Below are 144,179 nucleotides of genomic sequence, written 5' to 3' on the forward strand. Positions count from 1 at the left end.
GTGAGAGGAGAGGGAAATAACATACGCAGACTGAAAACAGGATTTAGCAAAGGAGGCCACTCTAGCAAATAGAAAGGATATGACAGAGTATTATGCGGTCAGTATTAAAACAATAGAAAATATCCACCACAGAAAATACAAAAATCTCCACATCTATCTAAAGACATGGCGGGTATATCTGCATCTCCAGATATACCAGCTTGGCTGAGCAAATCCTTATACAGACCAAGCTGGACAAGACAAAACATGGAAAAGCACTGAATGATCAGGCCCACAGCATGTGGACTGCAAAAAACAAAGCCAGAACTTATCTTTGATGAAATGAACAGCAAAGCAAGAGAGACCAGGCAGGGAAGTGAATCCTCCAGGAAACAATGGACAACTGGCACTGACTAAAGGGTAAAGCAAGACTAAATAGCCCAGTCAGAATTGCAATAAGTGGACACACCTGATGAATGCTGCGATCCAAAGACAGCAGCGCTACCACTTATAACTAGTGTTGAGCGATACCGTCCGATACTTGAAAGTATCGGTATCGGAAAGTATCGGCCGATACCGGCAAAATATCGGATCCAATCCGATACCGATACCCGATACCAATACAAGTCAATGGGACTCATGTATCGGACGGTATCCCTGATGGTTCCCAGGGTCTGAAGGAGAGGAAACTCTCCTTCAGGCCCTGGGATCCATATAAATGTGTAAAATAAAGTATTAAAATAAAAAAATAGGGATATACTCACCCTCTGACGCGCCCTGGACTTTACCGCCGTAACCGGGAGCCTTCTTTGCTTCAAATGCGCGCGTTTTCTTCATTCCGTGACGTCACGGCTTGTGATTGGTCGCGTGCCGCCCATGTGGCCGGGACGCAACCAATCACAGCAAGCCGTGATGTAATTTCAGGTCCTTCAGGATTTTAAAATTACGTTCCGGCGTTGTGATTGGTTGCGTCGCGGTCACATGGGCGAGGCGACCAATCACAAGCCGTGACGTCACGGGAGGCTGGACACGCGCGCATTTTAAAATGCACGCGTCTCCTGCCTCCCGTGACGTCACGGCTTGTGATTGGTCGCCTCGCCCATGTGACCGCGACGCAACCAATCACAACGCCGGAACGTAATTTTAAAATCCTGAAGGACCTAAAATTACGTCACGGCTTGCTGTGATTGGTTGCGTCCCGGCCACATGGGCGGCGCGCGACCAATCACAAGCCGGGACTTAGCGTAAGGAAGGAAAAGCGCGAATTTTAAGCAAACAACGCTGCCGGTTCCCTCGGTAAGGTGCAGGCTGCGTCGGAGAGGTGAGTATAGCAATATTTTTTATTTTAATTCTTTATTTTACACATTAATGTTGTTTCGATACCGATACCCGATACCACAAAAGTATCGGATCTCGGTATCGGAATTCCGATACAGCAAATATCGGCCGATACCCGATACTTGCGGTATCGGAATGCTCAACACTACTTATAACCACCGGAGGGAGCCCAAGAGCAGAATTCACAACAGGATGCCAAACTAGAACAGTAACACAGACTCCCAGGAGAAGTCCGTGTTCGGGGTCCATGCCCGAACAGTAGGTGTTTGGTACCAACCCCGAACCTTACTGTTCGGGTTCACCCATTACTAGTTGCAATAAATTTTGATTTCCTACAATGTCAGACAGGGTGATATTAGTAATAGAGTTTAGGGATGAGTGGACCCAAGTAAGTTCGTGTTCATCTGATTCAATCAAACTTTAGTCCAAAGTTCGCTTTGGGTACCAGAACTGTATCTGAAACTCATAAAAATCAATGGGGACACAAACGTTGGAGATTTCTCTTTCTCTTTCTTGGTGTCCGGTATGAACCTCGGACTTCACAGTTTGGGTTTGCTCATCTCTAATAGAGGTAAAGTGTGGGGAGAGGTAGCAGCATGAGCCTTTGTACTTTCAAATACCAGGGCTGAATTTTAGTCTCAGTCCTGTCCTGATTTCAATATTGCCTATCACTTACCTTTCTATCATTTCTGAGAAAAACAGAAAATGTGACAGTATATGAAATAGTAGGACTTTCTTCAGTATTGAGGGGATGCAGGGCTTATTTTAATTTTCAAAGAGGGAGCACAACATTTGTTGAGATTCTCTTCTCTGGGAGATATTAATGGTTAAGGCAATATGATACAGCAGATGAATTTCAGATAGAGCTTCATTTTCAGAACTGTCAGGATCCAGGAAAGACTTAAAAAGTTGTGCTTCATATTGTAGAGTCGCTTGTATCTAGAATATATTGTAAAAATCTATTTGCCTCATATTCTCAGGTAAAGTACAAAGATGGTGAATTCACTGGTGCATTCTATTAAGTAATTAGTCAACAAAACACAAATCAGACAACATTTTTGACATATTTTGCATTTTTTTGAGTGTATTATTTTTTTTATTACCCTCCTAATTGGATATCCATGTATGTGCCAAAGCCTAGATAGAGAAAGAGGATAGTGCAGCTTTCAAAAGGGCTATTTTACTAGAGAAGGACATAGCCTGCTTCTAAAAATGTTATTTACTGGAGGAGTGATATTTGAAAAGAAAAGGGAGACACAAAGAGCAAATAGGGTCTTATCTCACAAACAGAATAGAGGAATCGCCAAGAAAGTCGCTCACCTGGTGAAACTGAAAGCATGCATGTGAAGATTTCGGCTGCTGCAGATCCACAGGCCAGTCACCGACCATATGAAGCAGTATACTATAGGAAGTGTGGATTAAATCTGCGCTGCCTCAATAATGATGAGGTTCCAGTTGATAGTAGAATTAAAACAGTGGTTTATTCAACGCGTTTCAGGGCTCCTATGGCCCCTTCTTCAGGAATTACCACATAAGTTAACCATAACAAGCAGCTATATCCTCCTCCAGTAAATAATATACTATAGGAAGTGTGGATTAAATCCGTGCTGCCTCAATAATGATGAGGTTCCAGTTGATAGTAGAATTAAAACAGTGGTTTATTCAACGCGTTTCAGGGCTCCTATGGCCCCTTCTTCAGGAATTACCACATAAGTTAACCATAACAAGCAGCTATATCCTCCTCCAGTAAATAATATACTATAGGAAGTGTGGATTAAATCCGTGCTGCCTCAATAATGATGAGGTTCCAGTTGATAGTAGAATTAAAACAGTGGTTTATTCAACGCGTTTCAGGGCTCCTATGGCCCCTTCTTCAGGAATTACCACATATCGTCCCGTATCGACGTAGATGTCATAATGGTTGCCATGGCGATGATGATGTCATAAAGGTTGCCTCAACCAATCAGCGACGGGCACAGTCTCCCGCGAATTCTGGAATCCTCATTGTCCATATACTACGGGGACATGCATATTCTAGAATAACCGATGCTTTAGAATCGGGCCACAATCTAGTATTTAATACACATGAATGCATTTTACATTGCTTCATCTATCACTACATCCAGCATGAACACTGAAGCACAAATTACACCGTGATAATAAGTGACACACAATCTCATTCTACGCACTGGTCATCTCCAAGTTCAGAAGCAGGAAGTTCCACAAAGCTGTGAACATAGAAAGACATTGAAGAGCTTGGCTTCAACAATCTCAAGTCTCCTTCTCTAAATGGTCCAGAGCTTTTGTTGTCAGATAAATATATTTTAGTTTTTCTAATCATTTATGGTAGTTTTGAGAAACTTTTTAAATTTAGGTCTCCTTTTACTTCATAAAGTTTCCCAGGATGTGATAGGTTACCTTTAAGTGCAGTCACTCTGTTCTTGTTCACACTTTCTGAACATATTTGTAAGAAGAAAAACTTCAACCATCTGAAACAGACTTTAATTGTTTTATTGAGCACAATGAATCAAAAGACAACAATGTGCTCATACATTTGGCCAGTAGAAAAAAATGCTCCAGGATTTTCTATGGGGCTCAAAAGAAGAAATAGATTCATCTCAGTCTTCCGAGTCCTATTCACAATCTTCTGAATGGAATTTCCTTGAAGTTTACCATTTCTTTGGCCCAAATACAACATTTTTCATGGTTTTAGAACTGTCATTGTTTACAGTGAAGGGAGACCAAAAAAAGATCCTTTGTGGATCTGTATTCACTCTACAGCTGTATAGTGTAAGTCCAGCTAAAATGTATATTTTTAAAAAAATATTTGATCTTCTTTGTGCTTTGCGGAAACTGAATACCACAGGAGGCTGGAATGACAGAGGTGGAAAAAAATGCATTATGCAAAAAGCAAATAAAAAAATGAAAGTGATATTTCTTAATTTCAGGTAATTCCCTTATGTGTGTCATTATATCCTGCTAACATTAATAGAGGAAATTCAATAACTGTGTATCATGAATAATATCTCCCTCTTTTAAGACTAATATGTCAGAACAATCACTAAATCTGTTTTCTTTTAATTAGTCATGCTGATCATAAAAGTAGTCTGCGCATTTTCACAATGATTATTTTAACTCATCGCATACTGAGAAGGTGTATATGGTCATATTTAATGCTGAGTAGGAAATAAAGAACTAAATAGCAACATTTATTACTTGGCTTTATCATTTTAATTGCATATCACAAAATAAATCCCCCCAAAAAACTTCTTTTTTTTTTTTAAGTTAACTTAGATGCCTTTGGGCAATACTAAAAGTAACATGAAAGCATTATAGATACAAATAAAGTGTGCCGTGTCTGCTGAAAAAATGACATATGTGGATGCAGTGTGCGGTATGAGCGTTATGAATGACACGTAATGGTGATATGTGTGTAGTATAAGTGACATGCTTAGTGTGTGAGCGATAAGCTTATTATGTGACTGGTATGTGTGTAGCATAAATGACATATGAAGCATGAGTGATATGTGTAATGTAAGTGATAAGTGTAAGTGTTATGTTTTAGTATGACAAAACTTTCTAGCTCTCCTGAAATGTCTATTAAACTCTTGGAAAGGTCAAAAGGACAAGACACAAAGAAAACTAAGGTGGAACACATCTATGAGAGACATGATCTGTGCAGCGGGAGTAGCAGCAATATGTACACATGTGCACAACAATAGTACCATAGTACCATGTAGAATGGAAAAAATGATTGTGCCCATTTGTAGAGATAAGCAAATAAATTCAGGTGGAATTGAATTCTACTTCAATATTACAAAAATGGCTCAGAAAAATGCTGATGGATGCCATTTTTCTGAACCGTAAAGGGCAATTTGAAGGTTTGAAAATAAAAAAATATCTTTATACTCTCCTTACTGATGACCTTTCCAACCCGCCCACTACTCATCGACCCCTGTTCGGTCATCGCCGCATCTTCTGATATCCCACCGCTTATGCTGGAATCCCCTGGCGTTTTACTTTGAGATGAGACTTCTGGTTTTCATTAGGTCCAGGAATGTTTTGTGAATGCACAAGGAGCTAAGGGCATAATGTACACCAGAAGCGCGTAAGGTTTTAACGTCATGATAAATTCTCCAGTGAATCTCTTAAAAAAAAAAAAAAAAGATTTATTTTATGGATTGAAGGGCTGGATAATCTTTTTTTTTCCTTTGGTTCTACAATAGCTGTGCTTCACCAGCAGGAATTGGCACCCATACATCAACTTTAAGGTGAGCCCTGTACAATAGTGGAGTGGTAAGCTTCTATGTTTCTTTTTTCTGCACATGGAAGATAATCGAGCTCATCATGTCATGACACCTTAACTTTCCATGGTCTGGCATCTAAGCGTAAGAGGCCTTAGGATTCCAGCGCGAGCGGCAGAGGATCAGGAGATGTGGTGAGAACCAGATGGGTGACGGTAAATAGTGTGGGTGGTGATGAGTAGTGGAGGGGAAATTCCGGGGAAAAAACAGGTAAAGAGGCAAATTGTGATATGCAATTATTTCCTCTGTATAACAACATTAGTTAATTCATGGTGTTTTGGCTCTTTCGCTTTCTAGTTTCAACATACACTATAATTTAACATATTCGAAAGATTTTTCCAACATTCTTGTTTATTGGAGAATACACTGATCTACATGTGTGTAATGCTACCCAGATGCCATACAGTAGCATCTGGCAATGGAAAAAATGAGAATTGGCACAGATGATACAACTGTAAATATTGTGTGCTGTTCAGGTCAACCATAAAATGAAGCTCACCTATCACCAACAACTATAAGGCCCTGAGAGATTATAGTATATTGGCTTTTGATTTCCAACCAATGACAGCAGCTGGCTAGCTATAGATGATCTTTTTCATGGCTCTTCAGTACATTTTTCACTGCTGTTATCAATCAACCAATAATTGAGACAAGTGAAGGAATATTCATAGCTCTTCTGTATGATCTAATAGACAGTAAGGACTTCTTTGCTATACTTTGAAAATCACAGTACTAGCAGGGCTCATGTGCAGCTACAAGTTTGCCTATATGGTAGGTCTCCATTGAGGGACATAATTACATAGCTATTGTGGGTGTGGAGGTAGAATTTGTATTAAGGCCTTCATGTCTGAGGAAGCCCAAAAAGATCTATGCCAAAAAGGAAAATGCACAGTATCATAAGTATTAGGGCCATGTAACAGAGTTTGATTTTCATCATTGGAGCCTTAAGATTTGCTGACCCTTTCACTATTCTGAAATAGGTCAAGTTATCTCATCATCATCATTAATCAATTATCTGGAACAAGAGTACTGGTGGTAACCCCAGATACACAGCAGCAATACAGGGTTTAGAACTTTCTAGCTAAAGCTTTGCTCACATTTGCATTTTTCAGTTCTGTCCTTTTGCCATTTTGCTTCATCTTAGAAAATGATAAGAGATCTTCATAATGAATGTCAACTGCACCATAAAGACCCCAATAAATATAATCAGGTTCATTGAGCTCAGTCATGATTTCCATCCTTTTATTGGACCATAATCCAGTATCCTGCTCTTTTTTGTCCAGCACTATTGTCAGAATCGGGGAAGAGTCTCCAATGTAGCTGCGAAGAGAGACTAAAATTGTACACTGAAAACACTAAGCAGTAAAATCGAGCTCTGGCATGATATAACATTGTGTAGTAATTTCTTGAAGAGTGGATGCAGAGACTGAAAAATTCAATGATTTTCATACTTTACAGTTTTTTATTTTTTCGGGGGTGCAGAGCTTCTGTATCACTACAGACAATGCTATGGTCAAATATGGCGGGAAAAGATAATTGGTAAATAGAATACACATGGGCAGAAATATCATTGGAACAATCTATGCAGCCACACAGGGGCCCGAGTGGTAAGGGAGTCCAACTCCACATCTAATATAGGTGGAATTTTCATTATGATGAGCTATTTATCTGTAAAGATCCAATACATTGTTCCTGGACAGTGGCGCTTTCCTGTCTGGGTCCGCCAGTGAGAAAACACAATATTTTTTTTTTCATTTTTTTTTATTTTACAAGATTTATTTTATTTTTTTAACCCCTTCGTGACCTTGGGATTATCCTTTTTTCCGTGTTCGTTTTTTGCTCCCCTCCTTCCCAGAGCCATAACTTTTTTATTTTTAAGTCAATATGGCCATATGAGGGCTTATTTTTTGCAAAACAAGTTGTACTTTTGAACGACATCATTGGTTTTAGCATGTCGTGTACTAGAAAATGGGAAAAAAATTCAAAGTGCGGTGAAAGTGCAAAAAAAGTGCAATAACTGTTGTGAATTCCGTTCTTGGGCTCCCTCCTGTGGTTATAAATGGTACTTTTGTGAGTTCTGCCCTTGGGCTCCCTCTGGTGGTTTTGAGTGGAACTGCTGCTCCTTGAGGTTCTGCAGCAGCTGCTTTCACTAATCGGCTCCACTGGCCTTGCTATTTAACTTGACTCTGGTCTGTAGTCCATGCCAGCTGTCAATGTTCTCTGGGTTGGATTCAGATCTCTACTTGGATTTCTCTGATGGCTTGTCCATTTCAGCATAAGATAAGTTCTTGCTAGTTCTTTGTTTGTCCATTTGCTTTGGACCTTACTGCTCAGTTAAGTTATGTTTCTTTTGTCCAGCTTGTTATTATGAAATATTCAGGCTAACTGGAAGCTCTGGGGAAGCAGATTTGCCCCTCCACACCGTGAGTCGGTGTGGAGATCATTGTTGTAAACTCTGCGTGGATTTTTAGTTTTTAATACTGACCGCACAGTATCCTTTTCTATTTTCTGTCTATCTAGATTAGAATTGGCCTCCTTTGCTAAAATCTGATTTCATTTCTGTGTATGTCATTTCCCTCTCTACTCACGGTTAATATTTGTGGGGGGCTATCTTTCCTTTTGGGAATTTCTCTGAGGCGAGATAGTTTTCTGTTTCCATCTTTAGGGGTAGCTAGTTCTTAGGCTGTGACGAGGCATCTAGGGAGTGACAGGAACGTCCCACGGCTATTTCTAGTGTTGATGTTAGGATTAGGAACTGCGGTCAGTAAAGCTACCACCTCCCAGAGCTTGTCCCATGACTCATTTTACCCACCAGGTCATATCAGTGCTTCTCCGTAACCACCAGGTCATAACAGTACAGCTGGCCCACAATGTGTTGAATGCATCTCAAAAGAGGGAAAAGAAAGTTCTGAGCCATTTTTTTTTTCCTTTGTAGCTTGTTTTGTCTTTTTTTTCCCCTTGATCTTTGGGTGGTTCCGGATTTTGGTGCTTATATGGAGGTCCAGGGTCTGTTCTCGCGTGTTGATCAGCTCGCTGCAAGGGTACAGAGTATCCAAGATTATGTTGTTCAGACGCCGGTTCTGGAGCCTAGAATTCATATTCCTGATTTGTTTTCTGGGGATAGATCTAAATTTCTGAACTTTAAAAATAACTGCAGATTGTTTTTTGCTTTGAGACCCTGTTCCTCTGGTGACCCCATTCAGCAGGTGAAGATTGTCATTTCTCTGCTGCGTGGAGACCCGCAGGACTGGGCATTCTCCCTAGAGCCAGGGAATCCTGCATTGCTCAATGTAGATGCATTTTTTCAAGCACTCAGACTGCTGTATGATGAACCTAATTCTGTGGATCAGGCAGAAAAAATCTTGCTGGCTCTGTGTCAGGGTCAGGAAGCAGCAGAAGTATACTGCCAGAAATTTAGAAAGTGGTCTGTGCTCACAAAATGGAATGAGGATGTCCTAGCAGCTATTTTCAGAAAGGATCTTTCTGAAGCCCTTAAAGATGTTATGGTGGGGTTCCCCATACCTGCTGGTTTGAACGAATCAATGTCTCTGGCCATTTAGATTGATCGGCGCCTGCGCGAGCGTAAGGTTGTGCACCATATGGCGGTGTCCTCTGGGCTGAGTCCTGAGCCTATGCAATGTGATAGGATTTTGACTAGAGCAGAACGGCAGGAATTTAGACGTCAGAATGGGCTGTGTTTTTACTGTGGTGACTCTACTCATGCTATTTCTGATTGCCCGAAGCATACTAAGAGGGTCGCTAGGTCTGTTACCATTAGTACTGTACAGCCTAAATTTCTCTTGTCTGTTACCCTGATTTGCTCATTGTCGTCCTTTTCTGTAATGGCATTTGTGGATTCTGGCACTGCCCTGAACTTAATGGACTTAGAATTTGCCAAGCGCTGTGGTTTTTCCTTGGAGCCTTTGCAGAGTCCTATTCCCTTGAGGGGGATAGATGCTACGCCATTGGCCAAGAATAAACCTCAGTACTGGACACAGTTGACCATGTACATGGCTCCAGCACATCAGGAAAATATTCATTTTTTGGTGTTGCATAATTTGCATGATGTAGTTGTGCTGGGTTTTCCATGGTTACAGCTACATAATCCGGTGCTGGATTGGAAATCTATGTCTGTGACTAGTTGGGGTTGCCAAGGGATGCATTGTGATATTCCTTTGATGTCGATTTCCTCTTCCCCCTCTTCTGAAGTTCCTGAGTTTTTGTCGGATTTCCAGGATATATTTGATGAGCCCAAGTCCAGTTCCCTACCTCCTCATAGGAACTGTGATTGTGCTATTAACTTGATTCCTGGCTGTAAGTTCCCTAAGGGTCGACTCTTCAATCTGTCTGTGCCAGAGCATGCCGCTATGCGGAGTTATGTAAAGGAGTCCTTAGAGAAGGGGCATATTCGCCCGTCTTCGTCACCGTTGGGAGCGGGGTTTTTTTTTTGTTGCCAAGAAGGATGGCTCCTTGAGGCCCTGTATAGATTATCGCCTTCTCAATAAGATCACGGTCAAATTCCAGTACCCTTTACCTTTACTTTCTGATTTGTTTGCTCGGATTAAGGGGGCTAGCTGGTTTACCAAGATCGACCTTCGAGGGGCGTATAATCTTGTTCATATTAAACACGGTGATGAATGGAAAACAGCATTTAATACGCCCGAAGGCCATTTTGAATATCTTGTGATGCCTTTCGGGCTCTCTAATGCTCCATCTGTGTTTCAGTCCTTTATGCATGATATTTTCCGGGATTATCTGGATAAGTTCATGATTGTATATTTGGATGATATTTTGGTTTTTTCCGATGATTGGGAGTCTCATGTGAAGCAGGTCAGGATGATATTTCAGATCCTTCGTGCTAATGCATTGTTTGTGAAGGGGTCTAAGTGCCTTTTTGGAGTTCAGAAGGTTTCTTTTTTGGGTTTCATTTTTTCTCCCTCGGCTATTGAAATGGACCCTGTTAAGGTTCAGGCCATTCATGATTGGACTCAACCCACATCTGTAAAGAGCCTTAAGAAATTTTTGGGCTTTGCTAATTTTTATCGCCGCTTCATTGCTAATTTTTCTAGTGTGGTTAAACCTTTGACCGATTTAACGAAGAAAGGTGCTGATGTGGTGAATTGGTCCTCTGCGGCTGTGGAGGCCTTTCAGGAGCTTAAACGTCGCTTTACTTCTGCCCCTGTACTGCGTCAGCCAGATGTTTCTCTCCCTTTTTAGGTTGAGGTTGACGCTTCTGAGATTGGGGCAGGGGCCTTTTTGTCTCAGAGAAGTTCTGATGGCTCTTTGATGAAACCGTGTGCTTTCTTCTCCAGAAAGTTTTCGCCTACTGAGCGTAATTATGATGTTGGCAATTGGGAATTGTTGGCTATGAAGTGGGCATTTGAGGAGTGGCGACATTGGCTTGAGGGAGCTAAGCATCGCGTTGTGGTCTTGACCGACCATAAGAATCTGATTTACCTCGAGTCTGCCAAGCGGTTGAATCCTAGACAAGCTCGATGGTCTCTGTTTTTCTCCCGTTTTGATTTTGTGGTCTCGTATCTTCCGGGATCTAAGAATGTGAAGGCTGATGCCCTTTCTAGGAGTTTTTTGCCTGATTCTCCGGGAGTCCTTGAGCCGGCTGATATTCTCAAGGAGGGGGTTATTCTTTCTGCCATCTCCCCTGATTTGCGGCGGGTGCTTCAGGAGTTTCAGGCTGATAAACCTGACCGCTGCCCAGTGGGGAAACTGTTTGTTCCTGATAGATGGACTAATAAGGTAATTTCTAAGATTCATTGTTCTGTAATGGCTGGTCATCCTGGGATTTTTGGTACCAGAGATTTGGTTGCCAGGTCCTTTTGGTGGCCTTCCTTGTCGCGGGATGTGCGTTCTTTCGTGCAGTCCTGTGGGACCTGTGCCCGGGCCAAGCCCTGCTGTTCCCGTGCTAGTGGGTTGCTTTTGCCTTTGCCGGTCCCTGGGAGGCCCTGGACGCATATTTCCATGGATTTTAATTCTGATCTTCCTGTTTCTCAGAAGATGTCTGTCATCTGGGTGGTTTGTGACCGGTTTTCTAAGATGGTCCATTTGGTACCTTTGCCTAAGTTGCCTTCCTCCTCTGATTTGGTTCCATTGTTCTTTCAGCATGTGGTTCGGTTGCATGGCATTCCGGAGAATATTGTGTCTGACAGAGGTTCCCAGTTCGTTTCTAGGTTTTGGCGGTCCTTTTGTGCTAGAATGGGCATTGATGTGTCTTTTTCGTCAGCATTTCATCCTCAGACAAATGGCCAAACGGAGCGAACCAATCAGACCTTGGAAACCTATTTGAGATGCTTTGTGTCTGCTGATCAGGATGATTGGGTGACCTTCTTGCCGTTGGCCGAGTTTACCCTTAATAATCGGGCAAGTTTGGCTACCTTGGTTTCGCCTTTCTTTTGTAACTTCGGTTTTCATCCTCGTTTTTCTTTGGGGAAGGTTGAGCCTTCGGACTGTCCTGGTGTGGATTCTGTGGTGGACAGGTTGCAGCGGATTTGGACTCACATGGTGGACAATTTAACGTTGTCTCAGGAAAAGGCTCAACATTTTGCTAACCGTCGTCGGTGCGTTGGTCCCCGGCTTCGTGTTGGGGATTTGGTCTGGTTGTCTTCTCGTAATGTTCCTATGAATGTTTCTTCCCCTAAGTTCAAGCCTTGCTTTATTGGTCCTTATAAGATTTCTGAAATTATCAATCCGGTGTCTTTTCGTTTGGCCCTTCCAGCTTCTTTTTCCATTCATAATGTGTTCCATAGATCTTTGTTGCGGAGATATGTGGTGCCCATGGTCCCCTCCATTGACCCTCCTGCTCCGGTGTTGGTTGAGGGGGAGTTGGAATATGTGATGGAGAAGATTTTGGATTCTCGTCTTTCGAGGCGGAAGCTTCAGTATCTGGTCAAGTGGAAGGGTTATGGCCAGGAGGATAATTCTTGGGTTTTTGCCTCCGATGTCCATGCTGCCGATTTGGTTCGTGCTTTTCATTTGGCTCGTCCTGATCGGCCTGGGGGCTCTGGTGAGGGTTCGGTGACCCCTCCTCAAGGGGGGGGTACTGTTGTGAATTCCGTTCTTGGGCTTCCTCCTGTGGTTATGAATGGTACTTTTGTGAGTTCTGCCCTTGGGCTCCCTCTGGTGGTTTCGAGTGGAACTGCTGCTCCTTGAGGTTCTGCAGCAGCTGCTTTCACTAATCGGCTCCACTGGCCTTGCTATTTAACTTGGCTCTGGTCTGTAGTCCATGCCAGCTGTCAATGTTCTCTGGGTTGGATTCAGATCTCTACTTGGATTTCTCTGATGGCTTGTCCATTTCAGCATAAGATAAGTTCTTGCTAGTTCTTTGTTTGTCCATTTGCTTTGGACCTTACTGCTCAGTTAAGTTATGTTTCTTTTGTCCAGCTTGTTATTATGAAATATTCAGGCTAACTGGAAGCTCTGGGGAAGCAGATTTGCCCCTCCACACCATGAGTCGGTGTGGAGATCATTTTTGTAAACTCTGCGTGGATTTTTAGTTTTTAATACTGACCGCACAGTATCCTTTTCTATTTTCTGTCTATCTAGATTAGAATTGGCCTCCTTTGCTAACATCTGATTTCATTTCTGTGTATGTCATTTCCCTCTCTACTCACGGTTAATATTTGTGGGGGGCTATCTTTCCTTTTGGGAATTTCTCTGAGGCGAGATAGTTTTCTGTTTCCATCTTTAAGGGTAGCTAGTTCTTAGGCTGTGACGAGGCGTCTAGGGAGTGACAGGAACGTCCCACAGCTATTTCTAGTGTTGGTGTTAGGATTAGGAACTGCGGTCAGTAAAGGTACCACCTCCCAGAGCTTGTCCCATGACTCATTTTACCCACCAGGTCATATCAGTGCTTCTCCGTAACCACCAGGTCATAACAAATCCCACACTCGTTGTTTGATTGGCTTTTTTACTAAGTTCACTAAATGCTAAAACTAACCTGCCATTATGATTCTCCAGGTCATTACAAGTTCATAGACACCAAACATGTCTAGGTTCTCCTCTTTTATCTAAGTGGTGAAAAAAAATTCCAAACTTTGCAAAAAAAAATAAAACATTGTGCCATTTTCCGATACCCATAGCGTCTCCATTTTTCATGATCTGGGGTCAGGTGAGGGCTTATTTTTTGCATGCTGAGCTGGTGTTTTTAATGATAGAATTTCGGTTCTTTTGATCGCCCGTTATTGCATTTTAATGCAATGCGGCGGCGACCAAAAAAACGTAATTCTGGCGTTTCTAATTTTTTTCTCACTACGCCGTTTAGCGATCAGGTTAATCCTTTTTATATATATATATATATATATATATATATATATATATATATATAGATTGGGTGATTATGAACGCATCGATACCAAATATGTGTAGGTTTGATTTTTTTTTATTGATTTATTTTGAATGGGGCGAAGGGGGTGATTTAAACTTTTATATTTTTTTACTTTTTACTTTTTTTTTACTTTTGCTATGCTTCAATAGCCTCCATGGGAGGCTAGAAGCTGGCACAACTCGATCGCCTCTGCTACATAGCAGCGATCATCAGATCGCTGCTATGCAGCAGAAATGCAGGTGTGCTATGAGCGCTGACCACAGGGGGGCGCTCACAGCAGGCCGGCATCAGTAACCATAGAGGTCTCAAGGACCTCTATGGTTACCTTTCTGACACATCGCTGACCCCCGATCATGTGACGGGGGTGGGCGATGTGCTCATTTCCGGCTGCCCGGCCAGAAGCGCTAGTTAAATGCCGCTGTCAGTGTTTGACAGCGGTATTTAACTAGTTAATAGCAGCTGGTGAATCGCGATTTCACCCGCCGCTATTGTGGGCACATGTCAGCTGTTCAAAACAGCTGACATGTCCCGCCTTTGATGTGGGCTCACCGTTGGAGCCCACATCAAAGCGCGGTATCTGACCTTGGACGTACTATCCCGTCCAAGGTCAGAAAGGTCAGAAAGGGGTTAAAGAGAAACAATAGTTATTTCATTAAAATCTATAAAGAAAAAGTGCAAAAGTTTTCTCTATATTTAATAAACCATCTCTTAGAGATAGGATTGGAATGTAACAGTTATGTCATGGAACTATTAGTTATTTTAAGATTTAGTTTTTCATCTTTTTAGCCAGTTTTTGTCAGCAGATGTATTTCTATTCAGTATATATATATATTGATGCTTTCTCATTCCTTCTAGATACCAAATGTTGTCTCCTAAATGTCTGAAATTATATCTTTATCACAACTTCCCGTACCATTAATTAAATTATGAATTTCTTAATATTGTCACTATTTTTTCCACTTCCTACAGATGGCTGTTCACACAAGAAGATCGGCCTGCATAATTGTATTACTAATAAGCAGAAAAGGCAATTAGTTGTATAAGAGTGCTGTAATCATCGAACAGACAAAAAATGCAAAGGAGTTGGGAAGAAAAAGGGACAAAAATGTCTTTTTTCCCCCAATTCATCAACTGACAGCCATAATTAGATATATGTAATTGAAAATTCCTCAGTAGGAGGGTGGCATATACAAATGAATTTCTGAAGTGCACGTTCTCTTCGTTTTAAATAAAAAAAGCTGGAATAATTTCATAGAACAACGAGCAGTATTGAAAACAAGGACATTTTTATGCTGTTTTAATTTTATGTTACACTTGATTTTAGTTATTTATTTTATATCAAAATGTCTCAGGCACTAATTATATTGTTTATCTAAATTTTTTTTAATTATTTTAAAAAATAATCGTACCAATGGGGCCATTTCAGATTGCTGTTGTACCGTCATATGCCTGATTATTTTTCCTTACTGAATTTGAAAACTGCAGATTTTTTCAAGTCTGTAGCATGTCAATTCTATTAGAATTTTTGCAGCCTTTTTCTCCACTCATAGAAAAGAAAGAAAAAGTGGAAAAAAAAATTCTGCTACATTTTTCCTGTGTTTTTTAATTGTTTTTGGCCAATAAATGTAACTTTATTAAATGTGATCTGTAGACTGAGCAGACACGTAATCCACACTTGAAAAACCACTGCAAAAAAACACTGAAAAATGGCAATGAGAATGCTAAAAAACATAATAATAATAATAATAATAATTTTTATTTATATAGCGCCAACATATTCCGCAGCGCTTTACAAATTATAGAGGGGACTTGTACAGACAATAGACATTACAGCATAACAGAAATCACAGTTCAAAACAGATACCAATAGGAATGAGGGCCCTGCTCGCAAGCTTACAAACTATGAGGAAAAGGGGAGACACGAGAGGTGCATGGTAACAATTGCTTTAGTTATTTGGACCAGCCATAGTGTGAGGCTCGGGTGTTCATGTAAAGCTGCATGAACCAGTTAACTGCCTAAGTATGAGGCAGTACAGACACAGAGTGCTATTAACTGCATAAAGTGTATGAGAACATGATGCGAGGAATCTGATTATGTTTTTTTTTTAATGGCCCACACAGGGATGGTTAGGTTAATGCATTGAGGCGGTAGGCCAGTCTGAACAAATGAGTTTTTAGGGCACGCTTAAAACTGTAGGGATTGGGGATTAATCGTATTAACCTAGGTAATGCATTCCAAAGAATCAGCGCAGCACGTGTAAAGTCTTGGAGACGGGAGTGGGAGGTTCTGATTATTGAGGATGCTAACCTGAGGTCATTAGCGGAGCGGAGGGCACGGGTAGGGTGGTAGACTGAGACCAGAGAGGAGATGTAGGGTGGTGCTGAGCCATGGAGTGCTTTGTGGATGAGGGTAGTAGTTTTGTACTGGATTCTGGAGTGGATGGGTAGCCAGTGTAATGACTGGCACAAGGTAGAGGCATCGGTGTAACGGTTGATGAGGAATATGATCCTGGCTGCAGCATTCAGGACAGATTGGAGCGGGGAGAGTTTGGTAAGAGGGAGGCCGATTAGTAGAGAGTTACAATAGTCCAGACGAGAATGAATAAGTGAGACAGTAAGAGTTTTTGCAGAGTCGAAAGTAAGAAAAGGGCGAATTCTAGAAATGTTTTTGAGATGCAGATAAGAAGAGCGAGCCAGTGATCGGATGAGGGGGGTGAAAGAAAGCTCAGAATCAAGGATGACCCCAAGGCAGCGGGCATGTTGCTTTGGAGTAATGGTGGAACCACACACGGAGATGGCAATGTCAGGCAAAGGTAGGTTAGTAGAGGGAGAGAACACGAGGAGTTCAGTTTTTGACAGGTTCAGTTTCAGATAGAGGGAGGACATGATGTTAGAGACAGCGGTAAGACAATCACTGTTGTTTTCTAAAACGGTCGGCGTGATAACAATAGCAGAAGTGTATAATTGGGTGTCGTCAGCATAGAGATGGTACTGGAAACCAAACCTACTGATTGTTTATATAATAGGGGCAGTATACAAAGAGAAGAGGAGGGGGCCTAGGACTGATCCTTGAGGAACCCCAACAGTAAGGGGAAGGTGAGAGGAGGAGGAACTAGCAAAACATACAGTGAAGGATCGGTCAGAGAGATAGGAGAAGAACCAAGAGAGAACGGTATCCTTGAGGCCGATGGAGCGGAGCATAGTGAGGAGGAGCTGATGATCCACAGTGTCGAATGCTGCGGAGAGATCCAAGAGAATTAGCATGGAATAGTGACCATTAGATTTAGCTGTTAGTAGGTCATTAGAGACTTTAGTGAGGGCAGTTTCTGTAGAGTGTAAAGAGCGGAAGCCAGATTGAAGAGGGTCGAGAAGAGAGTTATCTGAGAGATAGCGGGTAAGACAGGAGTGGACCTGGCGTTCGAGGAGTTTAGAGATGAAGGGAAGATTAGAGACAGGTCTATAATTAGTGGCACAATTTTGGTCGAGGGAAGGTTTTTTAAGTAATGGATGTATGATGGCATGCTTAAATGAGGAGGGAAAAATACCGGAAGTGAGGGAAAGGTTGAATATTTTTGTTAGGTGAGAGGTGACAGCCGGGGAAAGGGACTGGAGGAGATGTGACGAAATGGGGTCACTGGTGCAAGTGGTCGGGCGAGAAGATGCAAGGAGCCTGCTTACTTCTTCTTCTGTAACTGGTTCAAAGTCAGAGAGTGAACTAGATGCAGTGGGGGAGGGAGGACAGCGCATGGTATGAAGAGATTGGGAGATGATTTCCTGTCGAATGTGGTCAATTTTTTCTTTGAAGTAATTGGCCAGATCGTCAGTGCGGAGATCTGTTGTTGGGGCCTGCTCTCTTGGGTTGAGTAGGGACTGGAAAGTGTCAAAGAGACGTTTAGGGTTATTTGACAGTGAGGTGATGAGGGTGTTGAAATAGGTTTGTTTGGAGAGGTGAAGGGCAGAGTTGTATGTTTTTAGCATGAACTGATAATGGATGAAATCTTCGGGTAGATTAGATTTTCTCCACAGACGTTCGGCGCACCTGGAGCACCGCTGCAGGAAACGTGTTTGCAGCATGTGCCACGGTTGTCGCCATCTGTGCCGAGTTGTTCTATGTATAGGAGGTGCCGCTTCATCCAGGGCACTTTGCAGGGTTTCATTGTAATGCTTCAGAGCAGAATCAGGACATGAGATGGAGAAGATTGGGGCCAATGAGGACTGCAAGTTCTTCATAAGTTTCTGGGTGTTAATGGCCTGTATGTTTCTATAAGTGTGGAAAGTGGGGGGTGACCTGAGCGGGGTGGCAGTTCTTGATAGAGAATGAAAGAAGGTTGTGGTCAGAGAGCGGGAGAGGGGAGTTTGTGAAATCATCCACTGAGCAAAGCCGGGAGAAGACCAAGTCAAGGGAGTTTCCATCTTCATGCATTGGAGAGTTAGTGTGCTGCGAGAGGCCGAAAGAGGAGGTTAGAGATAAAAGGAGAAGCAGATGGGGAGAGGGGAGAAGCAATGGGGATGTTGAAATCACCCATGATAAGGGTGGGGGTGTCACAGGAGAGAAAGTGTGGAAGCCAGGTGGCAAAGCGATCCAGGAACTGATGAGACGGGCCGGGAGGACGATACACCACCGCCACTTGCATGGAGAAGGGGATGTAGAGTCTGACAGCATGGACCTCGAAGGAAGGGAATACAAGTGAGGGTACTTGGAGGATAATTTGGAAGCTACATTTGGGTGAAAGGAGCAGACCAACGCCTCCACCTGCTCTGTTGTCTGATCTTGGGGTATGAGAAAAGTGTAGTCCACCATATGAAAGAGCAGCAGCAGCAGTGGTGTCTGACTGCTGGATCCAGGTTTCAGTAAGAGCCAGGAGATTAAGAGAGTTAGAAAGGAAAAAGTCATGAATGAAGGAGAGTTTATTACACACAGAGGGAGAATTCCAAAGGGCACAAATGAAAGAGACAGAAGGCATGCATGGAATATTAATAAGGTTAGAGGGGTTTCTGGGTGTAGCAGTTGGGAGGTTTGACTGGCTATAACATGGGGGGCCGGGGTTTGGAGAGATGTCTCCAGCAACTAGGAGAAGGAGGATAGAAAGAGTGAGCAGATGGTTAAGTGATTTGTGAGAGCGTCTCTTGTGTTGGATGGTGGGACTAAATGGATCTGCGCTGTTAAGCAATGTGAACAGAGCATGAGTGTTATACATAGGAGAGGAGAGGAAAGAGGGGCCGATATGGATGGAGTGTAAAGAGTTTATGCAAGGGCGGTGAATGTGAGTTAATGCAGCAGCCAGGATATAGATTATACAGATACATATGGTGAGTATTTGTTCTGCTTCAAGTGAATAGGGAATAGGTTTAGATTGTCTTACCTGTCTCCTGCCCTGTCTAAACTGCCATGTTATAACTGCCGAATACTTAGAAAAAACTACTTTGAATAAAAGTACACGAATAATAGTGCACAAATGCACCCCATTTCCTCTGTTTTACACATTTTGCTTACAAAAGATGCCTCTTTAGTTTAACAGTGGAATTATGCTAGTGTAGCTCCACTGCTTCTCGTCCATCATACGCCATGTATTGTCTCTGTTGACCTCTTGTCAGCATAGCTCTGCTAACTGCTCTATTAATACATCCTTGTGGTAATGTACTATGTAACTCGGTACCTGGAGGCGGTACCACTGAGAAACTCCTCCACTAGGAGTATTGCGTGAGAGCTAGTCCATATTTTCTCCTGGTCGGACCTGATGGATCAATTGACTCCTTTTATGTCCAAAGTGATGAGGGAGTTGTGTAAGGCACTCCAGATTACCCAACTCAGGAAGTTTGTGTACCATCCGCAGACAGACAGCCTGGTGGAGAGATTCAACAAGACCTTGTAATCTATGCTGATGAAGGTCATGGAGAAAAATGGCTGAGACTGGGATTGCCTGCTATTGTTCCTAGTGTTCTCCATTGGAGAAGTCCCATAGGCCTCTAGTGAGGTCTCAACATTCCAGCTGCTATACCAACAGCACCCGCAAGGAATTCTGGACATTGCAAAGGAAATCTGGGAAGCAGAGGTAACACCCCACCATAGCATCATCGAACGAACACGTGGCCCAGATTCAGGACAGGATCAAAGGGGGATGCCGATTGTGAGGGAGCACCACCTTCAAGCACAAGAGGCCCAGGCAATGGTCTACAATAAGTCAGCAAGACTGAGACAGTTTAGCCCTGAAGACTGGGTGTTGGTATTGATCCCCACGGTAGTAAGTAAGTTCCTGGCCAAATGGCAAGGGTCATATGAGGTAGTCAAAAAGCTGAGTGACATCAACTACAAGGTCCTCCAATCAGGGAAAAGAAAGCCATATAAAGAGTACCACATCAACCTGGTCAAACCGTGGTGAGACACGGACCAGATGGAAGCTACATGCCTGAGGGGCCAGTCCTGAAGAAAGGGTCGAGGATGTCACAGTGACAGTGACACTGTCACTGGCCAAGAAACAACAGTGCCATGAGTTGCTTCAAAGAAACCGGACCCTGTTTATGGAGTTACCAGGTTGTATACAGGTTGTGGATCACAAAATCCTGACTGAACGGCATGTGAGGGTGAACCAATAGCTGCATCGGTTTCTAAAAGCCCACCGCAAGGTGATCTTCAAAGAGGTGAGGAGAATGTTGAGCCTGGACATCATTGAGGAGTAGTGTTGAGCGATACCGTCCGATACTTGAAAGTATCGGTATCGGATAGTATCGGCCGATACCCGAAAAGTATCGGATATCGCCGATACCGATACCCGATACCAATACAAGTCAAAGGGACACCAAGTTTCGGAAGGTATCCTGTATGGTTCCCAGGGTCTGAAGGAGAGGAAACTCTCCTTCAGGCCCTGGGATCCATATTAATGTGTAAAATAAAGAATAAAAATAAAAAATATTGATATACTCACCTCGCCAACGCAGCCTGGACCTTACCGATGTAACCGGCAGCTTCCGTTCCTAAGAATGAGCGCTTGAAAGACCTTAGATGACGTCGCGGCTTTGTGATTGGTCGCGTGAGCGGTCACGTGACCGTCACACAACCAAACACAAGCCGCGACATCATCTAAGGTCTTTCAAGCGCTCATTCTTAGGAACGGAAGCTGCCGGTTACATCGGTAAGGTCCAGGCTGCGTCGGAGAGGTGAGTATATCAATATTTTTTAATTTTATTATTTATTTTACACATTAATATCGATCCCGATACCGATTCCCGATATCACAATAGTATCGGATCTCGGTATCGGAATTCCGATACCGCAAATATCGGCCGATACTTGCGGTATCGGAATGCTCAGCACTATTGAGGAGTCAAAGAGAGGCTGGTCCAGCCATATTGTCCTTGTGCTAAAGTGGGATGAAGAGTGGCGCTTCTGTAATGACTACAGAAATCTAAATGAGGTGTCCATGTTCAACGCATATCTGATGCCTGGGGTCGATGAGCTCATTGAGAGGTTAGGGTTAGCCAGATATATCACCACCCTGGACCTAACAAAAGGGTATTGCCAAATTCTCCGGTCCCGAAGTGACAAGGAGAAGATGACCTTCTCTACACCTGATGGATGCATTCAAAGTACCAGAATGCTGCTCAGACTACATGGAGCCCCAGCTACCTTCCAGAGGGTCATGGACCAGATACTTGTCTCTCACAAAAAGTACGCTGCCACTTAGCTCGGCAACATTGGGATCTTCAGCTCCGATTGGGAAAGTCATCTGCAGAGGGTCCAGGTGGTACTGGATCCACTGAGGAAGGTAGGGTTTACCATAAACCCAAAGAAGTGTGCCCTGGGGAAAGAAGAGGCTAAATACTTGGGGTACATGGTCAGGAAGGGTGAAATGAAGCTGCAAATAGATAAGGTGGGGGAAATTCAAAAGTGGCCGCAACCGATCTCTAAAAAGCAGGTTAGGGCGTTTCTGGGAATTGTGGGATACTATCGGCAATTTGATTATGATAGGCACCCCCTTGAATGATCTTCTCAGGGGCACAACAACGTTGATGGTCAAATGTCCTCTGAAGCAGAGATGGCATTTCAGGAGTTGAAGCTCGCCCTATATAATCAGCTGGTTTCAGTTGTACCTGACTCACAAAGGATTTTGTGCTCCAGAAGTACACCTCTGAGGATGATTTGGCAGCTGTGTTGTCTCAGGAAACAGATGAGAATGAACATCCAGTCCTTTACCTGAGTAGGAAACTCCTGTGAAAAGAACTATGCCACACTATGCCATTGTAGAGAAACAGTGCTTGGCCATCAAGTTGACAATCGATACCCTGAGACACTACCTGTTAGGCAGGAAGTTCAGGATAGTGTCAGATCATGTGCCCCTGAGATGGATGAGGCTAAAATAATGGGAAGAATGCAGGGTGATTAGGTGCTTTCTAAGACTTCCAGGACTTTAATTTTCATGTGGAGCACAGGCCCGGAAGTTACATGGCAACTCAGATGCCCTGTCCAAACTACCCTGGTTAGCAAGTGAAAGAGCCAATAAGATCGGCTTTTGGGCAGAGGGGGGAATATGTGACAAAATCACTGGCAAGATGCTGGACGGGAGATATGTTTAGCTGAGGCTAATGGCTTCAGTGATTTTAACCCCTTCCCGACATGTGACGGTATAGTACGTCACATGTCGGGACCCCCGCTTTGATGTGCGCTCCGGCGGTGAGTGCACATCAAAGTCGCGACATGTCAGCTGTTTTTTACAGCTGACATGTGCGCACAATAGCGGCGGGTGAAATCGTGATCACCCGCCGCTATTAACTAGTTAAATGCCGCTGTCAAACGCAGACAGCGGCATTTAACTACCGCATCCGGCCGTGCGGCCGGATATGAGCGCATCGCCGACCCCCGTCACATGATCGGGGGTCGGCGATGCTCCTCCATTGTAACCATAGAGGTCCTTGAGACCTCTATGGTTACTGATTGCCGGTGGCTGTGAGCGCCCCCCTGTGGTCGGCGCTCACAGCACACCTGCATTTTAGCTACATAACAGCGATCTGATGATCGCTGTTATGTAGCAGAGCCGATCGGGCTGTGCCTGCTTCTAGCCTCCCATGGAGGCTATAGAAGCATGGCAAAAGTAAAAAAAAAAAGGTTTTAAAAATGTGAAAAAAATAAAAAATATATAAAAGTTTAAATCACCCCCCTTTCGCCCCAATCAAAATAAATCAATTAAAAAAAACCCAACCTACACATATTTGGTATCGCCGCGTTCAGAATCGCCCGATCTATCAATAAAAAAAAGCATTAACCTGATCGCTAAATGGCGTAATGAGAAAAAAATTCGAAACGCCAGATTTACATTTTTTTGGTCGCCACGACATTGCATTAAAATGCAATAACGGGCGATCAAAAGAACGTGTCTGCACCAAAATGCTATCATTAAAAACGCCAGCTCGGCACGCAAAAAATAAGCCCTCACCTGACCCCAGATCACGAAAAATGGAGACGCTACGAGTATCGGAAAATGGCGCAATTTTGTTTTGTTTTGTTTTTTGCAAAGTTTGGAATTTTTTTTCACCACTTAGGTGAAAAATAACCTAGTCATGTTAGGTGTCTATGAACTCGTAGTGACCTGGAGAATCATAATGGCAGGTCAGTTTTAGCATTTAGTGAACCTAGCAAAATAGGCAAGCAAAAAACAAGTGTGGGATTGCACTTTTTTTGCAATTTCACCGCACTTGGAATTTTTTTCCCGTTTTCTAGTACACGACATGCTAAAACCAATGATGTCGTTCAAAAGTACAACTCGTCCCGCAAAAAATAAGCCCTCACATGGCCAAATTGACGGAAAAATAAAAAAGTTATGGCTCTGGGAAGGAGGGGAGCGAAAAACGAAAACGGAAAAACGGAAAAAGCTCCGGGGGTGAAGGTGTTAAAACACAGAAGTTTTCTTCCAGCACATTGAAATAATTATATGGGTACTACGGAATCTGATAGCATGGGATAAAGCCAGTCTGAGAGCGAGTTTGCAGCAAAAGATGTATTTACTCAAAAACAGAAATGTAAACAGAACTGACACAGATATTTCTGCAATTGTAACGAGGTCCTCAGCCCTATATAGAAAATAGCCAACAGGATAGCGAACAAAACATAGTACAGATATTCCTGCAATAGTAACGAGGTCCTCACCTCTATATAGAAAACCACAGCAAACTGAGTAGCGGGGCGCGACCGCTAATGTGAACCAGTCCAGCAAGGAAATTATGTGGAAGCAAACAAGACACTTAAACGAGGAAGTCCAATAAGGTTATAGTGCAAATGCACACAGTACTTTACCTCTTTCTGACCTCGGACGGGATAGTAAGTCCGAGGTCACATACCGCGCTTTGATGCAGGGCTCCGGCGGTGAGCCCGCATCAAAGCTGGGACATGTCAGCTGTTTTGAACAGCTGACATGTGCCCGCAATAGCAACAGGTGTAATCGCGATCCACCCGCCGCTATTAACTAGTTAAATGCCGCTGTCAATCGCTAACAGCGGCATTTAACTGGCGCTTCCGGCCCGGTGGCCGGAAATGAGCGCTTCGCCGACCCCCGTCACATTATCAGGGGTCAGCGATGCTTCTGCATTGTAACCATAGAGGTCCTTGAGACCTCTATGGGTACTGATGCCTGCCTGCTGTGAGCGCCCCCCTGTGGTCGGCGCTCATAGCAAGCCTGCATTTCTGCTGCATAGCAGCGATCTGATGATCGCTGCTATGTAGCAGAGGTGATTGAGTTGTGCCAGCTTCTAGCCTTCCATGGAGGCTATTGAAACATGGCAAAAGTAAAAAAAAAGTTTTAAAAAATTTGAAAAAAATATAAAAATAAAGTTTAAATCACCCCCCTTTCGCCGCATTAAAAATAAATAAATAAAAAAAATCAAACCTACACATATTTGGTATCGCCGCGTTCAGAATTGCCCGATCTATCAAGAAAAAAAGGATTAACCTGATCGCTAAGCGGCGTAGCGAGAAAAAAATTAAAAAATCCAGAATTACCGTTTTTTTGCTCGCCAGGATATTGCATTAAAATGCAATAACGGGGCGATCAAAATAACGTATCTGCACCAAAATGCTATCATTAAAATGACAGCTCAGCATGCAAAAAGTAAGCCCTCACCCGACCCCAGATCATGAAAAATGGAGACGCTACGGGTATCGGAAAATGGCATAATTTTTTTTTTTAGCAAAGTTTGGAATTTTTTTTCACCACTTAGATAAAAGAGAACCTAGACATGTTAGGTGTCTATGAACTCATAACGACCTGGAGAAGCATGACAGGTCAGTTTTAGCACTTAGTGAACCTAGTAAAAAAGCCAATCAAACAACAAGTGTGGGATTGCACTTTTTTTGCAATTTCACCGCACTTGGAATTTTTTTCCCGTTTTCTAGTACACGACATACTAACCCCAATGATGTTTTTCAAAAGTACAACTCATCCCGCAAAAAATAAGCCCTCACATGGCCATATTGACTTAAAAATAAAAAAGTTATGGCTCTGGGAAGAAGGGGAGCAAAAAACGAACACGGAAAAACGGAAAATCCCAAGGTCATGAAGGGGTTAAATGATGAAGTCCAGCAAAGCTTGCTCACACGTGTAGACAGTACTTGTTAGTAGGAGTCCAATAGTTCACAGATGGTGCGTTATGTGAATGACGTCCTGGAAAAGAGAGGACGATGGGAGAAAGAGGGAGAGCGCTATCTAAGCGTAGTAGATCTTTCATGGAGAGAAAAGCACAGCTTGAATCTTGCTCACCTGGTGTGTTTGTGCAAAGAGGCACAACACTGGGAAAAGTTTTGTAAACAAAGGAGATCCTTCCACTGGTGTGCTGCCCATCGCAGCTATTCCAGAGGCGAGAGGTAGCTGAATGGGGTGAGGCAGACCTCCGAGTAGTGAGCAGCAGAAGCAGGGAGTTAACCATCAAACAGGCAGATGCTCAGGAGCCAGCAGCACAAAATATTCAGGCACAGGTAAACACAAGACCCGGACTTAAATAATCAGGACAGACAGGAAGTTCCATGACAGGGCGAGATCCAAGACTCCATCTTGGATCAGGGCGAACAGACACAAGGAAAGTCCAGAATCCTTACACACATTAAGTTTTGTGAAGGGGTAGCCATTTTGTTGAAGAGCTGGGTTTTTGTGGACAACCAAAGAGCAGGTGGGAGGTTGTCCACCTTATCTCCTCCTCAGTATGCAGACTGGGGCTTAAATTAGTCAGCCTCCAGAGGCATTCAGGGTTTAGTGTCTGGAGAGACTTACTTCAGGGAAGTGTGCGTGTTCGTGATAAAACCTGAACCATGTGTTTTGCTAAATGTGAGCGGGTGGATCCTCACTGCCACAAAAACTGTGCTTTGTGCTGCCATTTTGTTTTGTTTTCCTGCTTTGCCCAGAGGACCATGTTTAGTTGTGCTTCACTTTGGCTTGTTCTGCAAATTATAAACCAAATGAAGATCTTAAAGAGACAGTGTTCCCGTGTCTACCTCTGTACACAGCTGAGTGAAACAATCTACTACAGTATGAAGTTGCTAAAGGGAATCTGTTGTCAGATCAATGCTGATGAAAACATGGACAGCAAAAATCAGGCACTGGATGTGTGATTGGAGCCAGATATGTATTACTTTCAAATTTTGCTTTGAAAAGCCAGTTAAGAGTTATACCACCGCAACAAGGTGTACCCAATCGGGACGGTACCAACTCTTGTAGTTCAGCTCACTATGTGTCAGCAGATGTCCAAATAGATAAGGGCAAAGTAGGACCTGGTCACAACTGTTCAGACAACCACACAAATTAATGTTTAGTTTGTGTGTACAAATCAAAGAAAACTATAAACATTAAATCGTTAAAGCATAGATGCACATTTCATAGAAAATTGTAATTATTTTTCCACTAAACCTAATTTTGTAAGGAAATCTGCACCTTTTATTTCAAATAAAAAAAAACTGTGGCCTTTTTTAATGGAACGCTTTTTATGTAAACTGTACGCTAAGAATCACATTCTCGTCTTTATCAACAAGCTACTGACATTTAATTGGACAAACTTTAGATGTGTGTGCCTTTTTTAAGAGGGCAAGCAAGGGCTGCAGCTTGTTAATTAAGTACTTATATATGCCCCCCGCTGTGCAATAAATTTTTTTCAAAGCAATGCCTGTCCATATTTATTTTTGAACTTTTGTTCCCACTTTTTTCAATTAAAAGGATTTTTTTTTCTCAGCAAAAATGGTTTGTGAAATTCCCACATATTATTTTGGAGCTTTCAATAGTGAGGTAGAGACTAATTAAAATGTTTTCAGAATTCTTATGAATGCACTGCCAGAAGAATTGTCAGCGACATTATTTTCCTGAGATGCGCTTTGAGGTTAATTCAAAATATTCGGTGTCTTTAGAATAGATTGGGCACTCTAAACTATAAAGCAATGGTTCCCTGTGGAAAATATGAACTTATATCCATAGCAGGCTTTAGGGTTTGTTTTCTTTCTTATTAAAGTTTGCAGTAAAATGAGGATGAATAGAGTGCGGTTAAATATAGTGATTCCTATATATATTTCTTTATGAAACACAACAGATATGATTCACTGGTTGAAATTTTAATTTAACTTTAATGAATACAATTTCATCAGTTTTAAGTATGAATTAAATTAAATTTCTCAACATTTTCATAGGAAAAACTTAGTAATTAGTCACTTTTTAAAAGACGTTTTTGAACCATAAACATTTATGGCATGGAAAGAATAAAGCAGGCCATGGTGTTCCTCCATTACAGTCTCTCGAAGTTGCTAATATACAGATGTTATTTTTGTTACTTTTTTATTTGCGTAACTTATTCTTAAATGAGTGGATCAAGATGAAAGAAAAAACAAATATATGTATTGGAATAATCCTTCAAGAGACGTGAAAGCTATATATTTGTATGAGTTGTGGTAGATCGGTTCACTCGGCTGCACATGAAGGTAGTCACCGGAACACTGCACCTTTAAGGATGCACTTGATTTATTAGTTACAGCATAAACCAAGGATAAAGCACAAAAATAAACACAGCCCTCTGGGCAAAACAGCAAAACAAAACGATAGCACTTCGTGCAAGCCTTGCACTAGTGGAGGTCAGCCCACTCAGGGTTAGCAATGTCCTTGATCAAGCACCATGTGCACAAGCACTCTCCTGGAGTCTTCCTTTCCAGGCCCTGAACAGCCCAGACTATGTGACTTCTCAATCATGTGACTCATCAGATGACTGTGACATCACCAACGTCTTGTCAGCACACGGTGGTGCAGGCTCTGTAGATGGAGATAAGGTGGACACTCTCCCACTCGCTTTATGAATGTCCGCTTAAAAACTAGCCCTTAACATAACTTAACTTAACCCTCCCAACACTTACTGTGCTGGAGGAAATTTATCTCTGGATTTCATATCACTGACGCCATTAGGCGTAGTGAAACATATATCCCCTCCAGCACTTTACCAGTGACTTTGCTGCAGAGCATAAAAATGCAAGTAGGATAGCATATGAGTGTGACACAAGAATTAATAAGAAATATATATAGTGAGTAATATGTGAGTATATAAATTGACTCCACACTGTAAACAATATAGGACAGTAATGGCAACAAACCGGACAGTCGGTAGAATAATGGAGAAGGAAAAGGACAACCAGCATACCTGTTCTAAAATCTCAGCATAGTCAAAAGTGCATTAGAATATAAATATACTTTATTGAAAATCATGAAAGCGACAAAAGACTATACAAGGGAACTGGGGCACACACACAGAATAAAAAAAAAAACAGTATGTCACAAAGGGAGTCATTTTTACATAATATGGTATACTGCCAATAATTGTATAGGACTATGCATGATAAATGTATACGACAGTATGTCATGTCCCCAATTAACAAGGTGCCCTATACTGTATAAAGTGCCAGTGCAAACAATCACATGGGAAGTAATAGGTGCTGTGCTTACTGCAATAGAAAGAAGTAATCTGAAGACTACTGGCTGAGTGGCATCCACTCCAACAGGCGTTTTGACAATGGCCTTCGTCAGAGATGTTAAACTAAATCATCGATCCCCTATGATGATTTTTACTCAATCATCGATCCCCTATTTTTCCCACATTTCCTTTTGCCCTTATCCATTAGGAACAGCATGTGACCTTTATAACCAATTAGTGGTCCCAGTAGTGACTACAAAGTAGTAATAGGCAAACCTTTAACCAAATTTAAGAAAAGGTAAGGGTGTGCATTTATTCTTCTTAATAATTAAAAAAAATCCCAAGGAAGTGGTTTACAGAATTGCTAGTTACTAGAGATGGACTAACTCAAACAGCAAGGTTCGGGGTCCGCACCAAACACCTACTTTTCGACCATAGGTTTCATAGGAAGTCTGCATTACTGTTCAAGTTCGGCAACCCAAACAATGGGTGTTCCTCACGCAGTCATCTGCATGACAGCGTTAGAAACACCGGCGGCACTGATCTGTAAGATCATTACCACTGGTCAGAAGCATGGAGCGTGAGCCAGCAGCTGTGACCGGAGGTAAAAGTCACAGGTGTCAGCTGATGGGACCACATGTGGTGGGTCCCTGGTTTCATACAAAGCAGGTAACGTTACCTTTACTATAAGTCCTATATGTTTAGTCTATATGCTAATTTTAATATAGATGGTTAGCACTCGACCACGTAGAAAAAAAGGTGCTAGTGAAAAGGAACCAAAGATTCCGTAAAGTCCAAAAATAGATATAGAATCACTGCACTCAATAGAAAAGTATGCTTTCAAGTGAATAAATTTTATTTACGGTGGTGGATGAAGCGACAGTTTTTTGACGTTTCGGCCGAACTCCGGCCTTTATCACATAGTCGCCTTTAAGGTCACCGAAAGATTATTGGCACAGTTTATTGGGATATCTCAAATTGATGATGTACATCCAGTTTAGTGGATGATCCAGGAGGGGTTTGCGGCAAGCCAAAGGAGCGCTGTCCTTCCTGTGATGATTGAGAAGAATAGGAGGCGCAGTAGTCTTGCGGGAGCAACAGCGTGCTCGTGCAGTAAATGTGTACTGCACTGGAGGAGGAACAGGAGCAGCAAGCCAGGGGAGCGCTGTCCTGACCATGAACACAGAGTAGGATTGGTGGTGCAGTAGTCCTGCGAGCACAACGGCGTGCTGGTGCAGCGTGGTGTGCCACCAATCCTACTCTGTGTTTAAACGTTTTCGGTCATAAGACCTTCATCAGAAACATTTCTCAAGAAACTGGAGGCAAGGACAGCGCAATATACAGGCCTCAAAGACTCAAAGACCCGCGGCTTCTGGCTACACCGGCCCCTCAGCACCTCGGCACCCCGGACCTGGATCTATAGGCGCCATTTCCTGCAGCGGTTTTTTGCTCTCCCAGTGCGCTCTCCTTCTCACATATCCTCCAGGACCCCCGAGGTGGTCTTTGCCAGGTCTTTCATACATGTATATGTGTTATGGTTCTCAATGGCAAGAGAACATAGCCCAGCAAACATAAGAACTAGCTCTTGGAAGGATGGAAACTAAACTGACCATGAACTAAACCTGCCGCACAACTAACAGTAGCCGGGTAGCGTAGCCTGCGTTTTATCCCTAGACGCCCAGCGCCGGCCGGAGGACTAACTAATCCTGGCAGAGGAAAATATAGTCCTGGCTCACCTCTAGAGAAATTTCCCCGAAAGGCAGACAGAGGCCCCCACAAATATTGGCGGTGATTTTAGATGAAATGACAAACGTAGTATGAAAATAGGTTTAGCAAAATTGAGGTCCGCTTACTAGATAGCAGGAAGACAGAAAGGGCACTTTCATGGTCAGCTGAAAACCCTATCAAAATACCATCCTGAAATTACTTTAAGACTCTAGTATTAACTCATAACATCAGAGTGGCAATTTCAGATCACAAGAGCTTTCCAGACACAGAAACGAAACTACAGCTGTGAACTGGAACAAAATGCAAAAACAAACAAGGACTAAAGTCCAACTTAGCTGAGAGTTGTCTAGCAGCAGGAACATGCACAGAAAGGCTTCTGATTACAATGTTGACCGGCATGGAAGTGACAGAGGAGCAAGGCTAAATAGCGACTCCCACATCCTGATGGAAACAGGTGAACAGAGAGGATGATGCACACCAGTTCAATTCCACCAGTGGCCACCGGGGGAGCCCAAAATCCAATTTCACAACAGTACCCCCCCCTCAAGGAGGGGGCACCGAACCCTCACCAGAACCACCAGGGCGATCAGGATGAGCCCTATGAAAGGCACGGACCAAATCGGAGGCATGAACATCAGAGGCAGTCACCCAAGAATTATCCTCCTGACCGTATCCCTTCCATTTGACCAGATACTGGAGTTTCCGTCTGGAAACACGGGAGTCCAAGATTTTTTCCACAACGTACTCCAACTCGCCCTCAACCAACACCGGAGCAGGAGGCTCAACGGAAGGCACAACCGGTACCTCATACCTGCGCAATAATGACCGATGAAAAACATTATGAATAGAAAAAGATGCAGGGAGGTCCAAACGGAAGGACACAGGGTTAAGAATCTCCAATATCTTGTACGAGCCGATGAACCGAGGCTTAAACTTGGGAGAAGAAACCCTCATAGGGACAAAACGAGAAGACAACCACACCAAGTCCCCAACACAAAGCCGAGGACCAACCCGACGCCGGCGGTTGGCAAAAAGCTGAGTCTTCTCCTGGGACAACTTCAAATTGTCCACTACCTGCCCCCAAATCTGATGCAACCTCTCCACCACAGCATCCACTCCAGGACAATCCGAAGATTCCACCTGACCAGAAGAAAATCGAGGATGAAACCCCGAATTACAGAAAAAGGGAGACACCAAGGTGGCAGAGCTGGCCCGATTATTGAGGGCAAACTCCGCTAAAGGCAAAAAAGCAACCCAATCATCCTGATCTGCAGACACAAAACACCTCAAATATGTCTCCAAGGTCTGATTCGTCCGCTCGGTCTGGCCATTAGTCTGAGGATGGAAAGCAGACGAGAAAGACAAATCTATGCCCATCCTAGCACAGAATGCTCGCCAAAATCTAGACACGAATTGGGTACCTCTGTCAGAAACGATATTCTCCGGAATACCATGCAAACGGACCACATTTTGAAAAAACAGAGGAACCAACTCGGAAGAAGAAGGCAACTTAGGCAGGGGAACCAAATGGACCATCTTAGAGAAACGATCACACACCAACCAGATGACAGACATCTTCTGAGAAACAGGAAGATCCGAAATAAAATCCATCGAGATGTGCGTCCAGGGCCTCTTCGGGATAGGCAAGGGCAACAACAATCCACTAGCCCGAGAACAACAAGGCTTGGCCCGAGCACAAATGTCACAAGACTGCACGAAGCCTCGCACATCTCGAGACAGGGAAGGCCACCAGAAGGACCTTGCCACCAAATCCCTGGTACCAAAGATTCCAGGATGACCTGCCAACGCAGAAGAATGAACCTCAGAAATGACTTTACTGGTCCAATCATCAGGAACAAACAGTCTACCAGGTGGGCAACGATCAGGTCTATCCGCCTGAAACTCCTGCAAGGCCCGCCGCAGGTCTGGAGAAACGGCAGACAATATCACTCCGTCCTTAAGGATACCTGTAGGTTCAGAATTACCAGGGGAGTCAGGCTCAAAACTCCTAGAAAGGGCATCCGCCTTAACATTCTTAGAACCCGGCAGGTAGGACACCACAAAATTAAACCGAGAGAAAAACAACGACCAGCGCGCCTGTCTAGGATTCAGGCGTCTGGCGGACTCAGGATAAATTAGATTTTTGTGGTCAGTCAATACCACCACCTGATGTCTAGCCCCCTCAAGCCAATGACGCCACTCCTCAAAAGCCCACTTCATGGCCAAAAGCTCCCGATTCCCAACATCATAATTCCGCTCGGCGGGCGAAAATTTACGCGAGAAAAAAGCACAAGGTCTCATCACGGAGCAATCGGAACTTCTCTGCGACAAAACCGCCCCAGCTCCGATTTCAGAAGCGTCGACCTCAACCTGAAAAGGAAGAGCAACATCAGGCTGACGCAACACAGGGGCGGAAGAAAAGCGGCGCTTAAGCTCCCGAAAGGCCTCCACAGCAGCAGGGGACCAATCAGCAACATCAGCACCCTTCTTAGTCAAATCAGTCAATGGTTTAACAACATCAGAAAAACCAGCAATAAATCGACGATAAAAGTTAGCAAAGCCCAAAAATTTCTGAAGACTCTTAAGAGAAGAGGGTTGCGTCCAATCACAAATAGCCTGAACCTTGACAGGATCCATCTCGATAGAAGAGGGGGAAAAAATATATCCCAAAAAGGAAATCTTTTGAACCCCAAAAACGCACTTAGAACCCTTCACACACAAGGAATTAGACCGCAAAACCTGAAAAACCCTCCTGACCTGCTGGACATGAGAGTCCCAGTCATCCGAAAAAATCAAAATATCATCCAGATACACAATCATAAATTTATCCAAATAATCACGGAAAATGTCATGCATAAAGGACTGAAAGACTGAAGGGGCATTTGAAAGACCAAAAGGCATCACCAAATACTCAAAGTGGCCCTCGGGCGTATTAAATGCGGTTTTCCACTCATCCCCCTGCTTAATTCGCACCAAATTATACGCCCCACGGAGATCTATCTTAGAGAACCACTTGGCCCCCTTTATGCGAGCAAACAAATCAGTCAGCAGTGGCAACGGATATTGATATTTAACCGTGATTTTATTCAAAAGCCGATAATCAATGCACGGCCTCAAAGAGCCATCTTTCTTAGCCACAAAGAAAAAACCGGCTCCTAAGGGAGATGACGAAGGACGAATATGTCCCTTTTCCAAGGACTCCTTTATATATTCTCGCATAGCAGCATGTTCAGGCACAGACAGATTAAATAAATGACCCTTAGGGTATTTACTACCCGGAATCAAATCTATGGCACAATCGCACTCCCGGTGCGGAGGTAATGAACCAAGCTTAGGTTCTTCAAAAACGTCACGATATTCAGTCAAGAATTCAGGAATCTCAGAGGGAATAGATGATGAAATGGAAACCACAGGTACGTCCCCATGCGTCCCCTTACATCCCCAGCTTAACACAGACATAGCTTTCCAGTCAAGGACTGGGTTATGAGATTGCAGCCATGGCAATCCAAGCACCAACACATCATGTAGGTTATACAGCACAAGAAAGCGAATAATCTCCTGGTGATCCGGATTAATCCGCATAGTTACTTGTGTCCAGTATTGTGGTTTATTGCTAGCCAATGGGGTGGAGTCAATCCCCTTCAGGGGTATAGGAGTTTCAAGAGGCTCCAAATCATACCCACAGCGTTTGGCAAAGGACCAATCCATAAGACTCAAAGCGGCGCCAGAGTCGACATAGGCATCCGCGGTAATAGATGATAAAGAACAAATCAGGGTCACAGATAGAATAAACTTAGACTGTAAAGTGCCAATTGAAACAGACTTATCAAGCTTCTTAGTACGCTTAGAGCATGCTGATATAACATGAGTTGAATCACCGCAATAGAAGCACAACCCATTTTTTCATCTAAAATTCTGCCGTTCACTTCTGGACAGAATTCTATCACATTGCATATTCTCTGGCGTCTTCTCAGTAGACACCGCCAAATGGTGCACAGGTTTGCGCTCCCGCAGACGCCTATCGATCTGGATAGCCATTGTCATGGACTCATTCAGACCCGCAGGCACAGGGAACCCCACCATAACATCCTTAATGGCATCAGAGAGACCCTCTCTGAAATTCGCCGCCAGGGCGCACTCATTCCACTGAGTAAGCACAGCCCATTTACGGAATTTCTGGCAGTATATTTCAGCTTCGTCTTGCCCCTGAGATAGGGACATCAAGGCCTTTTCCGCCTGAAGTTCTAACTGAGGTTCCTCATAAAGCAACCCCAAGGCCAGAAAAAACGCATCCACATTGAGCAACGCAGGATCCCCTGGAGCCAATGCAAAAGCCCAATCCTGAGGGTCGCCCCGGAGCAAGGAAATCACAATCCTGACCTGCTGAGCAGGATCTCCAGCAGAGCGAGATTTCAGGGACAAAAACAACTTGCAATTATTTTTGAAATTTTGAAAGCAAGATCTATTCCCCGAGAAAAATTCAGGCAAAGGAATTCTAGGTTCAGATATAGGAACATGAACAACAAAATCTTGTAAATTTTGAACTTTCGTGGTGAGATTATTCAAACCTGCAGCTAAACTCTGAATATCCATTTTAAACAGGTGAACACAGAGCCATTCCAGGATTAGAAGGAGAGAGAGAGAGAAAGGCTGCAATATAGGCAGACTTGCAAGAGATTCAATTACAAGCACACTCAGAACTGAAGGAAAAAAAAAAAAAAAAATCTTCAGCAGACTTCTCTTTTCTCTCCTTTCTCTGTCAATTAATTTAACCCTTTATGGCCGGTCAAACTGTTATGGTTCTCAATGGCAAGAGAACATAGCCCAGCAAACATAAGAACTAGCTCTTGGAAGGATGGAAACTAAACTGACCATGAACTAAACCTGCCGCACAACTAACAGTAGCCGGGTAGCGTAGCCTGCGTTTTATCCCTAGACGCCCAGCGCCGGCCGGAGGACTAACTAATCCTGGCAGAGGAAAATATAGTCCTGGCTCACCTCTAGAGAAATTTCCCCGAAAGGCAGACAGAGGCCCCCACAAATATTGGCGGTGATTTTAGATGAAATGACAAACGTAGTATGAAAATAGGTTTAGCAAAATTGAGGTCCGCTTACTAGATAGCAGGAAGACAGAAAGGGCACTTTCATGGTCAGCTGAAAACCCTATCAAAATACCATCCTGAAATTACTTTAAGACTCTAGTATTAACTCATAACATCAGAGTGGCAATTTCAGATCACAAGAGCTTTCCAGACACAGAAACGAAACTACAGCTGTGAACTGGAACAAAATGCAAAAACAAACAAGGACTAAAGTCCAACTTAGCTGAGAGTTGTCTAGCAGCAGGAACATGCACAGAAAGGCTTCTGATTACAATGTTGACCGGCATGGAAGTGACAGAGGAGCAAGGCTAAATAGCGACTCCCACATCCTGATGGAAACAGGTGAACAGAGAGGATGATGCACACCAGTTCAATTCCACCAGTGGCCACCGGGGGAGCCCAAAATCCAATTTCACAACATATATGGGTCTTTGAGGCCTGCATATTGCGCTGTCCTTGCCTCCAGTTTCTTGAGAAATGTTTCTGATGAAGGTCTTATGACCGAAAACGTTTAAACACTTCTGAACTGGTCGCACAAATAAACAAAAACTTTCACGTTTTTTTGCAAATGAATCTCTGAGTGCCAAGTGCTTTATTATTCATCATCAATTTGAGATATCCCAATAAACGGTGCCAATAATCTTTTGGTGACCTTAAAGGCGACTATGTGATAAAGGCCGGAGTTCGGCCGAAACGTCAAAAAACTCTCGCTTCATCCACCACCGTAAATAAAATTTATTCACTTGAAAGCATACTTTTCTATTGAGTGCAGTGATTCTATATCTATTTTTAGTCTATATGCTGTTTGTGCTATGCAGAATTGTCAATGTGACTTTTTTACGCTTCACTTAGCACTCCTTTTTCCTTTCCATATAAACACTATGTCTTTTATAACATAATACTTTTCTGTAGTTTACTAATTTCATATGGACTATACAGTGTACTACACGCTATACTACCTAGGTGTACCCATTTCTTTGTTTCCTGTATTTGTTTTTCACATTCATGTTTATCTATTGTGATACTGATTTCATATATACTGTATTTACTCGAGTATAAGCCAAGTTTTTCAGCACTTTTTTGTGCTGAAAATGCCCCCCCCCCCAGCCTCTAATCAAGAAAGCGTCCCAGAAGATGGAGAGGGAGCAGCAGCGGCGGAGCAGCGGGTCACACACTGCTAAAGAAAAATGAAGGTTGAATGCAGGACGCAGGACAGGGCGCTCCCATGGGTGTGGAGGGCAGTGAATATTCATTCCCTTAATTAGCATGCACATGTGATCACCCGGCCGCTGCAGGAAACCGACGGCTGCGGCTGACACTGTGCGCACGTTTAAATAGCAATGAATACTCACTGCTCTCCATGCACATAGTCCCGGCGGGGAGAGCAGAAAGTATTCTGACAGCTGTTCTCTGCTTGCAAGCAATGCATGACGTCACTGTCATGTGCTGCTTACAAGCGTAAATCAGCTGCTGGCACTGGAACATAACTCTGCGAGGGAGCGCAGGGAAGGTAAGTAGGATTTTTTTATGTTTTTCTGATGTGGGCCATGTATACAAGAATAGGGATGAAGAGCAATGCATACAAGGATAGGGATGAAAATCCAAGCAGACCAGGATAGGGATGAAGAGCAATGCATACCAGGATAGGAATGATGAGCCATGCAGACCAGAATGGGGATGAATAGCCAAACAAAAGTGGCTCACCTGAGGGTCCAGTCGCCAAAGAAGTACTGCATCTCGTCAGAGGTGTGGTACCCCAACTCTCTGGTAAGGAGGGGACAATGTACAGAACCCTAACACTTGCACCCATCACTAGAACTCTCCAGGCTAGGGAGGGATTAGATAGAGGGTGTGGGGGGAGAAAGTGAACAAGGGGAGAAGAGAGTGACGAAGTTAGTGTGAGTCTGTGGAAAGAAAGTGGAGCAGAGCAGACGTATGGGTCTGAAGCTCCTGACAGTCTGAAGAGAGAGAGAAAGGAAAGAAGCTCCCAGAGGAAACGAAGGGGTCCTAGGGACATGGGACGTGTGGAAACTACCTGTGGGGCCCGCATCCATGCTGACCATCACCAGGTGGAGGGACCAGGTCACAGTAGAAGAACCAGCCCCTGATCTAGTGAGGAACTACAAGTCCCAGCTAGGAACCCAGAGGCTGTCATGTCTGCAAGTGTGACAGCCACAAGCACATCTATTTCACTGAAAAGGTAGACAAAGAGGGTCAAGGGGACAGTGAAGACATTGCATGACAGGACCCACGACTACCGGCTCGGGACATTGGGTGTGGAGTGCAGGGCAGGAGAGGTGAGAGCCAGCGCAATGAGTTGGCCAGGAAGGGCACATACGAAGGAGGTTCTGGACAAGTGCCCCAAGCTACTGGAGAGTTTGCTGGACCACTGACCTGGAGGACACAGCACCCCGGTGGGGGAATAATACCCGGACTGTGAGTAAAAGTGTGGAAACTGTACCCTGCTGTGTCCTCTCTCTTTATTGTGCTATTCACCCTGCGCTACATCCATCACCACCATCTTTAATACTCTAACTGCCCTGAGGACTAAGCTCTACCTGTGGAGAGCTATACCAACTCTGCTGCTTCACCATCAGCCCCAGCCATCCCTGGCCAAGTGTCACAGGTGGCATCACAAACAATTCCCCTTCCCTTATCCCCTACAAACTTTATTTCCTTCATCAATCCCTATTTCATTGTGCGCCCAGGGCCACGGACCAGGTCATTGCTGCCATGACAACCCCTTTAAGAATCATCTGACCCGATGCCGTGTACCCCACAGCCCTAGCAGGTGTTGCATTTCTGGCATCACGAACAGTATGGACAGTCCCAGCAAACTGGGTCCTGTGCTCCAGGGACTGTTTTGAACTGTTTAATCATTGCCATTGTTGCACCATTTGGTGTGCGAAAAGTGGAGATGAGTTGTCCTGGGCAGAGCCCAGGACAGCGCGCAAAAACTGTACCCGCCCACAATAAAGACTTCAATGCAGAAAGAACTCATCAGTCAGTGAGACAGATCTGCCTCCTGATATGGCTGGCGGGAAAGAAGAGCTGGAGAAACCGCCCACAAAGGAGAGAGCGAGGACAGCACATGTTTGCAGCCAAGGACCCGGCATGCAAGATGGCGAGCGGTGGTCACCAGGAGCGTGGGGTGGAAACAGAGGACTCCCCCAGCTGACAGGATGAGAACCCAGACCAGCTACTAGCCATGGAACCAGAGTTCCTTGGAGCTGAAGTGGAAGAGCTGACCCGTCAGCTCCTAAAGATGCAGTTGACAGCGGAGGCCCAGCTGAGGAAGCTGCCCAAACAGTGGACGGCCTCGCCACCAGTTATGGAGGAGGAGAAAGAACCTGGCACCGGAGAGGTGACAGAGAAAGGTATGGTCATTGCCCCCCGTGACTCCATAAACCCTTGTAGGGCTCCTACCATCTCCGCCAATCCCTGCTCCTGGACAGGTGTTCAGAAACATATCCTGGGACCAAAGCAGTGGGAGGGAGGATCGGCAGCCGACACTGCTGAAAACTAAGCCCATGTCCCGAGAGGTGCACAGTGAACGAGTAGTTTTCCTCTGGGAACCCTCGAGGACGGAGCTCACGGGGCTCCATGGGGAAGGCCAAATGGAGGGAGATCAGGTGATGTTCACCCGGCACCAAGGTTAAAGGGGATGTTATGCTGTCGGTGTGAAAAGATGCACAGGAGAGCATGCTGATTCGGATGTAGCCGCCAAAACCACGGTGCAAAAACAGGCAATGCAGTCCCCAGTTGCTGGACTAGCCCCATTAGAGTCACCCGTTGTGATATTTGAAAGAAAACATCCCAGGAGGTTGTAGACCTGAGGATCTGTCCTGGAAGAGGAAATAAAGAAAGTGAATAAGATGACAGAAAGACAATGTTAAAAAATTAATATTTAGTTACCTAGTTAGGAATGTTTATTAATGTTTATTAAAGTTTAAAGGACAACAGGGTCATGAACGGTGAATAACCTAAAACTTTCATTGTAAACAGTTAGCACTTCTTAAAGTGCTCCTTATTTTTTACCTCACATTGTCAGTGTGAGTAGAACCTCCTTTGTTAACTTTGGACCAAGAACAAAAACCATCTTGTGTGGCTGAAGAACGGTCTAACAACTTTACCAGTTGTGACTTGTAGCCACGCCCAGAACCTACATTGAGGGTTTGAGACTGATCCCCCATGTTGCTTCAAGAACAAATAGTGAGAAGGACACCCCGGTTCAGGATCTCACAACCTGTTGCACTTAAAGGGAAATGTTATTTAAAGTAAATGTTATGTTTTGCCCTTTTAAATATTTTGAATGTAACGAGATAGAAAGGAAAGAAATGCCTAGAGGGAACAAAGGGGTCCTAGGGGCACGGGAAGTGTGGAAACCACCTGTGGGGCCCGCATCCATGCTGACCATCACCAGATGGAGGGATAAGGTCACAGTAGGGGAACCAGCCCCTGATCTAGTGAGGAACTGCAAGTCCCAGCTAGGAACCTTGAGGTTGTTGTGTGTGCAAGTGCGACAGCCACAATCACATCTATTTTGCTGAAAAGGTAGACAAAGAGGGTCAAGGAGACAGTGAAGATGTCGCCCAGCAGGACCCGTGACTACTGGCTCGGGACATTGGGTGTGGAGCACAGGGCAGGAGAAGTGAGAGCCAGCGCAGTGAGTTGGCCAGGAAGGACACATACGAAGGGTGTTCTGGACAAGTTACCCAAGCTGCTGGAGAGTTTGCTTGACCACTGATCTGGAGGACACAGTATCCTGGCTGGAGAATAACACCCAAACTGTGAGTAAATGTGTGGAAACTGCACCTTGATGTGTCCGCTCTCTTTATTGTGCCATTCACCCTGCACTACATCCATCACCACCATCTTTAATACTCTAACAGCCCTGAGGACTAAGCTCTACCTGTGGAGCGCTATAACAACTCAGCTACGTCATCATCAGCCCCAGCAGTCTCCTTAAGCAGCATCAGCCATCTACAGCAGAGTACCACTGGTGGTGTCACGAACAATTCCCCTATTCCCTACAAACATTCCATCATCTTCCTTTTCATTGCACGCCCAGGGCCATGGACCAGGTGACCACTTCCGTCAACCACTTTAAGAACCGTCCGACCCGGTTCTGACTACCCCACGGCCCTAGTAGGTGTCACTCATACAAGGATAAGGATGAAGAGTCATGCAGACCAAGATAGGTATGAGGAGCCATGCATGTCAGGATGGGGATAAGGAGCCATGCATATAAGAATAAGGATGAGGGGGCCATGTGTTATGATCTGGTGACCTTGGAGCCGCATTAAACTTTCTCTGGAGTCGGTGGAACCTGTACTGACCGCAATCCTGAACTAACACCGCAACTAGAAGTAGCCGTGGGGTGTGCCTAACACTCCCTAGACACCTCGACACAGCCGGAGGACTAAATACCCTTATAGATGGAAATGGGAATGCTATCTTGCCTCAGAGCAGACCCCCAAAGGATAGGCAGCCCCCCACGAATAATGACTGTGAGTAGGAGAAGAATTGACACACGCAGGTAGAAAACAGGATTTAGCAAAAGAGGCCACTCTAGCTAAATAGGAAAGGATAGGACAGATAACTAGGCGGTCAGTATTAAAACCCTTCCAAAAATATCCACAGCAGATAATACAAAAAGTTCCACAATCTAACTAAAGACATGGAATGTATATCTGCCACTCCAGAGAATCCAGCAAGACTGAGAAAATACTGACACAATCTAAGCTGGACAAGAAAACACAAAGAATAGCACTGAATTGTGAAGCACACAACAAGTGTGCCACAGGGAAAAAGAACCAGACACTTATCTTTGCTGATTTGGCAGAAAGGCAGGAGGAACAAGGCAGAGGTCCTACACCTCCCAACAACAATTGACAACTGGCAAGGACTAATGAATCCTGCACGCCTAAATACCCCAGTCAGATCTGCAATCAGCAGATACACCTGACCAGGACTGCAACTCAGGGCAACTGCATTACCACCTACAACCACCGGAGGGAGCCCAAAAGCAGAATTCACAACAACCATGCATACCAGGATAAGGATGAAAAGGCCATGCATACCAGAATAGGGATGAGGAGCCATGCATACAAGTATAGGGACGAGTAGGCTATGCAGACCAGAATAGGGATAAGGAGTCATGCATGCCAGGGTAGGGACACGGAGGCCATGCAGACCAGGATAGGAATAATGAGCCATGCATACCAAGATAGGAATGAGGAGCCATGCATGCATGGATAGGGATGAGGATCCATGCAGACCAGGATAGAGATGAGGAGCCATGCATACCAGGATAGGGATGAGGAGCCATGCAAACGATAGAGGGCAAGAGGAGGTCATGCATACCAAGATAGGTGTCATGATCCGTTCCAGGGTTTATTAGTGTCTGCCCTTTTTTGAATGGATCATGTCAAGGGTTAACTTTGCTCTGCCTCATTCTGGGTTCAGGTTTGCTATTTAGCTCCCATGAATCTTGCTGGCAGTGTCAGCTATAGTTCTGCCATTGGTGTGTGAACCTGACCCTGCTGGTAGCTCTTGATTTGCCCTGCTGTGAATCCTGACTTGTCCTGTGTCTGTTAACTCCCTCTATCTAACCTTTTCCCAGCATTTCTCTGTGTGTTTATCTGCTCGATTCTCCGGTTTTGACCTCCTGGCTTGGCTATTGACTTCGTTATTGTTTGTCCCTATTGTACCGTATATTGTCTGTTCTGGTTTACTGATCTCTTGCTATCTCCTGACTATCCGTCTGTCTAATCCTATTATATTGTTGTGCTATCTCGTGCTTTTGACTCGGCTTGTTTGACCACTTTCTCGCCACTTGTTGGTGTCTGTTCTGCTGTTCTGCTGTCCTGTGTGTGCAGTCTCACTTTCCTCTCAAGCTTCCCCTGGTGGAGGTTGCGCTGTACTGCACTGCAGCAGCCTGACATTAGAGATGAGGAGCCATGCATACCAGGATAGGGATGAGGAGCCATGCAAACGATAGAGGGCAAGAGGAGGTCATGCATACCAAGATAGGTGTCATGATCCGTTCCAGGGTTTACTAGTGTCTGCCCTTTTTTGGATGGATCATGTCAAGGGTTAACTTTGCTCTGCCTCATTCTGGGTTCAGGTTTGCTATTTAGCTCCCATGAATCTTGCTGGCAGTGTCAGCTATAGTTCTGCCATTGGTGTGTGAACCTGACCCTGCTGGTAGCTCTTGATTTGCCCTGCTGTGAACCCTGACTTGTCCTGTGTCTGTTAACTCCCTCTATCTAACCTTTTCCCAGCATTTCTCTGCTCGATTCTCCGGTTTTGACCTCCTGGCTTGGCTATTGACTTCGTTATTGTTTGTCCCTATTGTACCGTATATTGTCCGTTCTGGTTTACTGATCTCTTGCTATCTCCTGACTATCCGTCTGTCTAATCCTATTATATTGTTGTGCTGTCTCGTGCTTTTGACTCGGCTTGTTTGACCACTTTCTCGCCACTTGGTGGTGTCTGTTCTGCTGTTCTGCTGTCCTGTGTGTGCAGTCTCACTTTCCTCTCAAGATTCCCCTGGTGGAGGTTGCGCTGTACTGCACTGCAGCAGCCTGACATTAGAGATGAGGAGCCATGCATACAAGGATAGGGATGAGGAGCCATGCAGACCAGGATAGGGATGAGGGGGCCTTGCATGCTAGAATTGGGATGAGGGTGCTATGCATACCAGGATAGGGATGGGGGTGTATTGCCAAGTTTTTAACACTAAGGTTCGAAAACGGCTTTAAAGAAGGCTACTACTTGCAATATAACACAATTTTATTTTAAAGTACAAAATTAAAGGAATATTATGATTGAATAGTATGATTGCGTACACTTTTGAATATTTTACATCATCACCAAAAGGCTTTTAAACATCATCCATCTGGAATGTCAGAGAAGCATGCTCCAAGACAGAAAACTCCTGGGCAATTCTCAACACTGCATGGGCATCTCCACTTATGCAGGTATCACAACACTGTACACGTATACAGGTACCCAAGTTTTGCTTCTATCTTAGTCATGTTTCTCTGGCCTTATATAGTGATTTACACTGTGCAAATGTGGTTTCACCATGCCTTTCCAGTGGCCAGCTTTCAAGATAAGATGAAACAGAGATACTAGGCGAACATCAAACGATTGGCCATAAACCCTGAATATAAAAGCCACAAGGATTAGATACAGAGGTTAAATAGACCTTCATGTTTTACCACCCATACCACAGTGAAACATAGACCTGTTTGTGATTTAAAAGCTTTCAGACAATAAGTAAACAGTTCTCAAAAGTGTGTAACTGTGAGCATTCTCTGTCTGTAAAAACTTAGTAATACAGGGGGCTATGCATACCAGGATAGGGATGAGGAGCCACGCAGACCAGGATGGGGAAGAGGAGGCCATGCATACCAGGATAGAGATGAGGGGGCAATGCATACCTAGCTTATACAGGCAATAAGTTTTCCCAGTTTTTTGTGGTAAAATTGGGTGCCTCTACTTATACTTGGGTCAGTTGATTCGAGTATATACAGTATGTCTTTTTAATAATTTACAATAAATATTTTTTTAAGCCCTCCATAAAGAATTTTCATTTATTTAAGTGTTATTGTTTGCATGTGTATCTTCTGAAATGTACAGTGCTGCATAACAGTTTGGCATTATATAAAGATTATTATTTATTTATCTATTAGTCAAAGTTGCCAAGAGTTCAGGTACAAGTCATTAACAACTGATATAAAAAGAAGTTAAAAACCACACAAGGGTGAAATGAAGGGTAATGCAGTTTAATTCTCCCCATAAAAATACATTATTACAAACATGCAAACATACATATACCATTTTCTTTTATCTCAAGAAGTACCATCATTATAGGTGTCTTAAATGAGGCTATCATAGGCGAAATCTTTGCTAACTAAAGCAGATAATTGTTTATATGCTTCTCCATGTAGCTTTATTGAAACATAATTACATGGCATCTTGACATTACATATTGCAAAAAAAACACAGACTCTTAAGAAAAAGTCTAAAGATCCTTTTAGACACAACTGTTTATGAAAACAGTTTTATGGCCTTTGATGAATTCCTTTAACTGATGTTCAAATGCCACTATAAAATGAGCAAGCACTAGAGGAGAAAGAGTTTTTCCTGACCGTTTGTGTTGTTGTACGTGAAATAAATTCTAACGAACAACGAGGGTCAGATCTTTTCTTTTGAGTTTCTATTGTTTGTAAATTGAATATTTAGGCTGCCTTTGCATTTTTACAATATATTACTGTATATGTACAGTCATGGCCAAAGGTTTTGAGACTGACAGAAAAGTTGGTTTTCACAAAGTTTGCCGCGTCTGTGTTTTTAGATCTTGTAGGTGTTGTTTCTATGGTTACTAAAGTACAGTTCTAAGAATTTCATGTGTTTTAAACTTTTATTGACTAATACATCAAGCTTATGCAAAGACTCAACATTTATGGTGTTGTCCCTTATTTTTCAAGAATTCTGCCCTTCAACCCTGGCAGCTGGATATCAGCTTCTGGGCTAAATCCTGACTGATGATGGCCCATTCGTGCCTAATCAGGGCTTGGAGTTTATCACAATTTTGGAGTATTTGTTTGTCCACCTGCTTTTTGAGGATTGACCACAAGTTCTCTATGAGAATAAGATCTGCATTATTTCCTGGCCATGAACCAAAAATGTCAACATTTTGTTCACCAAGCCACTTACTTATCACTTTTGCCTTGTGACATCGAATCGAATTGCCCCTGGATCATCGAGAGAAGTTTCTCCTGGAGGATGTTTAGATACCATTCCTTATTCATGACAAAATTGTGAATGAGCTCACTCCCTTAAATGAAAGGCATGCCCATACATGAGTGTTCTCAGGATGCTTTACCACTGGCATGTCTCAGGACCCATGGTAGTCCTCACCTTTTTCCAAACAATCATTATTCCAGATATCACAGTCTAAAGGAGCTTCATTGGAGAAATATAAGAAAGTACAGGGATTGGACAGCAGAGGACTAGGGTAAAGTTATTTTCTCTGATGAAACCGCGTTCAGACTGTTTGGGTCATCTGGAAGAATGATTGTTTGGATAAGAATAAGTGAGCACTACCATGAGTCCAGTGTCATGCCAAAAACAAAACATCATGAGACCATTCATGTGTGGTGATGGAGAATCATGTCACAAGACCTCACAACGTGATAGCTAAGCGTCTCAGTGGAAACATATTAAAACTTTGGGTTCATGTCCATGGAACTCCCCATATCTTAATCCTAATCTTCAAAAATTGGGTGAGCAAACAAAATTACAGAAATTGTGATAAATTGCAAGCCCTGATTAGACGAGAATGGGTGGTCATCATTTAGGATTTGGCCCAGAAGTGGATATCTATCTGCCAGGGCAAATGGCAGAAGTTTTAAGATATAATGGACAACATTGGAAATATTGAGTCTTTGTATATTGAAGTATTTCTGAATAAAGATTTAAAACTTCAAAAAGCTGACACTGCCTACACCACAGCTCTATATGTACATTGTCTATTGACAGTGAGTTACTAATCACAAGAGGGGGTGTGGTCAGACTAGAGCTCACATGAACTGTAGTCCAGGCAGTGATAATCTCCTGCAAATAAAACATTTATTGTAATTAAACAACAACACATAGTCTAATAAGTGTCACATCCCTGAAATCTGTGTGTCAAGCCCCTCCCTCATGCTGTTCTCAAATTATGTAACAATAATCTGCTGATTCACTTTAACTCAAGATTGAACCCCATCATGAAGTCTGTTCCTGAGGGGAGTCAACACAACCATTGCCCCTTACTTAGCCAATATCCACCCATGTATTGGTTGTTCTGCAACTATTTTGCTTACAGTAAGTTTAGTTTTGTAAAATTGCTGCAATGTTTTACAAGTAGCTCCAAACTAGAAATTCACATTTGCTTGATTTTTTTCAACAGTTTTATAATGCATAAATAGTAATGCACATATAGTTTGATGCGTTCAAAGTACAAATATCACATGACCTTTAAAATTGATTAATTGCCAAATGTGAGGTTTATGGTAGGAAAGGCAAGGAATAAAAATTGCTGGAGTTTTATTAAAAACAAATTCCCACAGTAAGTAGGTTTACATTACAGTCACATGATAAAGAAGAGCCTCTTATAAATTACTGGACATAAAAAAAACTACATTGTTGCCTGGACATCGTGGATAAAATGCCCACAGTTTGTAATAAATTAACTCTGGACTTTGCTTCACCAGCCCAAACAAAGCTTCCATTTGTCTGAATAAGCCACACTGAGCCGTGAGTTATATTTCCACAACTGCAGCTACATTCATTTGCAAATCATTCTGCTCTACTTTTAAATACCTTAAGAACTAATAAATAACAAGGAAGCAAAAAAAAAAAAATTGGCTGAAAGCCTAAAAGCTGATTACATTTTTTTCCCTTTCCGCCGGTGTGACTTTCCCTGAGACATTTTCACCTGAAGTGTAATGTCGCTAATGTGAAATAAATATATTATCTTTGATATGTTTCGGATTTTATATTGAGGCATGTAGAGGCTTTTTCTTTTGGATTCCACTTAGGTCCATCATAGAGCAAATCTGGTATTTTCCATTGCACGCCCTAAGTAAAGATGAAATCTTCATATTTAATGGGGTCTTAGTATTAGAAAAGCACTCCTATCAAAGTATTATCCTCTTAATATACTGCAATTATCATATGTGAGACTGAGTACTGTATTTTTCGGACTGTAAGAGGCACCAGACCTTAAGACGTATTTAGGTTTTAGAGTAGGAAATTAGAAAAAATATTGAAGCAAAAATATGGTCAATTCTGTACTAATATCCCCTATCCTGGTATACAGTATATGGCCCCTTCATCCCTATCCTGGTATACACATGGCCTCCTCATCAACATCCTGGTACGCATGGCCCCCCTCATCCCTATCCTGGTATACACATGGCCCCTCATCCCTATCCTGGAATGCATGGCCCCCTCATCCCTATCCTGGTATGCATGGCCTCCTCATCCCTATCCTGGTATACATGGCCCCCTCATCCCCATCCTGCTGTGCACAGTTCTGGTCTCCGGTGTATAGGAAAGACATAGCTGAATTAAAGTGGGTGCAGAGAAATGCGACCAAGGTTATTAGAGGACTGGGGGGTCTGCAATACCAGGACAGGTTATTACATTTGGGGTTATTTAGTTATTTAGTTTGGAAAAACAAAGGGGCATCCTCTACGTCTGGAGAAAAGAAGGTTCAATCATAATCACAGATGCGGATTCTTTACTGTCAGAGCAGTGAGACTATGGAACTCTCTGCCGTATGATGTTGTAATTACTGATACACTACCAAAATTTAAGGGACTGGATGCTTTTCTTGAAAAGTATAATGTTACAGACTATATATTCCTTGATAGGGCGTTGATCCAGGGAACTAGACTGATAGCCGTACATGGAGTTGCAAAGGAATTTTTTCCCCCAATGTGGAGCTTAGGCTACTTTCACACTAGGGTTTTTGGCTGTACGTCGCAATGCGTCGTTTAGGAGAAAAAACGCATCCTGCAAAGTTGTCTGCAGGATGCGTTTTTTCCCCATAAACTAACATTAGCGACGCATTGCGACGTATGGCCACACGTCACAACCATCGTGCCACGGTTGTGTCGTGTTTTGGCGGACCGTCGGCACAAAAAGTTACATGTAACTTTTTGTGCGTCGTGTCCGCCATTTTCAACCGCGAATGCGCGGCCGAAACTCCGCCCCCTCCTCCCCGGACCTTGCAAAGGGGCAGCGTAAGCGTCGTAAGACTGCCTCCGCTGCCCACATCGGGCATTATTTTCACAACGTGCGTCAGCACGTCGGGCCGACGCATAGCGACGGCCCCGTGCCGATGCTAGTGTGAAAGCAGCCTTAGTGTTTACTGCATGGTTTTTTTTTTGCTTTCCTCTGGATCAACATGGTAGGCTGTTGGTTGATCTAGATGGACTTAAAGTCTTCCTTCAAACTCAATATAATACTATGTTACCTTTTCTGATTTAGCAAGATTTATTTTGCAAATTATGCTGGAAAATAAGTATTTGGTCATTAACAAAAGTTCATCTCAATATTTTGTTATATATCCTTTGTTGGCAATGTCAGAGGTCAAACGTTTCCTGTAAGTCTTCACAAGGTTGGCACATACTGTTGGTGATATGCTGACCCATTCCTCCATGCAGATCTCTTCTAGAGCAGTCATGTTTTGGGCCTGTTGCTGGGCAACACATACTTTCAACTCCCTCCAAAGGTTTTCTATGGAATTGAGATCTGGAGACTGGCTAGGCCACTCCAGGACCTTCACATGCTTCTTATGAAGCCACTCCTTCATTGCCCTGGTGGTGTGCTTGGGATCACTATCATGCTGAAAAACCCATTCTCGTTTCATCTTCAATGCCGTTTGCTGATTTAAGGAGGTTTGCACTCAAAATCTCACAATACATGGCCCCATTCATTCTTTCATGTACACGGATCAGTCGTCCTGGTCCTTTTGCAGAGAAACAGCCCCAAAGCATGATATTGCCCCCCATGCTTCACAGTAGGTATGGTGTTCTTTGCAACTCAGCATTCCATCAGCATGGCGTCTCAGTGGTTAGCACTGCAGCCTTGCATCCCTGGAGTCCTGGGTTCAAATCCCACCAAGGATGACATCTGCAAGGAATTTGTATATTCTCCCCATGTTTGCAGCGATGGTAATGTGTGCAAAACTATAAAACGCTGCGGAAAATGCTAGCACTATATAAAAATAAAGATTATTATTATTCTGTCTCCGCCAAACACAAGTTTTGTTTCTACCAAACAGTTCTACTTTGGTTCTATCAGACCATAGGACATTCTCCCAATACTATTCTGGGTAATCCAAATGCTCTCTAGCAAACTTCAGACAGGCCTGGACATGTACTGGCTTAGACTGGTGGGCACGTCTGGCACTGCAGGATCTGAGTCCCTGGTGGCATAGTGTGTTACTGATGGTAGCCTTTATTATGGTGGTCCCAGCTCTATGCAGGTCATTCACTAGGTCCCCCACGTGGTTATGTTATTTTTGCTCACCGTTCTTGTGATCATTTTGAGATCTTGCGTGGAGCCCCAGATCGAGGGAGATTATCAGTGGTCTTGTATGGCTTCCATTTTCTGATTATTTCTCCCACGGTTGATTTCATCACACCAAGCTGCTTGCCTATTGCAGATTCACTCTCCCAGCCACATGCAGAATTTTGTTTCTGGTGTCCTTCGACAGCTCTTTGGTGTTCACCATAGTGGAGTTTGGAGTGTGACCATTTGAGGTTGTGGATGGGTGTCTTTTACACTGACAAGTAAAATAAGTTCAAACAGGTGCCATTACTGCAGGTAATGAATGGAGGACAGAGGACCCTATTAAAGAAGAAGTTACACGTCTGAGAGAGTCAGAAATCTTGCATCTTTTAGGTGATTAAATACTTATTTTACACCATAATTTGCAAAATAAATCTTACCAAATCAGACAAGGTGGTTTTCTGGATTTGTTTTCTCATTTTGACTCAATTAGTTGTGGTCTATGTGTCATGTCGGACGCTATTCACACTAGGGCGTCCGACAGACAGCGGTAATTCCACATTCGTCCACTATACGCTCAGTGGCGCCGGCTAGATTTTATCCAGGTTGTCTGGGGTTAATCTAGCTGGTAATCTGGTTGGAGGCTGGGTCACGCCCGTGGCCTTTAAATAGTCATTCTGGACTTTGGGCGTCGCCGATTATAGCTTGTGTCTTGTGCCTGGTGATCTCGGTCTGGAGTGGTGGTCTAGGAGAAGAAATATCGTATCGGGTGGTGTATGATCCTTTGTCATATTTCTCCTTCCTATATTTGTGTTTGTTTTGCCCTGTGCACATTATAGTGTTTTCCTGTGTGTCTGCGGCGTGGGGTGTTTTTTAGTTTTCCCTGTCTGTGCTTTCTGTGGAGGTTGGTGTGTGGTCTAATCACTGGGTGGCGGGTGGAGGTTTCAGCATAGGGCTGAAACAGGAGTCAGGGTCAGGCCTGGCAACCCAGACAAGCACACCACCAGTTTATATTCTGGGAGAGGGACAGACAGGGTTTTCCCTAGTCTGAGGGATATCGCAGGGTCCCGGGTAATCAGCTGTAGTCTACCCATTACCCCAGTGACATTATAATCGGCCTAAATAAATTTTGGATGCCATGGATCCCATGACTTCCATAACCCGCCAGTTGGAGGCGCTGTCCTTACAGGTCACTGAGTTGAAGGGGGCAGTTCAGCAACAGGGTCTTGTAGTATCTAATGTGCAAGCTGAAACTGCAGGTAGAGTTGTGGAGCCAAAGATTCCTTTACCTGAGAGGTTTGCTGGGGAACGCAGTAAATTTGTTGTTTTTCGTGAAGCTTGCAAATTATATTTTCGTATGCGCCCGGTTTCCTCAGGTAATGAGGCTCAACGTGTGGGCCTGGTATTGTCATTACTGAAAGGAGACCACCAAGCATGGGCATTTTCATTACCATCTGATTCAGCTGCATTTAACTCAGTGGAGTTTTTTTTTCTGCTCTTGGACTCATATATGATGATCCTGAAAGATTGGCTCTAGCAGAATCTAAAATACGCGCTCTCCGCCAGGGGGAGTGAATGGCAAAGGATTACTGTTCTGAATTTCGCCACTGGGCGGTGGTCACACAATGGAATGACCCTGCGCTGCGGAGTCAGTTTGTACATGGGGTTTCGAGAAGAGTTAAACAAGCCCTCCTGATGTATAAGACTCCTGCTTCTCTAGAGTCTGCCATGAGTCTTGTTGTCCGCATAGATCGCCGTTTGCGTCAGGGGGTGCAAGAGACGCCGCTTATGGGGGAGAGCATAGGTGCACGTGAGGTTGCTGCAGGTGAGCCCACGGAGCCTATGCAAATCGCAGGGGTGTCACATCATCGAGCCCCCTCACTCAGGAAGCAGGGAGCCTGTTATTGCTGTGGTAAAATAGGGCATTATGTAAATGCTTGTCCTCTGTTTTCTAAGAAAAGCGCAACGGCGGAATACTACTAAGCTCAGAGGGTGTGGAGGAGGCCAATCTGAGCTTATTCATATCCTCCATGGTGGTCTCTCAATGTATGCTCCCTGCCAGAGTTATGGTCGCTGGCAGAGAGCTGACAATCACTGTTTTTGTGGATAGTGGGTCGGCCACTAATCTCATTGATGAGGAGTTTGCGCGCACGGCCGGGTTCACGGTCGAAAAACTGCCTCATCCTATCCGGGTGGTCACCATCAATGCTACTCCACTCCCACAGGGGGAGATTACTGAGTTTGTGGCTAAGGTTAAACTCCACATTGGGGTCCTACATTCTGAGCAAGTTACATGTAGGGTGCTCAGTAATCTTCCTGCACAAATGGTTCTGGGTTTTCCATGGTTGTCTATGCACAACCCGGTGATTGACTGGAAAACTCAGGACATAATTCAGTGGAGCGGATTCTGCCAGGAGAATTGCCTGGCCACATGTGTGTCCGCTGTGATTCCTAGCATTCCTGAGTCACTGCTGGATTTCACAGATGTGTTCTCTGAGAAGGGTTGCTCAGAATTGCCACCACATCGACACTATGACTGTACTATTCGGTTTAAACCAGGGGCCAAATTGCCGAAAGCTAGGATGTTTAACATCTCTGGTCCTGAGAGGCAAGCTTAAAAGACTACATTGCTGAGAGTTTAAGCAAAGGGCACATCAGGCCTTCGTCCTCTTGTGGCAACGGGGTTCTTCTTTGTTAAGAAGAAAGATGGCGGAGTATGCCTGTGTCTGGATTTTAGGGAGTTAAACCAGATTACGGTTCGTGATCCATACCCTATGCCACTGATACCTGATTTGTTCAACCAGGTGGCTGGTGCTAAGTGGTTTTCCAAGCTTGACCTCAGGGGGGCGTACAACCTCATAAGAGTCCGTCAAGGTGATGAGTGGAAGATGGCTTTTAATACTCCTGAGGGTCATTTTGAAAATTTGGTGATGCCATTTGGGTTGACAAACACGCCTGCTGTATTTCAACATTTAATAAATGATGTGTTCTCGCATGTACTGGGGAAATTCGTTATTTTGTACCTAGATGACATGCTCATTTGTTCATGCGACCATGATACTCATTTAGATCATGTGAGGCAGGTGTTACAGCTACTCAGAGAAAATAAGCTCTATGCAAAACTTGAGAAATGTGTATTTTCGGTTCAGGAGTTGCCTTTCTTGGGTTATATTGTGTCTGCTTCAGGGTTTAAAATGGACGCCGCTAAGGTGCAAGCGGTGCTGCATTGGGAATGGCCTGATAACCTAAAAGCTCTCCAGCGGTTCCTTGGATTTTCTAATTATTATAGAAAATTTATCAAAGATTTTTCTACCATTGCTAAACAGCTTACTGACATGACGAAAAAGGGTACCAATTTCTCCGCGTGGCCTGAGGCTGCTGTGCGCGCATTCGAATTTCTGAAGAACAGTATTGCTTCGGCCCCCATTCTGGTGCAACCGGACATATCAAAACCATTTACCATGGAAGTAGATGCATCTGAGGTTGGAGTGGAGGCGGTGCTGTCACAAGGCTCATCCTTGGGCGACTTGCATCCATGCGCCTACTTTTCCAAGAAGCTGTCGCCCGCCGAACGTAACTACGATATCGGCAACAGGGAGTTGTTGGCTATCAAGTTGGCTTTTGAGGAATGGCAAAACTTCTTGGAGGGGTCGGTTCACCAGGTTGCAGCTATCACCAACCATAAAAATCTGCTTTATTTAGAGTCAGCCAAGCGTCTGTCCCCCAGGCAGGCTCGCTGGGCATTGTTTTTCACACGATTCAACTTTTTTGTCACGTATCATACAGGGTCTAAGAACACTAAGGCAGATGCTTTATCCAGGTGTTTTCCGGGGGGAGAACCTCGGGAAGATCCGGTACCCATCCTCCAAAAGGGTGTAGTGGTCTCGGCTCTCACGACAGAGGTTGAGGCTGAGATTGCCGAGGCTCAGGAGGAAGTACCACCAGAGCTTCCCATTAACAAATCATTTGTACCGCTCCATCTTCACCTAAAGGTGTTGGGTGAGCGTCATGATACTGTTCTGGCTGGCCATCCAGGGGTTAGAGGTACCTTGGAGTTGGTGTTGCGTCGGATTTGGTGGCTCAAAATCCGACAGGACGTGGTCTCGTACGTATCAGCATGTACCACGTGTGCTAGGGCTAAGACGCCTTGCTCCCGTCCTGCTGGTTCATTACATCCTCTAGGGGTACCCAGTAGGCCATGGACGGAGATCTCCATGGATTTTATTACAGACCTACCCTCCTCAGCTGGGAACAGGGTCATCTTGGTGGTTGTTGATCGGTTCTCAAAGATGTCGCACTTTGTGTCCTTGCCTTCATTGCCTAACGTGAAGACTCTGGCTCAGGTTTTTGTGCAGGAGGTGGTCAGACTTCACGGGGTCCCATCTGACATAGTGTCTGATAGGGGTACTCAGTTTGTGGCAAAGTTTTGGAAAGCATTTTGCTCACGGCTGGGGATCAAGTTTCATCCTCAGTCAAATGGTCAGACCGAGCGTATGAACCAGAATTTGGAACAGTACTTATGCTGCTTTGTTTCTGACAACTAGGAGGAGTGGTCAACGTTCCTTTGTTTGGCTGAGTTTGCCATTAATAATCACTGCCAGGAATCCCCGTTCTTTTGTGTTTACGGGCACCATCCTCAATTTTGTACTTTGCATCAGGGTGGCTCTGCTGGCATTCCGGAGGAGGACCAGCTAGGAGCACAACTGTCATCCGGTTGGAGGAGAGTGAAACAGCGCTTGCTGAGCGTGGGTGCAAGGTACAAACGAGTGGCTGACAGTAGACGTGTGCCAGGTCCGGACCTGAGTGTGGGTGATTGGGTGTGGTTGTCCACAAAAAACACAAAACTCAAAGTACCATCCCGATAATTGGGTCCAAGGTTTATTGGTCCATTTAGGGTCGCCGCCATCATTAACCCAGTAGCCTACCGATTGGAGCTTCCTACAGTATATAAAATACACAACGTGTTTCACAGATCTCTATTAAAGAAGGTGGTGAGTGCCGTGGACGCGGCGCCGATGCCACCTCCAGTCTTGGTGGATGGCAATTTGGAGTTTGAAGTCTCCAAGGTGGTTGACTCTCGTATAGTGCGCCACACATTACAGTACCTGGTACACTGGCATGGTTATGGGCCCGAGGAGAGGTCTTGGGTACCAGCTTCGGACATACATGCGGACCGGCTGGTCAGTATGTTTCACCGCCGCCATCCGGACAAGCCGGGTCCTATAAGGTGTGAGGGCCCTGGGGTCCCTCGTAGAAGGCGGGGTACTGTCATGTCGGACGCTATTCACACTAGGGCGTCTGACAGACAGCGGTAATTCCACATTCGTCCACTATATGCTCAGTGGCGCCGGCTAGATTTTATCCAGGTTGTCCGGGGTTAATCTAGCTGGTAATCTGGTTGGAGGCTGGGTCACGCCCGTGGCCTTTAAATAGTCATTCTGGACTTTGGGCGTCGCCGATTATAGCTTGTGTCTTGTGCCTGGTGATCTCGGTCTGGAGTGGTGGTCTAGGAGAAGAAATATCATATCTGGTGGTGTATTATCTTTTGTCATATTTCTCCTTCCTATATTTGTGTTTGTTTTGCCCTGTGCACATTATAGTGTTTTCCTGTGTGTCTGAGGCGTGGTGCGTTTTTTAGTTTTCCCTGTCTGTGCTTTCTGTGGAGGTTGGTGTGTGGTCTAATCACTGGGTGGCGGGTGGAGGTTTCAGCATAGGGCTGAAACAGGAGTCAGGGTCAGGCCTGGCGGCCCAGACAAGCACACCATCAGTGTAAATTCTGGGAGAGGGACAGACAGGGTTTTCCCTAGTCTGAGGGATATTGCAGGGGCCCGGGTAATCAGCTGTAGTCTACCCATTACCCCGTGACACTATGATGTCAATTACAGGCCTCTCTCATCTTTTTAAGTGAGAGAACTTGTACAATTGGTGGCTGACTAAATACTATTTTTCCTACTGTATGTAGGGCCCCCATTTCAATTCTTTTATGCATGGCCAGACCCTTATCCTGGCATGTTTGGACCCCATACCCATCCAGGTATGTATGGCCTCCATCCGAAAAACGTAAAAAAACCCAAAAAGCATTATAACTACCTTCCTGCGCTACCTAGCAGCATCTTGCTCCCAAGCCAGCAGCAGCTTTATGCTTGTAAGCTGTGTATGGAAGTGACTTTGTGGCACCCCAGGGGTTCAAGTACCACAGTGGTATTGCCTTCCTCTTGGGGAGGGTAATGCCATGCCTGGAGACAGGAGGGATCCCTTTGACAGGAAATCTTACATGCAACATTTTCTGACTCCAGGCCAGAAGGGAGAGCTCTAAACCCGGTTTAAGGGGAACTTCCCTATTTACATCCTGGTCTGTAGGAGGAGTCAGTTAGTCTGGTGCAGATGAGTTGACAGTTGGTAGCAGACAGTGGAGGAGCACAGGAGGACTTAGGAGCTAGAAGAGGCTTGCGACTGGGCCTCTCTAAGCTGAGCACAGAAACTGGGCACTGGAACTACAGGTCCCATGGCAGAACTGGAGGGTAGGAAACTAAAAGGGACTTGCCCACATAATACCTGAGGTACAGCAGCAATCAGAGTCGGGAGTCACCGTGGACAGAGACTCAAAAGAGATGGCTCAAGTTGCCTACTGTTCAGGTACCTTCCCTGGACAGGGAAGAAAGAGGGCCTTGTTAGAGAGCTACAGACAGCAGGGGACCACAGACCAGCACAACTGACCTGTCAAGAGGATTTCCACCTGTCTTCAGACAGCCTGGACTCCATCTTTACCTGTTGCTAGTACCCTGGACTGAGGCTGCTTAACACCAGTAAACCAGGTAAAAACTGCAACCCTGTATCGTCCATTTATTTGCCGGCATTAACCATCCCTGCCAAGCACACCGGGAGCCCTTGGGACACCGCTTCACCTGTGGGAAGCGACACCATCTTTGCTGCAGCAAAATCGTCTCCAGAGGACCCCTCTAAGCAGCGTTGGTCACCTCTGACTGAGAACCACAGGTGGCGTCATGAACTTTCATTATTTCCACAACCCCTTTAAAGACCATCCCCTTTACTTGGGCGCCCAGGGCCACGGACCGGGTCGCTGCCACCGTGTCCACCCCTTTAATTGTGACCAGACCCGGTACGGAGTACCCCACTGCCCTACGGGGTGATTCAACGCCATACGCTGCTTACAAGCCAAGGACAGCTGCCAGAATACTCACTGCTCTCCACACTAGGATTATGTGCGTGGAGAGCAGTGAATATTCATTTTAATAGAAGAGGAGTGGATCAGACGACCCAGAAAAATGACCCAAAAAGTTCAAAAGATAACAGAATATAAATAATCTTTATTGATAAAACAGTAATACACAGGTAGGGGCATGGCGCAGCATGGCATACAAAGACACTGCTCAGTCATGTAAAATACCAAGGGCGCATGGAGCCAGGGAGTCAATACACCCAAATAATATCAGGAATCACCATAAAGAACCATGTATTCCCCATATAAGGGGAGAAGATTATACAGTATATACATATATATAAACAACATGGATGCACTTCAAGCATACATATAAATAAACACAGATGCACCAATATATTAAAAGTAAACAATTATAGGAGATGTAACAGATACCAAATAAATGGTCCCCATATTATATTGCAAGATGAAGAGAGTGCTAATTACCTTTTGGATGTGAGGCTCCCAGGATCCGTGCGCCCACCCCGACGTGCGTTTCGGTAACACACCTTCCTCAGGGGGCTTGGGATACCGCTTCACCTGTGGGAAGCGACACCATCTTTGCTGCAGCACAATCGTCCCCAGAGGACCCCTTTAAGCAGCGTTGGTCACCTCTGACTGAGAATCACAGGTGGCATCACGAACTTTCATTATTTCCAAAACCCCTTTAAAGACCATCCCCTTGGGCGCCCAGGGCCATGGACCGGATCGCTGCCACCATGTCCACCCCTTTAATTGTGACCAGACCCGGAACCGAGTACCCAACTGCCCTACGGGGCGATTCAACGCCATGCGCTGCTTACAAGCCAAGGACAGCTGCCAGAATACTCACTGCTCTCCACACTGGGATTGTGTGCGTGGAGAGCAGTGAATATTCATTGCTCTTTAATAGCAGACACGCTGTTAGTCCCAGCTGCTGGCTACCTGCAGCTGCCAGGCTTTCACGTGTTCCCGCTACTAAAGGGAATAAATATTCACAGCATTCCACATCTATGTGAGTGCACAGCAGTGAATATTCATTCCACTAAGCAGCGGGGACACGTGAATGTACAGCAGCTGCAGGAAGCAGGCAGCAGTGGCTAACAGCGTGTCCACTATTAAAGAGAAATGAATATTCACTGCTTTTCTTTCCCATGGGCATGGAATGCAGTGAATATTAATTTCTGTTTAGCAGCAGGCACAGGAGTTAGTTACAGCCACCAACTCCTGCCTCATGTGACCCGCTGTTCTGCCACTGCTGCTCTCCAATCTCCAAAACCACATCAAGAGCAGGTACATCCAGACTTTATGACTAGGGTTTAGCGAAACGGATCGGACAAATTGAAAAATCACCGACTTTCGGCAAAGTCGGGTTTCATGAAACCTGACCCGATCCCAGTGTGGGATCGGCCATGCTGTCGGCGATCTTCGCGCCAAAGTCGTGTTTCGTATGATGCTTTCAGTGCCATTTCTCAGCCAATGAAGGAGGACGCAGAGTGTGGGCAGCGTGATGACATAGGTCTCGGTCCCCACCATCTTAGAGAAGGGTGCACGCCGACCGCCATCTTACTTCTGCCGATCTGAGCCTATGCTCAGGGAGAGGTTGCTGCAGCTTCGTCAGAAGCAGGGATATACTTAGGGAGGGAAGATTAACCCCCAAACCACTTGTGCTGTAGCGATTTCCGCTGTCCAACACCACCTTTTCTTTGCAGGGACAGTGGAGGCTAGATTTTTGTGCATCAGCTCTGTAGCTTATAAGGCTCCCTGATAGCTGCATTGCTGTTTGTATGCCGCTGTGCAAACCAACTGCTTTTTTAAAAGCAAAAATCCTGCTGCTCCTTTCTGCACAGTTCTATTGTTTATTTGTCCACACTTTTGTGTTTTGCTGGCTGCCATACTTGTCCTGAGATCATTGCAGGGAGATTGTTATTGTAGTACAGTCCCTTTTTTATATATATATATCTTCCAGGCATGTTCTGTCACTTACATTGTGTAATGTAATACAGTGGGCCTGGTTTTTGCAGCAGTCTCCCACATAATAAAAGGAGATTTAAATTGCCCCTAAGTGGATCTGCGTCAGTTCTTTTTGTCGTATATCTGCCAGCCACGTTCTGCCACTTACATTGTGTAGTGTAATACAGTGGGCCTGGTTTTTGCAGCAGTCTCCCACATAATAAAGGGAGATTTAAATTGCAACTAAATGGATCTGCTTCAGTTCTGTTTGTCGTATATCTGCCAGCCACGTTCTGCCACTTACATTGTGTAGTGTAATACAGTGGGCCTGGTTTTTGCAGCAGTCTCCCACATAATAAAGGGAGATTTAAATTGCCCCTAAGTGTATCTGCGTCAGTTCTGTTTGTCGTATATCTGCCAGCCACGTTGTGCCACTTACATTGTGTAGTGTAATACAGTGGGCCTGGTTTTTGCAGCAGTCTCCCACACAAAAAAGGGAGATTTAAATTGCCACTAAGTGGATCTGCATCACTTCTGTTTGTCGTATATCTGCCAGCCACGTTCTGCCACTTACATTGTGTAGTGTAATACAGTGGGCCTGGTTTTTGCAGCAGTCTCCCACACAAAAAAGGGAGATTTAAATTCCCAACAAGTTTATATCTATCTTCTACCTTGTTTTACAGTTCCATATAACGGTTGTTAGTTTGGTTACATTTTCCCAAAAATGAGGAAGTCTGGTGGAAGAGGCCATGGGCGGTCATTGCCAGCTGGTAATGATGGTGGTGGTGGTGGTGGTGGAGCATGTGGTGGTAGTGGGAAAATCAAAATAGCACCTAAGGTTCGAGTTGTTCAGACAGCGTCATCGTCTGGCTACACAAGGCCTCGAAGGCTCCCTTATCTGGGAGTAGGAAAACCACTTTTAAAGCCGGAGCAGCAGGAACAAGTTTTGGCTTTCATTGCTGACTCAGCCTCTAGCTCTTTCGCCTCCTCTTCAGAAAGTTCGAAATATAAAAGCAGCGAGTCGTCAGTGGATGCTCCCGGTCAGGAACAAGTTGTTTCCTTGTGTCCTTCACCCAAAGCAAAAGTGAAGGAGGCGGCAGGCGACACTACAGTTTACTCCATGGAGCTCTTTACACATACCGTGACAGGGTTAGAAAGGACGAAGCAACTTCTTGCGAAACGCGCGTCGGGTGTGGTGGACGCCTGGTCATTGCTCTATTGTTGGGTAAATATGTATTGATGTTTAAACTGAATCATATGTGTATATAAGCTCTTTTTGAAACACTTGTATTTATGTGGTCCTATATGGCATATTAGCCTCATGTACCTGACCACATACCTTACTAAAAACACTATAACTTACTGGTAATTTACTATTTCTGTGATTGGCTTATTATATCAATTATTTATTATATACCCTGGAGTGTATGTGCAAACTCCATACAATGTGAGCTTACATCGCACACATGTGTTTATATATGGTTATGATGTTTCACCAGGTGTCTTCCCCTTTGTTCCTGTATCAAGTGTATTTTATCTGCTGCCTATTATAGGCTTTTTATGACTATTTTTCAGTCCTCTAAATTATCTAAATAAAAATTGTTTTAAGATTGAATATTTGTGTGGTGCCTTTCTTTGTAGGTATATATTCTATATATGGTGAACCACTATTGGGTATATCATTGGTGTTGTGCTTCATTAAAATGAACCAATCATGGATTTCTAATTATTTTGCCCCACCTTCCCCTGCTGACACGTAGCTTGTCTGAAAAATGTCTTGCTTTTGGCCTCCTCTTACTGACTGCTCCAATTCCTCCATTTGCAGCTGCTGAATGTCCACCATAGGCCATTTTTTTACCTCCCTAAATCGACTGACTCCCCCCACAGGGCCGTGGTCACCACCTAGCACAAGCACCCGTGCGAGTGCCATTTGCCTGGCAGGTGGGTGTTCCCACTCTTGGGCGACGGCACTGGCACAGGGTCCCTCATAGTACAATGAAGTGTCTCTGACGGTGGTGGTGCACAACCAACGTTGGACACACAGTCGTATTATTAGGGGCCCTGTGCCAGTACCGCCGCCCACCAGAGAGTGTCACCCCCCCCTGGTCGAACAGTGCTCTACCACTTGCAATACTTACCTCTCCCTGCTCTACCACAGTGTAGTCCATGCTAATAAATCCTTCAATGGCACTGCCAATACAAATTTGTTGAAATTATAGATGATAGTTAAAATATACAGGGGCCCTGGCCTCCATTTAGACCATTTAATACTTTGCTCCAACTACCACTGTCTGCTACACAGCAGAGGAGCCCACCCCTGTACGTAGCTATGCCACCTGTTTATTTTTGAAAAAAAGTTTGGCACACATTTACCTCACTTTATTATTTCGGCCTGCTAACTGTGTCAGCCACTCCTTACAGTTGTCCTCCGCTGAACAACGCTATGCCGCCTGTGTACCCTTGTAACCAATTTTAAACTGCATTGAGCCTACTTTTTTAATTTAGGCCTACTAAGTCTGTCTGTGCCACTCATTACAATCGTCCTCCGCTGAACAACGCTATGCCGCCTGTGTACCCCTGTAACCAATTTTAAACTGCATTGAGCCTACTTTTTTATTTTAGGCCTACTAAGTCTGTCTGCACCACTCCTTACAATTGTCCCCTGCTGAACAGCGCGATGCCACCAGTTCACTCCTGTAACCCGTTTGAAACTGCATTGAGCCTACTTTTTTATTTTAGGCCTACTACATGTGTCTGTCAGCGCCACTCCTTTCAATTGCCCTCCACTGAACAATGCTATGCCGCCTGTGTACCCCTGTAACCAATTTTAAACTGCATTTGGCCTACTTGTTTGGTTGGGCCTACTAACGGTGTCTGCCGCTGCTTGTTGTTCCCCTCCACTGAACAAAGCTGAGTTTCAATTTTCAGCCTATATCAAATATTAAACTGCATTTGGCCTACTTGTTTGGTTGGGCCTACTAGCGGTGTCTGCCGCTGCTTGTTGTTCTCCTCCACTGAACAAAGCTGAGCTTCAACTTTCAGCCTATATAAAATATTAAACTGCATTTGGCCTACTTGTTTGGTTGGGCCTACTAACGGTGTCTGCTGCTCCTTGCTTTTCTCCTCCACTGAACAAAGCTGAGCTTTAATTTTCAGCCTATATCACATATTAAACTGCATTTGGCCCACTTGTTTGGTTGGGCCTACTAACGGTGTCTTCCACTCCTTGCTTTTCTCCTCCACTGAACAAAGCTGAGCTTCAATTTTCAGCCTATATCAAATATTAAACTGCATTTGGCCTACTTGTTTGGCTGGGCCTACTAACGGTGTCTGCCGCTGCTTGTTGTTCTCCTCCACTGAACAAAGCTGAGCTTCAATTTTCAGCCTATATCAAATATTAACTGCATTTGGCCTACTTGTTTGGTTGGGCCTACTAACGGTGTCTGCCGATCCTTGCTTTTCTCCTCCACTGAACAAAGCTGAGCTTCAATTTTCAGCCTATATCACATATTAAACTGCATTTGGCCTGCTTGTTTAGTTGGGCCTACTAATGGTGTCTGCCACTCCTTGCTTTTCTCCTCCACTGAACAAAGCTGAGCTACAATTTTCAGCCTATATCAAATATTAACTGCATTTGGCCTACTTGTTTGGTTGGGCCTCCTAACGGTGTCTGCCGCTCCTTGCTTTTCTCCTCCACTGAACAAAGCTGAGCTTCAATTTTAAGCCTATATCCCATATTAAACTGCATTTGGCCTACTTGTTTGTTTGGGCCTACTAACGGTGTCTGCCGCTCTTTGCTTTTCTCCACCACTGAACAAAGCTGAGCTTTAATTTTCAGCCTATATCAAATATTAAAACAAACAGGAAGGTGCAGATGAAAGTGCAGGTTCCTTCCTCAGGTGGGGGGGCATACTCGTTGGAAATGTCACTGGCACATGGCCCCTCATAGTACGCAAACGTGTCTCTGCTGGTGAGAGGCACCCATCAAACACACCGCCATACTTTGTGGGGTCCTGTGCCAGTGCCAGTGCCAATGCGAATGAGTGGGCCCCCCTGCTTGCTCAGGATCACAGCACTTGCAAAGTTGAAATACTTACCTGTTATGGTTCTCAATGGCAAGAGAACATAGCCCAGCAAACATAGGTACTAGCTCTTGGAAGGATGGAAACTAAACTGACCATGAACTAAATCTGCCGCACAACTAACAGTAGCCGGGTAGCGTTGCCTACGTTTTTATCCCTAGACGCCCAGCGCCGGCCGGAGGACTAACTAATCCTGGCAGAGGAAAACATAGTCCTGGCTCACCTCTAGAGAAATTTCCCCGATAGGCAGACAGAGGCCCCCACATATATTGGCGGTGATTTTAGATGAAATGACAAACGTAGTATGAAAATAGGTTTAGCAAAATTGAGGTCCGCTTACTAGATAGCAGGAAGACAGAAAGGGCACTTTCATGGTCAGCTGAAAACCCTATCAAAATACCATCCTGAAATTACTTTAAGACTCTAGTATTAACTCATAACATCAGAGTGGCAATTTCAGATCACAAGAGCTTTCCAGACACAGAAACGAAACTACAGCTGTGAACTGGAACAAAATGCAAAAACAAACGAGGACTAAAGTCCAACTTAACTGGGAGTTGTCTAGCAGCAGGAACATGCACAGAAAGGCTTCTGATTACAATGTTGACCGGCATGGAAGTGACAGAGGAGCAAGGTTAAATAGCGACTCCCACATCCTGATGGAAACAGGTGAACAGAGGGGATGATGCACACCAGTTCAATTCCACCAGTGGCCACCGGGGGAGCCCAAAATCCAATTTCACAACAGTACCCCCCCCTCAAGGAGGGGGCACCGAACCCTCACCAGAACCACCAGGGCGATCAGGATGAGCCCTATGAAAGGCACGGACCAGATCGGAGGCATGAACATCAGAGGCAGTCACCCAAGAATTATCCTCCTGACCGTATCCCTTCCATTTGACCAGATACTGGAGTTTCCGTCTGGAAACACGGGAGTCCAAGATCTTTTCCACAACGTACTCCAACTCGCCCTCAACCAACACTGGAGCAGGAGGCTCAACGGAAGGCACAACCGGTACCTCATACCTGCGCAACAATGACCGATGAAAAACATTATGAATAGAAAAAGATGCAGGGAGGTCCAAACGGAAGGACACAGGGTTAAGAATCTCCAATATCTTGTACGGGCCGATGAACCGAGGCTTAAACTTAGGAGAAGAAACTCTCATAGGGACAAAACGAGAAGACAACCACACCAAGTCCCCAACACAAAGCCGAGGACCAACCCGACGCCGGCGGTTGGCAAAAAGCTGAGTCTTCTCCTGGGACAACTTCAAATTGTCCACTACCTGCCCCCAAATCTGATGCAACCTCTCCACCACAGCATCCACTCCAGGACAATCCGAAGATTCCACCTGACCAGAAGAAAATCGAGGATGAAACCCCGAATTACAGAAAAAAGGAGACACCAAGGTGGCAGAGCTGGCCCGATTATTGAGGGCAAACTCCGCTAAAGGCAAAAAAGCAACCCAATCATCCTGATCTGCAGACACAAAACACCTCAAATATGTCTCCAAGGTCTGATTCGTCCGCTCGGTCTGGCCATTTGTCTGAGGATGGAAAGCAGACGAGAAAGACAAATCTATGCCCATCCTAGCACAGAATGCTCGCCAAAATCTAGACACGAATTGGGTTCCTCTGTCAGAAACGATATTCTCCGGAATACCATGCAAACGGACCACATTTTGAAAAAACAGAGGAACCAACTCGGAAGAAGAAGGCAACTTAGGCAGGGGAACCAAATGGACCATCTTAGAGAAACGGTCACACACCACCCAGATGACAGACATCTTCTGAGAAACAGGAAGATCCGAAATAAAATCCATCGAGATGTGCGTCCAGGGCCTCTTCGGGATAGGCAAGGGCAACAACAATCCACTAGCCCGAGAACAACAAGGCTTGGCCCGAGCACAAACGTCACAAGACTGCACAAAGCCTCGCACATCTCGAGACAGGGAAGGCCACCAGAAGGACCTTGCCACCAAATCCCTGGTACCAAAGATTCCAGGATGACCTGTCAACGCAGAAGAATGAACCTCAGAAATGACTTTACTGGTCCAATCATCAGGAACAAACAGTCTACCAGGTGGGCAACGATCAGGTCTATCCGCCTGAAACTCCTGCAAGGCCCGCCGCAGGTCTGGAGAAACGGCAGACAATATCACTCCATCCTTAAGGATACCTGTAGGTTCAGAGTTACCAGGGGAGTCAGGCTCAAAACTCCTAGAAAGGGCATCCGCCTTAACATTCTTAGAACCCGGCAGGTAGGACACCACAAAATTAAACCGAGAGAAAAACAACGACCAGCGCGCCTGTCTAGGATTCAGGCGTCTGGCGGACTCAAGATAAATTAGATTTTTGTGGTCAGTCAATACCACCACCTGATGTCTAGCCCCCTCAAGCCAATGACGCCACTCCTCAAAAGCCCACTTCATTGCCAAAAGCTCCCGATTCCCAACATCATAATTCCGCTCGGCGGGCGAAAATTTACGCGAGAAAAAGGCACAAGGTCTCATCACGGAACAATCGGAACTTCTCTGCGACAAAACTGCCCCAGCTCCGATTTCAGAAGCGTCGACCTTAACCTGAAAAGGAAGAGCAACATCAGGCTGACGCAACACAGGGGCGGAAGAAAAGCGGCGCTTAAGCTCCCGAAAGGCCTCCACAGCAGCAGGGGACCAATCAGCAACATCAGCACCCTTCTTAGTCAAATCAGTCAATGGTTTAACAACATCAGAAAAACCAGCAATAAATCGACGATAAAAGTTAGCAAAGCCCAAAAATTTCTGAAGACTCTTAAGAGAAGAGGGTTGCGTCCAATCACAAATAGCCTGAACCTTGACAGGATCCATCTCGATGGAAGAGGGGGAAAAAATATATCCCAAAAAGGAAATCTTTTGAACCCCAAAAACGCACTTAGAACCCTTCACACACAAGGAATTAGACCGCAAAACCTGAAAAACCCTCCTGACCTGCTGGACATGAGAGTCCCAGTCATCCGAAAAAATCAAAATATCATCCAGATACACAATCATAAATTTATCCAAATAATCACGGAAAATGTCATGCATAAAGGACTGAAAGACTGAAGGGGCATTTGAAAGACCAAAAGGCATCACCAAATACTCAAAGTGGCCCTCGGGCGTATTAAATGCGGTCTTCCACTCATCCCCCTGCTTAATTCGCACCAAATTATACGCCCCACGGAGATCTATCTTAGAGAACCACTTGGCCCCCTTTATGCGAGCAAACAAATCAGTCAGCAGTGGCAACGGACATTGATATCTAACCGTGATTTTATTCAAAAGCCGATAATCAATACACGGTCTCAAAGAGCCATCTTTCTTAGCCACAAAGAAAAAACCGGCTCCTAAGGGAGATGACGAAGGACGAATATGTCCCTTTTCCAAGGACTCCTTTATATATTCTCGCATAGCAGCATGTTCAGGCACAGACAGATTAAATAAACGACCCTTAGGGTATTTACTACCCGGAATCAAATCTATGGCACAATCGCACTCCCGGTGCGGAGGTAATGAACCAAGCTTAGGCTCTTCAAAAACGTCACGATATTCAGTCAAGAATTCAGGAATCTCAGAGGGAATAGATGATGAAATGGAAACCACAGGTACGTCCCCATGCGTCCCCTTACATCCCCAGCTTAACACAGACATAGCTTTCCAGTCAAGGACTGGGTTATGAGATTGCAGCCATGGCAATCCAAGCACCAACACATCATGTAGGTTATACAGCACAAGAAAGCGAATAATCTCCTGATGATCCGGATTAATCCGCATAGTTACTTGTGTCCAGTATTGTGGTTTATTACTAGCCAATGGGGTGGAGTCAATCCCCTTCAGGGGTATAGGAGTTTCAAGAGGCTCCAAATCATACCCACAGCGTTTGGCAAAGGACCAATCCATAAGACTCAAAGCGGCGCCAGAGTCGACATAGGCATCCGCGGTAATAGATGATAAAGAACAAATCAGGGTCACAGATAGAATAAACTTAGACTGTAAAGTGCCAATTGAAACAGACTTATCAAGCTTCTTAGTACGCTTAGAGCATGCTGATATAACATGAGTTGAATCACCGCAATAGAAGCACAACCCATTTTTTCGTCTTAAATTCTGCCGTTCACTTCTGGACAGAATTCTATCACATTGCATATTCTCTGGCGTCTTCTCAGTAGACACCGCCAAATGGTGCACAGGTTTGCGCTCCCGCAGACGCCTATCGATCTGGATAGCCATTGTCATGGACTCATTCAGACCCGCAGGCACAGGGAACCCCACCATAACATCCTTAATGGCATCAGAGAGACCCTCTCTGAAATTCGCCGCCAGGGCGCACTCATTCCACTGAGTAAGCACAGCCCATTTATGGAATTTCTGGCAGTATATTTCAGCTTCGTCTTGCCCCTGAGATAGGGACATCAAGGCCTTTTCCGCCTGAAGCTCTAACTGAGGTTCCTCATAAAGCAACCCCAAGGCCAGAAAAAACGCATCCACATTGAGCAACGCAGGATCCCCTGGAGCCAATGCAAAAGCCCAATCCTGAGGGTCGCCCCGGAGCAAGGAAATCACAATCCTGACCTGCTGAGCAGGATCTCCAGCAGAGCGAGATTTCAGGGACAAAAACAACTTGCAATTATTTTTGAAATTTTGAAAGCAAGATCTATTCCCCGAGAAAAATTCAGGCAAAGGAATTCTAGGTTCAGATATAGGAACATGAACAACAAAATCTTGTAAATTTTGAACTTTCGTGGTGAGATTATTCAAACCTGCAGCTAAACTCTGAATATCCATTTTAAACAGGTGAACACAGAGCCATTCCAGGATTAGAAGGAGAGAGAGAGAGAGAGAAAGGCTGCAATATAGGCAGACTTGCAAGAGATTCAATTACAAGCACACTCAGAACTGAAGGGAAGGAAAAAAAAAAAAAAATCTTCAGCAGACTTCTCTTTTCTCTCCTTTCTCTGTCAATTAATTTAACCCTTTTTTGGCCGGTCAAACTGTTATGGTTCTCAATGGCAAGAGAACATAGCCCAGCAAACATAGGTACTAGCTCTTGGAAGGATGGAAACTAAACTGACCATGAACTAAACCTGCCGCACAACTAACAGTAGCCGGGTAGCGTTGCCTACGTTTTTATCCCTAGACGCCCAGCGCTGGCCGGAGGACTAACTAATCCTGGCAGAGGAAAACATAGTCCTGGCTCACCTCTAGAGAAATTTCCCCGATAGGCAGACAGAGGCCCCCACATATATTGGCGGTGATTTTAGATGAAATGACAAACGTAGTATGAAAATAGGTTTAGCAAAATTGAGGTCCGCTTACTAGATAGCAGGAAGACAGAAAGGGCACTTTCATGGTCAGCTGAAAACCCTATCAAAATACCATCCTGAAATTACTTTAAGACTCTAGTATTAACTCATAACATCAGAGTGGCAATTTCAGATCACAAGAGCTTTCCAGACACAGAAACGAAACTACAGCTGTGAACTGGAACAAAATGCAAAAACAAACGAGGACTAAAGTCCAACTTAACTGGGAGTTGTCTAGCAGCAGGAACATGCACAGAAAGGCTTCTGATTACAATGTTGACCGGCATGGAAGTGACAGAGGAGCAAGGTTAAATAGCGACTCCCACATCCTGATGGAAACAGGTGAACAGAGGGGATGATGCACACCAGTTCAATTCCACCAGTGGCCACCGGGGGAGCCCAAAATCCAATTTCACAACACTTACCTCTCCCTGCTCCACCGACGTAGTCCGCGTTTCCTGGGCCCACGAAAAACTTGAACCAGCCCTACCCCCCCACAACTTTAGCCAAATGACCCCCAGTTTTCAATGACTAACTATTATTATAAAGTAAATTAAGATTGACAAGCTTCAGTAATAAGAATTGATGTTTTTGGCATTAAAATGGGCACTGTAGGTGTTTTCCTGTCCTCCACTTTCTGCTGACTTGATTCCCCATTGACTTGCATTGGGTTTTGTGTTTCAGTCGGCCCCCGACTTTTCCCAATAATCGGCCGATTTCACCTGACCCAACTTTTGACAAAGTCGGGTTTCGCGAAACCCGACTCGATCCTAAAAAAGTAAAAGTCGCTCAACTCTATTTATGACACATCCCCCATTTTCCTCCACATTTTTGGAGAAAAAAGTGCATCTTATAGTCTGATAAATATGGTGCTTACAATTGTTTATTTTGGATTTTGCTACCCAGTTAATTATCTTTTTTATTAGGTCTATAGCTGTCATGCTGTGATCCTCTTAAGTAAGGGAGAGGAGCCTCAAACTGTCCCTGAAACCGGGACCCTATTTATTCCTGTCCTAGCGGTACTCTTTAAAGTAGAGAGGTTCGGGTCTCCTACCTTATTTTGCTCCCGTTAAACCCTTATTTTTCCCCTCCTCCATCCCATGAGACATGTGACAGAAATGTAAAGTAAATCAGACAAAAAGACAAAACAGGGATAACAGAAGACACTATCTAATAAAAGCACTCACCAAAAATAGTGAGGAGTTTAGGGACAGGGTGGAATAACCTAAATAGGGATAGGGAAAAGGAGATAAGCACACATGCACTACAGCACACTACAACTACAACAACCACGCCAACTACTCAGCTTAGCACGTAGCACTGGAAGAAGAATCTTCACAGGCAAAGAAGAAACATCCAGAGCTAGTTTATATAAGAAGATGAGTTGATGTTAGAAGCTGCAGCTAAGAACTACCACCTGTATTTTCCCAGCCAGCATAGAAATAGTCCTTAACTCTTTCAGCACTGGTGTAAAGTTAATCCATTTAAATCACCCATCACTAAAGACCTGCAATTCATTATCTATTGTGACCTTCTAAAGGTACCTTCACACGAAGCGACGCTGCAGCGATAGCGACAACAATGCCGATCGCTGCAGCGTCGCTGTTTGATCGCTGGAGAGCTGTCACACAGACCGCTCTCCAGCGACCAACGATGCCGAGGTCCCCGGGTAACCAGGGTAAACATCGGGTTGCTAAGCGCAGGGCCGCGCTTAGTAACCCGATGTTTACCCTGGTTACCAGCGTAAAAGTAAAAATAACAAACAGTACATGCTCACCTGCGCGTCCCCCGGCGTCCGCTTCCTGTACTGTGTGAGCGCCGGCCCTAACAGCAGAGCGGTGACGTCACCGCTGTGCTTTTACTTTCCCTTTAGGGCCGGCGCTCAGTCAGAGCAGGAAGCGGACGGCGGGGGACGCGCAGGTGAGTATGTACTGTTTGTTTTTTTTACTTTTACGCTGGTAACCAGGGTAAACATCGGGTTACTAAGCACGGCCCTGCGCTTAGTAACCCGATATTTACCCTGGTTACCAGCGTAAAACATCGCTGGTATCGTTGCTTTTGGTGTCAAACCTGACGATACATGCCGGTCTGATGACCAAATAAAGTTCTGAACTTTATTCAACGACCAGCGATATCACAGCAGGATCCTGATCGCTGCTGCGTGTCAAACACAACGATATCGCTATCCAGGACGCTGCAACGTCACGGATCGCTGTCGTTCTCGTTGTAAAGTCGTTTCGTGTGAAGGTACCTTAACTCCAGGTCTCCATGGGGATGTGACACCCTTGTGACAATGGCATCACATGTTTAAAAACTAACTAGACATAGAAGCAACTAGCCTTAAAATTACAAATTTTTATTTAGGACAAATATAAAATCATTTTTATCAAATATGTAAAAAAGTGGGGATAGAAATGTACAAAAAAACCACCGAAAAAGGTAATACATTACAAAATCATTAAATACCTGAACAATTCATAAATGTATGCAAAAAGTTAATATATGCTTAGCACATAGCCCTATGGTATTATAACAGTGTAACAAAGGCAACATGCACGTGCTAATGAATCCAGATGTATTTCTGACAAAGCGTATCCCAAAGTAAACAATTCAAAATAGCGCAGAGAATTAAATATAAATATTGGGCTATACAGGAAATTAGAAAGAATAAGGGAATGTACCCCTTTGTATGCAGCAAGTGAGACAGTAGTCCCATACAAAACAACACATCAGACCAAGTGGTTCAATAACTATGTAATATCCTGAATACTATAACAGCCTAAATTCACATGCGGGAAACATTGCAGGTGATAAACAAAGAAGAAACATGCTGGATTATTACCTCAAGGTGGTGGCACCGACCTGACGCGCGTTTCGCGTATGGCTTCGTCAAGGGAAATGTGACGCACATTTTTTTTTTTTTAATAGGCCACACAGGGATAGTTAGGTTAATGCGTTGAGGCGGTAGGCCAGTCTGAACAAATGAGTTTTTAGGGCACGCTTAAAACTGTGGGGATTGGGGATTAATCGTATTAACCTGGGTAGTGCATTCCAAAGAATCGGCGCAGCACGTGTAAAGTCTTGGAGATGGGAATGGGAGGTTCTGATTATTAGGGATGCTAACCTGAGGTCATTAGCGGAGCGGAGGGCACGGGTAGGGTGGTAGACTGAGACCAGAGAGGAGATGTAAGGTGGTGCTGAGCCATAGAGTGCTTTGTGGATGAGGGTAGTAGTTTTGTACTGGATTCTGGAGTGGATGGGTAGCCAGTGTAATGACTGGCAAAAGGTAGAGGCATCGGTGTAACGGTTGGTGAGGAATATGATCCTGGCAGCAGCATTCAGGACAGATTGGAACGGGGAGAGTTTGGTAAGAGGGAGGCCGATTAGTAGAGAGTTACAATAGTCCAGACGAGAATGAATAAGTGAGACAGTAAGAGTTTTTGCAGAGTCGAAAGTAAGAAAAGGGCGAATTCTAGAAATGTTTTTGAGATGCAGATAAGAAGAGCGAGCCAATGATCGGATGTGGGGGGTGAAGGAAAGCTCAGAATCAAGGATGACCCCAAGAGAGCGGGCATGTTGCTTTGGAGTAATGGTGGAACCGCACACGGAGATGGCAATGTCAGGCAAAGGTAGGTTAGTAGAGGGAGAGAACACGAGGAGTTCAGTTTTTGACAGGTTCAGTTTCAGATAGAGGGAGGACATGATGTTAGAGACAGTCGTAAGACAATCACTGGTGTTTTCTAAAAAAGGTTGGCATGATAACAGGAGAAGAAGTGTATAATTGGGTGTCGTCAGCATAGAGATGGTACTGGAAACCTAATCTACTGATTGTTTTACCAATAGGGGCGGTATACAAAGAGAAGAGGAGGGGGCCTAGGACTGATCCTTGAAGAACCCCAACAGTAAGGGGAAGGTGAGAGGAGGAAGAACCAGCAAAACATACAGTGAAGGGTCGGTCAGAGAGATAGGAGGAGAATCAAGAGAGAACGGTGTCCTTGAGGCCGATGGAGCAGAGCATAGTGAGGAGGAGCTGATGATCCACAGTATCGAATGCTGCAGAGAGATCCAAGAGAATTAGCATGGAGTAGTGACCATTAGATTTAGCTGTTAATAGGTCATTAGAGACTTTAGTGAGGGCAGATTCAGTAGAGTGTAAAGAGCGGAAACCAGATTGAAGAGGGTCGAGAAGAGAGTCATCTGAGAGATAGCGGGTAAGACGGGAGTGGACCAGGCGTTCGAGGAGTTTAGAGATGAAGGGAAGATTAGAGACAGGTCTATAATTAGCAGCAGAATTTTGGTCGAGGGAGGGTTTTTTAAATAATGGATATATGATGGCATGCTTAAATGAGGAGGGAAAAATACCGTAAGTGAGGGAAAGCTTGAATATTTTTGTTAGGTGAGAGGTGACAGCCGGGGAAAGGAACTGGAGGAGATGTGATGGAATGGGGTCACTGGTGCAAGTGGTCGGGCGAGAAGATGCAAGGAGCCTGCTTACTTCTTCTTCTGTAACTAGTTCAAAGTCAGAGAGTGAACTAGATATATAGTCCGTGTACCAAACACGAATCAGGACTATAAGGTCATGGGTTCCTTTTCTTGTACATCCTCCAATGTGGTGTACATGATACAATGTATGAGGTGCCCTGGAAGTATCTATATTGGGGAAACTATGCAAAGACTACAAACTAGGATGAATTTACACAGGCACACAATCAGGAAAGAAATGGACACACCTGTGGGAAAATATTTCTCTGGACCTGGACACAGTATGACAGACTGAAAAGTCTTAATACTAAAAGGTAATTTTAAGGACCACAGGAAAAGAAAAATTTGGGAATACAAACTAATGAATATGTTTAATTCGTTGACACTAGGACTCAATTTAACACCTGGATTTATGAGTCACTACATGGATACAGTTCACACCTCCACCAGACAGACTCCAGATAACTAAGAACATTTTTCCCACAGCCTCTCCATTTGTAAGAAAATGTCTTCTGTCATCATTGGGCAGAAAAGTATTCACATTAAGTTCTATGTAGAAACAGGAAGTCTTTTTTCCTTTGTCTCCACCTAGTCCGCATGCAAAGATTCATGTTTAATTGTCAACAGTGACTGTTTAAGTAGACACAGGAGCGGGATTCTTGCGCTTATGATGGCATCACTGCTGCTCACCATCTCTATGGAGTCCTCAAAATCTTGAATAACCACACAAATGTCAAACATCCATGCCATCTCTCAGTTGATTTGCTTGGAAGCTCACCAGAATAATGACTGGCTTGTTGGAACTGGTATTCCAAAACTGGCCTCTGCTGCTCACAAAGCCTTGCTAGCATGTGTAGTGTAGAGTTCCAATGCGTAGTCATGTCACACAGCAATCGGTGAGCTGGCACTTGCATGCGCTGCTACATAACTGACATGCGTAAATGGGTGCCGACAAGGCCTACCTAGACCAGAACCTCTTAAAAATCAGGGTAGCTTTTCAGAAACTTCTGAACTACCAAGTTGAGCATGTGAACCAAACATAGTATGTTTTTAAGCTTGCCAAGCTTCATAGTTGTCCCTAGGTTGCACTCAATATCACACATGACATGCCTGTTTGGAGGTTCAGGGTGTGATAGTGAGCATTATCGGGTTTGTCTCTTAGACAAATTAGCTTCAGCAGAGCTTGTTGCCACTTCATTGTGGCATTGCTATGGAGCTTATGGCTGATGTGGATGACATGCTCTGAGATAGTACATCAGAGATGAAGGATGACGAGGAGCAGGAGGGGGTGCATGGACTGGTGTAGGAGGGGAAAGAAACACTCATAGAAGTAGGGCCAGGAATTCTCAGCATAGAAAGCACATGCAGCGTGCCAGGGTGGGACTTGGCCCTGGTCTCCACAATGTTCACCCAGTGTGCTGTCAGGCATATTTTGTACACCTGTAGCATAACAATTGTTTTATTGCAAAACCAACAAAATTTCACTCAAAGCAGGTTCTACAGTATATATGACAATAGTCAATTTTGAACACGAATATTTTGTGAACTGTACCAGGCCAAGCGTTTCTTTTAAAACCCACCGTAATTTTATACAAAACATAATAAACTGTATAGATCACTGATTGAATCCAGAAAAATTTTTTGAATGTAAATATTTTAAAAGTGTATTTCATGTATTCCTACATTCATAAACGCTTTGCAAAAAGTTCAAAATCATGAAACAGCAATGCAGTAATCCACTTCAGATGTCCGCTTCTCCTTCTCCTTCTTTGGGAGTCTGGGGGGACTGACTCCACCTGCTTCCTGAAGCACAATTACCAGGTGCCTGGGCTGCAAATGACCCAGGTTCTGGTAGTGCTGGAGCCCCCGACATATAGAAATGTGCAACAGCCCCCGACATATAGAAATGTGCAACAGCCCCTGTGTCAACTGCACCATTGCCTGCTCCCACATAGGAGATGAGGAACACCAACGACTGTATGATCTCATGGGAGTGGTATCCCCATCTCAAGCCACCTCAAGGAGCCCCTACTAGGCCCATTCATTTCTCAGTATGAGTTCCCTCCTGCCCCCTTCCTTTTAGGATCACACCCACGGCATACCAGCGATGTTGACATTTTGAGGAATGTGACCTTGATTCCTGCTGTCAGCTCTTGCAGCCTTCAAGGCAAGTGTTCCATGTCCACTCCCCGCTAGTTGAGTGAGATACGATGACGGGTCCCAAACTCTGCTATGCACCGTTGCCGGTCATACCTAATCACTTCCCTCCAAGTTGCCAAATGTCAGTACCTTGTGACTAGTGGACCTGCAAGCATTTATCCATCCTAGGCCCTGCAGTCTGTTCACTAGTTTCTGGATCCTGTCTCTCTTGTCTGCAGTCCGCAGGAACACTAGAGGTTAACACTGCTGCCTTGGTGTTTCTGGGAAAGAGGCCTGTTTTGGACCACAGGCTACTGCCACCTCTGCTGTTGTACCAGCTTGATATGGCTCTGATATTCCTCCAGTCATTCTCTCGGGAGTCTTGCAGAATTCTTCCATCTTTGTCATCTTGTCACCCACTAAGCATGCAACACTGTATGGATTACTAGTTCAACGCAGAACATTTTTTAAAGCTTTTTTGGAGTGTTATATACTACTGAAATGTAACAGAAAGCATGTCATACTCTATGGATGATTAATTGAATCCATAAATATTTGTAAACTTTTTACATACCTCCGTAATGTAATAATAACTTTTAAACTGTATGGATGACTAATTGAATCCAGAATTTTTTTTTAATGTAAATAATTTGTTGATGTACTTTTGCACTCATGAATGCTTTGCAGAAAGTGCAAAGTCAGGAAAAAATTATAAGGCGGCTCATTCAGTCATCCATAGATCCCTGAAAGGCAATAACTAGTAAGCCTCATTCAAATATTTTTAAAGTGTAGCTGCTGTACTCATCCACTCATGAAGGCTTTGCGTGAAAAAAAAATTCAGAGGGGTATTCATAGGCACCTGATAGGCAACAACTGGCGGGCCTCATTCAAATATTTTTAGAGCGTACTCCTACTCTCATAAATTGTGATGGGCAAACCAGAACAGTAAAGGGTCCACACACAGACCACGAACACAGACTTCTCCAGCATGACAGTGTCAGAGACAGCTGTGGCTCTGATTGGCGGTAAGATTGTTACCTGTGTTTAACTCAATGTTAAAATTAACCTACCCTTAAATTTATTGACTGTTCGCGTCTTTAGGTACCTTCACACGAAGCGACGCTGCAGCGATAGCGACAACGATGCCGATCGCTGCAGCGTCGCTGTTTGGTCGCTGGAGAGCTGTCACACAGACCACTCTCCAGCGACCAACGATGCCGAGGTCCCCGGGTAACCAGGGTAAACATCGGGTTGCTAAGCGCAGGGCCGCGCTTAGTAACCCGATGTTTACCCTGGTTACCAGAGTAAAAGTAAAAAAAAAAAACAGTACATGCTCACCTGCGCGTCCCCCGGCATCCGCTTCCTGTACTGTGTGAGCGCCGGCCCTAACAGCAGAGCGGTGACGTCACCGCTGTGCTTTTACTTTCACTTTAGGGCCGGCGCTCAGTCAGAGCAGGAAGCGGACGGCAGTGGACGCGCAGGTGAGAATGTACTGTTTGTTTTTTTTACTTTTACGCTGGTAACCAGGGTAAACATCGGGTTACTAAGCGCGGCCCTGCGCTTAGTAACCCGATATTTACCCTGGTTACCAGCGTAAAACATCGCTGGTATCGTTGCTTTTGGTGTCAATCCTGACGATACACGCCGGCCTGACGACCAAATAAAGTTCTGAACTTTATTCAACGACCAGCCATATCACAGCAGGATCCTGATCGCTGCTGCGTGTCAAACACAACGATATCGCTATCCAGGACGCTGCAACGTCACGGATCGTTGTCGTTCTCGTTGTAAAGTCGTTTTGTGTGAAGGTACCTTTTGTCAGTGGGCAAACTTACAAAATAAGTAAGGGATCAAATACTTATTTCCCCCACTGTATGTAAAATAATTTAAACAAACTCATTGAATGATACCGAGAGGGAGATGACCCTGTACTCATGAGCTTTTACTTAGTGATGAGCGAGTGTACTCGTTGCTAGGGTTTTCCCGAGCACATTCGGGTGGTCTCCGAGTATTTATGACTGCTCGGAGATTTAGTTTTATCGCCTCAGCTGAATGATTTACAGCTACTAGCCAGGCTGAGTACATGTGGGGATTGCGTGGTTGCTAGGGAATCCCCACATGTAATAAAGCTGGATAGTAGCTGTAAATCATTCAGCTGCGGTGATGAAAACTAAATCTCCGAGCAGTCATAAATACTCGGAGACTACCTGAGCGTGCTCGGGAAAACCCGAGCAATGAGTACATTCTCTCATCACTACTTATAATCTATGAGACAGTCGGCCGAGGGGGGGGGTGCATTTCATATCATTAGCTCATGCACGATACCAAAATCTCAGTATGACATCAGTTCACAGCTGTGGGAATTTTTGATCTATGACATTGCCAATCACCACTGTTGCTTCTTGTGCACTAAAGTGCTACACTCTGGGGTAAAGGTAGCATCACATTGCAATGCAGCCCGGGCTATAGATTGACATCTTCATAGTATGGTAAAATTATAGCTTTAAAGAATTTAAAACCCTTTAATCCACCTCTATTTGACATGCTTTCCAATCAGTCATCTCTAGATAAATTTCCAAAAAGAATGGTGCCATTCTCGCTAATTTGATGGCACTTTTGTAAACAGATGCATTATTTTATTTAAATGTCTCCTCCTTCACATTACCCCTGCTATTATATTGGAAATTCTGTTTATTGCACGAATGATGAAGAAAACCATCATATCTGCATTTTTCTTTATCTCCAGCAATTACTTTTTTTATAATTCTAAAATGATTTGTGATAAGCCGAGATAGTAATGCTGAGACAGATTAAAAGATAATGATAAGGAATGTTTTAGTTGAAACAAAATCACTGTTCTATTTCAAAGAGTAATTTCAGCAATACATCTTGTGCAATGTTTTTTAATCACTTAGCGATTACTTGTGTGGTGCTGTTTGATTCATTGGCATGTGAGCTCTTGATTAAAATGATTTTGACTTGGTCATTACTGTCATGGATGAGGCCACCCATATGGTGGTAATTTTAATGGTAAATCTGTCATCTTAACGCTTACGCTAGGACCTAGGATTTGGAGAAAATTGACAAACCATTAATTATTTCACTTACCGTATATAGTCGTGGTTAAGCTGAGTTTTTCAGCACATTTTTTTGTGCTGAAAACCCCTCCCTTGGCTTATACACATAGTCATGGTACAGAAAGCAGGCAGAGGAGTGGGGGCAGCGGAGCAGCGGGTGCCAGGAGCCACCGCACACATCCTACTCACCTACCTGCATGTCTTCGGTGCTGGCACTGCATCCCGTTCCTGCTGCCAGCCCCTGGCTGCAGCTCTTCGTGTGCTCAGCTGTCACGTGGTACCATTCATTAAGATGATGAATATGGACGCGTCTCCACTCCCATAGGGGTGGAGCGCATATTCATCATCTTAATGAGTGGTACCACGTGACCATTAAGCACAGGAAGAGCTGCAGACAGGCACCGGTGGCCAGAACAAGATGCAGTGCCAGCACCGAGTGCGCACAGTTGGGTGAGTATGATGTTTTTGTTTTTTTTGTTTTTTCAAAAGGAAACATGCACACAGAGATAGTGAATAAGGAGGCATGCATACAGGGATGGAACTGGGAGGCATGCATGCAGGGACAGAACAGGGGAGGCATTCATATCAGGACAGGACTCATGGTTATTGGTTGGGGAAGCCATTTGTTGTCAGACTACTGTATTTTCTCTTTTAAAATCATAATGACAACCCAAAACATTCAAATGACCATAATCAAAAGTTTACATACCCCATTCCTTAATACCGTGTATTGCCCCCTCTAACATCAATGACAGCTTGAAGTCTTTTGTGGTAGTTGTGGATGAGGTTCATTATGTTCTCAGATGTAAAGGTGCCAACTCTACTTGGCAAAAAGCCTCCAGTTCCTGTAAATTCCTAGGCTGTCTAGCATGAAATACGCACTTGAGATCTCCCCAGAGTGGCTCAGTGATATTGAGGCCAGGAGACTGAGATGGCCACTCCAGAACCTTCACTTTGTTCTGCTGTAGCCAATGACAGGTCAACTTGGCCTTGTGTTTTGGATTGTTGTCATGTTGGAACGTCCAAGTACGTCCCATGCACAGCTTCAGGGTTGTTGAATGCACATTTGCCTCCAGTATTTGCTGATTACGTGCTGCATTCATCTTTCCTTCAGCTTTAACCAAGTTTCCTGTGCTTTTGCAGCTCACACATCCCCAAAACATCAGTGATCCACCTTCGTGCTTTACAGTAGGAATGGTGTTCCTTTCATAATAGGCCTTGTGACCTCTCTCCAAATGTAATGTTTATGGTTATGGCTAAAATTTTGGTCTCATCACTCCAAATTACCTTGTTCCAAATGTTTTGAGGCTTGTTTCTGTGCTGTCTTGTGTATTCTAGGCCAGATACTTTGTGACATTTTTGCAATAATGTCTTTCTTCTGGCAACTCAACCATGCAGCCCATTTTTCTTCAAGTGCCTTCTTAAAGTACATCTTGAAACATTCACACTGCTAGGTTGCAGAGAGTCCTGTATTTCAGCTGATGTTCAGCTGGGTTTTTCTTTGCAGGCCAAACAATTTTACTCTCAGTTGTGGACGACATTTTTGTTGGTCTACCTGACAGTAGTTTGACAATAAATGGCTTCACGCAACCACTAACCATGAGTGGAGAAAAAGTTTTGGTGTTATATCATTCATATTCTTGGAAAAAAGGCCAAGAAAACAAAAATTCTGCCGGGGTATGCAAACTTTTGAGCACAACTGTATATTCGCACTTCACACATGTCCATCAGGCGATTTTAAGGTAGCAGTCTGCACAGTAGCTATTTGGGGAAATTCTGTTGCAAATTTACTAGAGATGAGCAATTGTCTTGGTTTGATGTCCAGTCCAGTCTTCCTAGAAAGCTGGTCTTGACTTATGCACCCATTATTGTTGGCCCTGTATTCTAGGCACTGGTGATGAGTGAGCATGCTCGGATATCATGTAATCCAAACATGCTTAGGTGTTATCTGAGTATATTGGGTGTGCTTGAATTATAAGTTCAATTCTCCGCAGCTGCATGTGCGCCGCCCATCAGGGCCATGGAGTACTCTGAACCAGGTCAGACAGTTCTTTCGGGAAGTCACAAGGCTGTGACCTGACTCCGTGGCCCTGGGTGTGCACTAAAAATGCAAGGGGAAAGTTATGTGGGATTGATTCGTGACGCCACCCGTGGTGTTCGGCAAGGGATGGCCAACGCTGTGGTTCGGGTCCACTGGGGCTGATGGTGATGCAGCAAAGATGATACAGCTCCCCATGGGTAGAGCAGGGCCCCAGGGCAGATATAACAGTCGCTTCAGGTGGTGGTGAATGTTGGGGTGCAGAGAATAAGCAAGGGATGCAGAAAAGCAGAAAAGTGCAGTTTTCTTTACATTTACTTCTTGGTAGATGAACATGCAATTCGGGTACCAGTTACAGATGACAGAAGGAGTCCGGCTAGCCTGGAAGCATTCAGGGGGTCCACCTTTTCAGGTGGGGTTGGAGGCCTTCCTGCTGTGCTCTATTTTCAGGTACCTGTTGCCTGTAGCTAGTTGCGGCCCTCTCCTGCGTGTTGTCTTTGACCTGTATGGCAGACAGCGTGAGAATATCACGGGCACTGCCTGATCACTGGCAGCCCCAGGCTCTTGGCTTGCTGTGGTGCCTCCGGGTGTTTGGTGTGGCCAGGGAGCTTGCAATCCCCTGCCCTCCAGATTTGGCTGTCGGGGCATGCAGCACCCACACAGCCAAGGACTCTGGGCTCTTTCTTGTTAGCGCTCCGCTCCTGGGTCAGCTCTGATGCAGCTGCAATTCCCCAGAGCCCTTGTTCCACTCCTCTCTCTCCCCTCTCCTCAGACTAACTCTCTAACAGACTACACTGACTCCTCCTCCTGACCAGAGAGAGCATTTCCCCTGAAGTCCTGAAGTCGGGTCTAGAGCTCCCTCTTCTGTCTTGGAGCAGGAATTGTGATGCATGCTGTGTATTACCTGGCATGGGGACCTCTTCCTGCTTACAGGCATGACATCACCCTCCAGATGGAGGCAATGTCACCGTGGCAACTGGACTCTGGGGTGCCACACATGATTTGCGGCTTTTAGACAACTTCAACACATGCACAGGTTTCCTGTTTCTTAGGCAATCCCCGAATGTGTTACAGCTGTCTAACAACCGCAAAACATGCAGCTGCAGGGTCTTGAACATATTACTCGGGCACATCCGAGATACCATGCCATGACATAGCAGTGGGCTCATATACTTAGAGCAAAATTCAAACTGCGAAGTTTGTGTTGTTTTATTTAAATTATGCTTCACGGCAATAGATAAGTGCAACAAATATTTGTTTGTCTAGTCCTTTTGCTATTTTAAATTATTTTCATCTTCAGCAGTAAAAACCTTTTAAGATTTCAATATATGAAAAGCATAATAAATTCTAGACTAGTAATATGAAACATACAAGGTGTTGAAATGCAATACCACATTTTTGTATTCACAGTTTTTTTTTTTTTTTTTTTTGCTTTAAAATATAATCTTTAGGATTATAGATATTTATAATCCTGTGATAAAACAAAACATTATAAATGTCCCAGATATCAAATTCTCTTTATTCTAAATCATAAATGGAGAAGAGGTATCGCTAAATGTCTTCTGACAATCATTACGTCTCTCGTGTCTTAAGTTTCATTGGATGTTGACTTTTTTTTAAAGTTGGTAAATTTCATTGCCAGGTGCAAGAAATTCAGTCTCACAAACAGAAAGGTGTAGTGTACTGGGTTACCCTAGGGTTAGCTGGTCAGTCTGTTTACACTCACCTGAAAATCTCTTTATCTCTGTGTTTTTTTGTTTGTGCTTACTGTTTGGATAGAGTGGGAGTTTCTTGGGTCAAGCTGTCAGCAAGCAATGCAAGTACAAACGATCAGGTTAAGCCAGGAAGGAAGTCTTTAAAACCTACAAAGCACACAGGTACAACATGAACTTATACTCATCGGTCACTAGCCTAAGGTGCTGATCTTGTCTGTAACTTTTCTATAGCTACATAAATAAAGCTTAGCTTCGCCTATTAATATTCGGAAACATATTTGACTTTAATTCACAATTATCAGTAAGATATAAGTTTTCTATTATTTAAAAATAAAAAGAATAGAAAAAAATAACATTCTTGGTATTTTTTTTTCAAAAACCGAAACACATCTGTCCATATAATGCGGCAGTAGTTTCAATCCGGCTTGATTCAGTAATGCCAATTAACAGTCACAGTCCACAAATAAGCGTGCCACTATTTTTCGAATAGAAAAATAAGACCTTTTTGTTTGTAGGTAACCAATAATTATAAATCGCACTGCCTTTCAAACAATGTACTCAAGAAGAAACATGTAAGTAAAGGGTGAGCTACCAATTATAATAAAAACAATGAATTTTATTGAAAAAAGAATAAAGGGGGCGCATGCACGGATCTTGACGGAGTCAGACATGCTCTGCTGAGCTCCGCAGCCCGAACCTGCCGCCATTACCCCACAGACCACCGGAATTATCGTGGACTCACCCTGAGCGGACCGCATCTGCTACTGGGACCAGTACGGACTGAAATGCCAAAGAAAGGCAGCGCCAGTCAGCCGGTAAGCCGCACAATAGCTGACATCCTCGTGAGCGGCGAAGCTGGCAAAATGTCCGCCGTCACTTGCAGTCTCTCCTGCATCTCTCAATAGTGAGGCTGGTCCCGATGAACTGGCAGCGACTGAGGGAGCTGTAATCCCTACAGCAGCGCTTATTAAAGCGCTTCAGGAGACTTTCAAAGCTGAGCTCGCCTCAGCCATGCAAAGCATCTCTGCCCAGATGCAAGACATAGCTCAACGCACCTCCAACCTGGAGAAAAAATGGATGCCACAGCTGAGGCTCTCGAGGAAGACCAAGAAACTATTAAGCAGCACACAGAACATATTGTAGATCTTGAATTAAAGTGAAAGGACTAAAGGACTTAAAGGACTATGAGCATAGGTCTCGCAGAAGTAATATACGAATACGCGGTCTCCCTAAAACTATACTGGCGCTTAAAGACACGGCCTCTGCACTGTTTAAAATGCTGCTGCCGGATCTGGACCCATCCTTGCTGCACATCACAAGGATACATAGAGCCTTGGGCAGACCGCGCTCAGCAGATTTCCCTAGGGATGTGGTTCTCAAAATGCATCATGAGGAGTCTAGAGACCTTATCCTGACTGCCACTAGAGAACTAGCCTCCCTGCCAGGCCTGCCAGAGTCAGTGCGCCTATATGCTGATATCTCCCTGTCTACGCTGGCTAGGAGAAGGGCCCTTAAGCCAATCACTGCTGCACTTCAAGCAATGCAAGTAAAGTACAGATGGGGTTTTCCCTTTGCATTCCCATTCACATATAACAATGAGCTGTTTGTTTGTCGTTCACTGAAAGATGGCAAGAAAGCCCTTGATCGTGCTGGGATTCCGGCTCTGGAGGCAGTACCACCTCAGCCACAGTGGAGACCACGTCCAATTAAAGATTGGAAGTTCGTGCCTAGAACCAGGAGCCAGAACATGCTGGTCACTTGAACATGTCTTAAATATTTTGCTATTTGAATCTATGTGGTTCTGAAGATGTTAATATTAATATGTTTTTTTTCTGAATAGTCCGCACGAAAATGAAGGTTCATAACCTTATTACCTACACCATCAGACCTTAAAAGTGGTAGAATGTCTATAATACTTATATCGGACATTAATTCCGAGTAAAGTACCATTTGCCCTAACTTACTCTTCTCCTCCCCTTCCGTACCTATCCGCTAAATTTATCCCCTTACCTTCCTACCCCCCTTACCTCGCCTTTACTCCTCCTTCCTCCTTCCTCCCTCATCCCATTCCCCCTTCTTGCTATCCCCTTTATCCCCTCTCCCTTCACCTCTTTTCACTCTAACCGCCCCACCCTCTCCACCTTTCCTTCTCCCTCCCTTCCTCCCTTTTTTTTTCCCCCTCTCTCCCGCATAAGGGCACTATCTTATAGGGGTAAGGCACTCGGGCACATAGCATGCTGTCCAACCTTGGTGATATTTGGTGTTCCCAATAATATGGAGCCCCAGATCACCATACAACTTGGGTTTTCAACCCAATTGATTTTTGGTTGTTTGTTCTTTGTCATTGTCTCCCCCTGTCTTGTCGCTTCCCTATTGTCTCCCTACAAAAATGTTTACATCTATAACTATGGTTTGTGCCTGTTCCGGTACTTCGAGGCAAGATTAGAGTCCAGACCCCAGGTGTCTCCGTCATCCAGCAGTAAACAGCTATATTACCATGTGTAGAATGCTTTCCCATAATGTGCGAGGATTTAACTCCCCTTTGAAATACAGAAAGGCTTTTATAGATTTTCATAAACGAAAACCTGATATTATATGCTTACAGGAAACCCACTTCTCTAAGTCCTCAAGCCCTAAATATTTTGACTCACATTTTTCCGCGTTTCTTTTTAGCATCCTGGGAACGTAAAACTAGAGGTGTGGCCATATTTATTAGAAATAGTCTACCACTCCAAATAAGCAACACATACTCAGACCCCGAGGACAGGTTTATAATCATGCAAGGCTCCTTACAAGGCCAAAATATCTGCATAGTGAATTGCTACTTACCCGCTAACACTCAAGCTTTGGTTTTTAAATTAATTTTGTCTAAAATATCTTCAATCCCATACCAACATCTGATATGGTGTGGAGACTTCAACTTCACCCTAAACCCAAGCTTAGACAGCAGTGCTCTGAAATGGTCAGATATCACCAAAATAGATAGAAAAAAATCCTTTGCTTGATGGGCGAGAGCAGACTGGTGGACGTGTAGAGGGAGACTAATGATTCAACGAGAGGCTACGCATACTTTTCCTCCGTACACAAATCGTACTCGAGAATTGATCTGCATATAACCACAACAAATTCACTTCCAGCTGTATTGTTTTCGTGCCACATCCCATCTTCGTGGTCCGATCATGATGCAGTTCTTTCTGTGTTTAACTTCAACATAGCGACATCTCGCCTGTTTCGGTGGAGATTAAATGAGTCCCTAATTGTACCATGGTAGCTACTCAAATCAAGGAGGAGTTAAGATTCTATTTCCAATGTAATGTCACAGAAGATTCGAGCCCTGGAAATGTGTGGCTAGCCCATAAAAAATACATTACTGGTACGTTTATTAAAATAGCGGCGAACAAAAAAAGAGATCAGAGCTCCAAACTAAGCTAGAAAATAAACTAATGAAGCTCGAACAAGCAAATCAATTATCTACCTCCCGTTACTTGATTAAACAAATACATGATACCAAATTGCAATTAAATGCCACCCTTACCAACAGAACAGAGAGGGCCTTGGCTTGGACCAGAGCCACTTTTTATAGAGAGGCAAATAAACCAAGTAGAATGTTGGCGCGACAATTAAGGACAAAAGAACTATTAAATACTATTTCATCAATTAAAGATAAAAAAGGTCACGTCTCGGCACACCCCGAAATTATCTATAAGGAATTTCACGACTACTATCAAAAACTTTATTCTTCTCCACAATCCCCCCCTCCACACCATCTACAATCTTTTTTACAAAACCTACCGCTTCCCAAGATCAACGAACACACATCCCAACAACTTCAAGCAGAAATAAATGAGGAAGAAGTACAATCAATAATTAAAAATTTGAAAACTGGACCAGATGGCATTACGGCTCTATATTATAAAAAATTTAGCGATTCACTCACGCCCCACATAAAAAACTTCTGCAATTCCCTTTAAAATGGATCCCAAATGCCCCCCGAATTCTATACCGCGCACGTGACTGTGATCCCCAAGCTGAAAAGAGATCATCTATTAACCAAAAATTATAGGACCATTTCACTACTAAATGTTGACCTTAAAATATTTACTTCAATTATCACTGACAGAATTAACAAGATACTCCCCTCATTAATACATAGAGATCAAGTGGGATTCATTCCCATGAGGCAAGGGCCAGACAACATAAGAAGGAATTTAAACATTATCCACTCAGCACATAATTCGCAAAGATCGACTATGCTATTAGCATTAGACATAGAAAAAGCCTTCGATACAGTATCCTGGTCATACCTCTTTAAAGTCCTATCCAAATTTGGCCTCCCCTGTAAGCTACTTTCATGTCTTTATTTGCTATATGATAGCCCAACCACATATCTCAAATTGCCCTCATCACAACGGCTCCCAATAACCATACAGAGAGGAACTAGACAGGGATGTCCTCTATCACCAGCATTATTTGCCCTAGCTATGGAACCTCTGGCAGAAGCGATAAGGAATAATCCTGATATATTAGGCCCAGAGGACCTCGGAGGTCAGTATAAAGTTAGCCTCTTCGCAGATGATCTTCTTTTGACTATCACCAGTCTGCACACTACTCTCCCCAGTCTGTTCTCGTTACTCTGCGATTTTGAATCAATTTCAGGCTTGAAAATAAATGTTGAAAATTCAGAAGTCTTATTCATAAATATCCCTGAAGAGATACAGCTGAGCCTGATCTCTCAATTTGGGTTCACAAAAAGAGAGCACTTTTTGACCTACTTAGGGATAAATCTCACGACCACTAAAGCATCTTTATATAAGTGGAACTACATCCCATTGATTCGAAATCTCCAGAAACATGTGACCAGATGGTCCTCAATGACACTGTCTTGGTTGGGGAGATTAAATACCATAAAGATGGTAACCCTCCCACGATTCTTATACTTATTCCATTCCCTTCCTATTATGATACCCCCAAAGCATTTCGGGATATACATACCATAATCTCAAGGTTTATATGGCAGGGGAAGAAACCGAGAATTAAACAAAGAACAATGTTTACACATAGAAAAATGGGAGGTTTGTCCCTGCCTAATTTTATTGCCTATTTTAAATCGGCACAAATTGCTCAATTAACCAAAGTTTGTTCTACTAATAACAAACCTAGATGGGTCTACTTAGAATCGCACTTATTAAAACCCTACTCATTACCAGGCCTACTATGGTCCACAGAGAAGCTCCCACGAGACATTTCTGTTGGGGCGCCTTTTGCCGCACACTCATTGATTCTCTTGAGGAAGGAAATATTTAAACATGGACTTCAGTCTAAATGTACCCCATTACAAAGTATATTTAACAATCCAATGTTTTTACCAGGCCTTGACCCCCGCCCTTACTCTTGGTGGATACTAAATGGCATAATAACGTTAAAACACCTATGCACCCCATTCAACACATTATTAACCATGCAAAAATTCACCCGAAAACACAACCCACCATAAGGGGAAGCTTTTCGTATGAACCAAATTTTTAATTTTGCAAAACAGAATCTGCCAAATAGAAACCCCTTCTCTATATCAGGCTTTGAACAAATATGTGTGAATGATCCTTTGGGTAGGGGAACAATTTATTTATTATACTCTAGAATTAATGCTATACAAGATGAGGACAAATTAAAGTTTATGAAACAATGGGAGGAAGACCTGGGAATCGATATGCCGCTAGAGGAGTGGCGTAGATGTTGTGATAACTTGTCTAGGGGTAGCCATCAGGTTTCCTTGGTGGAATCATCCATTAAGGTCCTACATAGAACCTATCTGGTCCCAGCGAAGCTCCATGTCATTTATCCCCATGTATCTAATATGTGTTTTAGAGGATGTAACACTCCTGGTGACAAGGTGCATACATGGTGGAGCTGCACTGTAGTCTTTGCTCTATGGCAAGAAGTAAAACTTACAGCTGAACAAATGTTTAATACAGTAATCCAAATTGACCCATCTGTTTTTCTATTAGGATCTAAGCACCCTGGATTTTCTAAGAACTCGCATAGGCTGATGAGTTTACTTTGTATGGCAACTAAAATACATATTGCATCTAAGTGGAGGACCACGTCACTCTCTATGTACTTGGTCAGGGATAGAATGAATACGATTATGCTATATGAGCGTATTCAAGCAACTAGAACTGATAATTGGAATACATTCTTTCAAACATGGACTCCCTGGCTGGACCTGGACCATAGCGCATGCCTAACGCAAGCTCTCACGCTATCGCCATAAAACCATTACCAATATATGAAAAGACATGGAAATCTACCATCATCGTCCTCTATAATTTCAGTATTCATTCTTTACCCTCGCAGGAGAATTATGGAGACTTCCCATTATCTGTTTTTATTTTTACTCAAATAATGTTAAGGTATTAAGTATAGGAGCAGATGAGCGATTGCAGATCTTTAATAGATATATATACCACCACCTAATGTTTTTTCCTTTCCCCTTTTGTTACTCTCTTGTCCTTATATGTATAGAGCTGGATAATTTTCTTATTTCTTTGTTGAAAGTGTTAAATATGTTACCTCCCCTGTGTGGGATGGGTTTTTCTTAAATTGATATATGTTAAAAATCAAATAAAGTTTATTGAAACAAACAAACAAAAAAGAATAAAGGAATAAGTTCAAAATTACACGTATACGGAGAAGAGAAACAGAGTGTCACAAAACCAGGAACACACAGGGTCTGCAAGCATAATATATTTAAGGCATATTGACCAAGTGTCTAAACAAGGATAAGTGATGGCACAGCAGGAAACATGAGGGATAGCTCAGTATTTTAATAACAGTCATGTAGTGCATAAGTCAGGTGACCAAACAGCTAGAGAATGCGTTCTTACATGGTGGAAAATGTCAGAAAAAAGAGATAGCTATTTTCTAATTACCATATTTTTAGTACTCACTTTTTTTCCCCAAAGCCCACCGTAGAGAACTATACCAGAAAGAGGACTCCACCCACATCTTATGGAAGCACAGGGCTCACAGCATCGCCCCACTCTTGCCACCACCACCGGCCTCTTGAGGCAGCAACTTTGCCTTCTGTGACTTCGCTCCACAGCCACCGGCTTCCTGAAGCAGCAACTCTGCCTCCTTTGAATCGACACCCATGTAAGCTACAACTAAAGTGGGCTATAAGATGCACCACCATTTTTTATTTAAAAACATTTTTTTCCTAACCCCCAAATTTGTGGTATTTTTTATGGTCCGGTGCATCTTATAGTCCGCAAAATATGATATATTCCTTTATGTAAGTGAAATAAATGCTTATAACTGTAGTTGTCTATTGCATTTCAGCAGTGCCATTTTCACATTGGTTTCCTCTGCACAATATGCACTTTACACAGTTGCTGCAACTCGTCTCGATAAATCATATTAATATTCTAATTGTTTTACAGATATAATAATTATCTTTTGTTTCTTTTCTTCTGGTAGAGGTTCTTTCAGGATTTCATAATTATTTCCCATGTTATATATCTCACTTATTGCATTAGTATCATCCAGTCCTCTAATTATTGTCTAAATTGTTTTGATTAGACTTTTCATATTGTTTGCAGATTTATATAGATCTAAAGCACTGTTGGCAGGTGCTTTGCTAACGGCGGGGAAATTGATAGCAGAAAATGACTGCATATAATATAGATATGACTTCTTGCGTATACACATATTTATACAACATATATACAAATTAACTCATTGTGTGAATATCACCTCCTTCTGGTCTTGTGAGATTTTTATTGTACACTAGCTGCAAAGATGATACCGATAGTAAAATCTAGAACAATTTACTAAGTGAATAATATCAATAATAAAAAAGCTAACCTTAATAATAAAGATTGGTCCTGTTGTATAAGGATGCAGAAGAAAGTTACACAGTGCCCATAAAAGCATCAACATTGTCCATATCTTAATTAGTTTTTCCTCTATCAAAACAGATACAAAACGATGAAATTCTTAAACGCAATGAAAAACTTTTTCTTATTTTTTAATTGAGATGAAGATTGAAAGAAACCGTCAAAAGTAAAACTTCAGATTGCGCTAGCTGACAAGTACTGGATATGTTGCTGAAGTTGTATTTTTCATATCCCTGTCCTTCTTTTCAATTAAATTATATTGTTTAGTTGGTGAGCTTTTAAAAAAAAAAAAAATTGGCGTATCCCTTTATATTCAACTGTCACAGAAAACGGCAATCATCTTAACAACTGTCACAATGGCAATCAAATCTGATGAAGTTGTTAAAAATTTTCTTCCATTTCTCTCCTCATTTTGACAAATTTTCTGACATGGGACAGCTTATTATTTATGTGAACTTCATGTTTCAATTTTTTCTTAAAACAATTTGGGCTTTTCAGTCTCAATTGATGCAGGTAGCACTCGAATTAGCATGTTTAAAAGATGGAATAATGTAAAATTCATGAGAACGGATCAGTATTTGAATTACTGTACAATTTGGCTGAAGTGCAACAGAATTTATCATTCAATTTCAAAAATTTTATTTATTTAGATTTTTTGATTTGGTAGCTTTATTTATAAATAATAAAATGATAAAGGTTACATTTCTCTCAGGTATTGTTTGTAAAGCTTGCTTTTTTATTTCACTTGAAAAATGAAAACATTATGCTATAGTTGGCAACAAAGCTAAAATATGTATTAATAAAAAATTCGAATTTTGTGTATCAATATTATGATTATACTTTCCAAATAAAATGTTGTAACCCACTTTTTTTTTTCTTTTTTTAAAAATGATTTTTTAATTAGATTGTGGTCAGCAAACAAACTTTTTTGTATACGTAAATATAGTTAGAACATTTAACAAGATCAGATTGTTGTTAATTTCAAAGACTTAACCCTTTCACAATATATGACATAAACTTGCATCATGTGTCATGTCCCTTGCCTTTGATGCGGGCTCGCGTGCGGAGCCCGCATCTTTCCCAGCACATGATGGCTGATTTAATCAGCCAATAAACATCTCTTAGAGCCGCATGCAGAGCGGAGCTTCACCTGCAACTGTTTACCTTTTAACCCCTTCCCGACCCATGACGCCACGTAGGCGTCATGAAAGTCGGTGCCAATCCGACCCATGACGCCTATGTGGCGTCATGGAATGATCGCATCCATGCAGATCGGGTGAAAGGGTTAACTCCAATTTCACCCGATCTGCAGGGACAGGGGGAGTTGTACTTTAGCCCAGGGGGGGTGGCTTTGCCCCCACGTGGCTACGATCGCTCTGATTGGCTGTTGAAAGTGCAACAGCCAATCAGAGCAATTTGCAATATTTCACCTATGAAAATGGTGAAATATTGCAATATAGCCATGGCCGATGCTGCAATATCATCTGCCATGGCTGTAAATCCAGATCCACCCCCCCCACCACCACCGATCTCCTCCCCAGTCCTCCGTTCTGTCCCGTACTCCGCTCCGTCCGCCTGTCCGCTCCCCCATCCTCCTGTCCGCTCCCCCCGTGCTCCGATCCACCCCCCCTTGCTCCGATCCAAACCCACCCCCTCATACTTCCTGATCCTCCCGGAGTCCATCCGTCTTCTCCCTGGGCGCCGCCATCTTCCAAAATGGCGGGCACATGCGCAATGCGCCCGCCGAATCTGCCGGCCGGCAGATTCATTCCATTTATATTTTGATCACTGTGATAAAACCTATCACCGTGATCAAAATAAAAAAATAGTAGATGAACCCCCCCTTTATCACCCCCATAGGTAGGGACAATAATAAAATAAAGAAAATATTTTTTTTCCACTAGGATTAGAACTAGGGTTAGAACTAGGGGTAGGGTTAGGGTTAGGGGTAGGGTTAGAACTAGGGTTAGCGTTAGAACTAGGCTATGTGCACACGGTGCGGATTGGCCGCTGTGGATTTTTTTATTTTCACGGCTCTGCATTATAAACTTCTGTGAAGCACTTGGGGGTTCAAAGTGCTCACCACACATCTAGATAAGTTCATTGGGGGGTCTAGTTTCCAAAATGGGGTCACTTGTGGGGGGTTTCTACTGTTTAGGCACATCAGGGGCTCTGCAAATGTAACGTGACACCCGCAGACCATTCCATCAAAATCTGCATTTCAAAACGTCACTGCTTCCCTTCTGAGCCCCGATGTGTGCCCAAACAGTGGTTTACCCCCACATATGGGGTACCAGCGTACTCAGGACAAACTGGACAAGAAATATTCGGGTCCAATTTCTCCTGTTACTCTTGCGAAAATAAAAAATTGCTTGCTAAAACACAATTTTTGAGGAATGAAAAATTATTTTTTATTTTCACGGCACTGCATTGTAAACTTCTATGAAGCACTTGGGGGTTCTAAGTTCTCACTGCACATCTAGATAAGTTCCTTGGGGGGTCTAGTTTCCAAAATGGGGTCACTTGTGGGGTGTTTCTACTGTTTAGGCACATCAGGGGCTCTGCAAATGGAATGTGATGCCCGCAGACCACTCCATCAAAACCTGAATTTCAAAACGTCACTGCTTCCCTTCCGAGCCCCGATGTGTGCCCAAACAGTAGTTTACCCCCACATATGGGCTATCGGTGTACTCTGGATAAACTGGGAAACAACTATTGGGGTCCAATTTCTCCTGTTACCCTTGTGAAAATAAAAAATTGCTTGCTAAAACATCATTTTTGAGGAAAGAAAAATTATTTTTTATTTTCACAGCTCTGCGTTGTAAACTTCTGTGAAGCACTTGGGGGTTCAAAATGCTCACCACATATCTAGATAAGTTCCTTGGGGGGTCCAGTTTCCAAAATGGGGTCACTTGTGGGGGGTTTCTACTGTTTAGGCACATCAGGGGCTCTGCAAATGTAACGTGACACCCGCAGACCACTCCATCAAAACCTGAATTTCAAAACGTCACTGCTTCCCTTCCGAGCCCCGATGTGTGCCCAAACAGTGGTTTACCCCCACATATGGGGTATCAGTGTACTCAGGATAAACTGGGAAACAACTATTGGGGTCCAATTTCTCCTGTTACTCTTGCGAAAATAAAAAATTGCTTGCTAAAACACAATTTTTGAGGAATGAAAAATTATTTTTTATTTTCACGGCTCTGCGTTTTAAACTTCTATGAAGCACTTGGGGGTTCTAAGTGCTCACTACACATCTAGATAAGTTCCTTGGGGGGTCTAGTTTCCAAAATGTGGTCATTTGTGGGGGGTTTCTACTGTTTAGGCACATCAGGGGCTCTGCAAACGTAACATGATGTCCGCAGACCATTCCATCAAAGTCTGCATTCCAAAACGTCACTACTTCCCTTCCGAGCCCTGGCATGTGCCCAAACAGTGGTTTTCCCCCACATTTGGGGTATCAGCGTACTCAGGAGAAACTGGACAACAACTTTTGGGGTCCAATTTCTCTTGTTACCCTTGGGAAAATAAAAATTGTGGGCTAAAAAATCATTTTTGAGAAAAGAAAAATTATTTTTTATTTTCACGGCTCTGAGGTATAAACTTCTGTGAAGCACCTGGGGGGTTTAAAGTGCTCACTATGTATCTAGATAAGTTCCTTGGGGGGTCTAGTTTCCAAAATGGGGTCACTTGTAGGGCAGCTACAATGTTTAGGCACACAGGGGCTCTCCAAACGCGACATGGTGTCCACTAACGAATGGAGCTAATTTTCCATTCAAAAAGTCAAATGGCACGCCTTCCCTTCCGAGCCTTGCCGTGCACCCAAACAGTGGTTTATCCCCACATATGAGGTATCAGCGTACTCAGGAGAAATTGCCCAACAAATTTTAGGATCCAATTTATCCTGCTGCCCATGTGAAAATGAAAAAATTGAGGCTAAAATAAATTTTATGTGGAAAAAAAGTACTTTTTCATTTTTACGGATCAATTTGTGAAGCACCTGAGGGTTTAAAGTGCTCACTATGCTTCTAGATAAGTTCCTTGGGGGGTCTAGTTTCCAAAATGGGGTCACTTGTTGGGGAGCTCCAATGTTTAGGCACACAGGGGCTTTCCAAACGCGACATGGTGTCCGCTAACGATGGAGATAATTTTTCATTCAAAAAGTGAAATGGCGCTCCTTCCCTTCCGAGCCTTACCATGTGCCCAAACAGTGGTTTACCCCCACATGTGAGGTATCGGTGTACTCAGGAGAAATTGCCCAACAAATTTTAGGATCCATTTTATCCTGTTGCCCATGTGAAAATGAAAACATTGAGGCTAAAATAATTTTTTTGTGAAAAAAAAGTACTTTTTCATTTTTACGGATCAATTTGTGAAGCACCTGGCGGTTTAAAGTGCTCACTATGCTTCTAGATAAGTTCCTTGGGGGGTCTAGTTTCCAAAATGGGGTCATTTGTGGGGGAGCTCCAATGTTTAGGCACACGGGGGCTCTCCAAACGTGACATGGTGTCCGCTAAAGATTGGAGCCAATTTTTTATTCAAAAAGTCAAATGGCACTCCTTCTCTTCCAAGCCCTGCCGTGCGCCCAAACAGTGGTTTACCCCCACATATGAGGTATCAGCATACTCAGAACAAATTGGAAAACAATGCTCATGGTCCAGTTTCTCCTTTTACGCTTGGGAAAATAAAAAAAATGTTGCTAAAAGATCATTTTTGTGACTAAAAAGTTAAGTGTTCATTTTTTCTTCCAAGTTGCTTCTGCTGCTGTGAAACACCTGAAGGGTTAATAAACTTCTTGAATGTGGTTTTGAGCACCTTGAGGGGTGCAGTTTTTAGAATGGTGTAACTTTTGGGTATTTTCAGCCATATAGAACCCTCAAACTGACTTCAAATGTGAGGTGGTCCCTAAAAAGAATGGTTTTGTAAATTTTGTTGTAAAAATGAGAAATCACTGGTCAAATTTTAACCCTTATAACTTCCTAGCAAAAAAAAATTTAGTTTCCAAAATTGTGCTGATGTAAAGTAGACATGTGGGAAATGTTATTTATTAACTATTTTGTGTCACATAACTCTCTGGTTTAACAGAATAAAAATTCAAAATGTGAAAATTGCGAAATTTTCAAAGTTTTTGCCAAATTTCCATTTTTTTCACAAATAAACTCAGAAATTATCGACCTAAACTTACCAATAACATGAAGCCCAATATGTCACGAAAAAACATTCTCAGAATCGCTAGGATCCTTTGAAGCGTTCCTGAGTTATTACCTTATAAAGGGACACTGGTCAGAATTGCAAAAAACGGCCAGGTCATTAAGGTCAAAATAGGCTGGGTCATGAAGGGGTTAAATGCCTCTGTCAATGTCTGCCATTTAGCAGGGGCCGGCAGTGAGTGCGTTGTTCCATGAGGAAGTCTTTGACCTGATCTCAGAGCATCGATGGGTTTTATGATAGTCGGTGGTTTGCTGATAACCCTTGTTTGGCCGATGTCACACTTGCGAGTGCAGTGCGAGAACTTGTGCTTCAATACCTGCACTGCCGCCGGCACTCGGACTGGAGCATTCAGCTGCATAGAAATACATGCAGCTGCCCACTCCGATCCCGAGTGCCGGCGGCAGTGCCGCATATTGAGGCGAGAGACTCGCGCAAATTTCTCGCATTGCACTCGCAAGTGTGACACCGGCCTTTCTTTCATTATGATACACCTATCTAAGACAGCCCATGGCTGGCGTTCAAAGGAGATTGTGATTTTAGCGTTACACTGATTGCTGATGCACTGTTATGTATAGCACATGAGATCAGATGATCGCAGTTTCAAGTCCCCTAAGGGTACTATTAAATATTATTAGAAGAAAAAGTTTTTAAAAATATGAAAAAAACACAAAGAACACTAAAGTTCAAATTACCCAGCTTTTGCCCCATTAAAAATAAAACAATAAAAAAAATAAGAAATGCGCATATTTGGAATCACTGCATTTGTAAAAGTCTGATCTATCAAAATATAAAATAAATTAATCTGATTGATAAACAGTAAAGTGAATAAATAGTCAAAATAACTATTTATTTCTGCTGTGGCAACATTTTATTAACCCCTTCATGACCTTGGGATTTTCCGTTTTTCTGTGTTCGCTTTTCGCTCCCCTCCTTCCCAGAGCCATAACTTTTTCTTTTTCTGTCAATTTGGCCATGTGAGGGCTTATTTTTTGCAGGACGAGTTGTACTTTTGAAAGACATCATTGGTTTTACCATGTCATGTACTAGAAAACAGGAAAGAAAATCCAAGTGCGGTGAAATTGCAAAAAAAGTGCAGTCCCACACTTGTTTTTTGTTTGACTTTTTTGCTAGGTTCACTAAATGCTAAAACTGACCTGCAATTATGATTCTCCAGGTTACTACGAGTTCATAGATACCTAACATGACTAGGTTATTTTTTATCTAAGTGGTGAAAAAAAATTCCAAACTTTGATAAAAAAAAAAAAATTGCGCCATTTTCCGATACCCGTAGTGTCTCCATTTTTCATGATCTGGGGTCGGTTGAGGGCTTATTTTTTGCGTGCCGAGCTGGCGTTTTTAATGATACCATTTTTGGTGCAGATACATTCTTTTGATCGCCCGTTATTGCATTTTAATGCAATGTCATAGCGACCAAAAAAACGTAATTCTGGGGTTTCAAATTTTTTTCTCGCTACGCTGTTTAGCGATCAGGTTAATGCTTTTTTTTGTTGATAGATCGGGCGATTCTGAAAGCGGCAATACCAAATATGTGTAGGCTTGATTTTTGTATTAACTTATTTTGATTGGGGTGAAAAGGGGGTGATTCAAACTTTTATATTTTTTTTATTTTTTTCACATTTTTTTTACTTTTTTTTTCTTTTGCAATGCTTCAATAGCCTCTATGGGAGGCTAGAAGCTGGCATAACATGATCGGCTCTGCTACATAGCAGCGATCTGATGTTCGCTGCTATGTAGCAGAATTGCAGGTGTGCTGCGAGCGCCGACCACAGGGTGGCGCTCACAGCTACCGTGGATCAGTAACCATAGAGGTCTCAAGGACCTCTATGGTTACAATGTAGAAGCATCGCTGACCTCCGATCATGTGACGGGTCGGCGATGCGCTCATTTCCGGCCACCCGGCCGGAAGCGTCGGTTAAATGCCGCTGTCTGCATTTGACAGCGGCATTTAACTAGTTAATAGGTGTGGGCAGATCGCGATTCTGCCTGCGCCTATTACGGGCACATGTCAGCTGTTCAAAACAGCTGACATGTCCCGGCTTTGGTGCGGGCTCACCGCCGGAGCTCACATCAAAGCGGGGCTTCTGACCTCGGACGTACTATCCTGTCCAAGGTCAGAAAGGGGTCAAAATGCAATAAGAGGCGATCAAAATATTGTACCTACTCCAAGATGGTATCAGTAAAAGCGTCAGCTCAGGGCACAAAAAATAAGCCCTATCAAAAAAAATAAGCAGTTTTTTTTAATATCTAAAAAAATATAATAATTTGAACTCTTCCTTTTTCCTTTTTAAAAAAATAAGCAAAAATAAGCAAATCAACATACTTGATATCACCACAACTGTAAAAGTCTTGCGTATCAAAATGTTAAACTAATAAGCCCATGCCGTAAATGTAGCAAAGTGAAAAAATCAAAATGTCAGAATTGTGTTTTGTTTTTCAATTTCATCTAATATACCCTAAATGCGTATCCATAAAACCATCAGCTCACCATGCAAAAAAAAAGCCATCATAAACTCTTTTGACAGAAAAACAAAATATTATGGATCTTGGAAAATGAACATTTTTTACACAAACTAAACATTTTTTACATAAAATAGCATTTAAAAAAAAAAACTTTTTTTTTTTTCAATCAATTGAATAAAAAAAAGAACATTTTGTATTGCCATAATTGTAGCATTAAGTGAAGTGTTATCAGTTTTATTTTTGATTGCTCAGTAATGTATCAATACATAGTTAAGACACTAGACCGTAGATCACGACATATCAAGGGACGTTCATTCAAGATTTGCCTGACCCTTCCCCGGGGTTCTATGATGCAACACCGTGACCGTGCCCACCACCTTGGCTGTCCTGCCTTTTTGACTGAATTACCTTCTATATGAGACTCATGTCCTTCCTCACTTCCAGAAATGCATAAAATGCTTGTGAAAATTTCCTACCGTCACGCCCTATGGCCTTTACTTACTCTATATGTTTTATAATCCAATTTTAGGCTATCTTTTCCAGGCCTGAACCAGTTTGATTTATGTTTTTTGTGCTCATTTGTCTACTTCAAATTATATTTGAACTGAACTACTGTTGCTTTCAGTGTTCCATGTCTCTCTTGTACCTATATATAATAGAGATGTGCTTGTGAGCATAAATGTTTTGATATTTTGTTTATGTTAATTAAAAACTTAAATAAAGAATTAAAAAAAAAAAAAAGATTTGCCCTGACCCACTTCCTGTGGACTGAGAGCAATGAAACTTGGCACAGTTAGTGCTTTTCTAGGTGTCACCTAGGGACACACACTTCTCCCATCTCTTTAAGCAGATTTCGGAAATCAAAGTCTAATCATCTGGAAAATGCTTGCCCTTCAAAAATAACTTCAGTGCTGGAAGTCCGATTGTGTGAGGTCAGGTGAATAAGGGGGATGCGGTAGAGTTTCAAAGCCACAGGAGCATGTGAGTTGTGAACTGGTGCTCTGAGTTGCAGAAGGTGGACACCTTTGGTGAGCATGCCATTTCTCTTGGCCTCCCGCAATTTCCACAGCAATGAAGCATAGTATGTGTTAGGTGTCGAGTTCCTGCTGCTGCACAGGAGGAATCTCAAACCATGTCCTCTGCGGTCTCCCATTCTTCTCCAACCGCAGTGAAATCTGCTCAGTGGAGACGTTGGTCCCAGCACCTGGCTCGGACAGATACTGCATGTTTGGTTACTGCTGCCCTTCCAGGTTCAGCCATTATAACCAGTACTGTTCGGCGGCGAGCAGGCGCTCCTGGGACAAAGTCCTGCTTTTCTCCTTCTGAGCATGCCCAAGGGAAGACCTCTCATTGGAGGTCGGGCTTCACACGCTCAGGTCCTGTAGCAGCTCCTATTGGTCCACTAGGAAGGTCCTGGAGAGCTACAACTATAAAAGGTTCATATAATCCGAAAAAAGGAGTCACAAAACTGCCATTAAAGGTGTAAAAAGATAACAATGTTTATTAACAGCCATTATATATTAAAATGCTCAAAATGAAATGCAACACTCATAGTCATAATAGGGTAATATTGTGAATCACGGATACAGGTAACAAAAGCCACATAGCACACCTCCATTATACGACTTGAGGACCCAGGTTCACTTGGAAAAAGTATATTAAAGGTAATTACACATTACTGGTCCCACTGAAGACCCATACAAAGTGCAAGTCTATAAGGCTCCCTGGCTCATCGCTTCGCCCGGACAGCCGTGCGGTGATGCTAGTTCCGGCGCTGACGTCATCTGTACATGCGCCGCTGATTTAGTCCCGTAACTAGCACCAGGTGCGGTGGCCTTATATAAAATCTAACTAGTGACACATGTTGTACAGCCCCCCGAAGAAGCCTACGCGAAACGCGCGTAGGGGCTGGCGCTGCCACATACACACCACGACTGATATGAGTGAAGTCTGGTCCTATACACTGTGTTCCAAATTATTATGCAAATAATATTTCCTCGTATTTTCTCTAAATTACCTATCTGAATTGCAGTCATTGTTATTTTCCAGTCATCTACTATTCTAGTATAATTGCAATGTTTTGGAAAAAACTGCCTATGAAAACAGTATCTCTTAAAAAAAAAGAAACACTCAAAATGCATGTTCCAAATTATTATGCACAGCAGAGTTTTCAACCTTTTTTTTTTATTTTGAACAAAAAAATGGTCAATTGTGAAGTTATAAGCATTATCAGCTTATTACAAAATGAAATCAAACAGTTTTCAAGTGAAAACTTTATTCTAGGTGATGTTACATTTGCACATAGGACCCCTTGTTCAAAAGAAGCTTCTGAACTCTCTCGTCCATTGAATTTGTCAGTTTTTGGATGGTGTCTGCTTCAATTGTTTTGCATGTGGACAGAATACCCTCCCAGAGCTGTTGCTTAGATGTGAACTGCCTCCCGCCATCATAGACACTCCTTTTGATGATGCTCCAGAGGTTCTCAATGGGGTTGAGGTCAGGGGAAGATGGTGGCCACACCATAAGTTTGTCCTCTTTTATGCCCATAGCAGCCAGAGATGCAGATGTGTTTTTTGCAGCATGAGACGGTGCATTATCATGCATGAAAATGATCTTGCTGTGGAAAGCACGGTTCTTCCTCTTGAACCATGGCAGGAAGTGTTGTTTTAGAAACTCCACATAGATTATGGAGTTCATCTTTAACCCTTCAGGGATCATAAAGGGGCCGACAATCTCTCTCCCCATGATTCCAGCCCAAAACATTACTCCACCTCCTCCTTGTTGGCGCCTTAGCCGTGTTTTCATGGGGTGTCCATCCTCCACTCCATCCATCTGGACCATCGAGCGATGCACGGCACTCATCGGTGAACAAAACAGTTTGGAAGTCAGTCTTCATGTATCGTTTGGCCCACTGTAGCCATTTCTGCTTGTTGCAGTGGATAGAGGTGGTCGACAGGATGACTTACGCACAGCTGCAAACCTCTGAAGGACCCTGCATCTTGTTGTTCTGGGGACGTTGGAGGCACCAGCAGCTTCAAAAACTTGTCTGATTCTGAAAGCGGCAATACCAAATATGTGTAGGCTTGATTTTTGTATTAACTTATTTTGATTGGGGTGAAAAGGGGGTGATTCAAACTTTTATATTTTTTTTATTTTTTTCACATTTTTTTTACTTTTTTTTTCTTTTGCAATGCTTCAATAGCCTCTATGGGAGGCTAGAAGCTGGCATAACATGATCGGCTCTGCTACATAGCAGCGATCTGATGTTCGCTGCTATGTAGCAGAATTGCAGGTGTGCTGCGAGCGCCGACCACAGGGTGGCGCTCACAGCTACCGTGGATCAGTAACCATAGAGGTCTCAAGGACCTCTATGGTTACAATGTAGAAGCATCGCTGACCTCCGATCATGTGACGGGTCGGCGATGCGCTCATTTCCGGCCGCCCGGCCGGAAGCGTCGGTTAAATGCCGCTGTCTGCATTTGACAGCGGCATTTAACTAGTTAATAGGTGTGGGCAGATCGCGATTCTGCCTGCGCCTATTACGGGCACATGTCAGCTGTTCAAAACAGCTGACATGTCCCGGCTTTGGTGCGGGCTCACCGCCGGAGCTCACATCAAAGCGGGGCTTCTGACCTCGGACGTACTATCCTGTCCAAGGTCAGAAAGGGGTCAAAATGCAATAAGAGGCGATCAAAATATTGTACCTACTCCAAGATGGTATCAGTAAAAGCGTCAGCTCAGGGCACAAAAAATAAGCCCTATCAAAAAAAATAAGCAGTTTTTTTTAATATCTAAAAAAATATAATAATTTGAACTCTTCCTTTTTCCTTTTTAAAAAAATAAGCAAAAATAAGCAAATCAACATACTTGATATCACCACAACTGTAAAAGTCTTGCGTATCAAAATGTTAAACTAATAAGCCCATGCCGTAAATGTAGCAAAGTGAAAAAATCAAAATGTCAGAATTGTGTTTTGTTTTTCAATTTCATCTAATATACCCTAAATGCGTATCCATAAAACCATCAGCTCACCATGCAAAAAAAAAGGCATCATAAACTCTTTTGACAGAAAAACAAAATATTATGGATCTTGGAAAATGAACATTTTTTACACAAACTAAACATTTTTTACATAAAATAGCATTTAAAAAAAAAAACTTTTTTTTTTTTTCAATCAATTGAATAAAAAAAAGAACATTTTGTATTGCCATAATTGTAGCATTAAGTGAAGTGTTATCAGTTTTATTTTTGATTGCTCAGTAATGTATCAATACATAGTTAAGACACTAGACCGTAGATCACGACATATCAAGGGACGTTCATTCAAGATTTGCCTGACCCTTCCCCGGGGTTCTATGATGCAACACCGTGACCGTGCCCACCACCTTGGATGTCCTGCCTTTTTGACTGATTTACCTTCTATATGAGACTCATGTCCTTCCTTACTTCCAGAAATGCATAAAATGCTTGTGAAAATTTCCTACCGTCACACCCTTATGGCCTTTACTTACTCTATATGTTTTATAATCCAATTTTAGGCTATCTTTTCCAGGCCTGAACCAGTTTGATTTATGTTTTTTGTGCTCATCTGTCTACTTCAAATTATATTTGAACTGAACTACTGTTGCTTTCAGTGTTCCATGTCTCTCTTGTACCTATATATAATAGAGATGTGCTTGTGAGCATAAATGTTTTGATATTTTGTTTATGTTAATTAAAAACTTAAATAAAGAATTAAAAAAAAAAAAAAGATTTGCCCTGACCCACTTCCTGTGGACTGAGAGCAATGAAACTTGGCACAGTTAGTGCTTTTCTAGGTGTCACCTAGGGACACACACTTCTCCCATCTCTTTAAGCAGATTTCGGAAATCAAAGTCTAATCATCTGGAAAATGCTTGCCCTTCAAAAATAACTTCAGTGCTGGAAGTCCGATTGTGTGAGGTCAGGTGAATAAGGGGGATGCGGTAGAGTTTCAAAGCCACAGGAGCATGTGAGTTGTGAACTGGTGCTCTGAGTTGCAGAAGGTGGACACCTTTGGTGAGCATGCCATTTCTCTTGGCCTCCCGCAATTTCCACAGCAATGAAGCATAGTATGTGTTAGGTGTCGAGTTCCTGCTGCTGCACAGGAGGAATCTCAAACCATGTCCTCTGCGGTCTCCCATTCTTCTCCAACCGCAGTGAAATCTGCTCAGTGGAGACGTTGGTCCCAGCACCTGGCTCGGACAGATACTGCATGTTTGGTTACTGCTGCCCTTCCAGGTTCAGCCATTATAACCAGTACTGTTCGGCGGCGAGCAGGCGCTCCTGGGACAAAGTCCTGCTTTTCTCCTTCTGAGCATGCCCAAGGGAAGACCTCTTATTGGAGGTCGGGCTTCACACGCTCAGGTCCTGTAGCAGCTCCTATTGGTCCACTAGGAAGGTCCTGGAGAGCTACAACTATAAAAGGTTCATATAATCCGAAAAAAGGAGTCACAAAACTGCCATTAAAGGTGTAAAAAGATAACAATGTTTATTAACAGCCATTATATATTAAAATGCTCAAAATGAAATGCAACACTCATAGTCATAATAGGGTAATATTGTGAATCACGGATACAGGTAACAAAAGCCACATAGCACACCTCCATTATACGACTTGAGGACCCAGGTTCACTTGGAAAAAGTATATTAAAGGTAATTACACATTACTGGTCCCACTGAAGACCCATACAAAGTGCAAGTCTATAAGGCTCCCTGGCTCATCGCTTCGCCCGGACAGCCGTGCGGTGATGCTAGTTCCGGCGCTGACGTCATCTGTACATGCGCCGCTGATTTAGTCCCGTAACTAGCACCAGGTGCGGTGGCCTTATATAAAATCTAACTAGTGACACATGTTGTACAGCCCCCCGAAGAAGCCTACGCGAAACGCGCGTAGGGGCTGGCGCTGCCACATACACACCACGACTGATATGAGTGAAGTCTGGTCCTATACACTGTGTTCCAAATTATTATGCAAATAATATTTCCTCGTATTTTCTCTAAATTACCTATCTGAATTGCAGTCATTGTTATTTTCCAGTCATCTACTATTCTAGTATAATTGCAATGTTTTGGAAAAAACTGCCTATGAAAACAGTATCTCTTAAAAAAAAAGAAACACTCAAAATGCATGTTCCAAATTATTATGCACAGCAGAGTTTTCAACCTTTTTTTTTTATTTTGAACAAAAAAATGGTCAATTGTGAAGTTATAAGCATTATCAGCTTATTACAAAATGAAATCAAACAGTTTTCAAGTGAAAACTTTATTCTAGGTGATGTTACATTTGCACATAGGACCCCTTGTTCAAAAGAAGCTTCTGAACTCTCTCGTCCATTGAATTTGTCAGTTTTTTGATGGTGTCTGCTTCAATTGTTTTGCATGTGGACAGAATACCCTCCCAGAGCTGTTGCTTAGATGTGAACTGCCTCACGCCATCATAGACACTCCTTTTGATGATGCTCCAGAGGTTCTCAATGGGGTTGAGGTCAGGGGAAGATGGTGGCCACACCATAAGTTTGTCCTCTTTTATGCCCATAGCAGCCAGAGATGCAGATGTGTTTTTTGCAGCATGAGACGGTGCATTATCATGCATGAAAATGATCTTGCTGTGGAAAGCACGGTTCTTCCTCTTGAACCATGGCAGGAAGTGTTGTTTTAGAAACTCCACATAGATTATGGAGTTCATCTTTAACCCTTCAGGGATCATAAAGGGGCCGACAATCTCTCTCCCCATGATTCCAGCCCAAAACATTACTCCACCTCCTCCTTGTTGGCGCCTTAGCCGTGTTTTCATGGGGTGTCCATCCTCCACTCCATCCATCTGGACCATCGAGCGATGCACGGCACTCATCGGTGAACAAAACAGTTTGGAAGTCAGTCTTCATGTATCGTTTGGCCCACTGTAGCCATTTCTGCTTGTTGCAGTGGATAGAGGTGGTCGACAGGATGACTTACGCACAGCTGCAAACCTCTGAAGGACCCTGCATCTTGTTGTTCTGGGGACGTTGGAGGCACCAGCAGCTTCAAAAACTTGTCTGATTCTGAAAGCGGCAATACCAAATATGTGTAGGCTTGATTTTTGTATTAACTTATTTTGATTGGGGTGAAAAGGGGGTGATTCAAACTTTTATATTTTTTTTATTTTTTTCACATTTTTTTTACTTTTTTTTTCTTTTGCAATGCTTCAATAGCCTCTATGGGAGGCTAGAAGCTGGCATAACATGATCGGCTCTGCTACATAGCAGCGATCTGATGTTCGCTGCTATGTAGCAGAATTGCAGGTGTGCTGCGAGCGCCGACCACAGGGTGGCGCTCACAGCTACCGTGGATCAGTAACCATAGAGGTCTCAAGGACCTCTATGGTTACAATGTAGAAGCATCGCTGACCTCCGATCATGTGACGGGTCGGCGATGCGCTCATTTCCGGCCGCCCGGCCGGAAGCGTCGGTTAAATGCCGCTGTCTGCATTTGACAGCGGCATTTAACTAGTTAATAGGTGTGGGCAGATCGCGATTCTGCCTGCGCCTATTACGGGCACATGTCAGCTGTTCAAAACAGCTGACATGTCCCGGCTTTGGTGCGGGCTCACCGCCGGAGCTCACATCAAAGCGGGGCTTCTGACCTCGGACGTACTATCCTGTCCAAGGTCAGAAAGGGGTCAAAATGCAATAAGAGGCGATCAAAATATTGTACCTACTCCAAGATGGTATCAGTAAAAGCGTCAGCTCAGGGCACAAAAAATAAGCCCTATCAAAAAAAATAAGCAGTTTTTTTTAATATCTAAAAAAATATAATAATTTGAACTCTTCCTTTTTCCTTTTTAAAAAAATAAGCAAAAATAAGCAAATCAACATACTTGATATCACCACAACTGTAAAAGTCTTGCGTATCAAAATGTTAAACTAATAAGCCCATGCCGTAAATGTAGCAAAGTGAAAAAATCAAAATGTCAGAATTGTGTTTTGTTTTTCAATTTCATCTAATATACCCTAAATGCGTATCCATAAAACCATCAGCTCACCATGCAAAAAAAAAGGCATCATAAACTCTTTTGACAGAAAAACAAAATATTATGGATCTTGGAAAATGAACATTTTTTACACAAACTAAACATTTTTTACATAAAATAGCATTTAAAAAAAAAAACTTTTTTTTTTTTTCAATCAATTGAATAAAAAAAAGAACATTTTGTATTGCCATAATTGTAGCATTAAGTGAAGTGTTATCAGTTTTATTTTTGATTGCTCAGTAATGTATCAATACATAGTTAAGACACTAGACCGTAGATCACGACATATCAAGGGACGTTCATTCAAGATTTGCCTGACCCTTCCCCGGGGTTCTATGATGCAACACCGTGACCGTGCCCACCACCTTGGATGTCCTGCCTTTTTGACTGATTTACCTTCTATATGAGACTCATGTCCTTCCTTACTTCCAGAAATGCATAAAATGCTTGTGAAAATTTCCTACCGTCACACCCTTATGGCCTTTACTTACTCTATATGTTTTATAATCCAATTTTAGGCTATCTTTTCCAGGCCTGAACCAGTTTGATTTATGTTTTTTGTGCTCATCTGTCTACTTCAAATTATATTTGAACTGAACTACTGTTGCTTTCAGTGTTCCATGTCTCTCTTGTACCTATATATAATAGAGATGTGCTTGTGAGCATAAATGTTTTGATATTTTGTTTATGTTAATTAAAAACTTAAATAAAGAATTAAAAAAAAAAAAAAGATTTGCCCTGACCCACTTCCTGTGGACTGAGAGCAATGAAACTTGGCACAGTTAGTGCTTTTCTAGGTGTCACCTAGGGACACACACTTCTCCCATCTCTTTAAGCAGATTTCGGAAATCAAAGTCTAATCATCTGGAAAATGCTTGCCCTTCAAAAATAACTTCAGTGCTGGAAGTCCGATTGTGTGAGGTCAGGTGAATAAGGGGGATGCGGTAGAGTTTCAAAGCCACAGGAGCATGTGAGTTGTGAACTGGTGCTCTGAGTTGCAGAAGGTGGACACCTTTGGTGAGCATGCCATTTCTCTTGGCCTCCCGCAATTTCCACAGCAATGAAGCATAGTATGTGTTAGGTGTCGAGTTCCTGCTGCTGCACAGGAGGAATCTCAAACCATGTCCTCTGCGGTCTCCCATTCTTCTCCAACCGCAGTGAAATCTGCTCAGTGGAGACGTTGGTCCCAGCACCTGGCTCGGACAGATACTGCATGTTTGGTTACTGCTGCCCTTCCAGGTTCAGCCATTATAACCAGTACTGTTCGGCGGCGAGCAGGCGCTCCTGGGACAAAGTCCTGCTTTTCTCCTTCTGAGCATGCCCAAGGGAAGACCTCTCATTGGAGGTCGGGCTTCACACGCTCAGGTCCTGTAGCAGCTCCTATTGGTCCACTAGGAAGGTCCTGGAGAGCTACAACTATAAAAGGTTCATATAATCCGAAAAAAGGAGTCACAAAACTGCCATTAAAGGTGTAAAAAGATAACAATGTTTATTAACAGCCATTATATATTAAAATGCTCAAAATGAAATGCAACACTCATAGTCATAATAGGGTAATATTGTGAATCACGGATACAGGTAACAAAAGCCACATAGCACACCTCCATTATACGACTTGAGGACCCAGGTTCACTTGGAAAAAGTATATTAAAGGTAATTACACATTACTGGTCCCACTGAAGACCCATACAAAGTGCAAGTCTATAAGGCTCCCTGGCTCATCGCTTCGCCCGGACAGCCGTGCGGTGATGCTAGTTCCGGCGCTGACGTCATCTGTACATGCGCCGCTGATTTAGTCCCGTAACTAGCACCAGGTGCGGTGGCCTTATATAAAATCTAACTAGTGACACATGTTGTACAGCCCCCCGAAGAAGCCTACGCGAAACGCGCGTAGGGGCTGGCGCTGCCACATACACACCACGACTGATATGAGTGAAGTCTGGTCCTATACACTGTGTTCCAAATTATTATGCAAATAATATTTCCTCGTATTTTCTCTAAATTACCTATCTGAATTGCAGTCATTGTTATTTTCCAGTCATCTACTATTCTAGTATAATTGCAATGTTTTGGAAAAAACTGCCTATGAAAACAGTATCTCTTAAAAAAAAAGAAACACTCAAAATGCATGTTCCAAATTATTATGCACAGCAGAGTTTTCAACCTTTTTTTTTTATTTTGAACAAAAAAATGGTCAATTGTGAAGTTATAAGCATTATCAGCTTATTACAAAATGAAATCAAACAGTTTTCAAGTGAAAACTTTATTCTAGGTGATGTTACATTTGCACATAGGACCCCTTGTTCAAAAGAAGCTTCTGAACTCTCTCGTCCATTGAATTTGTCAGTTTTTGGATGGTGTCTGCTTCAATTGTTTTGCATGTGGACAGAATACCCTCCCAGAGCTGTTGCTTAGATGTGAACTGCCTCCCGCCATCATAGACACTCCTTTTGATGATGCTCCAGAGGTTCTCAATGGGGTTGAGGTCAGGGGAAGATGGTGGCCACACCATAAGTTTGTCCTCTTTTATGCCCATAGCAGCCAGAGATGCAGATGTGTTTTTTGCAGCATGAGACGGTGCATTATCATGCATGAAAATGATCTTGCTGTGGAAAGCACGGTTCTTCCTCTTGAACCATGGCAGGAAGTGTTGTTTTAGAAACTCCACATAGATTATGGAGTTCATCTTTAACCCTTCAGGGATCATAAAGGGGCCGACAATCTCTCTCCCCATGATTCCAGCCCAAAACATTACTCCACCTCCTCCTTGTTGGCGCCTTAGCCGTGTTTTCATGGGGTGTCCATCCTCCACTCCATCCATCTGGACCATCGAGCGATGCACGGCACTCATCGGTGAACAAAACAGTTTGGAAGTCAGTCTTCATGTATCGTTTGGCCCACTGTAGCCATTTCTGCTTGTTGCAGTGGATAGAGGTGGTCGACAGGATGACTTACGCACAGCTGCAAACCTCTGAAGGACCCTGCATCTTGTTGTTCTGGGGACGTTGGAGGCACCAGCAGCTTCAAAAACTTGTCTGATTCTGAAAGCGGCAATACCAAATATGTGTAGGCTTGATTTTTGTATTAACTTATTTTGATTGGGGTGAAAAGGGGGTGATTCAAACTTTTATATTTTTTTTATTTTTTTCACATTTTTTTTACTTTTTTTTTTCTTTTGCAATGCTTCAATAGCCTCTATGGGAGGCTAGAAGCTGGCATAACATGATCGGCTCTGCTACATAGCAGCGATCTGATGTTCGCTGCTATGTAGCAGAATTGCAGGTGTGCTGCGAGCGCCGACCACAGGGTGGCGCTCACAGCTACCGTGGATCAGTAACCATAGAGGTCTCAAGGACCTCTATGGTTACAATGTAGAAGCATCGCTGACCTCCGATCATGTGACGGGTCGGCGATGCGCTCATTTCCGGCCGCCCGGCCGGAAGCGTCGGTTAAATGCCGCTGTCTGCATTTGACAGCGGCATTTAACTAGTTAATAGGTGTGGGCAGATCGCGATTCTGCCTGCGCCTATTACGGGCACATGTCAGCTGTTCAAAACAGCTGACATGTCCCGGCTTTGGTGCGGGCTCACCGCCGGAGCTCACATCAAAGCGGGGCTTCTGACCTCGGACGTACTATCCTGTCCAAGGTCAGAAAGGGGTCAAAATGCAATAAGAGGCGATCAAAATATTGTACCTACTCCAAGATGGTATCAGTAAAAGCGTCAGCTCAGGGCACAAAAAATAAGCCCTATCAAAAAAAATAAGCAGTTTTTTTTAATATCTAAAAAAATATAATAATTTGAACTCTTCCTTTTTCCTTTTTAAAAAAATAAGCAAAAATAAGCAAATCAACATACTTGATATCACCACAACTGTAAAAGTCTTGCGTATCAAAATGTTAAACTAATAAGCCCATGCCGTAAATGTAGCAAAGTGAAAAAATCAAAATGTCAGAATTGTGTTTTGTTTTTCAATTTCATCTAATATACCCTAAATGCGTATCCATAAAACCATCAGCTCACCATGCAAAAAAAAAGCCATCATAAACTCTTTTGACAGAAAAACAAAATATTATGGATCTTGGAAAATGAACATTTTTTACACAAACTAAACATTTTTTACATAAAATAGCATTTAAAAAAAAAAACTTTTTTTTTTTTTTCAATCAATTGAATAAAAAAAAGAACATTTTGTATTGCCATAATTGTAGCATTAAGTGAAGTGTTATCAGTTTTATTTTTGATTGCTCAGTAATGTATCAATACATAGTTAAGACACTAGACCGTAGATCACGACATATCAAGGGACGTTCATTCAAGATTTGCCTGACCCTTCCCCGGGGTTCTATGATGCAACACCGTGACCGTGCCCACCACCTTGGATGTCCTGCCTTTTTGACTGATTTACCTTCTATATGAGACTCATGTCCTTCCTTACTTCCAGAAATGCATAAAATGCTTGTGAAAATTTCCTACCGTCACACCCTTATGGCCTTTACTTACTCTATATGTTTTATAATTCAATTTTAGGCTATCTTTTCCAGGCCTGAACCAGTTTGATTTATGTTTTTTGTGCTCATCTGTCTACTTCAAATTATATTTGAACTGAACTACTGTTGCTTTCAGTGTTCCATGTCTCTCTTGTACCTATATATAATAGAGATGTGCTTGTGAGCATAAATGTTTTGATATTTTGTTTATGTTAATTAAAAACTTAAATAAAGAATTAAAAAAAAAAAAAAGATTTGCCCTGACCCACTTCCTGTGGACTGAGAGCAATGAAACTTGGCACAGTTAGTGCTTTTCTAGGTGTCACCTAGGGACACACACTTCTCCCATCTCTTTAAGCAGATTTCGGAAATCAAAGTCTAATCATCTGGAAAATGCTTGCCCTTCAAAAATAACTTCAGTGCTGGAAGTCCGATTGTGTGAGGTCAGGTGAATAAGGGGGATGCGGTAGAGTTTCAAAGCCACAGGAGCATGTGAGTTGTGAACTGGTGCTCTGAGTTGCAGAAGGTGGACACCTTTGGTGAGCATGCCATTTCTCTTGGCCTCCCGCAATTTCCACAGCAATGAAGCATAGTATGTGTTAGGTGTCGAGTTCCTGCTGCTGCACAGGAGGAATCTCAAACCATGTCCTCTGCGGTCTCCCATTCTTCTCCAACCGCAGTGAAATCTGCTCAGTGGAGACGTTGGTCCCAGCACCTGGCTCGGACAGATACTGCATGTTTGGTTACTGCTGCCCTTCCAGGTTCAGCCATTATAACCAGTACTGTTCGGCGGCGAGCAGGCGCTCCTGGGACAAAGTCCTGCTTTTCTCCTTCTGAGCATGCCCAAGGGAAGACCTCTCATTGGAGGTCGGGCTTCACACGCTCAGGTCCTGTAGCAGCTCCTATTGGTCCACTAGGAAGGTCCTGGAGAGCTACAACTATAAAAGGTTCATATAATCCGAAAAAAGGAGTCACAAAACTGCCATTAAAGGTGTAAAAAGATAACAATGTTTATTAACAGCCATTATATATTAAAATGCTCAAAATGAAATGCAACACTCATAGTCATAATAGGGTAATATTGTGAATCACGGATACAGGTAACAAAAGCCACATAGCACACCTCCATTATACGACTTGAGGACCCAGGTTCACTTGGAAAAAGTATATTAAAGGTAATTACACATTACTGGTCCCACTGAAGACCCATACAAAGTGCAAGTCTATAAGGCTCCCTGGCTCATCGCTTCGCCCGGACAGCCGTGCGGTGATGCTAGTTCCGGCGCTGACGTCATCTGTACATGCGCCGCTGATTTAGTCCCGTAACTAGCACCAGGTGCGGTGGCCTTATATAAAATCTAACTAGTGACACATGTTGTACAGCCCCCCGAAGAAGCCTACGCGAAACGCGCGTAGGGGCTGGCGCTGCCACATACACACCACGACTGATATGAATGAAGTCTGGTCCTATACACTGTGTTCCAAATTATTATGCAAATAATATTTCCTCGTATTTTCTCTAAATTACCTATCTGAATTGCAGTCATTGTTATTTTCCAGTCATCTACTATTCTAGTATAATTGCAATGTTTTGGAAAAAACTGCCTATGAAAACAGTATCTCTTAAAAAAAAAGAAACACTCAAAATGCATGTTCCAAATTATTATGCACAGCAGAGTTTTCAACCTTTTTTTTTTATTTTGAACAAAAAAATGGTCAATTGTGAAGTTATAAGCATTATCAGCTTATTACAAAATGAAATCAAACAGTTTTCAAGTGAAAACTTTATTCTAGGTGATGTTACATTTGCACATAGGACCCCTTGTTCAAAAGAAGCTTCTGAACTCTCTCGTCCATTGAATTTGTCAGTTTTTGGATGGTGTCTGCTTCAATTGTTTTGCATGTGGACAGAATACCCTCCCAGAGCTGTTGCTTAGATGTGAACTGCCTCCCGCCATCATAGACACTCCTTTTGATGATGCTCCAGAGGTTCTCAATGGGGTTGAGGTCAGGGGAAGATGGTGGCCACACCATAAGTTTGTCCTCTTTTATGCCCATAGCAGCCAGAGATGCAGATGTGTTTTTTGCAGCATGAGACGGTGCATTATCATGCATGAAAATGATCTTGCTGTGGAAAGCACGGTTCTTCCTCTTGAACCATGGCAGGAAGTGTTGTTTTAGAAACTCCACATAGATTATGGAGTTCATCTTTAACCCTTCAGGGATCATAAAGGGGCCGACAATCTCTCTCCCCATGATTCCAGCCCAAAACATTACTCCACCTCCTCCTTGTTGGTGCCTTAGCCGTGTTTTCATGGGGTGTCCATCCTCCACTCCATCCATCTGGACCATCGAGCGATGCACGGCACTCATCGGTGAACAAAACAGTTTGGAAGTCAGTCTTCATGTATCGTTTGGCCCACTGTAGCCATTTCTGCTTGTTGCAGTGGATAGAGGTGGTCGACAGGATGACTTACGCACAGCTGCAAACCTCTGAAGGACCCTGCATCTTGTTGTTCTGGGGACGTTGGAGGCACCAGCAGCTTCAAAAACTTGTCTGCTGCTATGCCAAGGCATTTTTGCAGCTGCTCTTTTAACCTTATGCAATTGCCTGTTGGAAAGAGTCCTCAATTTTTCCTTATCAGCACGCACACGTGTGTGCTGGGAATCAGCTACACACTTCTTGATTGTGCGATGATCACGATGAAGTGTCTTGGCAATGTTGATTGTAGTCATGCCTTGACCTAAATACTCCACAATTTGTTGCTTCTCAGCAGCTGACACATCCTTTTTCTTTCCCATTTTGGCCAAAAATGTAGGCTGCTTAATAATGTGGAACAGCCTTCTTAAGTAGTCTTGCCTTTATTTGGTCACACCTGCCAAACTAATTTGCACAGGTATCTGCAATTGCTTTCAGTGATATAAAGAGCCCTGACACATCACCATCAATGAGTTTAAATGACAAACAAAAAAATTCTAACCTTATCACTCCTAAACTCTATGTGCATAATAATTTGGAACACAGTGTATATCCTTATAGACTTGCACTTTGTATGGGTCTTCAGTGGGACCAGTAATGTGTAATTACCTTTAATATACTTTTTCCAAGTGAACCTGGGTCCTCAAGTCGTAGAATGGAGTTGTGCTATGTGGATTTTGTTACCTGTATCCGTGATTCACAATATTACCCTATTATGACTATGAGTGTTGCATTTCATTTTGAGCATTTTAATATATAATGGCTGTTAATAAACATTGTTATCTTTTTACACCTTTAAAGGCAGTTTTGTGACTCCTTTTTTCGGATTATATGTACTGCTGAGGAGTTTTTGTCCTGTCCGTTTGTGGACTTATATGTGGCTTTGATCTAATTATTTAACTATAAAAGGTTCGCATGGCCGCACGGCCATGCGCTAGTATCATTTGTGTTTGGCTGTTGCCAGTGGATACTCTACCACTCAGTATATACAGTGGGGCAAAAAAGTATTTAGTCAGTCAGCAATAGTGCAAGTTCCACCACTAGTGTTGAGCGATACCGTCCGATACTTGAAAGTATCGGTATCGGAAAGTATCGGCCGATACCGGCAAAGTATCGGATCCAATCCGATACCGATACCCGATACCAATACAAGTCAATGGGACTCAAGTATCGGACGGTATTCCTGATGGTTCCCAGGGTCTGAAGGAGAGGAAACTCTCCTTCAGACCCTGGGATCCATATAAATGTGTAAAATAAAGAATTAAAATAAAAAATATTGCTATACTCACCTGTCCGACGCAGCCTGGACCTCAGCGAGGGAACCGGCAGTGTTGTTTGTTTAAAATTTGCGCTTTTACTTGGTTACGTGAAGTCCCGGCTTGTGATTGGTCAGGGCGGCCATGTTGCCGGGACGCAGACCAATCACAGCAAGCCGTGACAAAATTACGTCACGGCTTGCTGTGATTGGTCCGCGTCCCGGCAACATGGCCGCCATTAACCAATCACAAGCCGTGACGTCACGGGAGGCTGGACACGCGCGCTTTTTAAAATACGCGCATGTCCAGCCTCCTGTGACGTCACGGCTTGTGATTGGTTAATGGCGGCCATGTTGCCGGGACGCGGACCAATCACAGCAAGCCGTGACGTAATTTCATCACGGCTTGCTGTGATTGGTCCGCGTCCCGGCAACATGGCGCCGTGACCAATCATAGGCCGGGACGTCACTGGAGGCTGGACACGCGCGCTTTTTAAAATACGCGCATGTCCAGCCTCCCGTGACGTCACGGCTTGTGATTGGTTAATGGCGGCCATGTTGCCGGGACGCGGACCAATCACAGCAAGCCGTGACGTAATTTCGTCACGGCTTGCTGTGATTGGTCCGCGTCCCGGCAACATGGCGCCGTGACCAATCATAAGCCGGGACGTCACTGGAGGCTGGACACGCGCGCTTTTTAAAATACGCGCATGTCCAGCCTCCCGTGACGTCACGGCTTGTGATTGGTTAATGGCGGCCATGTTGCCGGGACGCGGACCAATCACAGCAAGCCATGACGTAATTTCGTCACGGCTTGCTGTGATTGGTCCGCGTCCCGGCAACATGGCCGCCCTGACCAATCACAAGCCGGGACTTCACGTAACCAAGTAAAAGCGCGAAATTTAAACAAACAACGCTGCCGGTTCCCTCGCTGAGGTCCAGGCTGCGTCGGACAGGTGAGTATAGCAATATTTTTTATTTTAATTCTCTCTTTTACACATTATTACATTAATGTTGTTGCGATACCCGATACCCGATACCACAAAAGTATCGGATCTCGGTATCGGAAATTCCGATACAGCAAATATCGGCCGATACCCGATACTTGCAGTATCGGAATGCTCAACACTATCCACCACTTAAAAAGATGAGAGGCGTCTGTAATTTACATCATAGGTAGACCTCAACTATGGGAGACAAACTGAGAAAAAAAAATCCAGAAAATCACATTGTCTGTTTTTTTATCATTTTATTTGCATATTATGGTGGAAAATAAGTATTTGGTCAGAAACAAAATTTCATCTCAATACTTTGTAATATATCCTTTGTTGGCAATGACAGAGGTCAAACGTTTTCTGTAAGTCTTCACAAGGTTGCCACACACTGTTGTTGGTATGTTGGCCCATTCCTCCATGCAGATCTCCTCTAGAGCAGTGATGTTTTTGGCTTTTCGCTTGGCAACACGGACTTTCAACTCCCTCCAAAGGTTTTCTATAGGGTTGAGATCTGGAGACTGGCTAGGCCACTCCAGGACCTTGAAATGCTTCTTATGAAGCCACTTCTTCGTTGCCCTGGCGGTGTGCTTTGGATCATTGTCATGTTGAAAGACCCAGCCACGTTTCATCTTCAATGCCCTTGCTGATGGAAGGAGGTTTGCACTCAAAATCTCAGTCACGATACATGGCCCCATTCATTCTTTCATGTACCCGGATCAGTCGTCCTGGCCCCTTTGCAGAGAAACAGCCCCAAAGCATGATGTTTCCACCACCATGCTTTACAGTAGGTATGGTGTTTGATGGATGCAACTCAGTATTCTTTTTCCTCCAAACACGACAAGTTGTGTTTCTACCAAACAGTTCCAGTTTGGTTTCATCAGACCATAGGACATTCTCCCAAAACTCCTCTGGATCATCCAAATGCTCTCTAGCAAACTTCAGACGGGCCCGGACATGTACTGGCTTAAGCAGTGGGACACGTCTGGCACTGCAGGATCTGAGTCCATGGTGGCGTAGTGTGTTACTTATGGTAGGCCTTGTTACATTGGTCCCAGCTCTCTGCAGTTCATTCACTAGGTCCCACCGCGTGGTTCTGGGATTTTTGCTCACCGTTCTTGTGATCATTCTGACCCCACGGGGTGGGATTTTGCGTGGAGCCCCAGATCGAGGGAGATTATCATTGGTCTTGAATGTCTTCCATTTTCTAATTATTGCTCCCACTGTTGATTTCTTCACTCCAATCTGGTTGGCTATTGCAGATTCAGTCTTCCCAGCCTGGTGCAGGGCTACAATTTTGTTTCTGGTGTCCTTTGACAGCTCTTTGGTCTTCACCATAGTGGAGTTTGGAGTCAGACTGTTTGAGGGTGTGCACAGGTGTCTTTTTATACTGATAACAAGTTTAAACAGGTGCCATAACTACAGGTAATGAGTGGAGGAAAGAGGAGACTCTTAAAGAAGAAGTTACAGGTCTGTGAGAGCCAGAAATCTTGATTGTTTGTTTCTGACCAAATACTTATTTTCCACCATAATATGCAAATAAAATGATAAAACAGACAATGTGATTTTCTGGATTTTTTTTCTCAGTTTGTCTCCCATAGTTGAGGTCTACCTATGATGTAAATTACAGACGCCTCTCATCTTTTTAAGTGGTGGAACTTGCACTATTGCTGACTGACTAAATACTTTTTTGCCCCACTGTATGTGGTGTGAGTCTGTTTAGCTTTGGGGCTGTACACTCAGGCAGCCAGCTAGCGTCAGTGGGGCAATTAGCCTTGGCTTAGCATCTGGTTCCTTCATGTGTGCGGTTAGCACAGAAGAGTTCCAGAGCAAGCACAACCCTAGTTAGGGTATTAATCTCTGTGTACAGCGGGACTCTGTGAGGCAACAGAGCTCGCTTTCATTTCACACGGGGTGAAGTTTAACCCACGTGTGAGCTCAGTGTCCATCCACCATTACTTTGCAGCAGGTATCTCTGCACGGTGGACCCCGGGCTGCGAACGCACCTTGCATCATTCTCTCTATTACTTGGTGCATTCCGCTAGCCCTAACAGTATGCCCCAGTGATCATGGTACCCTTTGCTATAAAATCCATCAATACTACTCCATGCTGGTCTGAAAATACTGTGAGCATGACCTCAAAGAAACTTGACGACTGCTCTGTATTCCACTGAGTTCATTTTCAAACCTCACACCACTTCAGCACCTGTAAAATCAAGACTGTTATCAATTCTGAGTTGCAAATTGGCACGTAACCTATAGAGACTTATATCATTACATATGTGTAGTTTCAGCATCCTGTGATAAATAGATGTGGGTCAGGGGAAATCTTTAATGAATACCCCTCGTATACTACATGTGAACTCAGCTCATAACTAGTGTTGAGCATTCCGATACCGCAAGTATCGGGTATCAGCCGATACTTGCAGTATCAGAATTCCGATACCGAGTTCCGATATTTCTGCGATATCGGAAATCGGAATCGGAAGTCCCCACAGTGCAAAAATCACTATAATGGAAAGTGGGCGGTGCGTGGGCGGAGACTGCGTGTCTCTGTGCGGGCGGGGTCTGTGCGAGTGTGCTTGCCTGCCGTGGGGTCTGTGCGGCCTCTCCGGGGTCTGTACGGCCTGCCGGGGGGTCTGTGTGGCCTCTCCGGGGTCTGTACGACCTGCCGGGGGGTCTGTACGGCCTCTCTGGGGTCTGTATGACCTGCCAGGGGTCTGTGCGGCCTCTCTGGGGTCTGTACGACCTGCCGGGGGGTCTGTGCGGCCTCTCCGGGGTCTGTACGACCTGCCGGGGGGGTCTGTGCGGACTGCCGGGGGTCTTTGTGTCTGTACAGGCATCGTCCGATGGGACTACAAGTCCCATCGGACGATGCCTGCTACACTGACAGTGATTGACACATTAGTCAATGATGGGACAGTAGTAGTCCCATCATCCGGCTAATGTGTTGAATGTAAAAAAAAAAAAATACTCCATGCATGCTACATACATACATACATGCTACATACATACATACATGCTACATACATACTCCATACATACATGCTACATACATACTCCATACATGCTACATACATGCTACATACATACATACATGCTACATACATGCTACATACATACATACATGCTACATGCATGCTACATACATACATGCTACATACATGCTACATACATACATGCTGCATACATACATGCTGCATACATGCTACATACTACATACATACATTCTACATACATACATACATACATACATGCTACATACTACATACATACATTCTACATACATACATACATACATGCTAAATACTACATACGTGCTACATACATACTATATACATACATAGATGCTACATACATGCTACATACATGCTGCATACTACATACATACATGCTACATACATACATACCACATACATACATACCACACAGATACTACATACATACATACTACATACATACATGCTACATACATACTACATATATACATGCTACATACATACTACATGCTACATACATACATGCTACATACTACATACATACATGCTATATACATGCTACATACTACATACATACATGCTACATGCATACTGCATACATACATCCATACATACATGCTACATACATACTACATGCTACATACATACTACATACATACATGCTACATACATACTACATGCTACATACATGCTACATACTACATTCATACTACATACATGCTACATACATACCACATGCATACATACTGCATACATACATACATACAATGCATACATATAGACATACAGTACATTAAACATAGATTACATACTCACCATTACTTGTCACTTTGTTCCCCGAAGCCAGTGTCATCTGTATAAAATGTGAAAAAAACAAACAACCAATATACTCCCTGTCCGCAGAAATCCACGAGTGTCCCATGACGATCTCCCGTGGAGAGCAGCAGCATCAGATAATGCGACTGCTCTCCAGGGGTTCCAGGAACACAATGATGGGAGGAAGGTATCCTTCCGCCACTGTATTTCTCCGCCGCTGTAAGAAAAAAAGTCCCTGGTCTCATTTTATGGCATTGCTGTATGAGACATTTTCCCATGCAGCAATTGCCATAAAGTGACACTTTGAACTCAGGTAACCTCAGTGATACACTGCAGGAGCCATTGTCTCCTGTCAGTGTGTCACTGAGGGTCCTATAGAGCAGTGACATCACCCGATGTCACTGTTCTATAGGGGAGATCATCGTGGGACACTCGTTATTAATTGGACTACGGCGGACAGGTAGTATGCGGTTTATTATTTTACGTTTTTTGCAGGCGCTGAAGTATGGTAAGTATGGTGAAATGAAGAATATTAAAATACTTTTTCCTAATGTGTGTGTGTTTTATTAACCCTTTTCTTACTATTGGATTAATAACGGATAGGCATCTTATTGACTCCTCTCCGTTATTAACCCGGCTTAATGTCACCTTACAATAGCAAGGTGACATTAACCCCTTATTACCCCATATCCCACCACTACACGTGAGTGGGAAAAGAGGGGCTAAGTGCTGAAATTGGCGCATTTTACAGATGCGCCATTTCCGGGGTGGCTGCGGACTGGTATTTGTAGCCGGGGGGGCCAATATCCATGGCCCCTCTCTAGGCTATGAATATCAGCCCGCAGCTGTCTGCGTAGCCTTTCTGGCTATAAAATATAGGGGGACCCCACGTCATTTTTTTGGGGGGTCCCCCTATTTTAATAGCCAGTAAAGGCTACGCAGACAGCTGTGGGCTGATATTCATAGCAGGCTACAAATATTGGCCCCCGGCCGTCGGCTTTCCCCCTCTGGCGCAGAAAATTGCGCGGGAGCCCACGCCGTTTTTTCCGTTTTTTTTTTTTATTCAACGCTCATAAAGGCCTCTTTCACCCTTGCGTCGGTATGGGTCCGTCACTATGCGTCGGGCCGACGTACCGACACACGTTGTGAAATTTGTACACGACGTGGGCAGCGGATGCAGTTTTTCAACGCATCCGCTGCCCATTCTGAAGTGCGGGGAGGAGGGGGCAGAGTTTCTGCTGCGCATGCACGGTAGAAAATGGCGGACGCGATGGACAAAAAAATGTTCACTTGAACATTTTTTCGTGCCGACGGTCCGCCAAAACTCGATGGATCCGTTGCACGATGGACGCGACGTGTGGCCATTCGTCGCTATCCGTCGCTAATACAAGTCTATGGGAAAAAAACGCATCCTGCGAGCACATTTGCAGGATCCATTTTTTTCCGCTAGATCTGTTTTTTCCGTTGGATCCGTTTTTTTTCCGCCAGATCTGTTTTTTTTCACCGGATCCGTTTTTTTCCACCAGATCCGTTTTTTTTTTCCGCCGGACCCGTTTTTTTCCTGCCGGATCCATTTTTTTCTGCCAGATCCGTTTTTTTCTCATAGAGTTGTATTAGCGCCGGATTGCGCCTGATGGCCACACGTTTCATCCGGTTTTGCAGGATCCATCAAAAAAGCTGTTTCCGCCGGACGGAAAACACATAGGAACGGTTTTTGTCCGTTTTTTTCATGCATGTTTCCATTCAAATCATGCACATTTTCCATTTATTTATTTTCCAAAAACCTCATAAAAACCTGCATCAAAACTGCACCAAACACTGCATGAAAAACCGCACCAAAAACCTGCAGCAAAAAAGCACCAAAAACTGCAGCAAATACAGCATCAAAAACCGCATCAAAAAGCTACATCAAAAACAGCACCAAAAACTGCATCAAAAACCGCACCAAAAACCTGCACCAAAAACTACACCAAAAACTGCATCAAAAACTGCACCAAAAACCTGCATCAAAAAAAGCACCAAAAACTGCATCAAAAACAGCATCAGGGCTTGTTCACACGTTCCTTTTTTTGCTGCGGATCCGAAGCGGATTTTCAGCTGCGGATCCGCAGCCGTTTTCCATGCAGGGTACAGTACAATGTTACCCTATGGAAAACAAAATCCGCTGTGCCCACTATCCTTTTTTTCCCAGGAAAATCCGCGCGGATTTGCCTGCAGAAAAAAAGAAGTACCATGTCTATTCTTTCTGCGGATTCCGCTCCCGTTTTCAACATGCACCAATAGGAAAGTGCTGTTGAAAACCCGCAGAGGAATCCGCAGAAGAAACAGTCGGAAAATCAGCAGTGCTGTTTTGCACTGCAGATTTTCCAAATCAGGACCTGAAAAAAAAGGATCAAAAAAAGGATCGTGTGAACATAGCCTCAAAAACCGCATCAAAAAGCTACATCAAAAACAGCACCAAAAACTGCATCAAAAACCGCACCAAAAACCTGCACCAAAAACTGCACCAAAAACTGCACCAAAAACAGCATCAAAAACAGCATCAAAAACTGCATCAAAAAGCTACATCAAAAACAGTACCAAAAACTGCATCAAAAACCGCACCAAAAACCTGCACCAAAAACTTGCACCAAAAACTACAGGCGGTGTAGCTTGCTTCATGGGTGGGGTTCGCTGCTGAGTAGCACTAAATTCTACTAGGCCCAAAAGGATTTCCTGGGCTAGATGCCGTTACAAAATAGTACTTAGGTAAACAGGCGGTGGGTGGCTGGGCTACTCTGCTGACTAGCAGACACTGAAGCTTTGGAGCAGACCTCTGAATCCCAGGCCATAGTATGAGTAAACAACACTGCAGACGACCCCACCCACCTGGAATTGACGATGGCAACGTCATGTAAAACTCAGCAAGGGGACTAAATAAAAGAGTCTCAATTTTTTCAAAAAATTCGGCCACAGACACCACTTAAGTGGCATCAATTTCACCAGAGTTTTTTAAAACGGTTGGTGAGGTGATTTTCAAAAATCATCAAGCTTTTAGTCTCCCCAAGATGACACAGGGGTAGAAAAGTCCTTGCGGATCCAGGATTTGTTCATCTTGATGAACGTTATTCTGTCTACATTGTCACCGGACAGCCGCGTGCGCTTATCTGTCAGCACACCACCAGCAGCGCTGAGCACACGTTCAGAGAGAACGCTGGCTGCTGGGCACGACAAGATCTCCAAGGCGTGAGTGGCGAGCTCAGGCCATTTTTCAAGATTGGAAGCCCAAAATGAGCAAGGGTCCAGTTCCACAGTCATGGCATCGATGTTAACTTGGAGGTACTCTTGTACCATCCTCTTTAGGCGTTGGCTGTGCGTCAGACTTCTTGTCTCATGTGGCCTTGCAAAGGATGGTCTAAAAAAATCTTGAAATGATTGGAAAAAATTGCTGTTATTACCAGACACGATGTTACTGTTACAGTTAGAGTGATGACTCGATAGTCCCACGGTTGGCAAGTTATTACTCAGAGATTGACTACATGCACCACTGGTGTTTTCTGGAAAAGCAGATGTTAGATTCTGTAACAGTCTTGCTGATACTCCTGCATGAGTGAATCCCTTTCTATGGCAGGAATTATTTCGCCAAATTTGCTTTTGTACTGGGGATCTAAGAGTGTGGCAACCCAGTAGTCAGCATTACTTCGGATTCTGACAATCTGAGGGTCATGTTGCAGGTAGTGCAGCAAAAAGGCACTCATGTGTCTTGCGCATCCAGGAGGACCAAGTCCTTGTTGTCTTGGTGGTGGCGAGGTGAGAATCATGCTTCCTTCGTCTGCCCTCTCCCCCCAACCTCGCACAACAGAAATTTGATCAAGGTCTCCCTCATCTGATGAGTCTTCCATGCCCAGCGCCAGTTCGTCCTCCACTTCTTTCTCACCTCCTGCACCTTCCTCAACAGTTTGGCTGCTACCATGCACCCTCGGTAATCCCTCTCCCCCAGCCTCCAATGCCAGCCGCCTTGGTGCTGCCAACCTTCTTGGCCTTGGAGATATAATCCCTTCCGCATACGACTCCTCCTGTTCCTCCTCCTCCTCTTGTTCCACCACCTGACTCCGAACACTGTGTAAGGTGTGCTCCAGCATGTGAATTACCGGAATGGTCATATGCTGATAATGGCATCGTCAGCACTAAACATCTTTGTTGCTATAAACATCTTTGTTGCTATTTCAAAACTGTGCAGAAGGGTGCATAGGTCCCTGATCTGAGACCACTCCTGCAGCATGATTTGCCCCATCTCTTGAGCTCGTTGGCCCAGGCTATATGTCATAACATATTGCACCAGGGCTCGTCGGACAGTGCAGACACTGCTCCTAGGCCCAAAACTATTAACTGGATTAGATGCAGTGAAAATAGAGATACACAGGCGGTGTAGTTATTTTCACAGGCGGGCTACTCTGCTGACGTGCAGACACTGCTACTAAGCCCCAAACCCCAAAATGATTTACTGTGTTAGATGCAGTAAAAATTGAGATACACAGGCGGTGTAGCTAGCTTCACAGGCGGGCTACTCAGATGACTATCAGACAATGCTACTAGCCCAAAAGGATTGGCTGAGCTAGATTACACCAAATGCTGTGACTAACACTTGCACAGCACTGGCTCAGACCTGCCTGGCAAACAGTGCTATGAACTGCTGTAACCTACCCTGAAAAGGGCTGATATTTCAACTAGTCCCAACTCCTCCCGACTCCCTAAACCTATCTCTCTGACAATTCGCTCCAAAAAACACTCTTAGTCTGCATAGCGCCCACAGCAGCAGTGGTGCCGTCTAACACTAAGCTGCAGCAGTGAGGAAATGGTGGCGACGGGGCAAATGGCTGGTTCTTATAGGGCAAGGACATGTGACATACACAGCCAATGACACATGCCCTTGCTTGTGTGCATCACATGCACATTGCTGTGTGTGTGTGCACTGCTGATAGGCTGAGAGACTGCACCGCCCCTCTGTAAATGCGGGAGAGAAAAAAAAAATGGAGATCGGCGTTATTTCAGCACAGATCTATCCCCCCCCTTTGCCCACTATACACTGAAACAGTCCTTTAACAATGATAAACAGTTTTAATGTGCAAATCAAGCTAGGCTTTTGGTGAACAAACAGTTATCGAACAGAAACTCGAACAGCCGAATTTTAAGCAAATTGTTCGGGTTCGTCGAACGACTCGAACACCGCCCAAAACAGCTTGAATTTGAAATTGGTGAACAGTTCGTCTCGAACACCGCTCATCTCTACTTATTAGTCATAACGAGCATCCTAACATCAGGAATTGCTCCGTTTGAGTAGCAAGCATCCGAGGATTTTAGTGCTCATGCCTAAAAGTAAGCTGTGTAAATCCTGGAACACATAAGCTATGAAATGTGTCACTCCATCAGCACGTACAGTCGCACCCACAAGTAGGACCTTTTTGTTGTCATGAAACCCATCATCATCCTCTTTGGCTTTTCATTCTTTTCCTTTTTACACTTTACTGTATCATTACTTAGCCTTCTGTGTACCCAAGAAATGTGTTCAGTCAACCGCTTGTCTGGAAACTTAACTCTCACATGTATCAGTTCACCAAAATAAGTGCCAAACTGCATAGATGTATAGATCGCACTTGATTTTGTGAATGAATCATGTGCGCTCAATCTTTTTGAAATATACCTAGTCGCTATTCATTTTTTTAATAGCTATCCCTGCCTGGTCTGGGCACAAACATTAAAAAGAAAACAATATATATATATATATATATATATATATATATATATATATACAGTACAGACCAAAAGTTTGGACACACCTTCTCATTTAAAGATTTTTCTGTATTTTCATGGCTATGAAAACTGTAAATTCGCATCAAAACTATGAATTAATGCATGTGGAATTACATACTTAACAAAAACGTGTGAAACAACTGAAAATATGTCTTATATTTTAGGTTCTTCAAAGTAGCCACCTTTTGCTTTGATGACTGCTTTGCACACTCTTGGCATTCTCTTGATGAGCTTGAAGAGGTAGTCACCGGAAATGGTCTTCCAACAATCTTGAAGGAGTTCCCAGAGATGCTTAGCACTTGTTGGCCCTTTTACCTTCACTCCAGCTCACCCCAAACCATCTAGAATGGGTTCAGGTCTGGTGACTGTGGAGGCCAGGTCATCTGGCGTAGCACCGCATCACTCTCCTTCTTGGTCAAATAGCCCTTACACAGCCTGGAGGTGTGTTTAGGGTCATTGTCCTGTTGAAAAATAAATGCTGGTCCAACTAAGCGCAAACCGGATGAAATAACATGCAGCTGCAAGATGCTGTGGTAGCCATGCTGGTTCAGTATGCCTTTAATTTTGAATAAATCCCCAACAGTGTCACCAGCAAAGCACCCCACACCATTACACCTTCTCCTCCATGCTTCACGGTGGGAACCAGGCAAGTAGAGTCCATCCGTTCACCTTTTCTGTGTTGAACAAAGACACGGTGATTGGAACCAAAGATCTCAAATTTGGACTCATCAGACCAAAGCACAGATTTACACTGATCTAATGTCCATTCCTTGTGTTCTTTAGCCTAAACACGTCTCTTCTGCTTGTTGCCTGTCCTTAGCAGTGCTTTCCTAGCAGCTATTTTACCATGAGGGCCTGCTGCACAAAGTTTCCTATTAACAGTTGTTGTAGAGATGTGCGTGCTACAGTCTATTCAGTAGGACTATCAGCTGTGTATCCACCAGACTTCTGTTCAACACAACTCCATTTGTAAGGCAAGAAATCCCACTTATTAAGCCTGACAGGGCACACCTGTGAAGTGAAAACCATTTCCGGTGACTTCCTCTTGAAGCTCATCAAGAGAATGCCAAGAGTGTGCAAAGCAGTCATCAAAGCAAAAGGTGGCTACTTTGAAGAACCTAGAATGTAGGACATATTTTCAGTTGTTTCAGACGTTTTTGTTAAGTATATAATTCCACGTGTTAATTCATACTTTTGATGGTCTGTACTGTATATATATATATATATATATATATATATATATATATATATATATATACATATATATATATATATACATATATATATATATATATATATATATATATATATATATATATATATATATATATATATTGTCTTCCATGCATCAATTTTTCATCATAGTGAACACTCTTTATCATCTTTGGTGAATTAACAGTTTTTGACTGACTTTGTCACAGAAACTATATTTACTTGTGTTTTTAGATAGCTTAGTTCTAGCATATTTACAGCATGATATGTTTTGAACTTGGTTTTGGTGCTGTATTTATATAACAAATTTGTTATTGGACTCTACTTTTGTACTGAGCTTGGTCCTGATGCCTAATTTATTTATGGAACATGTTTCATGTATTATACAGTATTTCTGAACTGAGTTTGGTACTTGCACTACATTTACAGTATGTAATGAGCTTGTCTCTGTTACCATTTTTATGTACTAAGATTGCTAATGACAACCTATATATGCACTTATTTTCGTACTGGTGCTTTCTTAATGTGCCAAACTTGATTCTGGTAAAATAGTATCAAGATAGGGATGAGCTGGCCTGTGGATGTCCTGGTTCTGCGCGTTCGGCAAACTCTTTTTAAAGTCTGGTTCGGACCCACACTTGACTCTGTATGTCAATGGGGATCCAAACTTCAGTGCTGTAAAATGGCTGTAAAACAGTTAGCGCAAGGGCTAGGGGCTGCAAAAGGAAAAAAAAATGTGGGTAAGAGCAAGATAATTGCCCTGCTAACAAACGTTGATAGGAAAATGACTTAAAGGGGTTCTGTCATCATAGCAATCATGGTGAAAAAGGAAGGAAATGAATAAGATACAAATTTTAACAGTGCCTCCAGAGAGACTACGATTTTCTACCACAAGTCCAGTTAAAAAGTTAACCCACAGGGCATGGGTCAGAGTACCCCCTAAGAAGCAGCTTACAAATTTCACCAACAGAGCATGGTGCAGAAATTGATTAACCCCTTCACCCCCGGAGCTTTTTCCGTTTTTCCGTTTTCGTTTTTCGCTCCCCTCCTTCCCAGAGCCATAACTTTTTTATTTTTCCATCAATTTGGCCATGTGAGGGCTTATTTTTTGCGGGACGAGTTGTACTTTTGAACGACATCATTGGTTTTAGCATGTCGTGTACTAGAAAACGGGAAAAAAATTCCAAGTGCAGTGAAATTGCAATAAAAAGTGCAATCCCACACTTGTTTTTTGCTTGCCTATTTTGCTAGGTTCACTAAATGCTAAAACTGACCTGCCATTATGATTCTCCAGGTCACTACGAGTTCATAGACACCTAACATGACTAGGTTATTTTTCACCTAAGTGGTGAAAAAAAATTCCAAACTTTGCAAAAAACAAAACAAAACAAAATTGCGCCATTTTCCAATACTCGTAGCGTCTCCATTTTTCGTGATCTGGGGTCAGGTGAGGGCTTATTTTTTGCGTGCCGAGCTGGCGTTTTTAATGATAGCATTTTGGTGCAGGTATGTTCTTTTGATCGCCCGTTATTGCATTTTAATGCAATGTCGTGGCGACCAAAAAAATGTAAATCTGGCGTTTCGAATTTTTTTCTCATTACGCCATTTAGCGATCAGGTTAATGCTTTTTTTTATTGATAGATCGGGCGATTCTGAACGCGGTGATACCAAATATGTGTAGGTTGGGGTTTTTTTTTAATTGATTTATTTTGATTGGGGCGAAAGGGGGGTGATTTAAACTTTTATATTTTTTTTATTTTTTTCACATTTTTAAAAACTTTTTTTTTTTACTTTTGCCATGCTTCTATAGCCTCCATGGGAGGCTAGAAGCAGGCACAGCCCAATCGGCTCTGCTATGCAGCAGTGATCATAAGATCGCTGCTACACAGCAGATTTGCAGGTGTGCTGTGAGCGCCGACCACAGGGGGGCGCTCACAGCCACCGGCAATCAGTAACCATAGAGGTCTCAAGGACCTCTATGGTTACAATGGAGGAGCATCGCCGACCCCCGATAATGTGACGGGGGTCGGCGATGCGCTCATATCCGGCCGCACGGCCGGATGCGGTAGTTAAATGCCGCTGTCTGCGTTTGACAGCGGCATTTAACTAGTTAATAGGCGCGCGCAGATCGCGATTCTGCTCGCGCCTATTGCGGGCACATGTCAGCTGTTCAAAACAGCTGACATGTCCCGGCTTTGATGTGCGCTCACCGCCGGAGCGCACATCAAAGCGGGGGTCCCGACATGTGACGTACTATACCGTCAGATGTCGGGAAGGGGTTAAAATGTCACTCACAGAGCATGGGGCACAGTACCCCCACTAAATTTGATAAAAATTTCACCCAAAGAGAATGCTTTCACATTTTCTCCACAACTCCTAATTTCAGCTCCAGTAGCATACATACATCAGCCACCAATGAAAAACTGGTAGTATGATTTTTGAATCAAGCTGTAGGTCCATCGCAAGGCTTGGTAGCTGAAAATCAGTTAAAAATTTTACCCACAGAGCATGGGGCATAGTACCCCCACAGAAGCATGTTACAACTTTCACCCACATAGCATGGGACAGAGTACCATCACAGATTGAGCTTACAATTTGCTCCCACAGAGCATGTGGCAGAGTATCCCTACAGAATCTTATTAAAATTGTCACCCACAAAGTGTTAGGGCTGGCGGAATGCACCGAGTAAATAGAGAGATGTTATTTAGTGCGTTCGCAGCCCGGGATCCACCGTGCAGGAGAGAACCTGCTGCTGGCAAATGGCGGCCCTATATGGTGGTAGAAGCAAACTCTGTACTGACCTGTCCCTTGGATATGACAAATGGTGGATTAGTCTGAAGGTATTGGGTTCATTTTTTGGCACAACTCCCAACGGGGGTACCACTACGTCTTCTAAGGAAAGTGTTTTGAATGGACCCGCCGCCATTCTACCTAAAGATATTTCTTTTTTAATTTTTTTTGTCAAGAGGTCTGGGTGTTGGTAGAGTGAGCTTAGATTTTTACTCCAGCCTTTCTTGATTTTAAAAGGGCATGCCTATATCTGTGTCTCCTCCTCCTTTTACTCCTCTACCTCTTTTCTTTTCGCAAGGCTATATGTAGTTGTGACTTTTCCATGTGTTTGTTGTGTCTTCTGAGCAGTTTGTCAGCTTTTGGACACCTTTTAAGGTGTTTTCTATGTGTTTTCCATGTGTTTGTATGTGTTTGTGTTTGCCTGCCATTGGTTTCAATGGGGTTCAACGAACAGTTCCTCGAACAGTCCCCCCGAACACTAGGGAGGTGGCTCATCTCTACTAACAAGAATAATGGGAGTAAAAAGGAAATCCTATAATTTTTCCGGCTGACCCTACAATGATGTCTGGGGGCAGTGAAAATGTTTGAAATTGATGGAATAAATGCTGAATAGTGTTGAGCATTCCGATACTGCAAATATCGGGTATCGGCCAATATTCGCTGTATCGGAATTCCGATACCGAGTTCCAATATTTTTGTGATATCAAAAATCGGAATCGGAAGTTCCTATAAGTTCCCAGTCATCTTCGGCGTGTGTGGTGCGTATGATTCCCAGGGTCTGGAGGAGAGGAGACTCTCCTTCAGGCCCTGGGATCCATATTCATGTAAAAAATAAAGAATATAAATAAAAAATATGGATATACTCACCCCTCCGACGGACCCTGGACCTCAGCGGTGCAACCGGCAGCCTCCGTTCCTAAGAATGCAGTGAGTGTAGGACCTGTGATGACATTGCGGTCTTGTGATTGGCCGCGTGACCGCTCATGTGACTGCGTCGTCATCGAAGGTCCTTCACTCACTGCATTCTTAGGAACGGAGGCAGACGCTTGCACCAGTGAGAGCCAGGGTCCGTCGGAGGGGTGAGTATATCCATATTTTTTATTTTTATTCTGGATTTTTTACATGAATATGGATCCCAGGGCCTGAAAGAGAGTTTCCTCTCCTTCAGACCCTGGGAACCATCCAGGATAGCTTCCGATATTTGTGTCCCATTGACTTGTATTGGTATCGGGTATCGGTATCGGCGATATCCGATATTTTTTGGATATTGGCCGATCCAATCCGATACCGATACTTTTGAATATCGGAAGGTATCGCTCAACACTAATGCTGAATTGAAGGAGAACAGCATGGGGAAGATGCCTGGAAGCATCTCTGACTCCCAGATCGCAGCTGAGAACAATGGTGTCACACTTTTACTCCACTTTAAGAACTGACAATAAAACATTCAAAAATTGAAATTTACAGGAACAAAATGTTAAAAACATTATTTTCTGTATAATGACTTGCTTATAAGGCAACATATAAAAAGGATTAAAAAAATTTAAGTAAACTAAAACTGAATTTTTTGTTAATTGCTATTCAATTTTCATTATTTGAAAATGTCATTGTTATTTTTTTGAAGGAAGCTAGAACTACCAAAAAATTAATTCGAAGAGGGACTCAAATGCACTTTATATTAGCCTTAAAGAGTGCCTAATACTAGTGTTGAGCATTCCGATACTGCAAGTATCGGGTATCGGCCGATATTTGCTGTATCGGAATTCCGATACCGAGTTCCGATATTTTTGCGATATCGGAAATCGGAATCGGAAGTGTGCGGTGCGTATGGTTCCCAGGGTCTGGTGGAGAGGAGAGTCTCCTTCAGGCCCTGGGATCCATATTCATGTAAAAAATAAATAATAAAAATAAAAAATATTGATATACTCACCCCTCCGGCGGACCCTGGCGCTTAGTGGTGCCTCCGTTCCTAAGAATGCAGGGAGTGAATGACCTTCGATGACGTCGCGGCTTGTGATTGGTCGCGTGAGCGGTCACATGAGTGGTCACGTGACCAATCACAAGCCGCGACGTCATCGAAGGTCCTTCACTCTGCATTCTTAGGGAACGGAGGCAGACGCTTGGACCGGTGAGAGCCGGGGCCGTCAGAGGGGTGAGTATATCAATATTTTTTTATTTTAATTCTTTATTTTATACATGAATATGGATCCCAGGGCCTAAAGGAGAGTTTCCTCTCCTTCAGACCTTGGGAACCATTCCGATATTTTGTGTCCCATGGATATGCATTGGTATCGGGTATCGGTATCGGTATCGGCGATATCGAATATTTTTTGGATATCGGCCGATCCAATCCAATACCGATACCTTTGCATATCGGAAGGTATCGCTCAACACTACCTAATACACATTATGTTCAAATTGTCATGCAATGTTACTCCTAGATGCACTAAGTGCAAAGCCTGCCAAAAATGCCAAAAGTTACACCCTTGAAGACTACAACTGTAGTGTCTCATTCAAATATTGTGAACAAAGTGAAGTTTTGGTACTCCTACATTCATAAAAGCTCTAAAAACAGTGTAAAGCCTGCCAAAAAATACAAGTAGAGTCATCTACACACCTTTGAAGGCACCAACTTTATTACCTCATTCAAACATTGGTAAAGAATTGTAGTTGTGGTACTCCGACACTTATAAGGGCGATGCAAACAGTGCAAAGGCAGAAAAAGATATAAGGAAGGGCATCCATACACCCTTAACGGCACCAAATGGAGTGCCTCATATAAAAATTAAGAAAGTGTAGTTGTGGCACATTTACACTTTTAAAGGTTCTGCACACAGTGCAAAGCCAGAAAAAAATATAACGAGGGTTATCCAATCATCCATAGACCCTTGAAGACAACAACTTGCGGGCCTCATTGAAATATTTTGAAAGTGTAGTTGATGTACTCAAACACTCATAAAGGCTTTGTACAAAGGGCAAAGCCAGAAAAAAAATTACAAAGAGGGTCATCCAGTCATCCATAGACCCTTGAAGGCAATAACTAGCAGGCCTCATTCAACTATTTTTAAGTGTAGTTGATGTACTCCTACATTCATAAAGGCTTTGCACAAAGTTGAAAATCATGAAAAAGATAAGGAGGGTAATACAGTAATCGTCTTTAGGTGTCCGTTTCTACTTCTCCTTCCTTGGGAGGCTGGTGGGGACTGCCTCCACTTGTTCCTGGAGCAAGATTCTCAGGTTTCTGGGCTCCAATGGACCTAGATTCAAGCAGTGCCTGACCCACCAACATGTAGAAATGAGCAAAATTTTGTGTCCCCTGCACCATTGCCTGCTTTGACATAAGAGATGGGAATACTTAAGGACAATATGATCTAACAGAGGTGGAAGCCCTGTCTTGAGCAACCTCGAGGAGCCTCTCCCAGTCCTGTTCATTTTTCAATAAGGGTTCATCCTGCTCCCTTCCTTCTTGGATCACATCAACCACATACCAGCGATGTTGCCCCTCCACTTTGAGAGCCATGACTCTGACTCCAGCCCTCTTACAGCCTTCAATGCAAGTGTTCCATCGGTACTGTCCATGGGTTGAACAAGATGTGAAAACAAGTCACCAACTCTTCTTTGGATGCCCATATCTGCTGCCGGTCATACGTAATGACAAGAGATGAGTGAGCATACTCCCCTCTACTCGGTGCTCGCCCAAGCATCGCAGTGCTTGCGATGCTTGGAACTCACCTAGTATTTCCGGGTTTGCACGACGGGAGCTCGGGTCACCGCCCTGCATGTTTGGTGCTCTTCAGAGAGCCAATGAATATGCAGTGATTATCTGCCACACACTGTAATGCCTGTCATGAATCCCCAATGGCTAGGGATAGCACAGGATAAGCAAAGTATAATAAATATCGGACGAGCTCTAGGGTGATGGAACCTGGGCTGACTGCTGCCCTACGCCTGACAAACGCAACTAGAGATAGCCAGAGAGCGTGCCTACGTTGGTTCTAGACGCCACGCACCAGCCTAAGAGCTAACTAGTACTGCAGAGAAAACAAAGACCTCACTTGCCTCCAGAGGAATTAACCCCAAAGGTATAGTTGCCCCCCACATGTATTGACGGTGAAATGAGAGGAAGGCACACACATAGAGATGATGTATATAGCTTTAGCAAATAGAGGCCCGCTGAAAACTAGAAAGCAGAATGACACAAAAGGGGACTGAGCGGTCAGCAAAAAACCCTAATAAAAAAAACCATCCTGAGATTACAAGAACCCATGTGCCAACTCATGGCACATGGGGAGAACCTCAGTCCACTAGAGCAACCAGCTAACAAAGAGACATTCTAAGCAAGCTGGACAAAAAAACCAAACAACTGAAAATCAGCACTTAGCTTATCCTGAAAGATCTGGGAGCAGGTAGGCAGGAACCAAACAGAGCACATCTGAACACATTGCTAGCCGGCAAGGGAAATGACAGAAAGGCCAGGTAAAATAGGAAACACCCAGCCTCTGATGGACAGATGGAAACCAAAGGCCGCAACCCACCAAAGTCACCCAGTACCAGCAGTAACCACCAGAGGGAGCCCGCAAACAGAATCCACAACAAATGCCACAGCCATGTTGGTTGTGGCATTACAGTGAGTGGCTGGCCACACAGCATCATCAGGTCTATATCAGACCTGGCCCAGCCATGCTCATCTCAGTCTGCTCTGGAATTAGGCAGTGTAGGGAGAGTTGCTGCTGAGCTAGGGAGAGATTTGTTTTCTTCGTACTTAGTGTGAGTATACAAAAAATAATACACATATCCATATCAACTAACAGTCCTTCTGAGGACTAATAAAGCTGCAGAGATATCAGTGCTAGGCAGGCAGGCAGTGCATGTGGCAGAATTCAGTGCATATAGCAAGAGGGTCCATTCCAGTTTTGTCTGCTGCCTATTACATATATTTGTAGACATGGCCCCAGGGATCAGGGGCCAGGAATATTTTTATTTAATCTTAATCCTGATTACTTGCTTTAAAAGCAATCCAGAGAACACCGTTTTTCTGCTCCATTTGCTTGTTGGCACTGCAGAATACAGCCAGATCATTTCCATACTACAGTACAGGGCTAAAAATCTAGTTATTTTAAACTGGGGTTTGTCCATCACACGATTCACATATCAGTGCACTCAAAATAGTGCCAATTCAGGCCTACATTTAATTTTTTTTCCAGTGTCTTACTCAAGTTATTGACACCAGTTTGCTGAAAAAAAAACAATTACCAACAAGCTAGATATTTTAAACTGGGGTTTGTCCATCACACGGATCACATATAATTTAGCTAAAAATTCAGCAATTTGTAGTAAATGTGGAAAATATTGTCTTACATTTAAAATGGGCAAGGCTAGTGGCAAGGGATGGGAAAGTGGACATGATGGTGATGGTGCATGTAAGGTCGATGCCGTGGGAAAGCTGAAATTGTGCCACAACAAACACCAACATCTTCTCACCCGACCTTCCTGTCCCAACCACAGCAGCATACCACTATTGAACCCAGAGCAGTGTCAAAAGGTTGTTGGTTGGATAGCGGATAATAATTTCAGTGACTTTGCCACCACCACCACAACTCCATCTTCCACACGGTCAAGTCTCAGTAGCCAAGAGTCTGGACTGCATATTCCTCACCCTGATCCTCTTTCCTCCCACCATGCCGAGTGCCCAGAGAAAACTGATCTCACACTTGGACACTCCGAAGAGCTGTTCACTTTTCCATTTACAGAGTTGGGCGTCTCGCCCGGTCCACTTGAAGCAGGGCAAGAGGAGATTGCATGTAGAGATATTGAGGGCCAACTGATGGCCCTTTAAGAATAGTAATGGCCGCCTGATGGCCCTATAAAAATAGGCTTTGTGACTTTCAGAGTCACTCCTTCATAAATGAAACAGGATGTGTCTGATGATGTGTCATACACCACATGGCCAGATAAGGTTGAAAAATGTTAAAATGGCATTTCTCAGTGAATGCATTTGTCTTGGTTGAAAGCAATGCTAAAGTTGAAAAACGCATCAAAAACGCTACAGTACAGACCAGAAGTTTGGACACACCTTCTCATTTAAAGATTTTTCTGTATTTTCATGACTATGAAACTTGTACATTCACACTGAAGGCATCAAAACTATGAATTAACACATGTGGAATTATATACTTAACAAAAAAGTGTGAAACAACTGAAATTACACTCACTGGCCACTTTATTAGGTACACCTGTCCAACTTCTTGTTAACACTTAATTTCTAATCAGCCAATCACATGGCGGCAACTCAGTGCATTTAGGCATGTAGACATGGTCAAGACAATCTCCTGCAGTTCAAACCGAGCATCAGTATGGGGAAGAAAGGTGATTTGAGTGCCTTTGAACGTGGCATGGTTGTTGGTGCCAGAAGGGCTGGTCTGAGTATTTCAGAAACTGCTGATCTACTGGGATTTTCACGCACAACCATCTCTAGGGTTTACAGAGAATGGTCCGAAAAAGAAAAAAAATCCAGTGAGCGGCAGTTCTGTGGGCGGAAATGCCTTGTTGATGCCAGAGGTCAGAGGAGAATGGGCAGACTGGTTCGAGCTGATAGAAAGGCAACAGTGACTCAAATCGCCACCCGTTACAACCAAGGTAGGCCTAAGAGCATCTCTGAACGCACAGTGCGTCGAACTTTGAGGCAGATGGGCTACAGCAGCAGAAGACCACACCGGGTACCACTCCTTTCAGCTAAGAACAGGAAACTGAGGCTACAATTTGTACAAGCTCATCGAAATTGGACAGTAGAAGATTGGAAAAACGTTGCTTGGTCTGATGAGTCTCGATTTCTGCTGCGACATTCGGATGGTAGGGTCAGAATTTGGCGTAAACAACATGAAAGCATGGATCCATCCTGCCTTGTATGGAGCATCTTTGGGATGTGCAGCCGACAAATCTGCGGCAACTGTGTGATGCCATCATGTCAATATGGACCAAAATCTCTGAGGAATGCTTCCAGCACCTTGTTGAATCTATGCCACGAAGAATTGAGGCAGTTCTAAAGGCAAAAGGGGGTCCAACCCGTTACTAGCATGATGTACCTAATAAAGTGGCCGGTGAGTGTATGTCTTATATTCTAGGTTCTTCAAAGTAGCCACCTTTTGCTTTGATGACTGCTTTGCACACTCTTGGCATTCTTTTGATGAGCTTCAAGAGGTAGTCACCGTGAATGGTCTTCCAACAATCTTGAAGGAGTTCCCAGAGGTGCTTAGTACTTGTTGGCCCTTTTGCCTTTACTCTGAGGTCCGGCTCACCCCAAACCAACTCGATTGGGTTCAGGTCTGGTGACTGTGGAGGCCAGGTCATCTGGCCTAGCACCCCATCACTCTCCTTCTTGGTCAAATTAGCCCTTACACAGCCTGGAGGTGTGTTTGTGGTCATTGTCCTGTTTAAAAATAAATGATGGTCCAACTAAACGCAAACCGGATGGAATAGCATGCCACTGCAAGATGCTGTGGTAGTCATGCTGGCTAGTATGCCTTCAATTTTGAATAAATCCCTAACTGTGTCACCAGCAAAGCACCCCCACACCATCACACCTCCTCCTCCATGCTTCACAGTGGGAACCAGGCATGTAGAGTCCATGCGTTTACCTTTTCTGTGTCGCACAAAGACACGGTGGTTGGAACCAAAGATCTCAAATTTGGACTCAACAGACCAATTCACAGATTTCCACCGGTCTAATGTCCATTCCTTGTGTTCTTTAGCCCAAACAAGTCTCTTCTGCTTGTTGTCTGTCCTTAGCAGTGGTTTCCCAGCAGCTGTTTTACCATGAAGGCCTACTGCACAAAGTCTCCTCTTAACAGTTGTTGTAGAGATGTGCCTGCTGCTAGAACTCTGTGTGGCATTGACCTGGTCTCTAATCTGAGCTGCTGTTAACCTGCGATTTCTGAGGCTGGTGACTCAGATAAACTTATCCTCAGAAGCAGTGGTGACACTTGGTCTTCCTTTCCTGGGGCGGTCCTCATGTCAGCCAGTTTCTTTGTAGCGCTTGATGGTTTTTGCCACTGCACTTGGGGACACTTTCAAAGTTTTTCCAATTTTTTGCACTGACCGACTTTCATTTCTTAAAGTAATGATGGCCACTCGTTTTTCTTTACTTAGCTGCTTTTTTCTTTCCATAATACAAACGTCTTCATCTGAATGGGTACCTGTGAAACCTCTTTTTAGACTAAAATTCTCTATCTCTGTGGAGGGGTAATGGACCTGTTGCGACTAAAACACCTGCGGCTAAGAAGCGGAGTGCTCAGTCAGAAGGCAAATGAATACAAATTTAAAAAAACTGACCGTCACATACAAGCATGTGACAGTCAGTGTTTGGATGTGCCGGTCAGTTTTTTTGAAATTTGTATTCATTAGCTTAGATGAAGACGTTTATTCTCAGCGAGGAAAGGAAAGTGTAGGACCTGGTATATGAGAGATGCCCTAATGTGGCTACCAGGTACATATAAATTGGCCAACTTATGCGCTAAACGCTCTCATTTTTTCATATTTCTTTTGCAGTAATGCAGTTCAATTTTCATGTTTGCATGTTTTAGCGCCGCTGTGTGCTGCCTTATTTATTTGACTGTATACGAGTTGGTGACTCTGGGTTCGGCACCTGTTCACACTTGGTCTGTGTTTGGATGTGACGGTCAGTTTTTTTAAAATTTGTATTCATTAGCTTAGATGAAGACGTTTATTCTCAGCATGGAAAGGAAAGTGTAGGACCTGGTATACGAGAGATGCCCTAATGTGGCTACCAGGTACACATAAATTGGCCAACTTATGTGCTAAACGCTCTAATTTTTTCATATTTCTAGTGCAGTAATGCAGTTCAATTTTCATGTTTCATGTTTGCATGTTTTAGCGCCGCAGTATTCTGCCTTATTTATTTGACTGTATACAAGTTGGTGACTCTGGGTTCGGCACCTGTTCACACTTGGTCTGTGTTTGGTTGTGACGGTCAGTTTTTTTAAAAATTTGTATTCATTTGCCTTCTGACTGAGCACTCCGCCTCTTAGCTGCAGGTGTTTTAATCGCAACAGGTCCATTACCCCTCCACAGAGAGAGAAAATTTTAGTCTAAGAAGAGGTTTCACAGGTACCCATTCAGATGATGACGTTTATTCTCAGCGAGGAAAGGAAAGTGTAGGACCGGGTATACGAGAGATGCCCTAATGTGGCTACCAGGTACACATAAATTGGCCAACTTATGCGCTAAATGCTCTCATTCTTTTCATATTTCTAGTGCAGTAATGCAGTTCAATTTTCATGTTTGCGTGTTTTAGCGCCGCAGTGTGCTGCCTTATTTATTTGACTGTATACGAGTTGGTGACTCTGGGTTCGGCACCTGTTCACACTTGGTCTGTGTTTGGATGAGACGGTCAGTTTTTTTGAAATTTGAGCTCTGATCCTGGCTCATCTCCTTCTCTGCATACTTTTTTTTGAGTGTTATATACCATCAAAGTGTAACAGAAAGCATGCAATAGTCTACAGTATGGTGGACTAATTGAATTCAGAAAAAATTTTGAACTTTTTACCACTGTAATAAAACACAAAGCAAGTAATACTCTAAGGATGACGATATAGTCAATTTTTTCACTCCCAAAAAAAGAATGTGGTCACATGGCACAGCAATGTATTTAGCAACAGACTGTAAAGCTCTACACCCTGCCTAGAGGCTGTATTCTGCCACTCTCCCTGCTCCTCCAGAGTGTATCTAATACAAACAGCAAAGCACAAGATTAGACCTTTGAAGGACTATTAGTATGATGGTTCAGCATCAGCACCAGTATCAACTCTGAAGGACTCTGATTAGTTAAACTGTGAATATACAAGCCTGGATTATTGCTCTCTTCCTCCAATCTGTACTGTCCCTGAGCTGTGCAGTGTCATCAGTAAGGTGAGGACAGTGGTGCCAATCCTTTTATAACTTATGATGTGGTAATGAAGTCAGTCAATTACACTAATGCCGGTACCTAGGTGGCTAAGGCATTACAGTGACTGGCAGGCAATCCCCGCATGCTTTTTGGCTGTGGAACAGGCACCAAACTTGTGGGGCAGGAATTGAATCTTCAAATTTGAGCACCAGCCAAGGCTTGACCAGTCCGGAGCACATCCGAGCATCTATATATGGAGCGCCCCCACTGCCGCAGGGCCGAGGGGTACCCGGTACCGGGCCTCTCTGTCTCAGTTCTGGGGTTGTCACGGTGGCTAGACCCGGCCCGTGACCCTGCTGAGGGGCGTCCAATGAAGGTGGAGAGTGATGCTGTTATGGTGTGGTGCCGGTCGCGGTAAATAACAAGGACACCAGGTTGCAGTCTCTTTACCTCTTTACTGAAGGCTTCAGGATCCTCAGTCCGGAATACGGTTCACCGGGCTGCGTGAGTCCAGCCGGTCCGATGGCACCTCCAGAGTTCCCTTTGTAGGTGGAAATCTGTGCCTACCTTCTAGCACTTGTGTGTTGTAGTCCTTCCCTGCAGTGCTTACGGGATAGTCCTCACAACTGTTGTGTCTGTTTCTGAAGTTCCCTCACAACTCGATTATGATGTTCTGTTTCGTCCCCCAGATGATATGGCTAGGACGTATCCGTATGACGGGTAGGCTTGGAGTTCTTCCAGGACCCTAGAGTCGCCCCTCTCCCGATGTTGCCCCGTGTCTGCTTAGGTGATTTTGGGTGAGACAGCCCGCCTATAACTGACTGTCCTGCCGTAGGTTTGAAGTAAGGCCTGGAGCTCAATACTTCCTCTGCGTTCCGGCCACCGGCTACGCGCCTCAGTAGGATGTTGCCTCGTCTTACAGCACGACTCCTACTGGTGTTTCTCCTTGTTGCATTGATCTCATTTCTGACTCAGCACAATAAACCTCGCTTCTTGTCCTTTCTTGGGGTACCGCCGCGATGAAGTGCAGGCGCGGTCCCGTAACGATCTCTCTGTTCGCTAGGCCTCTGTCAGGATCCCACCTGTTATGACCCCAATGGCGAGGGTCTCAGAGGAACGTGGAAGTCTGCAGAATACAAAAATCCAGCTCATAGGGCAGTGGTAACTGGGTTGACCATATATCTACTCCTAACGCCAACACTAGAAGTAGCCGGGGATCATTCCTACGTTGATTCTAGATGACACGCGCCAGCCGGAGAATCTAGCTACCCCTAGTAGAGGAAAACAAAGACCTTTCTTGCCTCCAGAGAAGGGGACCCCAAAGCTGGATAGAAGCCCCCCACAAATAATGACGGTGAGGTAAGAGGAAATGACAAACACAGAAATGAACCAGGTTTAGCACAGAGAGGCCCGCTTACTGATAGCAGAATAAAGAAAGGTAACTTATATGGTCAACAAAAACCCTATCAAAATCCACACTGGAAATTCAAGAACCCCCGAACCGTCTAACGGTCCGGGGGGAGAACACCAGCCCCCTAGAGCTTCCAGCAAAGGTCAGGATATAGATTTGGAACAAGCTGGACAAAAATACAAAACCAAAACAAATAGCAAAAAGCAAAAGGCAGACTTAGCTGATATAACTGGAACCAGGATCAGTAGACAAGAGCACAGCAGACTAGCTCTGATAACTACGTTGCCAGGCATTGAACTGAAGGTCCAGGGAGCTTAAATAGCAACACCCCTAACTAACGACCCAGGTGCGGATAAAAGGAATGACAGAAAAACCAGAGTCAAAAAACTAGTAACCACTAGAGGGAGCAAAAAGCAAATTCACAACAGTACCCCCCCCTTAGTGAGGGGTCACCGAACCCTCACCACGACCACCAGGGCGATCAGGATGAGCGGCATGAAAGGCACGAACTAAATCGGCCGCATGAACATCAGAGGCGACCACCCAGGAATTATCCTCCTGACCATAGCCCTTCCACTTGACCAGGTACTGAAGCCTCCGCCTGGAGAGGCGAGAATCCAAGATTTTCTCCACCACGTACTCCAACTCGCCCTCAACCAACACCGGAGCAGGAGGCTCAGCAGAAGGAACTACAGGCACAATGTACCGCCGCAACAAGGACCTATGAAATACATTGTGAATAGCAAACGACACAGGAAGATCCAGACGAAAAGATACAGGATTAAGGATTTCCAATATCTTGTAAGGCCCAATAAAACGAGGTTTAAATTTGGGAGAGGAGACCTTCATAGGAACAAAGCGGGAAGAAAGCCACACCAAATCCCCAACGCGTAGTCGGGGACCCACACCGCGGCGGCGGTTGGCAAAGCGCTGAGCCTTCTCCTGTGACAACTTCAAGTTGTCCACCACATGATTCCAGATCTGCTGCAACCTATCCACCACAGAATCCACCCCAGGACAGTCAGAAGGCTCCACATGACCCGAAGAAAAGCGAGGATGGAAACCAGAGTTGCAGAAAAAAGGCGAAACCAAGGTGGCGGAACTAGCCCGATTATTAAGGGCAAACTCAGCCAATGGCAAGAATGTCACCCAATCGTCCTGATCAGCAGAGACAAAACACCTCAAATAAGCCTCCAAAGTCTGATTGGTTCGCTCCGTCTGTCCATTAGTCTGAGGATGGAAAGCAGACGAAAACGACAAATCAATGCCCATCCTACTACAAAAGGATCGCCAGAACCTGGAAACGAACTGGGATCCTCTGTCTGACACAATATTCTCAGGGATGCCATGCAAACGAACCACGTTCTGGAAAAACACAGGAACCAGATCGGAAGAGGAAGGCAGCTTAGGCAAAGGAACCAAATGGACCATCTTGGAGAAGCGATCACATATCACCCAGATAACGGACATGCCCTGAGATAGCGGAAGATCAGAAATGAAATCCATGGAGATATGTGTCCAAGGTCTCTTCGGGACAGGCAAGGGCAAGAGCAAACCGCTGGCACGAGAACAGCAAGGCTTAGCTCGAGCACAAGTCCCACAGGACTGCACAAATGACCGCACATCCCTTGACAAGGAAGGCCACCAAAAGGACCTGGCCACCAGATCTCTGGTGCCAAAAATTCCCGGGTGACCTGCCAACACCGAGGAATGAACCTCGGAAATGACTCTGCTGGTCCACTTATCCGGGACAAACAGTCTGTCAGGTGGACAAGACTCAGGCCTATCAGCCTGAAATCTCTGCAACACACGTCGCAGATCCGGAGAAATAGCTGACAAGATAACTCCATCTTTAAGAATACCAACAGGATCAGCGACTCCAGGAGCATCAGGCACAAAGCTCCTAGAAAGAGCATCGGCCTTCACATTCTTTGAACCTGGTAAATACGAGACAACAAAATCAAAGCGGGAGAAAAACAATGACCAGCGGGCCTGTCTCGGATTAAGGCGTTTAGCAGACTCGAGATACATCAGATTTTTGTGATCAGTCAAGACCACCACACGATGCTTAGCACCCTCGAGCCAATGACGCCACTCCTCAAATGCCCATTTCATGGCCAACAACTCCCGATTGCCCACATCATAATTTCGCTCGGCAGGCGAAAACTTCCTAGAGAAAAAGGCACAAGGTTTCATAACAGAGCAACCAGGGCCTCTCTGCGACAAAACGGCCCCCGCCCCAATCTCCGAAGCATCCACCTCAACCTGAAAGGGAAGTGAGACGTCAGGCTGGCACAAAACAGGCGCCGAAGTAAACCGGCGTTTCAACTCCTGGAAAGCCTCCACGGCAGCAGGAGCCCAGTTAGCTACATCGGAGCCCTTCTTGGTCATATCCGTCAAAGGTTTCACAATGCTAGAAAAATTAGCGATAAAACGACGGTAGAAGTTAGCGAAGCCCAAGAACTTCTGAAGACTCTTAACTGACGAGGGCTGAGTCCAATCAAGAATAGCTCGGACCTTGACTGGGTCCATCTCCACAGCAGAAGGGGAAAAAATGAACCCCAAAAAGGGAACCTTCTGTACACCAAAGAGACACTTTGAGCCCTTGACAAACAAAGAATTTTCACGCAAAATTTTAAAGACCAACCTGACCTGCTCCACATGCGAATCCCAATTATCAGAAAAAACCAAAATATCATCCAGATAAACAATCAAAAATTTATCCAGATACTTCCGGAAAATGTCATGCATAAAGGACTGAAAAACTGAAGGCGCATTGGAGAGCCCAAAAGGCATCACCAAGTACTCAAAATGACCTTCGGGCGTATTGAATGCGGTTTTCCATTCATCACCTTGCTTAATGCGCACAAGGTTGTACGCACCACGAAGGTCTATCTTGGTGAACCACTTGGCACCCTTAATCCGGGCAAACAAGTCAGACAACAGCGGTAAAGGATACTGAAATTTGACAGTGATCTTATTTAAAAGCCGATAATCAATACAAGGTCTCAAAGATCCGTCCTTTTTTGCCACAAAAAAGAATCCCGCACCAAGAGGGGAAGAAGACGGACGAATATGTCCTTTTTCCAGAGACTCCTTGATATATGAACGCATAGCGGTATGTTCAGGTACCGACAGATTAAACAGTCTTCCCTTAGGAAATTTACTGCCTGGGATCAAATCTATAGCACAGTCACAGTCCCTATGAGGAGGCAGTGCACTGGACTCAGACTCACTGAAGACATCCTGATAATCAGACAAATACTCCGGAACTTCCGAAGGCGTAGAAGAAGCAATAGACACAGGCAGAGAATCCTCATGAATACCACGACAGCCCCAACTTGAGACTGACATAGCCTTCCAGTCCAGGACTGGATTATGGGTCTGTAACCATGGCAGCCCTAAAACGACCAAATCATGCATTTTATGTAAAACCAGGAAACGTATCACCTCGCGGTGTTCAGGAGTCATGCACATGGTAACCTGAGTCCAATACTGCGGTTTATTTGCTGCCAATGGTGTAGCATCAATACCCCTAAGAGGAATAGGATTTTCTAATGGTTCAAGAGTAAATCCACAGCGCTTAGCAAATGAGAGATCCATGAGACTCAGGGCAGCACCTGAATCTACAAACGCCATGACAGGATAAGATGACAGTGAGCAAATCAAAGTTACAGACAGAATAAATTTAGGTTGCAAATTACCAACGGTGACAGGACTAACAACCTTAGCTATACGTTTAGAGCATGCTGAGATAACATGTGTAGAATCACCACAGTAGTAGCACAAGCCATTCCGGCGTCTATGAATTTTCCGCTCATTTCTAGTCAGGATTCTATCACATTGCATTAAATCAGGTGTCTGTTCAGACAACACCATGAGGGAATTTGCGGTTTTTCTATCACATTGCATCACATCAGGTGTCTGTTCAGACAACAACATGAGGGAATTTGCGGTTTTGCGCTCCCGCAACCGCCGGTCAATTTGAATAGCCAGTGCCATAGTATAATTCAGACCTGTGGGAATGGGAAAACCCACCATAACATTCTTAATGGCTTCAGAAAGGCCATTTCTAAAATTAGCGGCCAGTGCACACTCGTTCCAATGTGTCAGCACGGACCATTTCCGAAATTTTTGGCAATACACTTCAGCCTCGTCCTGCCCCTGAGACATAGCCAGCAAGGCCTTTTCTGCCTGAATCTCAAGATTGGGTTCCTCATAAAGTAAACCGAGCGCCAGAAAAAACGCATCAAGATCAGCCAATGCCGGATCTCCTGGCGCCAGCGAAAAAGCCCAATCCTGAGGGTCGCCCCGTAAGAACGAAATAACAATTTTTACTTGCTGAGCAGAATCTCCTGATGAACAGGGTCTCAGGGACAAAAACAATTTACAATTATTCACGAAATTCCTAAACTTAAACCTGTCTCCGGAAAACAGTTCAGGAATCGGTATTTTAGGTTCTGACCTAGGATTTCTGATAACATAGTCTTGTATGCCCTGCACACGAGTAGCCAGCTGGTCCACACTTGTAATCAAGGTCTGGACATTCATGTCTGCAGCAAGCATAGCCACTCTGAGGTAAAGGGGAAGGAGAAAAAAAAAAAAAAAAAACTCAGAATCTTCTTTCTTATAATC

The sequence above is a fragment of the Ranitomeya variabilis genome, chromosome 2 (assembly GCF_051348905.1).
Source record: "Ranitomeya variabilis isolate aRanVar5 chromosome 2, aRanVar5.hap1, whole genome shotgun sequence".
NCBI lineage: Eukaryota > Metazoa > Chordata > Amphibia > Anura > Dendrobatidae > Ranitomeya > Ranitomeya variabilis.